This window comes from Patagioenas fasciata, chromosome 3 (assembly GCF_037038585.1).
Source record: "Patagioenas fasciata isolate bPatFas1 chromosome 3, bPatFas1.hap1, whole genome shotgun sequence".
Taxonomy (NCBI): Eukaryota; Metazoa; Chordata; class Aves; order Columbiformes; family Columbidae; genus Patagioenas; species Patagioenas fasciata.
The window spans coordinates 31,956,380-32,078,275 of NC_092522.1; the positions used below are offsets into that span (position 1 = coordinate 31,956,380).

At 38.8% G+C, this 121,896-nt stretch overlaps 1 long non-coding RNA gene across 1 annotated transcript; it reads left to right on the forward strand.

Moving 5' to 3' along the window:
- Positions 1–11,516: 11,516 nt before the first annotated feature.
- LOC139827703 (uncharacterized) lies at positions 11,517–120,112 on the forward strand. Its single transcript, XR_011738618.1, has 10 exons — positions 11,517–11,726; positions 14,090–14,197; positions 72,348–72,473; positions 97,400–97,450; positions 98,892–99,355; positions 101,284–101,417; positions 101,953–102,044; positions 115,392–115,520; positions 118,171–118,310; positions 119,420–120,112. It is a non-coding gene; the product is annotated as an uncharacterized lncRNA (long non-coding RNA).
- The last annotated feature ends 1,784 nt before the right edge of the window (positions 120,113–121,896 follow it).

The following is a 121,896-nucleotide window of genomic DNA, read 5'->3' on the forward strand; positions in this document are numbered from 1 at the left end:
ATTGTTCTCCCCTTCCTTTGTTATCTCTGACACTGGAAAATCAAAGGTGGGTGCACAACTGAAATCTAACTGGGGCTTTCAGATCTGATGCCTTTTTTTTTTTGGTCTATTTGTTTGCCTTTTGTTGAGAAAGCTGGTCTCAACCCACAAGTGCTCGACCCTACTTTTGCTGTGTCTTTCGAGGGCACAGCTGGGCCAAAACATTTTGCTTTGAAGTGTAAGTGGAATATAAGACTTTACTGCTATGGTTGGTTGGGCTCTGTGGGCAATTTAGTGTCCTGAATTTATCCTTTGTTTCTCCTATCTTGCTGTATTACCTGTGTTCTTACACATTTCATGTGTATCATGTTCACAGACCTATACTACTAATGTAAGCTCTTTCCTGGAACTAATTATCTCTTGCTTTCAATTTGATAGGATCAGAGCAATCTAATATAATTCAAACATTATTTGTGGAAATACAAGGAGAGAGTAATTCTATATTCTATCTATCACAGTAAAAAATCACCTCCAGAAGATATGTAGAAAAATCTTGTGTAAAAGGGTCATTTTTGAACATGGGCAGTTAATTAGAAGTTATGTAGCTTGGTAGAGAACAAGCATCTTGGATAATTGGGACTTAAGAGGATGGTTAAACACTGAAGTAGTTTCTCAGAAATGCCACAAAATCTGTTCTTGAAGGCTGAGTATTTGAAACTTCACTGATACTAACCTGTCTGATCTAACTCTTAAGCTGGCTCTGCTTTGACTGATGGCTTGAAGCAGGCAAACAGAAACTTATCCCAGTCTCTGTAATTTTGTGTTTCTGTGTTTTTTGAGATGTGATTTACCTCTGCAGCCTGTGCTCTTAAGTCCCAGGCTAATCTTTTGGCTCACAGGGATACAGTTGATAAGCTTCAATACCCAGATAGTGATGATTTTTCAGCGACATGTTAAATGACCTCAGCAGGTGACTGTGTACTAATGTTTCTGTGCTATAATATGTAGCTGGTATATTTTGGTGGTGCAGACACACGAGAGGCCGAGAACTAAATGCAATGAATGTGGAGACCTGTATGTAATTATGAAGTTATACTATTCCATGCATGTGAGCAGTTGACTGATGGCTTCCCCTGCCAGGCTAATTCTGTGAAAATCCTCACCCCACCTGCCATTCTTATTGCTCACTAGGTCTGTATCCATCTACAGAAGAGATCTTCTAGCTCTGAAAATTCTTTATCCAGTGTTATTTTGTGAAGGGTATGTAATTACATAGTATTGCATTAAATCTATGAAAGGCAAAAAAAAAAAATCACTGCTACAAAATATGTTTGAATAATATTTCTTGTGGAGAAAGCAGAGCTGATATGTTGCATTCGTTGTAGCACCTGAATCAGTAGGCTGTTTGAAACATTATTTGCAAAGAAAATTAATTATTATAAAGATGTCTCAGATGACATGTCATTCACTACTGTTTTCATGTATTTTATCTCTGTGTCTGTACAGCAACAGAAAAATAACTCAAACCAGGTCACTCAGCATATGAAATTAGAATTCCAGTGCAGCGTTCTCAGGCATTTGAGCTATATGATACACAGAGTTATCTAAGAACCAAGTGTGGGCTACACTTCCTATAGCTCTCCAATGTAAACTATGTGCTGTGTCAAGTTTATTAATTTATTACAGTGGTGCATGGAAAGCCAAAGTCTATACCAGGAAACTCAACAGGTCCTGTGTGTAGCCTTGAGCACTCTTGTGCAGGTGCCCCATACTGTTTTAATTGTTAGCATGTTTCCTGGCACGATTTTGATCTGTGCCAGCTGGCAATCTCCTAGGAAGTCCTTGGACAAGCTCCAAGGAACAGCACAGGCCAGGGGCAACACCCAGCAGACAATAAGACAGGGGTGCACAGGTTTAGTTATATGGAAGGTGAACTGTGTCCTGCGACTCGCCCCTAGGGCCTTTCAGTGCTCTTGAAGCTTTGTCTGTAGAATAGGCAAAAAACACTTTGGATTTTGCTCTGTAAAATTACTTTATACTTCAAAACTGTCCAGCATGAACTAAATTTTCCTTTCAGTTGTCTTCATCTCCTGGAAGGCCAGCTCTGTCTCAGCAGGGATATCTGCCAGAATCCCTGTGTCAGTCTGCATACTGATAGGTCTGATTCCTGACCAGCGCAGCAAGCCCAGCTGAACTGTCCCATAGAGCCACGGCTGCCCTGTTAAATTATTCTTTAATGCTATAACTGGTTTAGTTTTATCAAAATAACAAACAGCTTTATAATCTTTGTCCATGCTATATTTGAGAATGCTGTGTTCCTGTACTGGCAGTGCTGCAGCTCAGGACACAACCGTGGGCAGAACGTGATTCAAAGATTAAAGTGATACAGCTGGCATACAAGGTAGTTTGCAGGTGAGCAGATTCTACAAGCAAACACTCATCACCCCTATAAGCTCTCCGTGTAGCTTTTTGCATGCTTATTTCTCCCACACAGGCAGGAGCATGTTGTATATTGACTCAGTTGCTGGAGTGAAACTCAAAACTTTTTTCCAATCCAAAAGTGAAAACATAACCAACTGAAAACACAGTTCTTGGTCTAGAAGAAAAGCAGCTGCAGTTACGCTGCTTTTTTTTCTTTCCAATGTCATGCCAAAAAGGTCTACAAAGACCTGTGTGGGAGAGAAACCATAAAGTTTCCTATTTAATCATTAATAGGAACTGATTTTGGTGGTGACTGGTACACTACTGAAAACTGGCAGAGCAAATTTTAATTTTTGCATTCCATGGACCTATCTCAACTCTGGAATAAGGAAACTGAAATTCCACTGAAGATTGTAGGAATGGTGCCCACATGTAGAGTATTTTTACTCTAGCCATAGAAAAGAAATGTGCCGCCCAAACTTTAGCACAAAGGCAGGGGTATCTTAGGTAAGACTGGAAATCAGTGTCTACTTTGAAAGCTGATTTATCAAATCACTCCTCTTTGCCAGAGGACTCATTGCCAGACCTCATTGCACATGACATAAAGGAGGACAGTTAGTGCTGATTTGGTTATTGTGCCATCTGAGTCTGTGCATCTAGTCCATAGTGCCAGCCACTAGCCTGTTGATTTTTGCTTATAAAAGTGGGTGCTCAAACTGGGACTTAAAACTGAAAAATTAATAACCCTGCTGTAGTAATGCTGGCGGGCGGGTGGGGGGGGGGGTAGAAAGCGTGGAAATGTGTATGTGATTTGATGATAGAGTGGGTCAAAGATATACTGTTTGTAGAAACGTGGGTATGAGAGGAAGTGCTAGCAGTGATTCATGGCTTATTCATGGCTTTTCTACTCCTGAAGTCTCACAATTGCTAATTATTATAATCTTACACATGACTTTTTTTTTTTTTTTTCCTGAAACAACCTTTATAGACCAGATAGATGTCTGAAAATTTAAGAAGGTTTTTGCATCCTCACATGAACTGCTTATCTGCATCATACCTTATAGTAGGAATATTGCAATTGAAGTTTGTCAGCATTCAAAAGGAGGTTAGGGAAGAAACTTGGTCTCAGAGAAGAGAAACTTCTACTGATCAGTCTTGAGCTGACAGCAGGACTGAAAATATTCCATTGTAAGTTAGTGCGTGCTGTGTTTCAAGCAGCAACCTTGTAGGGAAATAAAATATTTTAGCTCCCATGCTATTTCACCCTCGAGTAATGCCCTTTGTTCTCTAACCCCTATAAGAAAGAGGCTCAGTGAGGTGACACCAAAGTAGCCTTTCTTCTGCCCTTGTGAACAGTTTTTAGACACCATAATGCATCTAGAGCACTCTGTTGAAACTGCAAGGCAGTGTCAATCACAATGAGGATAATGTGCTTTCCTCACAGGTGCTTCTACTTGGACACGTGTTCCTTGTCTTCCTGCATGAGGCTGGATCTGAGGAGCTAGATTCAGGAGGGACTCCAAGAAGGGACCCACCTGGTCTGAGCCTGCATGGCTACGCCTCCCAGGTGCTCTCAGGATGACTGGATGCATTGTAAACATTAATAGTCTTCTCTTGGAAGAAAGGGAGTGGGGAAGGTGATATGACATGTGGTGGGATGGAGTACATGGTAGTTTGGAGGTCCAGGGCTGGGACAGGATGTGACAACAGATGAGACTTAAACCAGTCATTTCACTGCTAGCATGTAGTTGGAGGGAAGAAAAGAAAAAAAAAAAAATAATGGCAAATTATTTGGAGACAGGCAAGAAGAGTGTATTAGCCCATGTTGTGAACTACCCATCTCATATTTTTATTTCTCCAGGCTCTTGAGTATTTGGATCTGATTTTTCTGTTTTGCTAAGCTTTTGTCTTCAGTATTTTTGATTTGTGAAATGATAGCAGACAGTGCCAGCTCTGAAAGAACAGTCTGACTAGACTGCTGAATGAAGAAGTGGCATATAATTCAGTAACAAAAACATGGTACTAGAGTCTCTTTTGAGTTTGTTTCAGAGGAAACATCATTGTGGACAGATATCTTGCAGGCAGGACTTCTCATGTTGTTAAGGCTATCTGCCCTTTACATGTTTCTTCTCCTCTGGATGGCAGTACTATTGAGGTATCTTTGTCTAGGAGTAAGGGTGATGTAATAGATTAGAAAGCTATTTCTGCTTATTGTTGCAATTCCTTCTTAAGAAAGAAAAGTGAAAAGCAACAGGTAATTTTCCTTTTGCATAGATTTTTCATTAAGGAATAAGTTCTCTCTTTTGAGTATGGATGAAGAATGATGCAAAAATAAAACATTAAGGTGTCTATATACTTTGCCCAAACTTGCTACTTTTGTAGTCTAAATCACTTATTAATATTTATGCAGACCATAGAACCAAACTGCAGATAAGTACTGCATAAGTACTATATGTATAAAGTATATGTAGAATGCACACTCTTAAATGAATTCTTGATATCTGCAGTGTGATAAAGCAGAATAAATGTAAACATAAAGTATGCTTCTTGAGTCTGTTCAAGTAAACAGAACCTAGAGAGATCTCAAAAGACATGTAAAGATGAAAATGCAAATGAACTTGAACGTTACTGTTACGCACTCTTTTATCATCCTGCTTTTCTCTGACATAAGCCAAAAATAACATAATATTTTCCATAAGTCTGAGAGCAGAATTTTTTGCTGGAGTTATGATTCATTTATAGCCATAGTAAGATGACAGGAAAGGCTGTCTGTGAGCCACGTGCTAACTGAGTTGGTTTTCTATACACACATACATATGCTCATACATTCCCTATATAAAGGTGCATTTACAAAATGTGTGTGGAGAGTGTGTGCACATGCATGCACCCATAATAACTGATGTAATACTTATTTTGGCAGTGGACAGAGACAGGATAATGGAATCACATTCTAGGCCCGCTTTTATTCCCAGTTTCTCTTTATTAGCGTAGACCTAGTGCAATTTATCTACTGTATAAAAGCACAAGTATTGGGACCTGGAGCAACCAGTTGAATAGCTCCGTCATTCCTTTTGCTTCCACCTTCAGTTAGTAGCCCTAACAGGAATCCCACTCGCAAGGTCCTAAGGGACAAATGCTCTGCAGGATTGCTGTTAATAGCAGTGCTTGTATCGAGCCAATGAACATGAGACTATAAAGATGGTGTAAGACAGAAATAATGACGTGAAGTGCAATTTTTGTTTCCCAAACCATGAACCTCAGCTGTGTTCTGTTTGCACAGACCTCCTCAAAGTGTCCACTGGAGGAAGATATGGCCTGGGTTAGGAGAATAGTTGATATGCACAGACTTATTTTTAGACCAGTCAGATTATTTAATCTTTTTACTCATTGGTGAAAATTCCTGTCATTTAGTCGGGTGACAAATGGCTGAGATGCATGAGGCTTGAGAGAAGGGAAAACGAGCTTGATGGCTGGAGAGTGCTAACTAGAAGTCACTTTTTGGTGGCTCACTCTACACAACTGGACCACATCTCCCATAATATACTGTGTCTGTAGGATCTTCATTGTCCACTACTTATGATTTACCTAAAAGGAAAACTGTGGAGGTGACTGGAGGTGAAATCTAGTATGGAGCCAGCCTATGGAGATGAACAGAAAGAGACATCCGATCTATAGTTCTCCATGAATCATTGTGGCATCTCAGTCAGGGACAAATTATTGCTTAACTGACCCCAGATAAATTGTTGCTTCTTGACAGCTGAAAGATTCTTGACTTAGGTTCACCTAAAAATGCATATGTTGTTAAAATTTTCCTGGTGGTGGATACTAAAAAAACCATATTTCCTGTAAATAATGAGCGTGTAAATGGAAATCTGCCTGCCAGGTTCTGTTTTTTTCCAGCTTTTCTATATAGTTCTTTCTGCATGGTGTATTTCAGTTGCTGTATATTATTTTAACAAATAAAAAGGATGTGTAAATAATGCAAGTAAATGACCGAAAGAGGTTAAATAGTTGTGGGGTTTTTGTTTTGTGGTGGTTTTTTGTTTCTCTGACGTTTTTGTTTTGTTTTGTTTTGATTTGTTTTCTTATTTGGCCATATTATTCTAACCTTTTTTAGATGTCTTCTGTTTTCCCCACATGGTACCAATGGTTTGCTTGGGAGTGGTTTTTGGGTGTGCTTTTACTTTTAACATGATAGACATGCCAATAAAGAGATGAATACTAAGATGTATGCTTTCAAGGTGTGGGTGGTTTTTTTTGTAGTTGTTTGTTTTGTTGTTTTTTTCTCCACATGTCTTTGCTATGCTGTCTATAGTCCAAACTATTTATCAGTTATTTGCAACATTAAGCACTTACTAATAGAAATACTCAGACTTAGTGAGGTTGTTCATGTGATTAACAGCCATAAAGAGAGCAAAAAATAATGCTTAGAACTACTCTTTCCTGTATGTGTTTGGATTTTTGTTTTGTTTTGTTTTCTTCTTTAACTGAAATATAAATGCAAATTCTGAATGAGGCTGCTTGTTTTCAGCCTTGAATGGTGAGGTTGATTCCTTGAGTCAAGGCATGCTTTTTTAATATTTTTTTTTTTAAATGGCCCAAGTTGATTAAGCCCTTTGCCTCTCTGCTTTTAAGGATGTTGCAAAACAAGAGGTTTCTTGTAATTTTTTTATTTTTTATTTTTTTTTCTAAGACCACCTCTGGCATCAAATCACTGCTTTAAAAAAGTTCAGTTGTTATGGTCTGGCAAACCTCAAGCAGGTTTGGACAAAAATAGCTTTTCTTTAAATGAGGAAATGAGCTGAAGCAAGAGGAATATAAATAAGTTTGTATATAAAAATAGAACTATTGTTGATCTATGTCTGGATAGTACTCTCATTTGGGCATTTAATCTCTCTGGTCAGTTTTTGGTGGCTCACATATTTGGACAACCCGGGGCTGAAAAAGACCTAGATCCCAGGTTCCCGCTTCCCAGGGTAATGCTTCAACCACCAAGTAATTACATTAAACATGGCTTGTGGTACAAAACGTCGTTTAAAAGGGTAACTTCTGCTTGAGTCTTTGAAAAACAAGCCAGTCTTTTTTGTAAAGAGATGTCCCAGGCTGCTGATCTTAAAAGGGAAAGGTAAAACCTTGATGTAGCAAGGAATGAAGGGCAAAAACCCTGGAAGGGGTAAATATATGGGGCACTTTGGCATATTTTGCATTTTCTTTTGTGTGGTTTCAAGTAGCTGCATGCTGAGCAAACTTATGTCAGTTGTGCCTCCTTGTTCAAAGGCTGCTTTAGCTTCTGTACTGAGGCTCCTAACTATCATTAACTGTACAGAAATCTGAGACACCTCCAGCCTATGGATGCCACAGGGAGGTAGGCAATATGCCATTTTACTTTAATTGCATCTGGCTATAAATGACTTTGAAACATGCACTCAACTGATTTGTGCTTTTCATTTCCAAGAAATCCCAGCTATGATGAAGCATTTGCAGGGTCAATCTCGTAATTTGACTGTGAAGATATTAAATGGGAACAATTTTAACTAGTGTCTTTAATTTTCTATCGTAAAACCATTTCCCTATAATCTCTTTGGAACCTGAAGGATTCTTTACAAATGTATCTTTCTATAGTGAGCAACATTTTCACCCAGAAGGCAAGAGAGAGGAAAAAAGAAAGGTTGTCCTTTTTTAAACTTACCTATCATATTAGCAATATGAAAATCAGGGGGCTGATATTAATTTTGGAGCCTTCAAAAAAAGCTCAGTGGGTTGTATCCATTACTGTCCATGGCCCTGATTCAACTTTTATAGATGTCTATAGGCGTCCTGGCCATTTCCTCCCATAGCTGCTTGGATCAGGCCCAAGGCAAACAAGAATAGCAATGGGGGGATGCTACAAACAGTAAAATTTAAAAGGAAAAAAGTTCAGCAGCGTCTGGTGGGTGCTAGCAAGAATTCCCTATGCAGGTATAGCACGAACTTTAAACAGTGTTTTTTGTGCCTGCAGTTGTTTTTGTGCTTTTTTTTTTTTTTTTTTTTGGTGTGCTTTGGTCCCACTGTCATCCCTTGTCCATGGGGCATCAGGCAAGATGCCCTCAGAAGGGGTAGGGGATGGGGGAAAATCAGCCGATTTCTTCAGGGCTACTTTGTGTGAGGGCCCATCTTCCCTGTGCACAGGCTCGCACAAAAGGGCTCAGAAGGGAGGGTGACCTCCTGATCCCCAGCCATGGCCAAACAAATAAATGAGAACTAGCCCCAAGGCAGTCCCTCTGTGGGTGCGAAGCGAACCTCCCCCTGTCCTTGCTGTGGTTTATTTATAGATAGCCTTATTTGTTTATATTGTCAAGAAGCAATAATTCCTAGATTATTTCTTAAGTGTCTAGAGAATTAAGATCAAATGCTGCCAAGTGTACACATGACAGATAAATGAGAGTATAACACCAGAATCCTCCTTTGTCATGGAAATTGTGTTGGTTTCCTGTTAAGAAAATGAAAAGCAGATGTTAAAAACCATAGCCGGTTGTGTGCATACTCATGCTGCGTTGGGACAGCTTGGATTATAAAATGGTGAATACTCAGGGGAAGGAGACTGGTTTTAATTTTACCTTAAAAAAAAGTAAAAAAGAAATAAAGCTGCCATTCAGATGTTACTGATAAACTAGAATGTATCACCTTCAGCTGGTTGATGTGAGAGGAAATACTGATGAGGATCTTTTCTAGATGAGAGTGCTCACAGCAATACTGCAAATGCTGGGCTTTTCTACCTATCTATATTTTATAGCAGATACTTTTTGCCATGAACAAGAACTTGGGTGGGTCACAGCTTTTTTTCTCCCCTTCCGCCTTGGATTCCCTCTAGCTGGCAGCCGATCTTGGATATCCCACATCAGCTTCTTGAAAAACAAATAAGCTGGGACTTTCCTTATAATGTCATTTCAAGGTGGAAGGCAGGGAGAGAGAAGGGAATAAAGCCTGCAAAGAGGGGAAGGCAGATTGCAGCTCTCAGAGTGCCTCTGCATATAAAGATTCCTACCAAAGGAGAGAAAAACGCTTTCTGAGCGTCTCTCCCCATTCTCTCTAGAAAATTTGTGTGTTGAGGAGAGAGCAAAAGAACAGAGGCAATTAAGTGATGGGGAGGGTATTTTGGGAAAAGGCAGCATGAAAATATGTGATTATTTACAACACTGATGTCTCAGGTAGTTCCCTGAAACACACTTCTCTTTTCTGTGAGGGTATGAAACTATGTGAGAATTAGGATATGCCAACTAGGGTGGAAAAGGCCTGATTTCCCCCTCCCCCCTCATTTTTCAGATCACTTTCCTAAATCTTGGCTCGTTTGCAGCCTTTTTAATGACCTGTTGCTGCAGTGCTGCTTCCTGTTTGTACAGCATGTTGACATACTGGAAGTTTGAAAGACCGCCCTGTCTTCCCTGTAGTTGATATTAAATGTATACACATATTTTACACGTATATGTGTATGTATACAGGCTCTTAACAGGACATGGGCAGGGTAGAGGTGGGCCTGAGCAGCCCATTGCCATGGGAGCAATACTCCAGAGATGGGGAGGGTGATTCAGGGTGAGAGGGAGCACCAGACAAGGGTTCAAACTGAACACAAGAGGTTCCACTTAAATTTGAGAAGAAACTTCTTCTCAGTGAGGGTGACAGAGCCTGGAACAGGTTGCCCAGGGAGGTTGTGGAGTCTCCTTCTCTGGAGACATTCAAACCCACCTGGACACCTTCCTGTGTAACCTCATCTGGGTGTTCCTGCTCCAGCAGGGGGATTGGACACTAGATGATCTTTCGAGGTCCCTTCCAGTCCCTAATATTTTGTGATTCTGTGAACAGCAGGACCAGGAGAGAGGAAGGTCAGTGCCTTACCCCAGTGCCCCACCAGTCATTTGGGAGCACCAGTGCTGCTCCACTTTTGAAGTGACACTGGGTCTAGCTGTGCTGGTCCAGGTTGTGTGGTGAGAATCTGCCTTGACTATCACGTTGTGGCTGTTCTTACTCCATGCTGTGCGAGGGAAATGCATATCACAGCCAGTTGCTGAGGAGTCCTAGGAAAGACATCCTCACTGGAGAGTTTTAAACGATATTTCTTCTTATGAAGTTACATGTATTAGACTGAATTTTCATGAGGTCAAGGTGGGGGATGTGACATACAGTCATGTTTCACAACAATAATCAACATTTTAAAGAGTTTTCAAAAGCTGAAAATACTTTTTTTTTTTCAATTTGACAAATTCTCAGCTATTGTTTTTGTGTTTCTTTGCCTTTTTGTTTTTCTATTTGTATTTGTCCCCCCCTGTAGTTAACAACTAGTTGCGGGGCTATGTGTCTGTATATGCAAGTTTTATATATAGAAAAATCTAACATTGACAGTCTTGCTGCAGTCTCCATGGGTTCTAAGAACAGAAGGTAGGCAGCTCACTTACTCTAACAGCTTTGCTGAAGTTGCTTAAATTTATAGGAAGATAGTATGGGTTCAATATATAGGTGAGAGACAGATTTCAACACCACATGCAGCCAACTCTGCTATGAAGTACAGTGCAAATATCTTCTTTTGCACTGGGAAATCTTTATTTTTTTCCCTGTGTACACATGGATGTGTAAACTCTGCATGTGCTTCCTTTTGATTCTGCTTCTTCTCTTCCTCACTTGTTGAATGTCTTCATGCAGTGAGGACAGGCAAGCTCCAGATTCCTGGATGTGATTAAAAGGTCCCATCCTCTTGCAGTTATTGTTACTCCACTTCTCAGAATCACAGGGGAGAGCAAGTCTTGAAATGTTCAGAGCCTTTTCTTTTGTATGAGTATTCAGCAATATTTATCTGAATAATCTGATGCAAAAATGTATTGGAAAGGAAAATTTCTTTGGCATATGCTTCCTCATTAGAGTTACACTCGAAACAGAAATATTTTGTGTTTTACTTTGAGAGTTTGTTGTTTCTACATCCATCACAACTGGAAATTGGAAAAAAGATGTATGAAAATACATCGGCTAATACTTCTGCTATGTAGTGACTGAATTGAAATAGTTTTGGTGGCATATGGACTGAAATGATCATAGCACCCAAAATGCTTCAGGTAATTAGGACTTTTTTTATTTTTTTTCAGTTGCAGACGGCATGAGAAGAATCCTTTGGTAATAATTGCTTTGGAGAAGCCTAGGAAGTTCTGTCTGAATATGAGGAGAAACTTCTTTACTTCGAGGGTGACAGAGCACTGAAGAGGTTCTTTAGAAAGGTTGTGGAGTCTCCTTCTCTGGAGACATTCAAGACCCTCCTGGACACATTCCTGTGCAATCTACTTTAGATGAACCTGCTTCAGCAGGTGAGTTGGACTAGATGATCTCCAGAGGCCCCTTCCAACCCCAACCATTCTATGATTCTGAAAACTGGAGGGGCTCAGAACTGATTCCCACACCCCGAGGACTGTATGTCTTTTTACATCATATTTAATGTACTTTGAGACAACAAAACAGAATCTTCCCCTCTGCTGACACCAGCTCTGTGCTGTGTCTGTAGCTCACCAGAGTACTGGAGCTCTGAGGACATCCATTTGGCACAATCCTTAACTCCAAAATTCCTCGAGAGATGTAATTTTTTTGTGTGTTGCCGGTTCATTTCACACAGACAATATCACCAACCACAGCCATGAGTCTTTTGACACAAGATGGGTTTCCAATGGACTCTTGTCAGTGGTGTTCCTTGGTGGGTCGAAGGGTTCATTAGTGAGGAGCTTAGCATCTCTTCCAGGGAGCTGAGGGCTGGTTTAGTCTTTGCCTTGTTGATTTAACAGTGCATTGATTTGCTGGTTCTGAGTGGGGAAGATTACAAAACTTTATATCCCCCAAATACGACATTCTTTCAAACTTAAAATCTTTGTAACAGCCACTAACATCTTGGGTTGTTTTAAAATCTTGCTGTAGGAGTGTTTATCTATGGAAAAATTGCTTGTGTGAGAGAAACATTTTGCTTTTTAACAGTTGCTGGGAAAATTCACTTATTTGCACCAAAGGAAATAACAGAAGAAAACTCCCATTATTTTTCCCATTAGAAAGACTGTCTTAAAGCATCAAGAAAAATAATACACTTTTTAGGAGGAGGCTGGCTTGAGCCTAACTTGAAATTACTTCTTGTGAGTTTTAAGCTGCCCTCTTCGTAAAAACGGTGATTTTTTTGTCTGTCGCTGCTGAGGGCACCCGACCCGGGGTGTGCTGGGAGTCCGGGGCTGGGATGCGGGACCCGTCGGCACCAGCTCGGTGATGCAAACCGGGTGTTTTCTGTGGTACCAGCCCAAAACCCCGGCGGGATTTTCACACAGGCAGTCGCAGGTGGCCGTGGTGAGAGCCTGCCACTAGATCCCTTGGCAAGAAGGTGGCGCTGGCACTCCGAGATTGGGAGTCCTTGCGGTGGGTGACTTCGCATCCACAGGGGTACCTTTCACACGATTCCACAGGCTGCATCAAGTTGAAAAACAACTTCCCTGTAGTTGTTTTAAGTTGTTGGGGTAGAGGTTTTAGTTTGTTTTTTTTTTTTGTTTGTCTGTTTGTTTGTGGTTTTTTTTGTTTGTTTGTTTGTTTGTTTTTAAATGTGTGTGGGGTTTTTGTGTGGTGTTTTTGTGTGGTGTTTTTTCTTTGGGTGTTTGAGGGTTTTTTTTTGTTTTTTAATGTGTGGTTTTTTTGTGGGTTTTGTTTGGTTTTTTGGTTTTTTTTTGGTGTGTTTTTTTTGGTGAGTTTAGTTTGGTTTTTAGTTTTTTGAGGGTTTTTTGGTCTTTTTTTATGTTTTTTTTGGGGGGGTGTTTTTTGTTTTTGTTTGGTTGTTTTTTGCTTTTTGTTTTTTGTTTTTGTTTGGTTGTTTTTTGCTTTTTGGTTTTTATTTGTGTGTGTGTGTTTGTTTTCTGTTTGTTTGGGTTTTGTTTGGTTTTGTGGTTTTATTGTTTATTTTGGTGGGGTTTGGGTTTTTTGTATTTTCAGTTTTTTATGTGGTTTTTGGGATTTTTGTGGGTTTTGGACTTTTGTGTATTTTGGGGTTTTTCATGTTCTTGGGGGGGGGTTGTGGGGTTTTTTGGGGTTTTTTTGGTGGTTTTTGGTGGTTTTGTTTCGGTTAATTTTTTGTTTTATTTATTTATTAATTTATTTTTTAATATTTTTTTTTTGTTTGGGTTTTGTTTTGTTTTGTTTTGTTTATTTTCTACTTTCTCCAGTGATTGGCACTTGGAAATCCTGCTCCCCTGCAAACAGGATCCTCTCTTCTCCTGTGAAGTGCAGCCTCAGCTAGTACACATCTTGCACCACCTCCATTGTATCCCAGCACTAACCAGCTTTGGGAAGCATTAGGTTCTAATGGGCCTTTTTGTAAGGAGGGTTTGTGACTCTGGGCGTGACCTCTGCAAGCAGTGGTTCCTTTTGGTGAGGTGAAGGACGTGGTGCTGTGAGCAGGGACCCCTCTCCTGGTGTCAACACCAGCTTTTCCTAGTTTTGGTGGCTTAAGTGCTCAAGATGTAACTTCAAACTCCTCTCTGTTCCCGAAGTCTCTTTTTTTTTGTGCCCACCTCTTGTTTGTATGTGTCTAAGTCCATGTGTTAGGTATGGCTTTATAAATGTGAGATCATACAATCATAGAATAGTTTGAGTTGGAAGGGACCTTCAAAGGTCATCTAGTCCAACACCCCTGATGTTCCCTCTTCTCCAGGCTGCCTGTGAATGGGTCTCAGTGAGAGCAAATTGGATTCATTTGTACCTTGAACTTCAAGGCATTCTCTCCCAGCACCTTAATTTTGGTGTTTAACCAATCACCGTGGTGAGTACTGGCCATATACATTGCAGGACAAATGATTATTGTTATTTTCAGCATGCTATAGTTGTGTGTGCATGGCGTATACATAAAACACAGGCTCCTACTTGTATGGCACTCTAGGGTGCCAAGTGTTTCTCCTTCTAAGACTGCGTGCTTTGCCACATACACTGACTACAGTTTTTATGCACCATAAAGTATAGGATAAGAAAGGGTTAAGTCTCCGTTGTTGCTGACTGTGCAAATGACCTGTGTGTACATAGCTGGACTTTTTTTCTGGGCAGATTTTTTTTTTTTTAATATATAATAATTTAACTATGGCATTAAAAATTCAGGTTCTTAAATCTTATGCCTTTTTTTTTTCAGTAGAGGGAGTAATTTAATAATAAAGTACTGTCCCAATGACAAATTTTTCTATATTAATTTATCTGTTAAGTCAGTGGGGGAGGGATGGGAGAGCTGGGGAATGGTGGCTGTGTATAAACTCGAGGCTGCATTTGGCAATTCAGCCGAGTGCTTCCTGCCAGCACAATGGTTACCCCAGCATGCAATTTGTGCAAAACGGGTAGATGATTTTCTTCATAAGCATTAAGTACAAAGGGTACTCCATGATGCCATCTAATTGCTTAATCCCCAAGTAGTTCTTTGGGCATTTATTAAACACTAATTGCATGTGTAAATGTTCCTAATTTACAGCGTGTGAAAGTTGCAATGAATGCACACAACAGGATGTCAAAGTGACATTTCGTGGAAAGATGCAGTTAAGGCAGTGTTAAGTTACTTCTAAATAGGATTAATCATTTATTAAAGTTCAAAGCTCATCAGAGCACAGGAACAAGCTTATGATGACTTGTTATTGTTCAAAAGTAACTTGTGGAGGGGAGTCATACCTCTAAAATTTCTATGATATAACTTAGTACACTGCAGTAAATGACAGACTTAGACTTAGAAAAGCTAAGCAGGGTGAGCAATTCAGCACAAGGCAAAGAACTTGGCTTGGCAACCGTTGCACAAAGCCTGATTGGGCTGTTAATTAGGACTTGCATTGTAATAGAGAGTGGAGTCCCAGGCACTGTGCAGAGCTGTGGGAGTGGGGGTTGTCCCTGCCCTAGAGCTCATGTTACTTCTGCCCATGAGATGTGGGAACGTATCAGTCTAACAGGGTGTGGAAAATTCATAAAGGTCTCGGGACAGGCAACTGGCAGTATTTGGAAAGGAACCTGCAGCCCTGTTGCCCAGTGCTCTGACCACTGGAGTCCAAGCTTTGATCCTCTTGGATCTTGAATATCACCATAGATACATGCACAGGAACATAAATAATAGCTGGCACCTGATCTCCCAGGAAAAGCTCCCAAATCCTAGGTGCTCTCTGTTTGTGCTGGATTTCATAGGGCAAAGCAGATCAGGAAATCACGGGATTAAAAAAAAAAAAAAAAAAAAGTACTTTTTGAGACATGATTGTATGCTTTAAAATCATTATTGCCTGTGAAAACCTACTTCGTGCTGCACACTGCTCAGACATACAGAAGTAGCTTCAAAGAGGGGAAAAGGATCTGATATTTTCTAGTATCAACAGGAGCAGAGTTTAGAATGGTGATGTTCAGTTAGCCTGCCCACCCAGCTCAAGCACAGCCCTAAGTCACATACCTTTACCCTGTGTCAGATGTAGCAGCTCTAGGACTTCTCTGGTTCTTCAGTGGATGCTGATGCACCTGCATCTTGGGACTTAAGGAGAGGCAATAATTTGCACGGGTACTAGAGTGTGGTAATTCATGTGGAATGTCAATCCAGCTAGAATTTGCCAGAATGAGTGGGAAAAATGAAGGCTTGCACGTGAATGTCCTTGTCCATCTGTGAGATGCCTAGAGCTTTTAATAGCTACAGGAATAATACTGATTGAATACTACCTGTTTAGAGACTGTTCTTTCTTTTTATTTTGAAAATTAGATAAGTGTATTCATGCATTTACATGCACATTGTGAGTGCATCTAAATCTCACATAGTTCTATACTTTCAAGTTCATTCTTGAAAATCCATGGACCCATGAGGAACAGAATGTAACTTTCTCTTCTCCAGCTGTGCAGGGCTGTCAAGGCTTTACTTTCAGACATTGCAAAAAATGTGTCTGATTTGCCACAGGCTTCCATGGTAAAGACCAGAGTGGCAGAAAGGTCTAAGCATTCTGTCACATTGTGTCTAGGTGTTTCCTATATAGTAGATTCCTTAACATAAAATTTGGTGCCTTTAGCCCAGACAGAATTAACGTGTGTCAGAATGGGATCTGACAATATTGAGGTATGGAGGAAAGTGTCATCTACAGTTCCTGGCACTGAAGGGAGGCATGTGTTTCAAATTTAACACCACTTCTGTGCTTAGAACTGAGCATTAAAGTGTTGTGGGTTTTTTTTTTTTTCAGCCATCTTAAAGGAGGAGCATGTAAAAAGGGGCAGAAGAAGAGTTAATCATATCTGAATGCCAAAACCAGAAATTATCGTTTATGCGAATTCTGGTCCAGGATTCAAGCAAAGTCTTTTGTTAGGCTGAATGGCTTCATCATCTCCATGTGAAACTGCTGAAGAGAGCTGGAGAGAGTTTATGTATGCATGATGAGGAAAACCTAACTTTTCTTGCATCTGTCCTGGGTCCTTTGTGATTAATGGAAAGAGTCCATTAATTCAAGCATATGCTTTTGGACTCTAGGGGAAAAAGCGGTTGTGATTAAAAGCCACCTTCTACTCATATAGTTTAATTTTCTCTGTTGTCCCCAGATGAGATGAAAAACTGGAAAGAGTAGAGATAGCCCAAACAGTTAAGTTTAAAGCAAAACAGAGCTACCACAAATCTCTGCCTTCCCTTCATGCCGAGCTATGCTGGGAAGCTTTGGCACTCCTTGAAGGCTTGGTTTGTCTCCTTGCTCAGTGCTTGCTTTTTGGCAGGAGCGACATGTGCTAACCTCCCAGGTCTCCGCAGCTCCCAGAGTAAGGAAACCGCAGAGGGAGAAGCCCGCATCTTACACAGCATCCTCTGCATTCTGTACTAAGGAAGCCCATAAGCATGGAATGTCAGACAAGCCAGCACCTCCTGTGAAACAGGCCTTCCAAGTGGAAGGAGGACGTGGCAAGTTGGTGGGGTGACTGCCCGCAGGAGGACACAGGGGATCTATGCAGGAGAAATCTGCTGTGGGAAGAAACTAAAGGGCCAGTACCCTGGGATGTCTTCCTGCTAGGCCAGCTAAGGAGTAACAACTCTTCTGTCACCAGCAGGCAGAGTGGCACCAGCATACATTTAGGTCATGTCCATTTGGGTGTTGTCTAAAGGAGATCAAATTCTTACGTGTAGTTCAAAAGTTCAGCCATTTGCACTGACACAGTTCATACTGGGCTGTCTGTATCTCTGCACAGCAGAGGTGCGTGCAGGCAGCAGTTGTCCCTGCCTGCGGTCTGTGAAGGGTTGTGATCCAGGAGTAAGAAGCGGGGAGGTACAGTGGTGTCCCTGGAGGAGCACACAGGTCTCAGGGTAGATGGGAGGACTCAGCGGGGAGTTAACTTCCTAGATTTTAATTTTTTTTAGTTCAAAAGCTGTTTGGTCTCTTTTGGTGAGCAACCTACGAGAGAAAGCCTAGATAGACCTAGCTCAAAACTGGCTGGGCCAGTGTCTCACCATAAAGTACTGTAAAAGCAAATCTGATATGCCTCTTTGTACCCCCTTTAAAAGCCCCCTCTGCTCCCAAGTGTGTGTTTGTGCAAAAGCAAGCCTTTTGAAACCAGAAACCTATAAAAATGAATCCTACAATTAAAATAAAAGTTGTCAGTGTAAAAGTAAGGCACCTTCAGTAAGGACAAAACCATACCTCCTCTGGGGTGCTTATAACCTCAACATTATGGAGAACCAAAAAGAAAAGTGCCATTAGCAATATAAGCAAACTGTCTCTCATGTCATTTGAGTACCTTATTAAAGGCTGTTCTTCTTGACTGGACTGGGATTATGAGTAAAATAAAATATTATTCAAGATAAGAAGGAATATCCAAACTCATGCCATTAATGGTTTCTAAGATTTCATCAACACAGTGTCTATGCTTATAATTACCCCACTGACACCCTTTAAATGTCCCCAGTAAAATGTGATATACGCTTTTAAGGTTCCCTAAATGAATATCTAAATGGATCTATAATATAAAACTTTAAAAACAGGGACTTTAAGAGAAGCCTTTGTTTAGCATTGATTTTACTGTTGGTGAACTAGATTCTGAAGTGGACTAGTTTTTATTGAGACAATGGCTGTGTATTTTCATGGAGTTTCGGTAAGCTAACATTTAAGCAACTGGTTCATTTAAAATACCTTGGTACCATACAGGTGTGTATGTTTAACCTGGAGGGATGAGGAACAAGAAGGACAATTACAGGATTTCTCTTCTGCCTTTCCTTCCCCCCTCCCTTGACACTCCTGCTTGCCCAAGAGGAAAAAGCATCACATTTCAGATCCTAGGAAGTCACACTTGCCCTGTTTGTTCTCTGATATAGGCCTATAAATGGAGACATTCAGTCTGTAAACAAGTCAAGCTTACAAAGTGACTGAAAGATAACAGTCCCCCATGTAACAGTGGGAGAGGAGAGATGGAGCAGGGGGAGGGATGACAGAGAGGCTGCAATAAAAACAGGAAGGTCTCTGTTGGTCCTCTTGAAGTTAGCAGTTAAAAACATCAAAGCCTGGTGAGTGTTTTTTTCAACCAGACTGCTGTGTCACTTTATAATTCTTCATAAAGCAACCATCCAGCCACTAACATACTGCAACTGTTAGTGCGAGCTGTGCTTTGATTTAGAGGAACTGTATCCAGCTCCAGGCATGTTAAGCTAAGGAGTCTCTCGTAGGTTTACTTTGCATGCTGCGTGCCATTGAAGAAACTATAACTTTTCAGAGCTGCTAATTGCAAGCTGTTCAGGATTTTTTCCTTTCATTAAAAAAACAACTCACAAACAAATTGCACTACCCTTCTCTCCTGCTCCCGAAACCCAAATCATTTTCCCAGACTCTGAAGTCTTCAGAATTTCCTACGTTGAAATTTTAAGTGGAAAACAAGATGGCAATGGAAATGAAGGAAAAACAACTATATGGTATATATCAAAGCAAAAATGTACATGTACTCAGCTCAGTTCTAAGAAATATAAATTATTCAACAGCTGCTTCAGCAGACAGATATTGTAAAAGTTTGAAGCCAGCAGAGTGCATCAGTTCTCTTAGATGGGGGAAGGTAGTTTGTTCCCTGAAAATAAGAGATTCAGAGAATTGCACAAAGTTTTTATCCGCCCTTGGAAAAGCAGCCAAATAAAGATAGGTGGGAAGAGAAGCAAAGAAGGGTAGGAGCCTTTAAAGTGGGAAGAGGAGCAGCTTTCTTCTTGGCAGGGGGGGGAATAGGGACCTTGCATGTAAACAGTGTTAGAAACTTCTCTCCAGTATGCTGCATAGGCAAATCATTCTGGTTTATTTTTGCTAAAAAAGCTGACTTACACTGAACTGCATTTGTTTTTAGCTTTAGCATAGGAAGAAAAGAGCAGTAGTGATTCTGGAGAGAGTGAGCAGCCAGACCAGAGCCAACCTTTGGTCTGGACCAGAGCAGTCTGGTTTGGAGTTGGAGGCTGGATTTTTGGCAGCTCTTCCAAAGGACTAGGTGCTGTAAGATTCCCAACTGCTGTAGAGAGCAGTTGAGCAGGAGGGGTTGCTGCAGTTGGGAGGAGGAGTGGAGGCAAATGTTCTACATGGGATAGGTGGTTGGTGATGGTGTTCTCTCTTACCAGATATGATTGGTAAAAACTCACATCTAGGTGATGAAATTTCCTCCAGCTGTGAATCAGGATTTTAGCCTTGATCCTTCACTACTGATCCCACTAGCAAGCATTCTCAGAAGAGGTGAAGCTGCAGCAGAAATTTTACATGGAGGAGGTCAGCAGTGCAGAGCTCATTCAAGGGACGTATTTTCCATGGGCTTCCATGTACAGGCAGAATTTGAACAGGTCACCAGTTGCATCCACAAATTGAAACACACTGCATACTGCTTTCCTCTGGCATCTCTTAATGATAGGTATAGTCAAGTACTTAGATGGATGACTAGCATGATTTCTGTAAGCCATTTATAAAGGGTCTTTATTTTTTTTAATCATGAGTACATCTTTGCGTATACTTCCACTGAAGGGAAAATCTGTTCCTTCTTGTAGTTTTTAACAACTGAAAAAAATAATTAGAAGACAACTTAAACTTACAGATCGCTTCAAGTAAACATGTATTTCTATAAAGTGCAGATACTTACATCCAAAATGTATATTAATATTTTACTATCAGGTGTTCATGTATTACTGACTGTTCTAAAAATATCTGCTTTATCTAATATTACTCATAATAATTAGCTATAATAATATGAATGCATGTTTGATCTTTAGCACAGAATAAATCAAAAGATCTGCAAAATTGTTAGGTAAAAACTACTTATAAGTTGAAATACGCTAAAAGGAAGTGCCACAATCATGCTGTGTCCAAACTTCTATTCATATCAACTTAAATTGAGACTTTACTTTTAACTGATGGGATATGTGCCTAAAGCGTTACACTGGCACTTAAAGGTGAATGTGCACACACCCACCCAGATAAACGTGTAAAAAAAATAAAATTAGGTAAATAAATGTAGGCTAGAGAGCATGCCTTTTTGGGAACTTGAAAAGGCTTTAGTATTGGTTCTTCCAAAAAAAGGTGTATGTAATGGCTACCTGCTACGGACCATGAGTTAGATGCAGCTCCTCCAAATGTTCCTTTAGAGTCACTTGCAACTTTTTGCAAAAATATCACAGTTTTGGTTACATCTCAATCGATGTAAAAATTCGTTAGTAGAAAAAAGAGAACTTGTCATCATTGGCTAGTCCAGTGGCAGGAGCTTGTTGTGAGAGATCATGGAAACTTCTGGAATACAAGCCTAATTTGTGAACATATACTTACAGTTATGTTTTAGAAACTTATTCAAGCCACATCATTGCCAAAAGGGGCTAGTGGAAAATAAGAGCTGAGGTTGCCTGGCAATTTAGAGGTTCTTTTAATCCCCTGTAGAAGTTTGCTGGCAGTGTGAAAAACTTGAGTGAATCATGAAACAAAGTATTTGCAAGCATCCATCAGATAAAAGCCACATTTACTTCAAAGGTATTAGTGCATCTTTTTATTTGCTTTTCATGCACATTCATATGTATGACGTTGTGTTTGGAAGACTGTCCATGACAGAGAAATTCCAGAAAGCTTGCATGAATAAATATGAGCAAATGTTCATCAGATGTTCATACCACAAGTGACTTGCTCAGTTCCTCTTGCCTGCTTTTCAAAGCTTGTTGTCTATTCAGAGCAGAAAAAACTCAAAATGAATTTGAGGATTTGCTTTTTGTTAATAAATACCAAAGCAAGGATATTTTTTGGAAATACACATTCTAAAAATATATTAATGGGATATAGTCATATAGAAATAGTATAAGTAAGAAACACATTGAATTTCATTGAAGGTCCTTCATGAATAAAAAAGAGCCTGTTTTCTACTGTTAGTTCACACCTGTGTTGGACCACAAGTAGCTGTGAATATTTGAAGTTAATTTGATCCCTTAGAAATCTGCCATGTTTTAGGTAGCTGGGATCCAATTTTTTTTTTCTATATGGCAGCTTGGGGTTTTTTTAAATCTTTCAGAGGCAGATCAACAGATGTGAAAGATGCCTTCAGGAAGAACTATTCATTCTAAGTTTAAGTGATGCTAAACATATAGATATTATGCAAGTTTTACCTGCTGCAGTTTCTGTAGAAGTGTGGATGCCATCAAAACCATTTAAATTAACAGGGGCCCTTCTAGTGATTTAATCTATTTCAGTTTGGGCTGTACGTATCTTATTGACATAACATCTAATTTTTCTCAGTGTGTTGAATGCTTGTATCTTTGTGTCTCTTGCCATCTGAATGGATAAATTTCAGCACAGCTGACAAGCCTGTGGTGCCGTGGGCTAAGGCACACTTGCCACCAAGCTTGTGTGGAAATCCACCACCTTCAACTAAGTCAAAGGGATGTCAGTACAAATATGCATGTATCCAACTGATCCAGAGTATTTGGAAAAGCTGTGGCACGAGGTGTTGGATAAAAGCAAGATCCCACGAGTGATTATTCAGGAAAAATATTTTGAATGAACACAAGTTTTTGGTTCTCCAATAAAACTTATTTAGAAATCTGCATCAGCAAGCACCTTTTTCTGTTCTTCATTGCTGTCATATACTGAAGATAAATATGTATGATTTTTCTTGTTAATCTTTTTACATTATGGAAATAATTAGCATATGATAAATAATAATATAAATTATTATCATTATTATTAGTAATAATAATAATAATAATCTCAGGGGCTAGCGCATACTTTTCTTACTTGTGAGCCTGAAGTTTCTGAGATGGCATCATCTGTAAGAGAGCGCAAAATAATAACAGCAGTGTCACTTCAGAAAGGTGAGCTGGTTTCTCAGAGGGTGTAGAGGGGAACAGAGAGGGCTCTATGGTTTGATTTCAGCTCACTGAACGCCTGGGGAACTGTGGATTTTATATGGCCGGAGCTCAGCAGAACAGAGCTTTGTCTTGGTAACTCAAAATGACTAGATCATGCCTGGTAGCTGGTCCTGGAAACCTGACCCTTGTCACAGGCTGACTACATCAATTTGCAGTAGATTGATGATGTATAGACTGTGGGTGCCCCAGGGGAGGCCCAAGAAAGGCCTGAGAAACATTGTATTGTTAATCCATACCCCTCATTAGCTTCTGTTGTGCTGGATTTCAACTCCCTGGCAGGGCTGGGGGAGAATGTGGTGTTGTCTGGCATTGTTATTGTTGCCTTTTGAATGAAAGGATGTTTTAAGATACCTTTTCTCCAAAGTTTAGTACATCAAAACTGGCAGAATTCTTTATTTTCCTTTCTAGCCCTCTTGTCAAGTGCCTGAAATTCCTAGATTTTATTTGTATATTGATTTAGCACTCTCCACTCAACAGCCCGAGCTTTATCTTTTCCCAATAAGAGTCTCTCTCTATCTTTTCCCGAGTAGTGGCAGGTATATTATATACGCTGTAATCAATTTGCATTTCTCTACCATTCATCAGCTCTTGTGCTGTCAATGGAGGCTGTAGCCCTGCATTCACTGTTTATGTTCTTCAAGATGTGTTGCTTAACCAGTTCTTCTCAGTGCACTGCAAGGTTTTAATTTAAAGGAGGCTGTAGTTTTAAACGTGGCTTCCATCAAACAGTAACATCTTTGTCAAACTTCAACAGAATTAACCTTAACTGCCAAGGAAGTTTTGACTGCCATCATAAAAATGTTTGATTAGTGTTAATAATTTATTAAATTGGTTTGTCCTGACACTGCCAACATGTTGGAAATCTCTCAACCATTAAAACATTAACAGAGGCTGTAATACAATGCGCCTTCTGTTCCACGTTTTATTTCAAGACCGCATTCTTACGAGCCTGGTTCTGTGGTGTTCCAATATGCTCTCATTAGGACTGCATTAAAAGATGAAATATGACAAATATTAAAAAGCGTGGGAATGTGGAGTAGAGCATGGTGGGTGTCATTTTGTGGGCAACACTGCTGCGATTAAATTTTTGCAAAGCAAACCTGGTTTTCCAATACGGGGAAATAAAATCATTAGGCAAGTATTTAACTGAAACAGGCCCAATGTGTTTGATAGCTTATGTATTTTAGGAGGCTAGATGAAGCACAGTTAGAATTTCTACTAAGAAGTGAAAGCTGATATTGGGCCTGCTTATGCTGAAGCATGCCATTCAATTATGTAAGAAACAAAGTCCTATTTGAGAAAAGTATTAACACCTTGAGAATAGATTGATCAAGTTTTCATTTGATCACTTACATCTACATTTGAATTGCCGGTGGTAGGAGCTCTCACATGTTCTACCAGTAACACCTGTTTTGGCTCAGGCAAATTCAGGAACTACATGTGAAGTATTCAGTGTAAGAGGCCATTTAAACAGTAACAAGATTTTAGTATATTTCCCAACTGGATGAAAGACAGATGAAATGGAGGCTCAGTTTATCCTTTGCAAGTTGCTGTTAATATTAGTGAAATTAAGTGAACAATTACTTTTTATTTTTCTTCTCTATTTAGTACTCATATAGAAACTCCAACACTGTCTCAAATGTGTAGACTGAGGTTACAAGTTGTATCAGTGAAGCACAGACACTGAAAAGTAAAACCAAAATTTTCATTTTCCATCCCAGTCATGAATATATACTGAGAATAGTCCCAGTACCTAGCTTTGAAATTTAATCCAAGGCTTTTGAACTTTGAGAGTGAACTATTCCATAATTATTCATAACAGCTGAATCGGTCCCCTCTTTTCTTTTTGGTACCCCAAAAACATGATGGGTACATTAGTGAAAGTTATATTTATTCATAAAACGGAAGTTAACTAAGCTTTAATATAAAGCCCCAAATGTCTTTTTTTTTATTTCCTCATGATTCAGGATCCTACACACTGTTATTAGAAATTTTAACTATTTTGTATCCTGAGATGTTTACCTCCATTCTTGGCTAGAGAGGGATAAACTAAGACAAGTACCCTTACTAAATGCCAAGAAATTTCCATCTTAAGAGCATCCTCAGCTCCTCCTCACGGTATGCTATGTGTAAATTATCTAAGACTCTTTCCAAATTGTAAACCAAAGGTTGTATATTACCCGCACAGAAAAGGCAAGGTGAGCAGTCTCATATTCATGGGTAATGCATTCCCATACAATTTTCTTCCACTGTAAAGAGAGTTGGAAAAATTTTAATTAAGTCTATCAACTGATTCAGTTCCAATATTGTTTCTTTTCTAGCAAAACTCCTGACTCAATAATTTTTTAAGTGGCCTGCACCAACATACCCCTGAGCATGGTCTAATGAAGGTCGGAGGGTGCCTCTTGGATCATGTTGGAAAATTAAAGGGACTATTTTTCCCTCTAGCTTTTCAAACTAAATATTCTTTTTTCATATGAGAACAATCCTTATATATACACATTGAAATCCTCTTCAATGGCACCATTTTCCTGTCCACAGCTTTGATGTACTGCATATACTTATAAAAAGGCTATGTTTTGGGAACAGCAGTGAATAGACCTCGTCATGGCCCTAGCTGTTTAGCAGTGAATTTGAATACAGTTGTATGAGTGAACTGAAATCCATCAGAGGAGGAAAATCTCTGTTCTGTTCAAAACAAAGCCATTCTTTTCATTTACAGTGATTTCTATCCATTTTTTACCCATCTTTCCAGCATTTAGGGACAGGAAAATAAATTAATAAATGGAGCACAAATACGTCTGGCCCATATCTCTGCTTATGTGCTCTGACTTGATGCTTGAATTGATATTGTCTGTTACCTGCATCTCTGATCTTAATTTGTATGCATTTGGTGACTTTGTTTACTCTTCTGTTGTACTGGCTAATTCCATTGAAGCTGTCTAAAATAAGGTATAAGCAAGATTGCGTAGTTTGCTCTTGTCATTACATTCCACTAATGGCTGCAAAATCATGTTTCTTTAATACTTCTGACCAGCCACAATACCAACAAGTGGGACTGTTGCCCAAATATCTGATAGTTCAAAACAGTGTGTTATAATACTACTTCCTTATAGTTAACTTTGCCCAGCATTGACCTGGAAAATTATAGAGGCTAGCATTCATGTTCTGTGACTAAGTAATGTAATCTCCAGATCTCTGCAAAAGAACAAATCCTGACTGTAATCGTGTATGTAGCTCTGACATGGTTTCCACTAGAGGAGGGTTTCTTCAGTTATTAAATTAATAAATGTGTGTTGTATAGTTATTTAAATGATTTGTATGACACTGGAATCCAAGAGTATGTTGAAGGGAGAAAAGAAAAACAAAACAAAACAACAAAAAACCCAAAGAAACAAACAAACAAAGAACCCACCACCAACCAACTCACAAACCTAGAAATGCAAATAGAAGATGAAATTTGACAGTAACTCAAAACTAGCTACATTTTTGACTGTCAGTTTGCGTTATTGTGAAAAATAACACAAGGCAGAATGATTCTATACAGATACTGTGATCCTACACAAGGCAAAACAAGATGACATAAAGGATAGGACAGTTCAAGACTCTCAGGAGTGTAAGGGTAAATGAAAACAAAATCAGCAGAAATAACCTTTATTTAAATAATAAATTAGTAGTTAAACTTGGTGGTAGACAAGCACTAAATTAAAAGATAGTTTTGAAAACCAGAACAGCAGACAACATTTGAAAATAAGATAGCCAAGCTGGAAAATTAAGATATAGGAATGAGACAACACCATATAGATCTCATTTGTGACTAGGAACTAAAAGAGACATTCTTAGTGTGCTGAGCTTCTTGTTCCCTAGTTCAATGAAGTTACATATTTCAACATATTGTAAGTCTAGATTCATACCTCTTCTTATCTCTCTACGTTCAGGTCTATCTATATGTGAATTTTACTGCATGATCAGTAGTAAGTCATCAGACGAGGAGGTGCAAATTATAATGGTTTCTGCATAACTCATGGTTCCCTAGCTACTCAGGAGTTCAATATTTCTAAAAGCAAAATTTGGATATTTTATTACTTACAAAGCCTTTGAATTGTTTGGGTCAGTCTTTTGCGTTGTCTTTCATTTTTACCTGCCCTGCCTCATTAGTTAATAAGTTTTATGTCAAGAGCTAGACAGAAAAAATAGAAATGTAGCTGCTGAGTATTTTCTTACCCATATCCGAGCAAATTATCTACAGAGTAGTGTCTTTCTCTTAAACTGCAATTCAACTTCTCAATGTAAATGGAGACAGAAAAAGCCAAAGCAGGCAAGAACTCATAATTTTATCCTGCTTCTGCATAAATACTTGTGTCTGAGAGTTGGTGCAGTGCAGTCTCATGTTACATGAGTACATCATGTGCAGAGTTCAGGCATGAAAGCTGTTCCACAAATAGTCAATGTTTAGCTATGATTATTTAAGTTGCACTGGTATTGCATGAGCATTTTTAACAGGAAATGTTGAACTTAGTCCCTTTCTAGTAAAGATGTTATCTTTTGTAAAAGATCCCTCAGAGCTGCAGTGCACCTGTCCTTTTACATGCAGCTGCATTTGACCTGTTAGAAATCTTTGTAGCATCAACAAACAAGGTTGTTGCCTTTTTTTTTTAACAAAAAATAAAAATGAAAAACAAACAAAAAAACCAAATCAAACAAACAAACAAACAAACCTCAACACACTATATTTTACCACCTTTCCTTTCTCCCCTTTACTCCAGCTCTCAAACTGAAAATCACTTCCCGGTGCCCCAGTTAGAGGAAATTTCTTCAGAGATATAACATGAGGTGACTTATGCATTTTTGTCTGGTATAATAAAGATAGGGGAGCCTTTCAGTGTAATTACTTAACTAGACAAACATTTACTTTAGATATATTGTAGGTTGTATTGCTCTACAGCACATTAGACAAAGTCTATATTGTGAGAGTGGGTGGAACCTGGCGGCTATTTTCATTCATCCCAAACCCAGTCAGACTTTTATCAAAAACCACTCCAGGGAGGCCAGACTTATCACCCTCATGGGAAATTGCAGAAAACTTTTTATTATTGCTCTGGCAAGAGTCTAATGGAGGGTAGATTTTCAGTGGTGCAGGTGTTGACAGTACTGCATCCTGTATCCTTTCTGGAGCAGCTGATTGCAGTAGAAATCACTCTTTCTGGGGTTAAGTCTGTTGCATGTGCTGTTTGTATTGCAGCATGGTGAAAATGGTGATCAACAAGCAGTGCAATTGCAGCCACATCCTCTGTCTCGGTGGAGAGCGAGTCCAAGTACAGGAGTGGTTCCAAGTGCTGGGCAGAGCAGCCCATGGAGGAAGATCCTGCAGCTTCCTCTGGTGTGTCTGTCTGCAGGGTTCTGCTGAGTGCCACCAAATTGTAAAAGGACTCTTCCATGATGGAAATTTGAAAGCGATGTTGTTCTCCCATAGAGAGGTTCTGTTTATAAAATGGGAAGGCCAGCACACTGCAAACGTAATCCATCTTTGTGTTGCAGAGTGGTTTGGAAAAAATACCACACGGTATTTTCTGTCTCAGGTTGGAAGGTACGAAGCAGGAAAAGAGACTAGCTGCAGAATTATAGGGCAACTGGGAGAAACCGGGATGAAACCTAAGTCTCCTGATGTTTATGGCGCTTTCAGTAGCATCCCAGCCCAACAAAAAGTATACAGCTGTTTAACTTGCTTGAAGTTAAGCAAGTACTTAAATACATTTTTGTATTTAGATTTTGTCACTGAAGGCATGCCATTATAACCCAATTATTAATACTTCTAAAAAAGAAACATGATATTATTTTACGTATGTGCAAGAGAATTTTCCTCTTGCTGCATGTTGAGAAACGGGTGCATGGTGGGAAAAGGATTTTTAATAGGGTGAGGGTGGAAAAATGTATTTTAACAGAAGAATGTACAGTTATAGTCTCACAGCAAGAAATAAACATTGTAATCATAAACAAATGTAACCTTGAGTACAGAAGACAGGGATTTTATTGTATTGACATATGGCACTTGGGCAACAATGGAGGATTTGTTCTCTTACATTAGTCAGGACACACTGGCAGGCAGGCGTTTTCTGTGGCCAGGGCTTCCAGATAGCACGTGTCAGAGCCTGGATTATAAAATGTCTAGGTGTGTACAAATAAAAGCAACAAGAAGACTTGCTTTGAGAGGGGATGGAGGAATCTCTTCACCTGAAGGCCTGAGTGTGAATGTTCTGAAGAACAATACTGGAAACCAAACCAGCATCAATAAAACTTCCCTTCCATTTTGAGCCTGCTCTACCTTTCACATTTAAGTGCTTAGATTTACACTCTGCGAAGTGTTATCTGTGTGTGGTATCTTGAAGTGTAATAATCCAAAACCTGCTCTGGAGATCTATGCAAACTGTGATGAGACAAATTGATGATGTGGTTCCACATGAGACCGTGGCCTGTCCTCGTGTGTTAGGTTTCTGCTCTCAGTGCCACCAGCTTAGATTCTATCAGGTTCCTCACACAAATCCTATGGGGTCATGTTTCTAAATCTGTATCTCAGAGAGAGGTGGGTATTGTTTCTTGTAAAATAAGCTACCCTGGAAGAAAGGGACCTCTATTGTGTGCTTGTGGACACAATCTGGATGGCACAACTACTGACAGATAGTGCTGCATGCGTATGTGAAAAAAGCCTTGGCCATTCAAGAGTCCACTGGCTTTTCAATTAAGCAAAATCATGAATATATTTGCAAAGGACTACTTGTTCTTTTTTTGTTTGGTTGGTTGGTTGTTTTTTTTCATGTTTGTCATATGTTAGTGATACTTTCAAGTTTTTGATAACTTGACTGTATTGTAGTTCATGCTGTAATAAGACAGAGCTCCTTCCCTGTAGGATTTTTAGTCCTGTGTATTTAGAAAGGCAAAAAGGTGTTATCAGTTTCCTTTTTTATGGAGAAGTAAGGCAGAGAAAAACAAAATGCCTTGACCAAGGTCCTTTAGGATATTCATGCAGAGCTGTGTATTAAAGCAAGATCTCCAGTTCCAGTGCAGTGACTTTTAATTTGTTGTTTGCATATGCTTAGTATCTTCCAACTCTTCACTTGTTTGTTTAGAATCCAAACTAATTATAAACAAAGCCCCTGTTTTTCAAGATCAGATTGCAGATGCTGGATGCAAATGTAACATGAAGCTCAGATCCTGTTTGGGTTTTCTGTTTGTTTGCTTGTTTTTAGTTCTAACCCTAGGAAGCTTTTAGGGATGTTAAAAACAAAAGCAAACGTAAGAAAAAACCCACCCAACTCAGAGTTATTCTATTCCAGTGCAAGAATAAAGAGGAGGTCGCTGTTGTATTAGTACAAGGGAAAAAAACAAGACTTGCGTGTTCCTTTTCCTGTAAAGTGTTTCCTCCTTTGAAGTAGCATCTCACAGAAGAACAACTCCCATTTGAGACAGTAAATCTAAAGAAAGTTGTTGTACATTGACAGCATGCACAACAAATTTTGGGACAAATCTTTAATCAAATATTACTTCTTAATACCCTCTTGTGGCATATGGAGCCCAGAGAGAAACAACTAAAGGGTGACCTTTTATTTGCTGCTGCTGCTGTTGAAATCAGACCATGTTTCTTGTGAGAGGTTTTTCTAAAAGAGCAGCCTCACAGCAGGACTTTGAGAGTCATGGAATAACTCAACCTGGAAGGGGCCTCTGGAGGCTGCTTGGTCCAACAGCCATGCTGAGAGCAGGTTCAACTTTGAGGCTAGATCCAGCTTCAAAGATAGCTTGGGTTGCTCAGGACTGCATCCAGTTGGGTTTTGAACATCTCCAAGGCTGGAGACTCCTCAACCTCCCTGGGAGCCTGTTTCAGTTTGTGACTACCCTCATGGTGAAAAAAATGTGTCTCTTTCCTTTCACTCTGCACCTCCAGGAGTTTGGCTCTGTCTTCTTTAAAAACAACCATTATACAGACGAAGAAAACCATAAGTTCTCCCTTCAGCTTCTCAAGACTGAACAAACCAGTTCTTTTGGCCTCTCTTCTTATGTTATGTGCTCCAAAATCCCACCAAGTTACCAGACTGGTCCCATCATCCAAAGCAAAAACTCAAATTAATTTGCAACAGATATGTCTCGGCTTTCAAGGCATCAGTGAAGGCCAGACACGTGGGGTAAGTTATTTCCATGTTTGAAGGGAAATGTGTTGGCACAGACACAAGATACCTTGTTGCTAATGTAATTTTTGGCGGGTATATTCACTCAGACAAGTTTGTCAGATGCCAAAAGCAAGTGTAGTGTAACTTACATTTCTCACATGTGGCCTCACAAGCAGTCCTGTGTTCAAACCTCCAGTTGGCCTGTGTTGCCTTGGTTCTTCTCCTGCCACATGCTAATGCGTATCTGAGAAGAAAATTCAGTAAATTGGGTAAATAGAAAAAAAAAAAAAAAATTGAGCACTCCCATAACTCTCCCATAACTTCTGATGATAATTTCAGTTTTGTTGTATTAATGCTCAGTGTTATTCCCATTATTCCGAAACATTCAAAAATGTTTGAAAAAAATATTCGTATGATTTGAATTATTTTGAAGAGTGATTCTTCACTGATTTCCTAGATAAAATTGATTCTATCTTATAAAAATCCCTTCTGGACTTTGTCTGTCACCAGTTTTTATCTCACTTGCTCCATTGTAACCTATCTTCATTATAAGCAAGGTTTCAAAGATGATGTGAGGACAGATTGAATGTCCAAACAGAGAAAACAAAGCCTAATTGTGTAGAAAGTTTACCTTGTGGGGATTTTTAGTGTTGGGATGGGGGTTGTTGTTGTGTGGCTGGTTTTTTGTATGTGTTTTGTTTGTTATTGTTGCTTTTTTCCCCTCACAGAGTCAAATGGGTCTTTACTTGAATGAATGTAATTGTTGTAGAAAACTTTTCTTTCTAATATGCCCTCCTGGGTACCTTGATTATCTTTCTTGTCTATGCTTTTGTGCCTAGTGGGGATGAGGAAGTGGTGGAGGTATTTTGTATTCTATGTATACAGCTCTGAATCTAAGGGTGGCCAACAGATGGTCAATGCTATGTATATATTTTTTTAAAATATTTTTATATATATATTTATATTTGTATAGACATATCTATATACACACACATATATATGTAGTATCTCCAGACTCCCTTACCCATCTATTTGCAATTGCCATTAACACGGTTGCTTAAAATTGCCATTAAGGAAAAGGATGCTGTTGTTTTTCTCTTATTGTTTATCTTGCAGTTAAAAAGCTGCTTGCCTACACTTAATGATAGCATAAAATAAGAGCAATCTCTGAGAAGGAGAAATGAGAAAGGAATTAATGTGAGGAGGGAAGCATGCAGCATTTAGTGCTCTGCCAGCTCTTGTAGTGCCTGCCTCATGATGAAAACCAGTTGAGTGTAATTCTGATGGCTCAGCTTAGCAGCAGGAGGAACAGCTGTGCTTGGCACAGCACTTGGCCATCTTGTTGTGATGTTACTAGCCTAACTGGTATTGGTTTAGAAACTTCTGAGCCCCAGATTCCTCCTTGCTAAAACTGCTGAAGCGGTATTTATGAGAAGTTTCTACTGTCCATGTTCTAAAAAGGCAGCCTGTTGCAGCTTTTTAAGAATCTACTTGACCAACTATAAATCATGACGTAATACTGATCATGCAGTTGTGCTGTGAACAGTCATCTTCAGTGACTTTACCAGAGGATGCTTTTTCTTTGCCATTAGCGGGGGCATTGAAGATGACCATAGCTAAGATTTGGAGATCAGGAGTCCCTCTGTTCAGGTTTGTTTTGGCTCCAGAATTTAGTTTTATTCTATGTTTAACTATGTAATTTAGATTCTTCTACTTCACAGTTCCTAAATCAATGATAAATATTTTGGCCCTTTTCCTCACTGGGACCAGAGTGGCCACTGCTGATGCTGTTGCTGCACAAGCACCTGGAGCCCAGCAAGGCTGGTTCCAGACTGGTTCTCAAGCACACACAAGTGAACCACTTACTTTAAAGGGATGCTCTGCACATGAATATATGTCAAATAATCTGAGGTGTCTTTAATAATATGATACATGAGTTGAGGTCTCACCTGCAATGTCTGTGCCCTGCAGCACTCATTTCTGGACTTGATAAAGATGTTTTGATTTTAAACTCTCCCACTGCGTGTTTCCATTTAGTCTGTGATGCTTTTCTACTGTATTACAGACTTGCTAGCTGTTCTTCCGTGGGTACCTGTGATTTCTTTTCTCTCCTTCCTAAGTTTAATACTTCAAAGTCAGTTTTACTGAAGTTCTTCCTCTGGTTTTGAAGATATTGATTGCTCTAGCTTGTCCTATCATGTTATTATATTCCACTATTTCCATACCAGTCAAGAGCCCTGAAGGACAGGATTAGATTCTGAATATATACTTGCAATATCTCCTTCTTCAGTTGTTATCTGCACACTTTTTGCATGTCCTACTCCATTGTTCAAATCGTTCATTAAGTAACAATTATTTCCAGGATGGATATATCAAGGTTACGTCAGATAGCTCTTCCTTTGTAGGATCTGTTTTGACAGTCAATCATCAATAGATGTTCTTCTATGGTGTTTACAGCTGTGAGGTCTTTATATTTAAACTTTCTTTCATCAACCTTGATAAAGTCGTATCAAAAATCTTGTTCAAGCTGAAGTGTATCTATCTCTCTCCAGTTATTTACTAAACCTATTAATCCTTCAAAGAAGGAAATTGGACTGACTTGCCACGATTTTTTTCTAGCTCTTTTTATCACTGTTACGTTCCCGTAGTGGAATTTTTTTTGCTTAATCATGTGCTCCAGAACCTTTCCAGGACTTAAGTTGTTTGCAATTTTCATCAACTATTCTATGATTCCTTCCCCTTCTCTTCTTTTTTTTATGCCTGTCCTCTGTATACTCTCAAAGGTGATTTATTATGGTTCAAAGACCATTTTGATTAGTTCCTAAAGTAGGCACACAACCAGATTTAATGAAGCCTTAGTTATTTGGAGATACCTGTCTTGTCTAAATGATGTGTCTTTCTTCTGCTCTGGTCAGCATTCATTTCCTTTGACATCCAGAGAAAAAGAAAAGTCTTCTTTTTAATAATAATTGATTTTTCCAGATGCTTGACAGATCTAAAATGTGGAGGATCAAATAAGTAATTGTCATTACTCTAATAATGGTGGTATTTACCCCATTTTTAGAAGAACTGTTGAAGTGATTTGCCTGCTCTTTCACAGTCAGGTAATGGTAAAGGAAGAGCACCAAAAGGTTTTGCCTCTTTCTTTAAATATTCAGCACTTGGACCCCCCATCATGAGTCAGGACTCAATGTGCTAAGCTCTGTGCAAGCAGAATGATCCCATCCCAGAGCACATCACAGTGAAGCCTTAGGACAGCAGGCAGGCAATACAGACAGACAGACAGAACCACTACAGGAAAACCCAGAAGTCAACAGAACTTGGGCTTAAACTCTCCTGTCTGCAGTAACTGGAAGAACACTCCGTGTATGTGCAAGATCAAGGTTTCTTTGATGTTGCTGACTCTTCTTGAGATGAAGCAGCCTGAACAAATTAATGCCATCGAAAATGCAGTTACTGAATCTGACCAATTGTGATTTCCCTTCAAGCACCCATATGAGCAAAATGACCATCTCAGGTTGTCCTTGGCCTGATTGTGCACAATTTACAATCTTGTTATCCCAGCAGCCTTTCAAAGAGAAATAGAAATATGGTGTTCCCTCTCACATATTGCAAAAGGATTCACATGGAAATGTAATATTAATAAAACATCTTTAGTATTTGTATATAATTTAGTATTTGAAGTCACAGATAGACCTGGAAGCAAGATCAGATGGTTTTCTAATGCCCACTGTGCATTTCTGTAGGCTATTGTGTTAGCTTTGTGCATTCTTGTATTTTCATCATGCATATTTTTATTCTCAGTCAGGATTCACCCCTCTGAGAGGAATATATTGAGCTTGTACATGCATAGTGACTACACAGTCTTGCTGTTCAGCTGCTATTTTGTGTCAAGTGCATTTAAAGCATTCTGACCTGGTTTGTCATTGTGCAGCATGATCTACAACATAGATGAATCAGGGTAAATAAAAACCCAAATATTTTATCATTATTTTACAGGGTAACTACAAAAATTTCTCATCCTTGTACTGTCACTTTAAACTGGCAATTAAAAAGAGCTTTACAGGGATTTTTTTGGTCCCTTTGTGGTATACGGAAATAAATCTAGGGATACGTGAGCTGGACTTAAGGAGCCATCCTACCTTTCATTATTTTGTAGTCTTTGTGGGGACATATGATATAGCTGTGTCCAAACTGAGAATGAAGAACTGAGAAGGTGACGACTGCTAATGAAAAGACTGTTTCACTTATTGCTAGGAAGGCAGATTAAGATATCTTAATACACAGTTACTCTTTATTTTAGCGGGTTATGTCTGTATATAGGCTAGCAATGTCTAGATAACAGATGTAGGAGAGTCTGAAACTCTCCTATATAACACACTACATTGTGCTATGATCTTTCTGACATCTGCAAATCTGGACAGGAGCTTGCAGCGAAGTTAAGGATGTAACTGGCTACATGCTGATTGGTTTCCAAACTGAAATGTTAGATTATATGATTCAAAACAATGTTAGTATTTTAAAGAAAGTCTCCATGACCTGAATATGTGGAAAAATGGACAATTACTAGACCCCAAAATAAGACATCTTGAGCACACATTTTAGCAGATATTTTGATGCCAACTCCCTTATGAGGAAAGGCTGAGGGAGCTGGGTCTCTTTAGTTTGGAGGAGATTGAAGTGTGACCTCATTAATGTTTACATATATATAAAGGGTGAGTGTCACGAGGATAGAGCCAGGCTCTTCTTGGTGACAACCAATGATAGGACAAGGGGTAATGGGTACAAACTGGAACACAAGAGGTTCCACTTAAATTTGAGAAGAAACTTCTTCTCAGTGAGGGTGACAGAACACTGAAACAGGCTGCCCGGGAGATTGTGGAGTCTCCTACTCTGGAGGCGTTCAAGACCCACCTGGATGCCTTCCTGTGTAACCTCATCTGGGTGTTCTTGCTCTGGCAGGGGGATTGGACTGGATGGTCTTTCGAGGTCCCTTCCAATCCCTAACATTCTGTGATTCTGTGATTCTGTGAGTCTGTGATTCTGTGAGTGTTACATGCATGGTTCATGTTGTATACATCTACCTTATAGTTTTGTGAAACTTCTACATTATCTGTGGATCAATTGAATTTGTGAACTGACCATAACTTTTTCAGCCCCTGAAAGCAGGCAAAAGATTTTGCACAAAGGCTTCTGTAGCTTGTGCACCTCCTTTTAGATAGAAACTCCACTGATTTGCTGACATCAGGTGGTTTTCACAGTGGTATCCAAGCCTGCAAATAAAATGTGTAGCATATCTACATGTACGTTAGAAGCACAATTTTGCAAACCTGTGTTATCCAGCATTTGGCAACACCATCTCTGCTTGATTGACAGATTATTTGATCTGTAACAATTCCCAGCTTGGGACTCTCTCTCTTTAGCCAAATGTGGAACACTTATGCTTTTAGTCCTAAAGTTTCTTGCTGTGTTTGAAAAGGCTGTGACCACCACACATCACATGCACATGCCTGACCTTATATGAGACGTCCCATTTTGATATGTGCATGCTAGGCTGTGATGTCATATCCTAAAAGATCAAAGAAGTAATCCAAATCCCGAATCCTTTCATTCAAGCACACACATAATCCTTAACATCCCAAGTAGTATTTTAATTAGCTATTGAAAGCAATAAGTGCTAGGCTCTGAAACTGATTATACATCTAAAAATCACTTGGATTAATTAAATAATTTAGCTTCCATTCATGTTCCACTGGCTCTTTCTCTCCTTTCATTAATTTTAACCCACAAAAAAACTCACTAAAATCACCCTTGGAGTAAGTGCAAGCTCACAGACTTCGCTCTAATTCCCATAGTGTGTTGGATATTACTTTCAATTCAGATCTAATTAATAGTGTATGTTCTTTATTGGAATCAGAATATTTCTGTATATTACATGTCAAAACAGATATTTGTGGTGTGTGCTGTCATTTTCAGAATATTGTTCTTGTCCATGTCTGGTCCAATCCTTTATATTAGGAGATGTCATATTAAACTAGAAATTCCTCTGACAGAATGCAAATCTGAATTTCCTCCTTTTTTCTTTCTGGCGTATTTGTACTGGTTTTAAAACTGATTTTAAAATCTGATTGAAAACCATGCTTCAAATTCATAAAAGTGTCCTTTCTGAAACTACTAGCGATGCCCTTAGCAGAGGGCACTGGAGTTGAACGGGTGCTGAGATTAAAGGACTTTCCCAGATCAGGTGTGAGTCCTGGTGAAACAGCAGTATCAGGAGGGTGACTTCTACCAACAACTCTGCTTCTGTCACTAGGACAAGGTTTTCAGGGCAGCACAAGGCATAAGCACATGTTTAAATGCTCTTTGGATTTAAAGTGGAAAAAGACTGTGCTTTGTAGAAGCTCTGCTTTGTAGAAGATGGCTCAGCTATTTACAAGATGAAAATTAAACATTTCCTAAAGTATTTCAGTGAAGAAGTGCCCAAAACTACAATGGAAAAAAAAAAAGGCAAACTAAAGCATCCAGGGAGAAGTAGATAAGTGTATAAGCCTAAAATATACCTGTAATAACTGTGATGCAGCATTGCATTTATAGTCAGGATGCTGCTTGGAAATCTAGGCTGCCAATCACAGGAATTAATGCCTGACACAAAGAGAATGACCACCTGCTTCAATGGGGCTCAGAAGAGGGATCCTAATGTTGGTATTTTTATACCTGGGTTGTGGAAGGCACAGGCACATCAAGATTTCAGTATGGCTAGAATTAAGTATTTGTGACCAGATTTAAAACTAAAGTACCACTTACTATTCTCAACTCTCCTGGATGGTTGTCTGCTAACATTTTAAGGTTCTTCATATCTGCATTTTTGAAGTGAAGACATGAGAAGGACCACTTGTGATGGAGAGGGACTCTGTTGAATAATTTTAAATGCACTTGTGTGGTAAGAGCTAGCTTTTTTCCTTCCTGACATCTTAAAGCATCATTAAGATTCAGTACTTTTGGCACCTCATTTACTTAGTTCTTGGGATAGAATTGCAGTTGGAAGTCTTACTTCAAATGAATCATTCTTTGTTGCTAATATTTAGCAGAGGGAACACTGTTTTGTGGTTTTATCCTCAGTCATTGACACTGAATGGATTTTTCTGGAATAATAAAGCAGGTTCTGATAAAATGAGCATGGATCCTCCATGAAATTTGATTTTCAGTGTGAGAATCTTCCAGATAGGTTGATTTTTTAAAACTGCTAGTGGATAGTCATTGATTAAGGAACAGAGTATAGCTGAATGCAAGTTATGGCTACATAATCTACATAATTTAAAGGCAAGCAAGTCATGTGCTGAGAACCTGAATGCACAGAGGTTACACTATTTTTAAGTGGGAGCAAATGGTACTTCTCTGGACAACTGTTGTAAGCTCAACCCAGAATTCAACAAGAGTTTCTGTCTTTACACTGCATGAAAACTGCTGTAGCTGGAACTGATTCTTGAATTCCATTTGTTAACTCAAAGACACAGATAACTCAGTTTTCAAAAGCAACCAACTTATGTGATGGAATGCCTCAATATTTGGATGCTCATGTGAACACACCTTTAAAAATCTAAGGGTATTCTACTTTCTGCAAAAACAGGCCCTTTTCTGTTGGTTTATGTTGGTCAGATAAAAATAAAAGTAGATTCGATCACTACTGCAAGTGAGTGACAAGCCTGTAGTGGAAAAAATAGAAGTTACCCTACTATATTTGAGGTGTGCCTGAAGTGGCATGGACAACTGCTTGAGGGACACCTGGGTTCACCATTGATCTATTGACCTCAGGCAAGGTGCTTCCCCTCTCTGTTCTTCAAATTCATTAAACAAAGATAATGCTCAAGGCCTTCTTTGTCATATGCTTTCAGATCTTCTGATGAAAGGAGCTTCACAGAAACAAATAACCCCATTCAATGAGAATTTTGTATCATGGCAAACTTATTTGCCAGGTTAGTGCAAAGGGATCCAGGAGTTCTCAAATGAGGAAGCCCAATACATGCACTAGACTAGTCCAACTCTAAGAGGGAACAAACTTCAGCTGAAACTTGTTGGGCAAAACATTTTGTAAGCCTCTCTCCTAGAAGAATTCTGAATGTCTGATATGTTATCTGTTTATTCTCTGCTCTTGGTTGCCTTTTTTTCTCTTTTCCCAAAACATGCCAAAACTTAACATTTGAACTCTTTGTCCTTGTCAAATCTGGCTGACCTTGACCTACAGGATCAGAAGTTGCTATGGCAGTGGGATGGGTGTACAGAAAGTCTTGTGTAGCATGATTATGTAGGTCTCATATCTTTAGGAAACCAGGGCAAAAGCCATTCCTGCCTTCATTCCATTTGCTTTGAAAAACGGAGAATGGACTCCAAACTCAAAGCTATCTTTATCCTTAGCAAATGGAATGGGATGCTAGCCAAAAAGTGAAAGAATAAAATTTACAACAGGAATGGGACTTCATTGTGCATGAATATAGCAGATTAAATACCAGTTAAAATCTTCAACACTGCATAGTCTGATTCAGTACAACTGCTTGCTGTGGAGGAAACAGGTGAAAGTTGTATGTAAGAGTCCTGGGTCCATGAGGTATTGAGCTACACAGGGCAGACAAAAAAAAAAAAAAAAAAAGAAAGTATATAACAGGCCACAGAAAGGAGGCAAACAGTCTGTTTTCCATGTTCATGGTGATTGAGTCAAATCTTTGCACTCAGAAAAAGGTAAGGTAGATATTTTATGAGAGAGAGGGAACCTTTCTAATGCAAAGGTTGAATGGATTGTGCAGGGAATAGGCAGTACCTCTGTCACTACCTGATTGTTAAAACAGGATTGTGCGAATACCTGTCAGTAGTGGCATAAGAATACCTGATGACTACACAGCCTCCTGAGCTCCATTTGAAGCACTTTTGCTATGAGTCTTCACAAGTCCTTCACAAACTTCACAAATCCAGGTTGCCTTGTGAAACACTGATATGTAATGATGTAGATAAGACCTTTGTGCAAGAAACTGTTAAGGTTTGTCTAGCTAGAGCTGAAAGTTTGGTTTGTGTAAAACAAACAAGCTCATAGAAATAAACCGTTCCAAAGGAGTCATTCAGTCCTCAGAGGAGGGACAACTGAAGCCTTTGAAAATAGCCACGATTTGCCAACAGTAGACTCAGAAGCACTTTCAGCAATATGAGCACAGCTCATACATGCTAACATAGTAAACACTACATAACACTACTGACTTGCCAAAGTTACAGACTTCTACCTCACTAGGGAAGCTCCCAAGCAGAAAGAAGTTCCCTGTCCTTGGCTTTGGTCATGGATCCTGGAAGCCAATGCCATGTGGATGAAATACCATCCATACCCTGTCCACAGTTCAAGAAAGATTATTATCCAGCAGGGAAATGAGCTGTTGTTTGTTATGAACTTGGATGCCAGAATTTGACAAGTACTGTTACATCTTCTTGTGGCTTAGCCCCAGCTTGAAACTAGGACCACAGGGCTGCTCACTCAGCCCTCTCTGGTGGGATAGTAAGGAGGATTGGGAAACAAAAGATAAAACTCATGGTTTGGCATAAAAACAGTTTAAACAGAAAAGGAAGAGGTAAACAACAACAGTAATAGCAAAAACAGACTATACACAATGCAATCACTCACCAACCTGGAAAACCGGTGTCCTGCCTACACCTGAGCAGTGATTATGAACATCAGTCCTTCCCATCCTGGAAGAGCAGAGGCCTGGACACCAACTCGCACTCAAACACAGTTGCGTCAAACAGCTGGTCCAAGAAAAAAGAACGCCCTGGTCTCGAACAGCCAATTTCCCAAGCAGTGATGCCCTCCCTTGCCAGCCCACCCCTCCCCCCCACACAGATATATATGCTGAGCATGACATCCTATTGTATCAAGTATCCTTTTGGCTACTTTGCGTCAGGCGTCTTGACTGTGTCCCCTTTCAGCTTCCCCTAAAAATTAACTCGAAATCCCAGCCGAACCATCACACATTTTAGGTCCAGATCCTAGAGCCTTACTCATATGTCCAGTCCTTATTTAATCTGTCCTGGAGTCGAGTGCTTGTTCAGCCACAAGAAAATTTCCAGCCACAAGAAAATTTCCAGCCACAGAAAACTACCAGTTCAGAAGCCAGTTGTAGTATCTCTCTCAGCACTGCCCAGTGGCACTGGGTCTAGCAGCAGAATTTGTGCTGAGCTTAAGCTGTATAACATTTCACTGCTGCTATTTCTTTGTCTCCCTGTTGATGTTGCTGTATACTTTCCCACTTATTTTAATGGACAGCTATGGATAAATACTTAAACTGAAAGTTTTGCACAAAAATTTTGCTTGAGAAGAAAACCTTTAACTGAGCAATACTGCATTTTTAACAGAAGAAAAAAATCTATCATAAAGTTTTTATCAGAAAACTGAAAAACAACAACAAAAAAAGCTTAATGGTCTTCTATTCCATTTTGTTTTGCTTTCTAGTTAAACAAATAAAATCTACTGAGAAAAGCCTTTAGTTTTCTAGTCAGCACAAACACCAGGCTTACAAAAACAGCGTAAAGAGGTGCTCTATGCTAAAATACTAACTTCTCACATTAAATTTACTGAAAAGAAACCCCAGCAAATCTGCAAATGGTGATGCTTGTAGTCTGCCTTGAACTCGCCAAGTATGAGGAACAGTGACAGTGCTGTCTTAATGTATTGCTGACAGAGCTGCTGTACTCATTAACCTTTGATGAAACAAGATGTCACTTTGCTCACATCAAATGCTCCTTGATGCCAGTGCTCAGACTGTTTTTGTTGCTGATGCAGACATCAGCTATTGTTGAAAACATTCTTTCTCCCTTCCAGCATTTCACTGCCCATGAGGATTTATAGGTGCTGATCATTATCAATCTGCAAATAGAGTCTAAAGCCAAGAGTGCTTGTTTAAATTCTGCAGCTTTTAGGGTTTTTTTTACTTTGTTAAAAATATTTATTTTAAAATGTAATTTAGGTATATTTAAGCACCCAAAAATGATAAATTCTTGTTGTGCCACAGAGTATTGCTATGAACTCAAGGATACATTTGAGTGATCCCATCATCTTTTTTGAGTCTACTGGAACTATTAAAGCAATATCTACAGCATTTAAAATGCTACATAGTAGAAGCACACTGTAGTGGGAAGAGTGGCATTGAGTTGTGAAGTATTCTGGTCAACATCATGACTAAGCAGCGGTGTGGCCTGGATTAGAACTGAGATCTCCTAATTTCTGATCTATTCTCTAACTGTTTAACAGCATTGGCTTCTATTATCGACATTAGGGGCTGATCTCACTGTTTTATGTACAGTAAATATCAATGCCACCTAGCCAGGAAATCCTGACTGTCTCTAATGTTGGAAGAATTTATGCCAAAAAATATTATTTTTGTTTAGTCATTAATTTTCATGATAATTACATTCATTTTGTTGTGAGATAAATTAAGGAGGTGCAAGAAGGAAAAGGAAGAATTTGATTTTCTAATCGAATATCTATATTTTCATTACTGAAACACTGTGAGATCAGAGGTGCACGTTCTCACAGTTGCTTTTGTGTTTGTTATTTTAGTCAAATAGGACAATATTTACAGATGACCTCTAATGACATTCTTTTGACTTTATACTCCTCAGTAGTTTTTTCCTTGCATTAGGGCGCTTTGCAGGTTTTGTATTTGATTTGTTTGATTTTCCTCCCGCCCCCCAGTTAGGTTTACAATCATAACATCTTGGGAAGCGAGATAAGAGTGAGGATTCTTCTACTTTGCAGTTGTGCAGAGGAGGAGTGTCTGATCAGAGACTGGTGCTGGAATTCTAGCTAAAGGCCACGTCGTGCCTCAGGGGGTGCTGAGTTTTCAAACCTTTGTGGAATAAAATAGCCCTAGAAGTAGTGGTCCTTAAGAAAAGGATTTGAAAGAAGGAAAGGAAAATCACCTTGGAAACAGCAAGTTATTTAAGGCATAGAAGCTACTTCTGACTCTTGAAGTGAGAGGAGGCAGCTGAAATGAATGTTCAAGAAAGAAGGTGTAACTAGATGAGACACAGTCAGAAGGATTTTTGTGGCAAATGTAGGAAATAGTATTAGTTTGCTTAACACTGAAGTGCATCTGTCCCTTATTGAGTGATGAAAGCCTGGGAGATTGACCATCCACGCTAGACCAGCTTTACAAGACGAGCATGTGAAATTCACAGAATAGCAAACTTACATGAAATATGACCATGCCTCTAAACAGCAACACAATGGAAAGGGCATGTGAGAAAACTCAGGGCATATGATCAAGCATAGCCAATACAGAGTCCTTGAAAGGTGGTAGTAAATACATTCATTTAAAGACTTTCACCTGTTGCTCTAAATCATTTATACCCTGTGGCGTGTTTGCTGGCACTGTGACCCCTGGCTCAGAGTGAGGAACATCAAAGAGAGAAGTGAGCAGATCAAGTCTCAGGTAGGCGGTCCACCCTCATTATGGATAAAAGAAGTGTCAGCAAATTATAAAACAGGTGGAATTGGGATACTGTAAGACTGACATAAGTGAACCAACAAATAGCGGTAGGGCAGTACTATCCATTTGTGTAGCATCATATAGAAGGCATTTTAAAAGATCATTTGGAACGATTTTTGTTGTTATCTTGAAGACTTGTGGGCTATTACTAGCTTAGTAAAAGCTCTTCTTGACACTTTTTTTTTAAGATTTTTTAATTCAAGAAGGATTTACACTATCTGTAATCACAAATGAAAATAAAATTCTTAGTTCAGTTTTTATCAATCAGGTTAAATTTTTTTGAGATGCACCTCCCACCATGCCACGTAACATCTCTGCTCTCTGTTCTCTCCTCTACCAGGCTGTTTACAGTTAAGTTTTTACTGTCAGGCACTGTTTTCTGCTGAAATGACTGTTTTCCCTGGAAATATACACATGCTGCTTCCCTTTTCTAAATGTTCTTCATTTGATTTTAGGTACAACATGTACAGACTGGTTTTAAAACAGTAGAAATTGCTCCCTGGAAATGAACTGTAGTTAAAATGGAAAACAAGCCTATTTACAATCAGAGCCAACAAGTCCGCAAACATATACCCTGGGTATCTAATATCAGGCAGTTTCAATAATGTTCATTTGAGTATGTAGTATATAATTTGTTGTTATTGAACCAGACAAAGTCTGCTGTGAAAGTTTATCACTTCTAATCACTGAATCCTAACATCAAAATACTATTTGAACAAGAATAAAAGCACTTTCACAAATCCTCTTTGGAGAAAAGAGTTTGTAGGGTATTTTTTCTGAACTAAGGGAAACTTTAATGAGAGTTGAACAGATCTGTGATAATGCTGATTACTCGAGTCTGACTCAGGTCTTTCAATATAGTCTTGGACATTACTGACTTTAGAGAACATTCTATGTCATCCCTATAAAGGGCCCAAAGAAATCTGTTTTCACAACAATTGCAAAACGAGAATCATACCCAAGCTCCCACTATAACAGCTATCTGCCCTCAATGCTTATTTATATCCTGTCTACCTTACTAATACTGACAAAACACTTGCTGCAGTCCTTTCAGCTTTTCATACATGAATGTCTCAGAGTTAAAACACTGTTGAGCAAAGAGATTTTGGTGTTTGAGGTGGATTTTTAGTAAATCAGTTGTGTGTTTTTTTTTTTTTTTTTTTTTTAGGTTAACTTTGTTTGGTTGGTTTATGCTTACTTTTCTGGTGGTAAAGCATTTAAGAGTGGGGGAAAGAAATTAAAAAAAACAAGAAATAGCTTTGTAGTCTTCCATGAATAGCCAGAACCTGACTTTGTCTTAATTCTTTTGAAAAGTGATTTCAGTGAGTCAGAAATTAAATGCTTTCTTTAGCGCTTCGATGTACTTTCTCCCAGGTTTTGTGATCCAGTGTGTATCACAGGAGCTCAGATTTCATAGTGCCCTTGAGCAAAGTGGGTTTCTAAGACAAACAGCAGCCTGATAGTTGTGCTGAAATACAACCCTGCAGAGTTGCAGTGACATGAGGACGCTGGATAAATGCCAGTGGCACGTGGGTCTGGTGGAGATGTGGTAGCCTCCACTGGGAAAGGAGCAAGGGCATTTTCTGGCAGCTGGAAGTGCATGATGTTCCCGCTCAGCTCCAGAGACAGTTATGGTAATCAACATTTATTTGGGTCACTGCAGCCAGATGTTCATCTGACAGCAAGTGACAATGTTTTCTGTAAAGTTAGAATTAAAAAACCAACACCCGTCTTTTCAAAATACTGTTGCTACCCAGCCATCTTAAATAAAGCCTTCATACCACTCCTTTGGAAGATGTCATTCAGTGGCAGAAGAGAGAACATCATGTTTCATGCTAGAGAATATTTACCACTTTCAATCAGCATAATTTTGGTCTTTCCCAGGCAAATATGAGTCAAGGCCTCTTCCTCCCTGAATGAATTTCCTTACCCATCTTAGTTATTCTTGCCTGGCTCAATATAAGGAAGTCTTTGCAGTGAGTAATGATGCATAAGAGTGTTCAGTGATGTCTTTGTCGGTAGACACTGTGGGTGCAGTTCCAGCGGACCTTTGGTTTATGTGTATGAAGGTTGAAAGGGTTACTCTGCTGTCCTAACAAAGAGAAACACGATCTTGAAGTAAACACAATGTTCAATATGATAAGTTAGCTTTTACTGTTTGCTTCCCCAGCTAAGGGTAAGGTGTAATTTGTCATTGCTCCTTTCTCCTACTTCGGCTACCAATGCCATATCTGTGAAAGAGGAAGGGAGTTAGGTAAGCACATAGATGTAACGGGCAGGGGAGAAATTGCATGTCTAAAATATGAGCAGCTCTAAACTAAACGTTTCCCTGAAGTCATACCAGTTTAGACTCTACCTAAAACTTACAGACTGTCTGGGTATAGGCAGTAGTCACTTAAATGACTCAGTTGTGACACTGCCACACAAGTTTCAAGCCCATGCTCAGATCTGAGGGTGCTGAGTTGGGCTGCTTTCCATACTGTAGACAGAGCTGTTGGACGCTGACAAGAAGCTGGGAATTTTGCCTACTGCCAAAGCTATGTTTGAAATTCCATCTTGTAGTTTTTCACCATCTCTTTTCACATCAATGCTGATTATCATTGATACTGGTTTGGAAAAGGAAACACTCTGCTATACAATCATGCAAACATCACAGTGTTCAAACATCACCAGGGAAACCTTTCTTCCTGCCATGCTCTGCACATTCTTGCAACGACTGCTCTTGTAGCGTGGGCGAGTTTTTGTGGCTTAATGGGTTGGTGCCCACAGATCCAAACTCTTGGCAGGAATAGTGAGGTTTATTACTTTCTATTAAGGTGAAGTTCTGGCTCGCAGAGACTTTTGCTGGTGACTTCAACATGGCTTGCATTTCACCCTTTGAAAACCAGCGACTCTGTGCAACAAAAGAGTGTGTCCTGCCAGTTTGTGAACCTCTGATTTCAGTTGCTGTTGTCCTACTTAGCACTGTACGCTAGCTTAATGGTGTCTGGCTGCAATGTGCTTATCCGACCCACCTCCTGGGCTTGGCTTCACCCGTCTTGTAACTAATAAGCAATGTATTATTTTATTTACTGACTAGTTTAATCTCTGACTATACTGCACTACTGGACACTTTTGTCTGTTGTAGGAACTTCATATTTTATTTTGGAAACTTGGCCAGTGGCAATCTAACCACAAGTGCTAGGAATAGGAATAACACACATGTGCACTATAGAGAATGGTTTGATGAAATTGCAGCTAATCACAGAAAATCTGTGTGTCTCATGTATGCAAGGAAGGTTTAGTTTTTAAATGTCATTGGTCCTGTGTATCTCAAGCATACCATGACAGCTATTTTAAGTAGCTGGCACATACCCAGTTACAGTTCCTTTATTTGTTTTGGGGATGGAGGAGAATTTGGTTTGTTTGGTTTGGGTTTTTTTAGAATTTTTAATTGTCTCTTAAGGTTTCTGAATAATATTTTCTCTCTTTGATGAATTGTCAAAGACACTTGACCTATTGGTCAAAAACTCTGTTCAAGGTTAGAAAGAAAATTTGAGACAATTCAAGTAAATAGTTTCATTGACTTTAAGGAGGTTGATCACTAACAGTAATGTGCAGAAGAGTTTTCAGCACTGGCTCTGAAGTCAACTAGAAAGTTTTCCAGAGTAGGGAGGGAATATAGAACTGAATGCAATCTCAAGGAGCAGGCCCATCTTCAATAGCTCTACTCACAGAATACAAACAGCTGAAGGTTTCTGGATAAGCCAAGACAAATACCTTTCTGCTAATTGTTTTTTTCTTTGCTGGTGATATCTAAGTTTTAGCAATTCATGTGATAAATGCCACTAAGGTAGCATGGAAGTGGAATGCATCTGAAAATGACATGCCACTTCAGGCTCTAATTGGTACAATCTGTTTTTTTTTTGTAACATGTATTTAGTTCATATCTAGTCCCAAGTGCTGCTCAGCTTGTTCCAGTTTTTTTTTTTTAAATTTCTATTTATAGAGACAATCAAGGCACTATGCTCTTTCTGTAAAGTTTTTCCTTTCATAGCACAAATTTGGAATGGAACTAATATGAGAGGGAAAGTGTGCTTCAGCAATGCCAGAAAATGAAAATTATACAAAGTTAAAAAACACAAAGTTTGAAGTTGAAAAATAAAATAACTTTCTCTGATTTTAGATACCCAGGACTGATATTCAAACTCAGATTTTTCCTTAAAAAAATAAAATAAAATACAATCAACAGTAGAGGAAGCATAGTTTCCACAGTTGTCCTTTTAACACCCTCTTTTATTACCTTACTATGATGGACCTCTTCTTCCTTGGTCTTTTTACAGCTATTGACAAGTAATCCTAGCCTGCTAATCCTGACCCTTAAACTCTGCTACATTATAATTAACTTTCAGTGTCTCATGACTCTGATTTTTATGTATTAAATGCATGCCTTGTTATCCACTCAGTATGGCATAAGACACCAGTTTGACAAAGAATGAAATCCAGTGCTTGGGAGAGAGCTTTATTCATCCATAAGACAAATAAACCCTATTTCCAGGACTTAAGCAACATGAAAGGTTTGTTGATATTGAGAAATTTAATCTGTCAAATGCTTAAAAAAATACTTTCCAACTAAATTCACAGACTTGTACTAAATCTCCGCTGATGTGCATTGTAAGGGTTTTCCTCTAACTTAATGGATTTAAAAAAAAAAAACACCTAAACCATTTTAATTTTTATCTTGGGATATGAGTCAGCTGGCAGGTAGTCCTTGTATGATCCATTTATAACATGATGATTTTCAACAGGTGAGCCTGTTTATGAAACAGAAAAACTGGAAATCAGCAAAGCTCCTTTCAAGAGAGAAGTTGAATGATTCACAGGATAAAAGAACTTTCTTAAACTTGGAATCAAATGCATCATGTATAACACTGGAATTACTTAAAGATTCAAAATCAAAACTTTAAGAAGTAGAGCAGAGAGGGCAGGTTCTTATATTACTTAAAGCATGCTCTTCAAAAACAAACATTTTCCCAAATAAGTCAACTCATTGTTATTTTTCCAGGTTTTCATGACAAGAAGCAAGATTTGGATATGTAATATTTTGTTTTCATGAGAAATAACCAGTTATCTTTAGAACAGCAGATGCCATTTCTTCAGATGAGAAAGGTGCATTTTAATTCACTTCTGCTAAACAGACTTTTGGCTTTATTGGTAGGTTGTCAGGAAAATTAAGTGAAAATGACAATGTGTTGCCAAAGTGCAAAAGACTCAGATCTAAAAACATCTCCACCAGAAATCTGTATTTCAAGCCATCAGTCTGGAAGTTTGTCCATGGCTTTTGTTAAAGTGAAAAGGAGAGAACTGAGCCTAAAATTCAGGAGAGCTCAGCTCGTTCACTGGTCAAGTTGTAGGAAAACATGACTGTATCCATTTATTGCAAAATATTGAAGTATGTTTTCAAATGCGGCCCTTCTAAGAATCTGAAAAGAAAGAGGGGCCTCTTGAAAAGCCTTGATCCAGCTGTGGATGCTGAAAATTGTGGCTTTCTGAGCTAGCGTGAATGAGAATCCTGAGGGTTGACTGGGGAGAAGGGCAATTAGGTTTATCGCTTAATTTCAGGAAGGTCCAAAGACAGCCAGGCAGTGAGGGGGTGGTCCTATGGGCCTGCAGGAAGACCTGTCAACCACTAGGAGGACAGCAGAGCCCGTTGGGATCGATGTGGTCTAAGCCTATGCCTCTTCAAAGCAGAGTTGTTTTTTTGTTAAGAGCAAGAACAGCTCTGGTTGTTTGCTGCAGACATAGAAGAGGTAAAGAAATAATGTGATGCCTGAAACAGTGGGAGATGGTGAAAGGCCATCTAGGTCTGGGTGTGCAGGAGAGATGTGTATAAAGGCACTGAATTCTGGGGGGTGCAGTGGGGAGCTAGACAAAGCCACCAGAGCAAGGAAGGAGCTGCTGCGATGGTCTGTTAGCAGGGGCATTAACTTGTGGATTAACTGCTTAGGCAAATCTGGGGCTTGAACTGAAGGAAAATTGCACCCTTACTAGTCTTAAAACAAAGGAATGGGTTGAATGGTTCTAAGCTCTCCTTTCTCTTCTCCCCCAGTGGCCAGTTTCAGTGTCCTGTTTCACTCTTCTCCTTCAGGGTCCTCGCTGTGGCCACTTGCCCTTGCTAAAAAAGGCCCAGTGGAAGGTAGAGAGTTGCCCAGGGCCCCAAAATCTTGGATGTTTGAGGAGATCTCTCTGTCTCAAGGCAGTAAACTCTCCTGAGAAAGGAAAATGAAGTTGGTCTCCTGCTTGTCTATACCTGTGTGACTGAGATCCGTTACAATAAATGCTTCAGACAGTTGTTTCTCTTCAAAAGGAAGGTGAACACCCATGAGCTAGCTTCTTCAATTTAAATTGAGCTTGGTCTAAAAGAACTGTGGCGCTTGTAAACATGATTAGTACTTAAATCTGCTACCATTTAACCAGGAAACAATGCACATAACAACCACTGAAGTCTTGGCAAAAACAAAATTCTGTGTTGTTGATTTGTTTGGGTTTTCTTTTTCACTGTAAACTTATTTAAAATAAAAATAGTATGTATGGTAGTGGTGTACAAGAGTTGTCTTGCTAATTTTGAGAATAAATACCAGCTCTGCTAAATTCTCTGTTTTAGGAGTGACATGAGCAAAGGAGAATGCAGAAAAAAAAATAGTGTGACATAAAGCCTGTATGTCTGAATCTAAAAAAGAAAAAAAAAAAAAAGGAACCACTAAACAGTGAATGTACTTTAGTGATAATGAGTCTCCTTTTTTTTTTCCTGATGTATGAAATCATAAGAAGACTGGTATTACTTTTTAGCTTTTGCCTTTTCAAGCTTTTGCCAAAATGCTGGAGGTGTAACATAATCCCCCATAATTACATGTTTTGAGATAGAGCATTCCTTGCCTGTTTATATGGATTAAAACTGACTTAGAATGCTAGAAGGCATTCCAGCCATAATGGTGAACTAATTAGCAATTAATACTGTGCTATGGTTTAAGAGTAATTTTTCTGTTATGCTTTGCCATTAAAATACAAATATTCAAGTAAGCTTTGAATGAGTTAATGGAGTTTCATCTCATTAATATGATAAAGTCTTTGTTTCTTTACAAACAGATGAAAAGTGTCTTGGAATAGCAAATAAAGAAAAAACAGTGTTGAGAGCAGCACTGTGTGTAACCTGACTAGTTTCACAAAAGTGGTTATATATTTGCAGACTTGCATTTATCTGTGGCGATAACTGAAAAACAGAGTAGGATCAGATCTCTATTCAGATTTTGCTACTGTAAAAGCTCCACATGAATAAATTGACCAAAAGTTTCTTTGACCTCTCCGTTAAGGTGTTGGAGTCCTGGAATGACTAGACAGACCATGAAGCAATACTTCACAGATTTATCCTTATATAGATCTATTCTGGCACCTTTTTTTTTCTAATGATAGGTTAATGTGTTTAGTTTAGATCAGCTGCCAAATACGAAGTACTTCTCTGAACTGTATCCAAACTGAATAGGTCTAAATTAAGATTATAAGACTATTATTTTTTTCCATTGACTTCAATAGGCTTTGGATCAGATCCCTATTGAATCTTCAAAGTTGAATTTGAAATTTTGTATAATCATACCTTCTTGTATCCCTGGAGCTAATACCAGTCCTAGAGTTGGTCTATGTAGAGATTTCTGATAATGTTAAACACAAAGTGAACCTGGTGTGATTCTTTGACTTTGTTAATGTATCCAAGTAAGTTGTTGTTGATTTCTAATGCCTCGTTTTCAAGGGATGTTTGGTTTTTTTTTTAGAGTTTCATTCCTTTTCTTTAATGGAGTTACCATTCTTTGTCATTACACTAAAATGACGGAAAAAATCAGGTTTATGAGCACGTATGGTAGCTGACTGACTCTCAGTACTGATAGTCATTGTGCATCCAATCTGTTCTATTAGTCAAGATGATCCAACAGGCAGCAGGATGGCAAAATCTTTGAAATAAAACCGTTAGAAATAAATGTTTTCCCCTGCTCTGTTTGCAGATATAACTTGAAAGACTGGCAGAAATAGATGAAAGAGGAATTTCTTTCCAAACACTGACTGTCAACTTAAGTCACAAATGCCTGTTTGTAAAATATTGTTGATTAAAAGTCCTTAACTACTAAAATAGAAAACTTTCATAGAAAGCATCTTTTTCATAAGTGCCCTCCTACTTAACAGAATGAGCTCTTACCAGAGAACAATTCTGTCCTTGCAACATTGGCTTGATGGGGTTTTTTTAACACCTGGACTGGAGTCCCTGCATGCCAGCCAACCTTCCATAGATCCTCAAAAGATTTCCTCACAAGGGGAGTTCCTCTTTAAGCAGGTCCCAGAAACCCTGCTGAAAACCTCCAATATAAGGATTTGGGGTCTGGAGGCTTCTTGAGGAAGCCAAAGGAAAGGAGTGAGGTGGGAGGGCATACAGGTGTTGTGTTCAGAGTTTCATAGTAAATGAACTCTGGCTTTCCAAGAAAAACACACAGGCCTGTGTAATTCCCAGCTAATATCATGGAAGCCATTCCTAACAAAAGGCAGAACTGCTCACATTTAAATCTTTTCCACATTTCATTTTAAGTTTGAAAATGGTCCAAATTTTATGAGGAAGGGGGAGAACTACTATTGATGTACATAAATATTTTAGTTGGAAATTTGCCAGTTTGGGGGGTCCGTTCATAAACATGGAAAATGCACCTCTGAAGTAAAAGTAGTTTTTCTCCCCCCTCATCCCCAGTTAACAGAAAGGAAAACACGGAGGACATGAAACCACATCACCGAACAGCAAAGGATTAGCTCATAAACCTGTAATGTTCCCACTGTACGGCATTCAGTCCCTGAGAATTGTGTAGTAAGCTGCATTTTGCAAGGGGCTTCTGTGGGGTTTGCACAAATCACAGAATCACAGAATGTCAGGGATTGGAAGAGACCTCAAAATATCATCCAGTCCAATCCCCCTGCCGGAGCAGGAACACCCAGATGAGGTTACACAGGAAGGTGTCCAGGCGGGTTTTGAATGTCTCCAGAGAAGGAGACTCCACAGCCCCCTCGGGCAGCCTGTTCCAGTGCTCTGTCACCCTCACTGTGAAGAAGTTGCTTCCGAAATTTAAGTGGAACCTCCTGTGTTCCAGTTTGAACCCATTACCCCTTGTCTTACCATTGGTTGTCACTGAGAAGAGCCTGGCTTCATCCTTGTGACAAACACCCTTTACATATTTATAAACATTAATGAGGTCACCCCTCAGTCTCCTCTTCTCCAAGCTAAAGAGCCCCAGCTCCCTCAGCCTTTCCTCATAAGGGAGATGCTCCACTCCCTTCGTCATCTTTGTTGCCCTGCGCTGGACTCTCTCCAGCAGTTCCCTGTCCTTGTTAAACTGAGGGGCCCAGAACTGGACACAGTATTTCAGGTGTGGTCTCACCAAGGAAGAGTAGAGGTGGAGGAGAACCTCTCTCGACCTACTAACCACCCCTCTTCTAATACACCCGAGGATGCCATTGGCCTTCCTGGCCACAAGGGCACAGTGCTGGCTCATGGTCATCCTGCTGTCCCCCAGGACCCCCAGGTCCCTTTCCCCTACACTGCTGTCTAATAGGTCATTCACAGTGCACATAGCACAATCCACAGTCTTGTAATTCAGTCTGCCCCTTTCTCCTCCCTTGCGGAGGATCTGGCATCAGCAGTGTCTCTGCAGAGCTTGAGCTGCCTCCATGTTTGTCTCCGCCACACTACAAAGCCCAGGGTGGTGGGGACTGCAGGACCACTCATTGCTTATGAGAACAAACTGCTGGGGGAACAAGTGGTCTAATTGCTGTGTTAATTCATTGTTGGCTGTGGAGTCATTGCTGCAGTTTGAGAAGAGCTGTGAGCAGCTGCAGAGGAGCCCCAGCGTTGCTCCACAAGCTAAGGAGGTTCCTGCATACAAAATTTTTCTCTGTCTCCAGCCTTGTGACCACCTCTTGGGACAGGGGCTGAATATAATTCAGAGGAAATAACAACAGAGCTTGATCGCTCTGGTGGGCCATGTACTGGCTTGGAGTTGGGAAGTGTGGCTTCTTCACTCTTTAGTTTCTTTGTGCCTGTGTGCACTTGAATGAATTTTCCTCACAGACATTATCTGTCTTATTTGGTCACATTTTTAAAGCTCAGAACTCAGAGGTATTTTGGCATTGTTAGACAATCATGCATGTTTAAGGATGCTGGTGTTCCCTGAGGCAAGGATCTTAGCCGCATCCTACTGAAGGCTGCCTACGTGGCACGATGTAGGGCTGTGTAGATAAACCAAGCTTGTTTGGGGGGACCCCACTTGCAGGCCAGAAGTTGCTTGTCTGTTAGTGAGTTGAGTTAGTGTGTATTTCTTGGAATGGCCTCTCCAAGTCTGCTTCGGTGTCTTTTGCAGCACTACACTGTGCCACACAGACCTTCAAGTAGAAGACTGTATCCAGCCAATCTCTAGTCAAAGGGGTGGTTCAATTATTACAAGTAATAAAAACATCTCGGTATGATACACTTGAGATGCTAGGAATTCTGCCATGGGACTGTAACAGGTAATAGCATATTTTCCATTAATATTCTTAAACTTAGTTAAGAACCATCAAAATTTAAATTTAATTAAACATGCATTTACCCTGCTTGTCAGTCTGAGGCAGTGTAACATGACTCTGATTTCTAACCTGGATTTAAACTTTAGTCCTCAATTAGGTTATTTAATTTGCTTCGTTTAAACACTACATGAAAATGAAAAGCAGGTGTTTCTATTGTTATGCTTTCCTTTCTATTTTAGTTATATTTGCAGCATTCTAAATAATGAACTGGGACATCCTCTTTGCTGAAAAGTCGAATGTATACTAAAGAACTGGAATTAAGCTAATTCTCCTAGTGGTTACTGTCAGAGTAGATAAGGTCTTCCATAAAGGGAGGAGGGAAAGGAAAGGGAGCTTCAAACCTTTATTTATCATCAGCATGTCTTAGGGGTACTTGTAATTTCCTGTCGCTACTGCGGCTAATAAAAATAGTTCCCAGAATAAAGGAGCAGAAGCAGAGCTCTGGCCCCGGAGTATGGCAATGGTATCCCAGATAAATATGGACTCCTTCCATAAAGGTATGGATCTCTCCTAGTAAACAGCACAGAACTGTGCAAAATGTAAGAAAAGCTGTTGCATCACTTGGCTGAATAGTGATTAGTTTCCCAGTTCAGCCAGGATGGCAGACGTCTCTTTGCATTATACTTAAATGCTGCATTAGTCTTTTATGAAGATCAGTGGTTAATCACAGGCTGCAAAAACAAAAGCTTATGAATTTGAGACAACTTAAAAAAACAGACAATGTAGATTGTTTTGAAATCAGAGTTTGAAATTACCATATTTGTATAACAATATAGTCATCATAATCAAAACTGTAGGTGCCTTGTGACTAAAGAAAAAAGTGGATAAATTCTGTGCATGTATTTGAAACACAGGAGCTCAAGGCTTGTCTTGGAGAATCTTAAAAAAGCACTAAAGAGCCCCAATACTGGAATCAGCATGGAGCATCTTGTTACCAACTGAGAAAAGAGTTTCTGGAATAACCTTTCTTGATTGTTCCAGTAGAAGAGTAAGCACTCATGCTTCAGGAAGTGCTTTCTGAGAATTCCTGCAGGCTGAGTCGTCATGCCAAATATTTGTTTAATGATGACTTTTTAGGTTGATTTTCCACTAGCAATGGGTAAATTTAACAGAGGTCAGTGGTTTCATTCGTTTTACTGAAGGATGTTTATCAAAACCTGAACCAAAATTCTGTGAGATAGAAATCTTTTGAGATTAGGTACTTTGAAAACTGTTGCTTAAGCTGCAGGAAATTGGGTGTGATCATTTCATTACGGACCAATGTCATTACTGGCTATCTCTTTGTTATTCCAGCAAAAACTTGGCAGAAAATTTACCAAATGCTGCGCTAGATGTTGATCTCAGTTCCATGATGTAATTCAGTCCACTGATTTCAACTGAAGCTCGGCAAAACTGGGACCATCGCTTCTTTCTGAGAGGACTTACTGGGTTGTACAACTAACACTGTTTTGGAGGTCTTTAGGGACAGGGAGTAGCACTTCTAACTGAAGAAATTCTACTCGCCTTGCTAACATCACAGTCCTCCTATTAAAATGGTGGTTTTCTCAGCCTGCTGTGGTTTGAAACACTAGCTTTAGTTTCACAGCAGTTGACCTTGATCATGCAAGACAATAAGCAGGGGCACTGTGAAAAAGTCCCAGAATGCAATTCTCTTTAAAAGAAGCTAAACAAAATCTGATCCACTGGTAATCTTAGAAGGTATTTAATCTAGCAGAAGAGATGACTGCTTCAATAGCAATGTTTAAAAACTTCTACACCTATGCCAGTCCTGATGATTTCCAAGTACAAATGAGAACTCAAAACATTGAATTGCCAAATATCTTTTCCCCTCTCCTTCCACTGCCTTTTAAGAAATGAGCTTCACCTATAGATAAATAGTGATTATAGCTGGGCTATGAAGCTCCTATTCTTCCAGACTGGATTCAAATATCCACGCATTTTTAGCACAGCACACATATGAATAAACACCAGTCAGGCTTTGCAAATGCTACGTTTCTATTCCACTCCTTCTTAAAGCACATTCCATGATTGTGAAAGCTGCTGGGCTGGCGAGCAAGACAGGCAATACAGTTCTGTGGCCTTATATTCTGCTTTATAACAGCAGTTCAAACATTTTCTCCCCACCTTGTCTCACGAACGTGTGTGAATGAAAAAGGGAAGTCTTCTACAGCTGATAGTCTCATTCTTTTGCCTGTGCCATCATTAGCACACAGTGCCAGCATATGGGTAATATTATTATATTTGGGGACGGGGAAATGGGCTCCCTCTCTTGTTCCCTCCATTTGTGTGTTCACAATCAACTGACAAGCCGGAGCACTGAGGCTCTTAGTTAGGAAAGCTTCCTAAGTGTGTGCTCCAGCCTGCCCATGCTGGTGAGGCTGTTAAGAACGTGCTTAACTGTATTCAGATGTTCAAATTCAAAAGGATTTAAACATCTGCTTCTCATTAAGAACATGCTTAAGAGCTTTGCTGAATCAGGGCCTTAGCCATTAGGAAATAAACAGAGACCACCAACTTATTTTACATATACTCTCGAAGAGTGTTCGGGTAGATAGTAATGACTTTCAGTCAGTACTGACCAAAGTTGGCTTTGAACTGCTGACCTAGAGGTGAAAGGCTTGTATCCTATTACCAATCCCTGGGGCAAACCAGTCTTACTTGTTTTCAAATATTAATGAATTAAGTCAAGTCAAAATGTAGCCCCATTGGTTACCTTTTTCCCTGTACTTTTCCTGTGTCAGCATCAGTGACTGATGCTGCTGTAGAAAATCTTTGAGAATCACTGCTGCCCACATTTCTCTGGTTTAAATCACTTGCATTGTAAGCAGAGTCTTAATAACTGAAACAGTTGGTTAGTTTCTAAAAATATTTAGAAATGGACCTTTCCATGACTGTTGACAGTAACTGTTCATCAAGGAAAGCACACTTATGTAGGTTCTAATGAATTATTTAGGTATCTATTCTCCTTCCAATATGCAAACATAACTCTCACTGACACTAATAGGAGATTCATATGCATGCTAGGAGCAGGGAAAATCCTTGGAGTGTATTTAGACAATATTCCTTGAGGGACTGGAAGAGGCAGAGGAGCGGGGGAGGAAAATCATCGATGCAAACATTCGTCATTTTTCCACAGAGGATATGTGTATTTTTATTTTAAAAAGACAGTGGGGACCATTAACTAACAAATATTTAAAACTCTGCTTGCATCTCTAAAGGCAGAGCTTAGAAAAAGGCCACACACAGACCTCCAGTTGAAAGTGGAGGCACACTAGTATAAAGCAAAGCAAATGCTCCTGGAAAGTGTTCTCTTGAAAACTGGGGGTTTAATCTTGGGTATTTGACTTTTGGGAATCTTTATTTTCTACTACAGGAGATTTATTGAACCACAAGTATTACCAAAAATCTGGGGGTGTTTCTTTATTGTTGGATATAGGATGTAAGTTTGATCCAGTGATTCAGGTGATGAGTGGTTCTGGTCAGATGTTGCAAAGGCCCATTTCTAGCAGGATTTGCTCAGTTGCTGAGAAACATATGCACAGTGGTGTCCTATGAACTTAGGACCTATGTGACCTGGAACAGGTCAACACACCAGAAGCATCTGGAGCCTAGGCTGTGGCATGACTGCAAATGTAAATTCGCAAATGCAGAAAAGACTAAGGTGTTATGGCAGGAGATGCAGATGATTTAAATTTTGTTTCAGTCTTTTTAAGCAATCCTGGCATCTCAGAAAGCCTTTCCTCTAGTAGTGCTGTATCAGAGAAAAGTCAGTCCAGTTGGGTGAAAGTGGCTGTCAAAAATCGTAGTAGTGCCAAAACAACGTACTCAATTCTCTGCCTCAGCTGCTTATCTTTACTGGAGCTCTCCTGCTCTATATAGTTTAGCCAAGGGGTCCTCCAGCTGTATCAGATGTGGGTCCCAAAACCCACAAACTTAGCTTCATCAATGTGCTCTGTTCCTAAAACTGGTTTAGGGGCAACAGGAAAAAGCAGCTCTCTAAATAAGGCTTCCTACTGGCTTTTGTTTGTTTGTTTTCACTTGGTTTTCCCCAAAGGTGTGCTCTGCCATGGACTGTGCAGGGACTGAGGTGGGAGAAATGCAAGGCGCCATTTTAGCTGAGGCTTTTGGGGTCGTTGTTGTATCTTCTGCATTTTGTAACTGCAGTCCTCTGCTGTGTGTTTCTGGTGCTTGATATATGCGAACCTTTCTTGTAAGTTGTGTTGCAGGCAGGTTAATTCAGTTCACAGGAGGAACAGTGATGCCATTGGTAAATGCTTCTGGCAAGCAGCAGCAAGTAATCTGCAACCCTGAGAGTTATCGCCCTTTTTGCCCGCTGTACACCTGACAGGAGGGCAAAGGGCCGAGAATCATCACCCTGAGCTTCTCCTGTGTTTCCTGGCTCTGCAAGGAGCCTGGCCCTTGCTCATCTTAGGGCTTGTGTGTAACATGAGGAGGCACACAACTTACAGACAGAAATAAACAACTTCAATTGGGTAGTATTTCTTTACTGTAAACACTTCCTTCAGTTCTGGAAAACCACAAAATAATGATAACGCAAAGTTACTGGAAAGCAAAACTCATTGGAAATTGTGTCCTGCTACAAGAAAGAATTCACAGCAAACCAATGACACTTCTTAGGACAAACAAAATATAAAAAGAGCAAGCTAATTTCCAGTAAAATATAAATCAGATTATTAAACCACTTTAATTAAATATTGAACCAGCAATTCACAAAAAGCTATCCTGAAAATTTATTATCTTATCTTGACAGCATGTCATTTGCTGTGGGGAAAATTACCAAAGTCAGAGCAGAGGATAAGGACTCATGTATAGGCATGCAAATATTTCTAGGAATTCAAGTTTTTTAGCCTGTAGTGACTGCAGTTTACTTTAGCCTAACTCATTTTCCAAAAACATTTTAAAAGTTCATAAATTCCTCTACCAGCTACTTTATCATATTTTATATACTGCTGAAGATTTAAGACGTTTACCTCTTTTTCCACTGTTAGATTTTTCAGGCTGACATAAAAGAACATGAAAGAAGTGTCATCATTTTAAAAATGGTCTTTTAAATAGAGAATGAATGACCTTTTTATGAAATGTTAGTTTGGTTGTGCTGGATCACTAGATTCAGTTTTGGGTTGTGACATATTTACTTTACCTGACAGTCTTTTCACTATAGTTCAGAGAAAAATAAGCAAGCCCATGTGAGGGGAAAAAAATATCACAAATCAAGGATCGTAAAACTGGTTTTGTATCTTCTTATGGAAAACAAACATTTCTATGAGTAAGCTGATATTTTTGTTGAAATATTTTAGTTTTTAGTTTACATAACAAAAAAGAAGTCTCTCCGCTCCCCACAATCTGATTTGCTTTTGTTTTCTGGCAACCAGAGAAAACACTTCTCTTTTCCAGAGCCAAACAGAAGTTTACATGATCCTTTGTACAATCAGGTGTTCATCCACATGCATATTCTGCTACCTGTTTCAGTCTTGATGGCACTTTTCTCTACAAAAAAAATGAAATGTTGCAGAGTAACAAAGTTAAAGACTCAAAACATTTCAGCTTGCTCTGTAGTTAAACCATGCTCTTCCCTGGGAGTGATGGCTCCAAAACAGAGGCAAATACAGAAGAAGAAAATCCTGAAATTTCTGAGGGAGCATTTTGACTGGACTAGACTATTTGGTGTCTCTAAAACTCCTTCTTCAGGCAGAGATACAACAGTGCCAGGTAGGTCATTAGTCCAGTTGTTTTCGCTTTGTGAATAGAAGACATATATTTAGCTGTCAGTGAAGGTAACAGGGGTCATTTGTAACCAAAATGGGTTGGTTTTGCAGGGCTTAGGGTCAACATCAACCTAGGGGCAGCACCTACTTGCATGCACAAATGTTGATGCCTTTTAACAAAGTGAAAAAACATCATATTACAATGAAACAGGGAAGAGTTTATGTATTTGCAGAAAGAATCTGAGTGTACATCACTGAATTCAGTCTGAGAGAGCTTTTTCAGGGTGAGGGATTTACTCAAGCCTGCTTTCTAGCTGGGGTTTTCAATAGTTGGGTGTTTCCTTAACAAAGATATATGCTGGGATTAAAGGATCTTGAGTTAACCTCCTCGGCTTATTTAAAATGCACTCTTTGTAAAATACACATCAAAAGTGTCATGAACTCTCTTTCACTCTGGGTGGTATAGAAGGTGAAGAGGCGTTATAAGCAAAGTAATACAGGGTAAATTGTAATCTAAGAGGCAACCTTTTTCCTATAGAAGGCAACTGAACCAAAAATGCACTCCCTGGCTGCAGAACCATGCTGACGAGGATAATGCCTTCTTATTATCATCACTTTATTGTTGTGGTTCTTCAAATCAGTATTTTTGTAGTCTTCTGGGAAAACAGGTTGGACATAAATATACTTTGTATGCAGCTGAGGTTTGCTGAGCGCTGCTGTTTGCTTCAGCGAGAGGAAGCTGCAGGTGGCTCACTGGTTGGCAAGTATGCTGGATTTAACACTGCGTGGCTTCTGTAGCTTGGCCTTTGGGGCTCAGGATTCACTAACATCTATTTACCTTATGGCAGTTCCCAAGACACTCCCTTAAATACCAGCCATTGGTTGTGCTTTCCTGCACTTGTTAAATAACAGATTTGGAACAAATTGTGTAGAATTACAAGTGGCACAAATGCAATGCATAATTATCTACCTAGCTACCAGAAGACAATGATAATTATGTTTTCATTTAAAATGATACAGTGGAGATGGCTACATTTCTTATAGTTGTAGTCCTGCTACGACCATAATAACACTTTAGGCTTCTAGTTCAGAAATGTGGTTTAACGTCTTTTGGGTTTTTTTGGTGCTTGTTTGCACCCACCTCCAAAAAAAAAAAAAAAAAAAAAAAAAAATTAAGTAACAGAAGGCAAGTAAACACCTTACTTTACATATTGGCTCTTACATTACAGTAGGACGTCGAGCAACACTTGCACATCCTGGACAATATATTTGCGTAGCTGAATAAAAATCTAAGCGAGATAGAGGAATTAGTCCCATAACAATATCAGAATTTGTGTTTAAATACCCTACATAGTCAATGAACTAAAAGACACTTCTTGCCCTGATTTCAAATGGCAGCGTTTGCATATTGAATACTCAGCAGAATTTTAGGGAAAGAAAGGGTACAATATGGTAACTGCAGCTGTGAGAGGGAAGGAGATGAGCTGTCAGTCGGCCCAGCTAGCCCTTATGGCAAAGATGTCAAACTCTGCTGCCTCTCGCCCTTTACACATGTCACTCGACGTACTGTTGCTGTTTATTTGTTGCAGTTTCGGTCAGAGCTTTGGGACCTTCATCCCACCTGCTCTTTTCCTCAGTGCATCAGATGTGCTGTTGCATCTGTGGCCGTGTAATTTGTTCCTGTCTGTTAAGTGCCGCTCTCCAGTCGTGGGCACAGCTTACTGGCCAAGAACTCACCGGCGAGAGCAGAAGCCATATGGAATCCAACTCCCGTTTTTACCTCCTTCATAATAATGTTTAGCTGAAACACTTTCTGTGGCCTGATGTTAACATGGCCCTGGGGCTGGAACATGCTGGGATGGCTGCAAGGGCGGAATTGTCAGAATATAAAATATTTTTGTTTCCCACCAACCAGCTGACAAATTCATTCCAACTGCAGAAAAATAAATGAAATGAGGAATGGAAATGACCTTCCATTTGAAGGGCTGAAAGGGAAAAATCATGTGGGTAGGGGAAGCCCCAGCTCAAAATATTGTACATGCCCCTCACACACACCCATCACACACAATGTGCTCAGAGGTTAATGCTGAGCAATGAAGAGTGTAAGTTACTGCTAATAATTATGCTGTTTCAGGACCTCAACAGCAAACTTGCACATGGGATTATCAAGACTTTATCTTCATCCATAACATTATCACTGCCATTGTGAAACGATGTTCTGAATTGAGGTGATGATTCCCTACACCTTCCTGGGTGACCATGTTGTCACTCTGAGCTACGTGATCTTTTATAATTTTTCCATCCATCTCACCTGTTTGAGGCCTGAGTCTTCCCTCCATGGTAGAAATAGGTTTACCGTTTACTCTATAACTCCGTCTTGACCAGGATGTTACACAGCCCCATGTTACTCTTTGTAATTCTACAAGGTCACATTTTAATAAGTAAATGCACTCACTCCTTTGCCATCTGTGGGTGATGAACACCTGCACTAGGAAAGCACCAAATTCCTTCAAGATATTCTTGAATAGACTTGTGAATAGAAGTATCTCCTGCATCTTAAGACATGCAAAAACAATAGTCCCACAGAGTCTGAGGCACTGTATTATGAAATTTAAACGTGTTTTGCTTACATGGGTCTTAGCATAAATCCTTTCTTTCTTTCAACTGTGAAATCCCTCTTTCAATTCTTCAAATAACCCATCTGAAAGAAATAATTCCAGCAGAGCCATTACAATTAATTCTATTATGTAAACCTGTAGTTTCAGATTTTCATTAAACTGACAAATGGTTCCTCACAGTAATTTTCTAAATTACAAAATACATCTTTGCTGGTTTAAAAGGCCTATTATCACACACTATCCTGTAACATAGGACTGTAATAGTGGGTTGAAATTCAGTCCTCAGCCAGGATTTTTAAGGAGCTTTGAAAATACTAGTGTTTGGAACAAAGCAGTTGCAGCACAGATTGCTAGGTAATGTTAATGACATTAGAAAGTGTGTTTTGTGCTAGTCATTTCTGGCTTTCCTAGGTACACCTTCTTCCTCCAGTGAAGCTCCTGATTTGCCTGGGCCAGCGCTAAGGTAAACTTGGCACCATGGGTCCTAGTGGAAATCCCTAGAAGCAGCAGAGATGCTGTTGTAGGGGCAAGCATGGGAATTTAGCTCAATGGTCTCCTAAAGAAATCAATAATCAGATCATTTCAAAAGAACCATTCAACAAAACCTTGGATAAAATGACAGATTACTTACAACATTGGTTTAAAGCATTGATGCTGATAATTAAGAATAACAGACAAAGAATATTAAGTAAAGGAGAGCAAACATCTAACCAGTCATTAAAAGAATGGAATTTTTCTAATCCTCTTACAAAGATGCTTGTTTGGGTCAAAGTCCCTTTCTGCATAAAGCAGCCACACCACATTTTTTAAGTCAATGAAGAGCTGAGAGCTGTAGCCCAGACCCTCTAAACTACTTTAAACAGACAACTCCTACTGAGAGACAAGCATTTAAATTAATCTGGGGACTTGGGCCTGTGAGATGAATAAAGAGAGTTTAGTTCACACTGTATTGCATAGTAAATAATTATGTAGCCAAACTAATTTGATATACAGAAATTTACTAATGCTTTCTTGGCTGGAAGTTTCCATATTCTGTATCACACATGTTTCATCTCAGGGTTAAGAAGGATTTTATTTCATACACAGCCACATTTATGAACAACATCTGGTCTTTACATTTACTCTTCTTTTTTTTTTCACTGATGATTGTTTGTTCCTGGGAAAGAGATTATGTGATTGTTTTTATCTGTTTTATAAGTAACTTTGAATGTGCAAAACAAAGTAAAATTTATGTTTTTATGTCTTAAGTACCTGTGAATCCCTCTCAAGCCGCATGGTCTGATGGTGCTATTCTGATTATTAGTAAGTATTCTTAATTGCAATTGTCTTCCTTTGAGTCCTTTTGACCCCTGGTAGGATCTGTGAGGCAGTAAGGTCCAGTAGAAGATCCTTCAATAGTAATCTCAAATCCCATTCAATTAGGGCTCCTTGGAAGACATTGTTTAATGAGTTGGAAGGATGTCAAATTCTACTTCTAGCCGATCAAACCCAATAACAACTCCCTAAGCTTCATAATTAACCTTCCCCTTGGCAACTTCTTCCAAACTTGCCTTCATGTCACCTTGTTTGAAGTCTCTGTCTGAAATGTCTTTATCACCCTGTTTATTGCTCAAGTCTAAAGGGAGAAGTATTTTCTTCTATGAGGCCTACAAACCTGACTGCACTAGTTAGTATAGCAAAGTAACTGAGTAGATGGCACTCTACCTCTTTTCTCAATATCTCCTGTTTTTTCTGTTGCGAATGTAGCATGTATGAATGCATTCTGTGATCTGTAAGCTGAGTACAACGCACATGAGGAGGTGGTGGTATGGCCTGCTGTTCTGAGAAATGCTCCTGGTGAGGCTCATAAGCTGTTTAAGAGTACAGCATCCAGTAGGACTTTTCATTCTTGTGTACAGGCAATTCAGCAAACTTATTCTCATTTTCAGAGAAGGGGATCGAAAGTCTGTAGAGGACAAGACTAATGGTTTCAAAACTGCTGTCTTGGTTTTCATTCAGCCTTAGCTCTTTATATTCAGAGGTGATGTGGATTGCTTGAAATAATCTATGCTACAAGAACAATTCAAGTGTTCTCAACCAAATAAACAGACATGGGGTGTATATAAGAAAGTCATATTTAGGTCATATGGGATTTTGCTCTTCAGCAACATATAGCGCAAATATACAAACTGACGGTGGACCTTGCTGGATCCTTATCAAGCGAAACAGAATTGAGCAAGTCCATAAAAGCTGAAGCTGAGGCTTAATTTACTGCAGTTAGTACAATTAGAATTGTAAAAACATCCCCAGCCTCTCATTTCATTCAACATTTTTGTGGTAAAAAGCTGAGTTCATTTTTTTTTCTCAATATTTTTTTTTCCTCACTAAAATTGATACCCCATGGTGAATTAAAGCTGATCCTTTCAGTGTGAGGAATAGGAGAGAAAGGAGTGAGTTGATTCTTTCTGATTTTACACACCACAATTACTTAGCACTCTTGTCAACTGAATCGTGTCCTATAGCATATTACATCTCCACAAAAGAAGGGAAAATAGGTTTTTGATCTAGATAAAGGTAGCTTGTGCTGCAAAATCAGCGCTGTAGAGGGCTACAGCTTTAAATGCTAAACTGCTTTGACAGAGGGACTATCTTATATCCTATATGTACATAATTTTTCTTTGTAACTGGCTGCCTTTTCACCCTGAGTTCAGCACAGTAATGTATTAATGCCCCTGCACCCTTAGCTTATTTCCTGAATTAGCATTTGTATTAAAATAGGAGCTATTTCTAGTCTGTTTGGTTTTTTTTATCTTCTCCTTTCCTTTATTCAGATACTAGCGAATGTAATAATGATTCAGGTGATAATTTAGGGCTAAGTTTCCCACCCTACCTCTGTCTCTAGCCTCTGTAGACCAAGGTACAATACGTCATCAAGTGCACAACATAGCAGGATAGCAGATTTCGGGCTGTGAATAATAATATGATTCAATGTGACTTGAATGCTCTGTGATTATTTCTATTAACAGATGACCTGGTGCTTAATTAGCAAGTCATTTGGAATCAGCACACACAGTAAGTTATGTTTCATATAAGATACTCTTCTGAGATTCCATTAGAAAGATATTTCTCTTCCTTTTGAAAAAAAAAAAAAATCCATGGCCATATTCAATCAGGTATTGACTGGCATTTAGCTCTAAGGAGGCTGTAGAGATAATTGTAGTGCATAAAATGCCATAATCTGTGGAAAAAAAAACCAAAACCAAACAAAGTGTATTTTCTCGTGAAGTGATAACTTTGATGTCATAATTATGATCATCAAACCAGCCACAGCCAGCAGGGAGAAGCCAGGCTCCAGCTGTGCTTGTAAACTGGTGCTAATACGTACCCACCAGCTGCACAGGAATTAAGTTTTACAAACTATTTCTGTCACTGTTGCACAGACCGTGCTCCAAGGTCCTTAGATTTCTCGGTGACATGGCTCTTGCCACTGTTCAAAAAGCAGTCAAGAGTTAACAAAGTGAATGACCAAACTAACTGCCTGGAGTCCTCAAAAACATTGCTGAATCCAGCAGTGTTTAGCAAATGCTCAGCATCCTCAAGCATCTTCGTTTTCGTGTCTCATGAGTTTAGCTCTCAGAGGTGTGAAGTTCAGTTTTAATTTATTCTCCTTTGAGATGCTAATGAATTATAAGGCATAACTTCAGAGTGATTTATCTCAAAATGTCTGTAATTCCCACATTAAAATGTTCTATTCAGGGTGGGGAAAAAAATCCACTCTCTGAACTGCCTTTACTGAGCCCCACAGCACTTGGTGATTCTCCGGTAATGCTGCTCTGTGAAAGCGTCTGTAGTCTCCAGGGATTACTGGAGTGGTTTGAGACTCATCAGAAATGTCTCCCCTGCTGAAGTAGAGTTTATGCTTCACTAGCCATTAAACATGATGCTATCTAGTTACACAGAAGGTTGGGTGTTCTGGAAACCCTGCTCCTATCACCTGGTCCTGGCAGGCGGTGGGGAAAAGTCTTCACTTCGGTGATTTAGGCCTCTGAACTCAGCCAGCAATTAGAAAATGAAATTTTGCTAAATACTGGAATTAAAGTCACAAAGTGATAGAAGAAAAGTTTCTCTAAAATAAGTAGAGCTGCCAGAAAGATATGACTTGGAAAACTAGACTTCAAGCACATGCTGTTCTTTGTTTCTGCTTTGGGGTTTTTTGTTGTTTCTTTTTTCCAATGCAAACAATGCAGATTGTTTATAATACATGTTAACTTTATAGCCTTGTATATAAAAGTTGGTGTGGTATTGTGGGAATGTTTTTGAACACTTTTCACTATTGCCAGTATACATCAAAAAATCCATTTCTTTTAATTTTGTAAAAATAAGTCCAATGTGTATATGACATACTGGTCCTCCATTTAAACTCAGCGTATGTGTTTGGTTGCCATGTGTTAGACATGCTGCTTTGTGACTAGAGCTGCATGTAGGGCAACATCTTAAGTCTCTGAGAAGACTACACAGCACAATTTAGCAAGTCTCCACTAGTTTATTCAAGTTAGAATTGCAAAAAGGTTTTGATTAGCTCCTAATGCTTTTGCAAATCAGTAGATATGGTGTAAATTTAGAAAAGGCTCAAGGAATATTACCTGTTTTGTGAGTTATATGTTGTGTCTTGGTTTGGTCCCTGATTTCAGACAGAAGTTTCTAAGCCAGTACTCAGAGTATTAATATTGTTCAAGTGGCCGTGGCTATGGTTTTAGATCTTGAAGATCTGATTAAATAACCTAAAGAATAACTTAACTGAATATCCTATGATCCCAAGGTCAGAAACTTCATTCCTGAATGTACGTGTACTTGTAGCTGGCAAGAAAATTAAGAAATTTTTTTTGATTCAGAATACCTTTGTACTCAGGTGCAAAAGACAATTGAAAGAAAAGAGAACTATGTCTGTGCAAACTCCTCTTCCCATGAAACTCCACACGCATGTCAGGTAGTGAGTGTCAAGTTGGGTCTCTGCTCCAGTGTCAGGACTCACCTGTGGGTTGTTTGTCGCATTTTTCAGTTTGCTTCACTCAATATTGTTACTTGCCGGGAGGCCACCATTATACTCCTGAGCTGAATACTGGAGTTATGAAGAAGAAAAAGTCACTGTGATGGAGAACAGATAGTGACAAAGACTTCATTCTCCTGTCCACACCATCAGCTGAGAGGGACCTGCTATCAGCAGTAACTGAGCCTTGAATCGCACGTTTTCAATGCTGCAGGCGGGAGGTGGTCTTGAGTTACAAAGCTGAGTCTCACATCAATTAAAGTCTGTGTGCACAGCAGCTGCATTCAGAAAGGTGGAAGAGATTTAATCTTCACCTTTCACCCTGGGTCAAAATACAAGGTTACCAAGACAGGGTCTTATTAAAAATGGATTTTTTTCTGGCAACTTAATGTTAAAAGTTTGCAGTTATTATGAAAGTACTTTATTACTTGCTCCCTTTGTTAAAGAAATTTGCTGTTAAATAACAAGGAAGTAATAAAACAGTTGAAAGGAACAAATAAATATTTATGCCAGACTTTCAAATCCTGAAGAGGTTTTTAGTCTTTCTTCTTGATAAAAATGAGAGAATTATTCTCTACTGCATCTTATCAGTGAGTAGGTGAATTATTCTGATGGAGTATAAAGAGGATCCCAGGACAGAACACTAAATGTGTACTTAGCTTGAATGGATGTACAGCAGGAGCAAGATTTTATTTCAGTACAAAGAATCATTTAAGAAACAAACCCTATATGAAGCACTAATTTCTTACTTACATCTCAGAAATCACAAGTTCAAATTCAGCTCACCACTGAAGTCTCTGGGCACCTTCTGTTGGTTTTTAGTGGAAGCTGAGTAAAATCCGAAGGGGAACATGTTGCTGATCTGTGTTCCCAGGATGCACTAAACAAGGTATGATTGGTCACATGGGTGTCTCACTGCGTTTTAGATGTTGTCTGAGGTTTGAATTTGAGGCCAAACCTCTTCCTATTCAAATAAGCAAATTCCTATAGTCTTTGTGTCTTTTTGTGTATCTAAATGAATAAACTGCTTGAGATAGATAAATACAGTTATTTTTCTTTGGTTTTATACAGGCCTATTTTCCAAAGTTTTGTGGAGAAATATTTAACTGCAAGAATATATATGCATTCTACAGATGGGTCAAAACTTATGTTTCGTTTAGGTAAAGGTCTGTCATTGTTTAAGTCAATGTGATTTTTGTCATTGACTTGGAAGGGTAGGAATGAACTACCTGTGAACATGAGAAAGTCTTACTGTCATTAATTTACAGAAATTTTGTCATTCCAGTTTTATGCCATTAAGCTCAGGTAGAGTAAAGCTGTCAGAACAGAACAGAAAAGAAAAAGCAAGCTCTGCTGGTAGTAGCTTTCACTCTTTAAGGATAATGTTTGGAATGACAACTCAGACAAGAAAGTTGAACTTAGGGAAGGAGTTTTCATCTAGCATAGAAGTCAAACATACAGTTTGGTGTGTCTATGCCGGGTTCAGTGGCACTCACACTGCAATTGTGTCCTTTTGAAAAAAATTATTCTGAATATGCATTAGTCCTCTACAAAGAGTGTGTATTTCATGACATGTGTGTGTTGAGTTATAACTGAATATGACTTTTTAATATATTCCAGATATGTTAAGCAACAACTGAAGAAGTATGTGGAGCATGTTCTAGCTTTTGTTCTAAAACACATGTATTTTATTTACAATGTGGAAACTGTACGGTCATCACAATAGTTACACTCTGACATTTAACTTTTTTATTAAAAAACAATACCTTTATTAAAATTGCAGCAGTACTTTTAATTCATTTTCCATTTAAACAATTATCTTAGTCTACTTGCACTTTGAATGACAGAGTGACACAGATCATCACTTGCACATTAAAAAAGGTTTCCCTCAGTGGTTCCAAGTCTGGGTTAGATCCTATGCTGACTTTCATTCAAAAAAGATAGAAATCTTCTTGCATATATGGTGTCTAAATGGACGTTATAAAAATGAACTGAATGTAACTGGCAAAGCGCCTAATGTATAAAAAAAATCTTAAAGGTTTGAAAGCCCTAAATACATCTTTTGCTGATCAAAAGTCACCACGTAGTCTTTGTGGCTGATGACAGCTCTCACTATAAAGTAGATGGATCAAGATTTCCCAATCCACTGTTGACACAAAGAGGGGGAAATTGTATGTGTAGTTACTGTGTAATAGTCTCTCTTCAGTTCAGCTGTATGCAAGGAATAGCTTTGAAAATGTACTGCAGAGAAGAAAAAAGAAAGGGAAAAAGGGAAGACAACCAAAAAAAAGAAGGGGAGGGGGAAGAAGGAAAGAGAAGGGAAGAAGGGAAGGGTAGATTGCCTTGTGGGTTATAAACACCACAAAAAAAACAGTCACGTCTTTTCCAGAACTCCACTTTCTGCCTGTGCAGTGCTGTTGCATTCAGCTTGCAAAGCAGAAGGGAAACCCCTTCTTGAAGGCACAGCATTCTCAGTTTTGCCATGACCTCCACTCAGAAACCTCCCTGACCCACCAGCTTTGGCACAGCTCTGCCATGCACCTCTCTCCATACGCTTCCTCTTGGTGTCACACAAGTACCAGGACCACTCACATGAAACCTTCCACAGGGTTGTTTCCCAGGTCACCTGAAATAATATTGGCAGTGCAGAATATAAACACATTGCTGCGTCTCACCTTATTAAACACAGATGTGGTTCTTGCAAGGGCCTTGTTATCTAGAGGTGCCTCACCTTCGTTTGCTTGGGTTGCCAGTATCCTACAAAAAGGTCTCTGTTGTACTGCATCAATGCAGTGGTGGCAAAAACAGCTGTGGCCTCAAGTAGGGGTTTGCTGCAGGGACAGAGTGCAGAGCTGTTCTTGCAGTCCTGACCTCCTCAGGAGTTAAGGTCAGAATGCCAGTTGTTTTTTGCTTGCTTGTTTGTTTGTTTGTGCACAAGGTATGCTCAGTGCCAGACTTCAAAAGCCCTTAGCTAAACTCTTAACACTTTGAAAAATTCACCACCAAAATCTGAAAATATTTATAAATCACATTTGAAAATATAACCATTGCTACCTGTTAATTTATCAATCTGGGAAGCCAAGGGTATTGTATACCAGAATGAGAGAACTAGTGGTGAAAATGCACGTAGCTGATGCCTTTCTGGGTTTGAGTGGTATTTCCGTGGTGTTGCTTTAAGTGTCTCATCATGTCCAATTGATGTCTGTTTTACTCCTAGTGAGGAGCTGGATAAAACTGGACTAGACTGATTTGAATTTTTCCTTCATGATGATTATTATACATCTTTGCTGATTTTGATTAGACTGCTACCAGGACTTTTCTGCTCTAGGACAGAATTTCTGCCAAAAATAGAGAGGCTGACAGAGATTTCAGTAGTCCTTTATTCAACAATGTGCCCTGGGCTGAGGGAAATTTAGTCACAAGTCTTTAGACCAAATCAGACACATGAGAGCTCAGACCACCAGGCTTTTAACTGGGACTGCCTGAGTTGTGGGTTTTTTGGTGGTTGTGTTGTGTTTTGTTTTGTTCATAAACCCTCAAAAGACCTTGTTTTTCATCCCAACAGGGAACAGGAAAAGATTTTGCTTGAAAGCTGAAAAAGTTTCATTGTACAGAAACACTATTTCATATCTAAATGTAATCCAGAATTGAGTTTGTCAGTGCAGTCTGAATTTTGTCTTTGATCTCTAAAAGAGAAAGGCAGCCCATGAAAATACTGCTGAACTAAAAGAACATAAACAGGCTTAAAATATCACATTCTGATAGAGGGTAAAATGACATTCTGATGGAGCGTATCGCACCAAATCCAGGGCCCAGTTAATTTAGCAGCAGGCAGTAAAGCTCTGAAATTTGATTTCACTTTTTTACCTAACCCTTATGTGAATTTCTTTGCTGGATTTTAGTTTTATCATCTGATACTTGGCATTTTATTTTCCCAGAAGTACGGCAGAACACATCATTTACAGTAGATTTCTCTGGAGACATCTTTTAATTTGATGAACACTTCAAACGTATCTTAGTTGAATCTTGCTTAGTAAGAGTTCGGCAGAGGGACAAATAACAAGCTGCCTCTCCCCATGCCCTGGAGAAGCACGTCCCAACCACATTCCTTGCTGGACCTGCAAAGTAGCTTTGAGGGCTCCCATGTTTTATAAAATCAATGAGAGCTCAATTGCCTGGCTGCACTGGACATGCAGGGCCCTGGAGTGGAATATTGCTGTACCACTGTAAAAGCTGGTGTAATCAGCGCATTTTCAGCACATATTGACCAATTCTGATAAATCCAAATACCTCCCTTTGTCTTAATGAACCCTATAGGAAGGGATGTACCAGTATGGAAAATAAGTTCTATGTATCCTAGTGTGGATCTGTTGCCACTGGAATTTAAGAAAAGTATGGCATAATTATCAAAGAAGCCAAAAGAGCATACACTGAATGTCATTCTGGCCCAGCAAGGCGCAATGGGTCTCCAAGTGACCTGAGATGGCCTAGTCATTATCTGCCTTTTCTCTGATTTTATTCATGGAAAACTTGTTTTCCTCTTTGTACACTACAAATAACCAGTCACCTAAAACATTAAATAATGAAATTCAAATGTACTGAGTTAATCACTGGAAAAGTGCTTCATCCAAGAACTCCACAGGGGATCACGTTTCAGAACACAAGTGTCCTTGTACAGTGTGTGTTTCCTCTGGTTCACAGGTTTGCTCATGCAGAGATTTAGAGTAATATCAAATTACTGCCTGAAGCCATGCCTGATTATCTTTTTCATTAATTACCTTCCATGGCTTTGGGACAGATTAACTGATAAATATATGAATCCCTAGTGTAGTAACCTTTGCTGTGTACTTAGAATAACTGGTAGGCATGTAATCTCAGAATCTGAAAAAAACTTTTCTCTTTCTTCCTATAGATTACTGCTGTGCTCTTGCTGTCAGAGTTGTCTGCCAATGCTTCATTGTGTTTGCTGAAAGATGCTGCTAAACCAAAAACTAGGACCTCTATAACAGACTCCTACAACAGTCCAAAAGGAAGATTGGTATGTTTTTTTCAGAAAATAAATTTGTTTGGGTTTTTTTTTAATACGTTAGCAAGAAAGATGGGTGAAACTACGTAATCATTTGTGTTATCTTTCCTGGACAACACATGCTTCAGAGTAGTCTAAGAAATGCAAATTAAGCAATCATTTTTCTGGGTTTTTTTGTTTATTTGTTTTTGGTTTTTTGTTTTGTTTTGTTTAGCAAAATGTCTAAGAAACTGGTTGTTCCGGAAGGGTAATCACGCCATTTTAAAAGCCTAGTTTCTATTGCAGCTGGGTATTATGTTTCTCTAACCTGCCCTTCAGCAAACTGTTGCAAACTATTTGACTAGTATACCTCCTTCTCCTCTATGCAAAGATTACTCAGATTTCTAAAACTTTTAAATCAAGTGAGAAGTACTTCAAATACTCGTTTTGTCTATGGAGACCTGTTGTCTTTTTTGCCTTAATTGTTTCTTGTGAGTATTCTTACTCTATAATCTAGTTAGTGATCTAGTTAGACAATATTACTGAATAGCAACCTTGCTGGGGTTGCTGGAAACTTCCCACATGTAATCCCAAAATCTTTGCTTTGGGTCATCATTCCATGTCAAAACAATCACTTGACCACAGGCGGAAGAAATAAAATAAAGCCAGATACCACTGTTACAAAACATAACTGAACTGATGTTCTTGCATGTTTGTTTCTAAGGCCTTTGCATTGATATATGTAATAAATTATCAGTAATATGTGATAAGACCATCTGTTTACAAGGAAATTATCTCAGATGACTGAATCTTTTTACTGATGCCATTATAGCAGATGAGTTTATACCTATTTCCATTCACTGAATTTGATCTGAATTGGTTTTCTAACCCTTTACCTGTTCCCCTGATTAACATTAATTTCCATACCCAGAACATCTCTACCACAGAGCTGCTCTCACATGTACAGCATCTTTTTTACAATTACTGTTGGAATGCATAACCAAAAGGATGGTTTGGAAGAGCAAGAAAGAATATGAAAGGCAGTTCAGGTGATGACACTAGTGGAGGAAGAGGGAATTCCAGAACATTTTATTCCTCTGATAAAGCAATGCTTGAATGAGTCACAGTATTGCATACAAATAAGTAATTATACAAATGTAGACATGGAACAGAAGATTCCAGGGCAAGATTCATGGATGGGACTAAAATAAGTTGGGTTTCAAGGATTTTTTTAATACATTTGCTGCTGGTCTATTACAAGTTGGTTTTGAGCACCCAGCCATCCCAGATAAGATCTAAACCTAAGGTTTGCCTTTATATTTCTCCTCTTTTCACACATGGTCATACTGTCTCTTTCGTTACTCCTGTACATGTTAAATAATATTTTTATAAGCTTGCCTGAAAAAGGAGGACACTACTAAGTTAAAAACATTAAATATCCAGTCTTAATAAATGAATCTGTGGATGGAAAAGTATACTGTAAGAACAGGGAAACCAAATTACAGTTTCAATACTTTAAATGTGGAAGAAAACTACAGGGAAGGTAGACCAATCAGAGCCTTTTTGATTTTTTAATCTTCTTTGGCACTGACACATAATTTCCTTCAGCTGAAGATATTTAGAAAATTGCCAACAAGACTATGTATGCCCCAAAAATATGGGAGTAGCATCGCTGGTCTGTAGTTCTGTAGGGTGAACAGAGCCTCTGCTCGCATGCCCAAGCACGCGAGTCACTTTTACAGCAACTTCTGCTCCTGAGCCTGAGCACTCCTATTGCTAAGCATCCATATAATTTATGCCTATAGAACTGCAGCTCCTCAGAGTAATTTTTCTTCCATCTGTTCAACTTGAATGAAGAACATTTGTTAAACGGTGTTTGGAGGGATGTTGGCAGTAAAACGCATGCCCACCCTGATGTTAGGCTAGTTAACTGGGCTTTCCAGGCACAAAGCTGACGTTGTTATTAATAGATGGCACAGAGCTTGAACAAGTACAAATATGAGAGAGCACATTTTCTCCTTTTCTTATAAACTTGAGTATTCTTTCCCATTGTTCTTCTAAAAAGAGCTAAGATAACTAACTAAATACCCACTTAGAAAATTAGTAGTTGAAGTCCACCTGTCAATTGTATAAAGTTAGATTAAGTCCAGTCTTTGCAGTCTGATACTTTTTCAGATTCAAGAAGCCAGAGCCATGTAAACATTGAAAGTAATTATGTCTCCTTCTTCTCCTTTTCTTCCCTTTTTCTCCCCTTTTCTTTCTAATGTTATTTGTTACAGAAAAGAGTCAACTTGAGTTTCAGAGAGTCTGCCAAAAAGCCTCTGGCATTCCCTGGGGGATTGAATTTTACATTGTTCAGCAAACAATGTCTGTCTCCAGAAATGCAAGAGGAAAACACTATTTTTCTTTTTAATCTAATATCAGTGTCTAAGCCTAACAGAGCTCTGATATTTTTATTTTCAAGCTTGAGGAACATCTTGTGTTGATGTTAGTATGTGCCTTTTTAAGCTTCATTTGTTATCTTTAAGCAGCTGCTAAAGTGTAAACAAGTTCTTATTCTTTTCTGTGTTAAAAAAAGGCTCTTAACTTATCCAAAAGGTCCACTGCTATTGTGCTTATTGGGCTGTGCTAACAGCAGTGAAAAAACATTATTGAACACAGCAAATATTTGGTTTATTTCAAAGCCTTTCTAAATGATAAATCATCTACACTTCTTTTCAGCTTTCTCTTTCTCCTTGCTAGTAGAAAAGTAAATGAAATCAACCAGGAGATAGTAACATAGGGAGTTATCTGTGATTTTTTTTTTTCAAGTACAATAAAGAAGACATTTCATATTTCTGACAGTGACTTTACATTTGAAACTCATGTATGGTCTAGAATTTTGAAAGTGATGTTGGGTGAGCATTTTAGAGGAGGTCTGATTTCTCAGAAAGCAGGAAGTACAAAACATTGCTCCTTTCAAGATAAATCAAGCTGAAATCTGACATTTTTTTTAATATTTACATACAGGACATATACATATTTCCCCCTCTCTACATTACTCCAGTTTTACATTTCCCTGCCAGATTAAAAAGGTGGAGAAAAGAGTAATTTAAAACATTTTGCATAAAGACAGGAGCAGTAATTTGTGTTTAGAGAGGGAGTACGACAGCTGACTTTCAGAACTGAAATCGTTTCCCATCTCCATTGATGTGTACCCCATCTCCAGAAAAATCCCCGCCACCAGATATTATTAGATTGCTAAGGCCACTCCTTCAAGTTTACAAGATATATAAATCTTGTAATCTTCTTCAGACTTTCATAGGAAAACTTCATAAATAAGAAAACACTCATGTTGCTACATTGTTCCTTACAGCTTTTAAGATTTTTTAAAATTTACTTTGTTTCTTTTTACTTTTTTTACTCAAGTTCTGCTTGGTATACAATTGAAAAGTAACAATATTTGCTTAAATACACATGACACACACCCAAGGAAATGCACAAAAGTCTATTTTAGGACTGAACCACAATTTATGCATCTCCTTTAGTTAGCAGCATGTGAAGTGTGGCTCAGAAGTCTTCTGGCAACGTAAGGCCAATAAGTGGCTTGCTCAGCCTGGGATTATTTAAAACCTCCAAAGGACTGCACAGAGCTATGGGCAAGCAATTTGTGCCCCATCTGGTCAGCAGAGGCTTTTGGAATACAGGGTGCTTCTGGGTGTCTCTTTTCTTCCACAAGATTTATTCAGAAAATTATTATGTTTTGCTCTGTACAGGTTTTTATTTCACACTCTACATTGTCTTGTCTGAATATTTTCTGTAGGACATTAAGTGTTGGTGTTCTGTACCACAGCTTTGTCCTGCCTGTGCATGCGTGTGTCTCCATTCTGTAATGAATGGGTGTTTACATACTTGCTTTATATTTATGTTGGAGAATAAAAGGGTTAAAGAAACGCACCTTGTGTTGGAGCTAAAGGCAGCTTGCTTATGAAGCAAACTCCCTAAAGAATCTTGGTTTCCTGCAGGTTGCTTGAAGGTGGCAGGGAAAAACACATTACACCAGCTGCATCTCTTGAGGCAGAGTGTGTACATGTATGTATGTGTTTGAGGGTAAGGGAGGAATAAAACCTCTGGGCAGGGTTTATTGCAGGAGTGAGAGGAAAGAAACCACTGTAGGGCTCAAATGAGTTTCCTGAATGTCGGTGTGATTTGTCACAGGGTCTGCCCTTTGCTATTGAACTTTTCTTGCTCATGGTCATCTGAGATGTTTCCTGTGCTTAAACCTTCCTGGGCTCCTTCGTGTACTCAGCTGGAAACCCTATGAGTTTAACTTACTACGTTTTCACTCAGTAGAATGTAATTAGTATGCATTAGGAGAGCAAAATAGTGTGCAGTACTAGCTATTTTAAATATCACATATATAAGTGGACTTCTATAATTTTAGCATTAATGTGTTGCAGCATCAGTGATGAATTGTGCTGGGTGGGTTTTTTGTCGTTGTTGTTGTTTATTTTTTTTTCCTTCCCTAAAGTGATGTTTGATTTTTTCACATAGTAATATTCAGCCAACTGGGGATTGCTTGCCGCTTAAAGGTGTAACAAATCATACACTTCTGCAATTTTGCCTGTGTTGCAAACTGTTATTGAAATGGATCATAATATCTAAATTTTGAGATGGATCACACTAAATAGAAAAACTACTAGAACTGTAGATATTTAAAAGGCACTCAATCACTACATTTTGTTTTACTCATCCAATTTGCTGTTTTGGAAGTAGTTACGGGGAGCAGGCTTAGCAGTTGCCAAGCTATTCTGCACACAGCTGAGGACTCCAGCTTGGTCCTGCGTGCCCAGGCTGAACTTTTACCACCTGTGTTCAGTTCTCCTCAGATTTTGTAACCTCAGGACAGTGCTGCAGAAACCAAGCTGGCCAAGTCATTTTATACGTAACTTTATCCCCTCTGAGCCTCTGTGGATTTCAATTCACAGTAGAGGGCACTGTTCAGTTGGGAGTTCATCCTCTCAAGAAACTGTGTAAACTTCTGGTTTCTTGTAGGCATAGAGATTCCAGGGCACTCTTCAAACTTACAATTTTAGCTCCAGTCCATGCTCATGCCTAATTAAGGTAGTTATATTTTACTTCAGCTCTTGCTTTGGTTTCTAATGGATTTTTTCTGCTCTTTGTCTTCGCCGCTGCCATACATTGTTAAATAGCTGTGCTGTTCCATCCCAGATATGGCTATATTTTAGTGGTCAGCCAGTAGATTACCATACCAAGTATTTAGTTAAATGCTTTGTGGATCTTTTTATACAGAAAGAGCTCCATTGAGATATTATTATTCATAATGTGGTGACTAGTTTCACACATGGCTGAAGCAAAATAAATCATCACTGTTTTTAACAAAACAGTGAGTAGACCTCTTGTTGACCACAGCATATTTGTGGTCAGCAAAGAAAGAGTCTTTTATAGCTATTAATATGCTGCCAAGGTGCTGTAGCTGAGATTTTTGCCCTAAGGGAGGTGGGCTTCTACTACCATATATTCATGTTTCTCTGCTTAAGCCCCTTTCCAGAGCCCTACCCTTACAGAGTGATTTGATACAAAAATCCAGTCCTGAAAAGAGAAGCTGGTTACTGAAAGAATTGGTACAGATGAATATTGCCCGGATGCTGAATCTGATAAGAAAATGAACAATGGTCTTGATTGTTCAAGTAGTAATCTTTATTTCTGAGCAGTCATACACAAAACAGCTGATATGTCAGCATGTCTGTTAAACACACCAGAATAAAGCCTGGAGGTTTGAAGAAGGATTGAGTGACACTGAGCATGTCATTGATCCCCAGTTGTTTACACTTCCAGTTCTGTGTAGTTTAACTGGAGTTCAAATGTTGTTTTGTAATCGGTCTGTTTATTACACAGTCAAGGGAATGGCGTTGTTTTGGCATGTTGTCATCTTCTGATTTAGCACCCATATAATTGTATCTGACTTCCCTGAAACTACTTGGGGAAAAACATAATAATTTCTTATACTGAGAGTCCTGCTGAACAGATACTGAATGGAGCCGGTGCTGGTTCTTCAGTGCTTCCTCCCATCACTTTACAGAAGTTAATATGAACTGTTCAACATGGATGCAGCCATCTGCCCAACTCTAAGTCCCACCAGAAATCCTGAATGATTTTACAGTCAAAAAGTAGGAAGTTTGAACACATTGATATGGTGTTTAAGGGGCGCAAAAGAAATGTAGTTTATACGGTAAGAAGAAAAGATCGAAAGTAATACAGAAAGAGTCATGGGTGCTATGAGAAGGGAAGGAATCTAAGATAGGAAAGCTATTCTCCATAGCATATCATTATGTAAACCAAAAACAGAACCCTTACTTTACAGGCTTACATTTGACTTAAACATGTTTCTTGACATACCATTTACAAGAGGCCTTATTCTGATCTCAACCCACTGTAAAAAGGAACAGCTCCACTGAACTGAGTGAAAGATGGGTGAATTTATGTGAGGGAAAAATTATGTGAAATAAGAAGCAAGGTCATCCTTACAAACTTATCTAAACCTTCTTATAGCTCTCCAGGTGAACTTCTAGAGTTGCATATCTGCAAGCATGAAAAATGTAAATAGTTTATTGAAGACGTTTCTCAGCTTCTGATGTATTCATAAATAAACTTAGCTCACATTTGTAAGGCATAAAAAAGTGCACTCTCTGTGTTTACTTTGCTGTCCAGTTCTATGTTTTCATGTGAAACAAATGGTATCTGCCATCTCTAAACTGCTTTAAAAGTATCCATCATCTGATGTTTTTTAATATATTAAATTCTTCATGAATGTGTGTCTGAAGTATTCTGTATTTTGCCTAAGCTCTGATAAAATCTAATTCAGAAATAATGTGACTGAACCATCACCACCACAAAGATGTATTCAGATTAGTGTACACAATCTCTTTTTGGGACAGTTGTAGCTTAGAGAAAGTATTTGAAGAGAAAATTTTAGCAAAATGCATTATGTCCTTTAAAAAACTTCATGCTGTATCTGTGTCCTTTACAAGTAAGTATGTCCCTGGTACCCAGCATTGGTATGTGAGGTGGTTATTGATGCTGACAGTTCTCTGGAGGAATAGAAACAGGGATTATCAGTTTAAAAAAATTAAATTCAGTTGAAGGAATCAGCTAACAACAAACTGTAAAGCAAAGCCTAGCCTAGAAATTATTTTCCTAAAGTTTCCCATGTTGGTGATACATGCAGAGTGTTAAAAAGGTCTTGATTTGGTAATGGTTAATAACACAGTTCCTACTGAAGCAATTCTGTTGGTTGCTATGGATCAGAAATTATAAATTGTAACAACAGGAAAGCAGATTATATTTGATAATATTTTACCATGAGAAAAAAAATCACCTTTTTTTACTGTTCAATACCAACTTCATGCAAATGTAATTAGCTCTGTAATAAAAAAATGAGAAATATTAACGGGTTATAGTTTTTGTGTGTAATTGGACCTAAATACCAGTGTGTGATCTTACCTATCACACTGCTTTCTGCTTGTTTCTATATGAAAATGGAAATTTTCTGAGCTTTTGTAGGAGCTGCCACATTTTTTCTCTGGACAAGAAGGATGCTGTCTCAGGCAGAGCCCTGAAGTTGTCTCTGGGGACTCGGATGCCTTTTCTGCTGCAGGATCTCTCTGCTGTAGGACAAGAATTTTAGGCAGGGCTGTTCCTGGGTCACTGCCTGTGAGATGAAGGTATTGCATTTCAGTTTTGTGAAAGTTCTCTGGTAATGGCTGAGGGTTAAGATTCTGTAGTGGTCCTATGAATATATAGTAGGATTTATTTTTTCTCATCTGTTTCTCTATCTTAACATCTTAGAAATACGTATTTGTTCTTTCAGGGGAGAAATAGTACTGAGGTCTCCAAGTTGTTATGACAGTTATGAAACTTGCTCACAATAACTGAAAGTGCCTTATGAGGGCCATTTAGCTGAGCTGGCAAACTTTTGGAGTTTGCAAAACTCATTCCTGCATGCAACAGTTCAGCTCTTCCTCAGAGAGCGTGGCTTTTTGTGCTGTGATGCTGAACATCACCTTCCTCCTTCTCCCCTGCAGAGGCCATGTTGCCAGTGCCTTCCACTTTAAGATGTGAACAGCAATGTTGGCCACCAAGGCAATCTCATTTTATCAATAAGAGCAGGGTGAGAGGCCATGTTAGGATATAACAAACCTGACCTCTCTGTTCATAGGTACCAGGCTGCTCAAGCTAGCCACTGATATTTTAGCTGGTATTTTTTGTCTAGGCCAAGCTGTTCTTGAGAAGTAAAGCTTGTTTATGAAACCCCCGCTAAAAGCAGGTGTTGCAGACATCCCATTAGTAACCTTTGACTTACCTTCCCCTTTGAAACTTTTCATCCCAAAGGACTGACATTTCAAAGCCCCCTTTTTTTTGTGCGTGTCCCTCCAAGTTTGCATATTGTAAACATTTTTCTTCTCTGCTCTGATGGAACAGAGCCAAAAATCTGCACAATAGGGGAACTAGATGTTAATGAGCAGAGATTGTGGGAAAATGTGTACCGGGCTGCCCTGCCTGACCTGCATGATAATGCTACATTTAGCACATTCTTTTCCATTGGTGTAGCAGGCCTTGAAATGGTAGCAAACACCACATATTGTAAAGGTTGGCTTTAAAGAAAACTACTTTCCTAGGAGAGTGGAAATAGAAAATATTTATTGTGTACAGTTGGCAGATGGACAGCTGACCCTGGAATATTTATGCACAAACAGTGGTGTGAATTTATATATTCTTCTTAATATTTTCAGTGAAATTGCTTTACATGGAGTTTGAAATTATGTAAAACACAAATACTGCATACAGACTCCTACTGAATTAAGGACATTTACAATTGCTCTATGGCATTTAGGGACTGATGAGGAAAGAAAAGTGGCTGTTGGGTCTGTTAGGACAAAAAAAAATTCTATAACTTTGGCATCTTCTAAATAGATTTTTTTACCCTGACTGTGCTTACAACCCCTTTTTAATGTGTTTATGTCTGTGGAGTTTTGTTTGTACAAAATGCTCCTGAAAAATTAATTTTGGCTCCTCTGAGCCAAGTTTCATTTAATCATAAAACAAAATTCATGTCTCGACCATATGAAAATCATTAGGGGCAAAAGGATTCTGAGAATATAAACAACGCCATGTGACTTAGACACCCAATTGCACAGCTTGAACCTATCAAGCAGTGAACATATTAAAATACTAAAGAGAACACTTGCAGTCAGCATTTGGTGTGCAATGAGTAGGGAGAAATCTGTTTGCACAAATCTTCTGACTAACAAAGAGGAGTACCGAAGGAATTCATAACAAGAGACTGACTATAGATAACTTCTGAGCAGACAATAGGATTAAATCTATTAAACAAGCTATTTCTTGCAAACCTTTTACCCAGTCATTTTTTAGTTATACTTTTATATGTCCAACTTTGCTCTTGCAGTTAAGGAAAGAGTAATTCATGTCGTAAAAATTGCATACAAATGTGAACTGTTTACAAATGACATTCCAAATCCTCATCAGGAAATGCTTATTTCTTCACAGTCAAAGGTTCCTAAAGAGCTTTTCTATGGGGAAAGAGACTTCCACTCATTACCTTAAAAACAACACTCTTATCTCCACCGTGGAGTGGATATAGGCTCTGAGCCATATTTTGCAAAGGACAAAGCAAATTCTTTAGGGGAACATCTGCTAGATAAGAGCAGCATTCCTTAGAATAGGTTTTCTGATGAAAGAGATGCTAAAGCCTTGATTCCAAAAGTACTCATATGTTAAAACAACTACTGTCTATGCTCTTTCTGTTACATGCTTTCAGGAACAATTTCAAACCCCAGCTAGCACCTAAAAAAAGGAGGTGGTTAATAATACACTTGGGGGTTACTCAAATCAGCTTACACTTCGTGTAGCAAAAGAATGCAGGAACATCAATCTAATTTGCAGGGATGTCTATGTGACCAGCTGAAAGGTGGTCTCTGTGCCAATTGTAGGACGGGTTTCTGAAGTCTGTGACTCCAGCTGTTTTGCATGTCCTGAAGTCTGTGCAGTGAGGGAGATGTTTATGTACGCTGCCACACCACCAGGAAGGTCTTGCAGCAATGCACTGTTATTGCGTCATGCAAAAGCAGAACGTGGCATTGAGAAAGGAAACATGGCAAAGTGAGCTGAGTGCAAATCTGGCATGTGTTCACAAAAGCCCCTTCCTAACACCAGGGTAGCCTCTGTTGCAGGGACCTTCCAGGACTGGAAGGCTCTGGCTATGGCTGAACCCTAGATTCAGTGAAATACTTGGAGGGTCTTGCTGTTTATTCTAGGGAAATCTGAATGATCCAGGTAGGCATCTGTTACTAAACTGGATGCTTCCAGTTCCCATTTTTCACGCTCTGTCTTCCACGTCTGTTGCGACAGTTCCAGGTTTCTGATGTTCCTTACTGCTCAGTACAGTGACTACAGATCACCTTTGCATTGTCAAATATTTCTGCATAATGCTTTGAACCAAACTTTGACATGTTTATGGCAAGCACCAACTCGGTGACCTTGTCTAGGAAACCACTGTGCTCTTTCTCGGTTAAGCTTTAGCTCATCTGCATTTCTCATGGAGCTGTACCTTCGTCACGTACCTTCCGTTTGATCGTCTTTCTCTTCATTGCACTTGAAAGACATTGCAGTCTGTGTTTTGGGAACTGCCCCAAGTGAAAGAGTCAGGGAGTTGCACTGTAGCTGGAAAACAGGAAAGTGGGAACACAGGGTCTGTAGTGAAAGAAGAGGCGTTGAGAAAGTTGCTTTTTCTTTTCATCTTCATTCAGTTCCTGTTGGGTGCTGACTACTATGTGGTTTTGATTTTAGTTTCTCAGCTGAAATTCTACAATTTGTAGACCATTACATCACACCACATCACAGCCTTATATATGATGATTATGCCCCCATAACTGAGAAGTTCACCCAGCCCACCTCCTTGCTGCTCCTGGATTTACATTCTTGCAGTCTTCTCCAGCTTTGCTTTCAAAGCCATGCAGAAAGTATTTTTATCTTTGTTCTCTTTTCATAAATTGGTTCCTTTAACTTCACTATCTGATATTCCTGTATTCTGTATGTGAATGCCGTAAGAGATTGCCTCCGGCTCGGCCAAGGCACGTTAGATTCAGCTTCTTCCAGTCAGTGCTAACTTCCTCTTGAGCAACTGCCATCGTTCAGACTCAATGTTGTACGAGGATCAGGTCAGATCACATTGCAGATCTAGGTCTTTCCTGGACTGATTTTTTTGGACAATAGCACATATTCATGCCACTCTGCTTTCCCAGAAGTGTCTGAGTACTCACAATATTAAAACCTGCAAGAATTGAGTTATAAAGTGATTGAATAAGTTTCCCACTCTCACAAAAGAAAAATTTGTTTTATGGAGTCCAGTTGTCCTTACATTGCTCATCACAAGCTCTTCTGGAAAATGGAGGAGATAATATATTTTGAGACAGTGATGTTTCACAGAGTGAGTGCAGCTCTGCTCTCATGTTAAGAAATTTAAGCTTTTGAAAACCCACTCACTGCCAAAAGACTCTTTTCTTTCAAGACTTTTAGCTATGGGTGACTCTGTGTTTTAAGTCTTGTCCAGCTGTGCTTTATAAATATATTTAACTGATAAATGAATTATTTCCTTCAGTTAAGCTCTCCATATTGCTATTCCAAGTTAGCAAATGCACAGTTTCACAGTAAATGTTTTAGTTTGCCAGATCAGTTGTCTTGTGTTTTTATATTTGGTAGTTGGGCCCTGCATATTTTTAACTTTCTGGCATGATTTTAACCCAATTTGGTGAAGTGTTGTCAATCATTGTTACAAAATATAGGCAACAATACTAGAAAATAAGATCTTGTCATTTTTAATAAAAAAAAACCAGCTCTGTTCCTGGTCTTGTCTGGCTGTCTAACAGATGGGCTAGTGTCCCATGAGAAGACAGCCACTTCCTTGCATAATAAACAAAGAAAGAGAAGTTGTCTGCAAACCATTAGTGTATTGTAAAGTTAGATGAAACGTCTTGATATTGTCAGAATGGGTTCCTCAAGCACATTTCTTTAACATTCTGTCATAAGTCAGATACAAGACACTATTAAATAAGAATTAAAACTTTAAAAGACTGACAACTGTTTAACTGTTTCCAACAAAAGAACATCAGTAAAAATATCCTCTATTTTCTAAATATTGATAACCAACTAACAGAGAATAAAGTATTGAGTAGGGTATTTGATGGAGACAAGATCATTCAGGCCACGTGTCACGTTCCCAGCACAAGGTAGAGATTCCCTTCTTCTTTTTCCCATTTACAAACAAGGGCGTTAGATCTAACACTGTTCTTGCCTGAAGTACAGGCTGGCTATTATGTAGTGACAGCTTCTGAAAATCCTGGCAGATCATTACATTAGAATTGGTTGGGGTTTAGTTTGTTTGGTTGCTTTGGGGTTTTCTGTGATACCTCAGGAAAATTATAAGACCCACAGAAATCAATGTGTTTTTCTTAAGAAAGGTATATTTTGCCTTTAATTCAAAAGACAGCATGTTATATATACGTAGAAGTCTATGGCTGGTCGCTTTTCACAAGAATTGCCGCTGAAATAAAAATGAGTGAGAAGTGTTGTCATTTGCAGAGGAAAGAGGTTTTCGTGATGAAACAGATTTTCTACCTTTTAAAAAGGGCATTAAATGTGGTGTCCCAATAGTAAACTAGAAATTATTCTTTCTTCTGGTTCTGCCAGGAAAAAAAAAAATAAAATGTACAGTTCTCAAACTTTTTCAAGCAATTACTTCTGGCAGTTTTGGCACCAAAAAAAAAAAAAAAAGGGATAGTAAAATTCCAGATGTATAATGCTGTTTAAGCCTGTAGGACATAGGACTGTTGAGCAATATAGTACTTAGTTGCCCTGACAAGCCTTAAGACCTTCCCACTGAAATTCCATTTTTAAGTTAGAGGCATAAATATATCCAGTGATCTGAGAAAAAAAGAACACTCAATCTGGATAGATTGAGGTGACAATCCCTTCTTTAATCAATCTTAAAACTAATAAAGGTTTAAAGCTAGAAATAAAGTCTTTCATATGTGCATTGCTAAAGACTTTTAAGGAACAGTTGTAACCTGAAGGACTGACAAAATAAAAATAAAAAATAAATAACACTGCAGGCAGTTTTTGTTTGACTTCTGTCATAGTCTTACAATTTCTGTTTCTAGAAATATAAATAGAGAAAACTTCAGGAGAAGATATACTGAAATTAGTGTGAGCTCCATGCCACAGATTCTTACTTTCTCTGCTTTAGAGTGACTGAAAAGGGTCTAATTTGTCAAAAATATGTGGAAAATAAAAAAATGATTTTTCAGAAAGATCAGTCATTTCTGAGCTTATATTTTCAGAATATGTGAATGATTGTGCACTAGGTTACATATCTCCTGAAGAATATTGACTTTTTGGGTTGGTAAATGTGTGTATATAGTACTTTTTCCATCTGGTTTCCTCTTCATAGTTCACTGGAAAAATGTAAAATTTTCTTAATTGGTTAGACAGTAGAAAATTCTACACAATGTAAGCAGTAAGATATTAGATCATCATAAGCCAGATAGCGTTTATGATATTTGTGTTAATTGGTGAATTCAAATGACCCAAATGTGCTATAGGAAACTCAATTTAACCTGGGGTCTTATGATAATTATCAGGAAAGTTTATTTTAAAATATCCTCTAAATAATCTCCCATTTCTGTTGATTTCTCTCTGTCTTTACTTTTTGTTCTTTGGAAATGAAATGAAATCTACTTCTCTACAAAAGCTTCGTAAATTGTAAAAGTAATAACACAATACTTATGAATAGCAAGCAATATCACTGGGAACAAGTGTCTTATTTCATTGCTCATTCTTTATCATACAAAAATATAAGTATTTACAAAGGACCTTAGGACAGTTCTGTGGGATATAGAACAGAGCAGGGGGCTTGAGGCAGGGTTTTGATGCTTTGAAGCAGCTTTCCAGTGTATTTTAAACAGTACAAAGAATAGTAACTTTTTCTTAATCCTCTCTTTGAATGAAACAGTGACATTTCAAAGGCTGCAACAGTTTTGAAAACATAATTAAGCTAAGCCCCTTTAACTTTGCATCATACTAATTCTGTGGGATTGTACGTAATCGATGGTTAAAGCGAATAACTGGATCAAGATTTGTGCCTCTGGTTTAGCAGGACCTCTGGTTCATACTTTGAACCAAACAAACCCTGAACATTCTTTTCCCTCATTCATTCCTGCTAGGAAGTTTTATGAAAAGCTCAGGCAGCACAATGCACAAGCTCCTTTCAGTAGGGCTTTTTGGGTCCTGGAAAAAGTAGAAGAGAGCAAAATTATTCAGGTTGCTCTGTTTGTAATGAAGGTCATGGCACTGCATTTTGTATCTGTTATTTTCCTCAGTAAGTTTGTATGCCTGCTAGGGTAGACTGGGGAAAACAGAGCTAGAATTCATAGATTTGTTCCAATTAGGTCATGAAATAACAGTTTAGTAAGATGAATACCTTTAAAATAATATAATCACAACATTTGTCACATATCAATATGAAGAATAATTCCTTGTATCAGAACATCTTGCAATGCACCCCTTTGCAATGCTCAACAATGTGGTTTGAGTCAGTCTTAAGAGCTGATAAATTATACTGCTTAAATGTTTGTTCTGCCTATTGATATTGACACTAAATTTTCTCCTTTTGTCATTTATTATTTCTAATCTCTTCTGTCAGAGAAAAATGATGAGGTCCATCATGAATTCAAAAGAGAAACTGGCATTACTGATAATGTGATTAAAATGTGGAATTAAAAGATCTGACTAAAATGATGGAGGAGAAAAGCAAAGAAGTGAAGATAAATCCGAATCAATTAAGGAAACAGCTTTGCAGAAATCTTTACAGTGCAGCCAATGTCCATGAGAACGATGTGTATTTAATTTATATTGACAAATACAGTTGGGGGGCTGGCATCAGATACTGTGACCCTGATGTGTACACTGTTCACCAGAGATCTGCTCCATTCCTCAACTTCTGCTGCATCTGTCCTGGCACACTGGGTTGCTCTGCTGACACTCAGTGCTGTAGCTGCTGATCGCAGACCACAGCCCTGTGTGCGGTTTGAAAATCTGGTTATCAGAAAGCTCTAACAGAAGTGAGAGTTCAGGCTCACTGACTCAATCCCTTGCTGTTTGTAAGTTGTTCATCTAAAACCAGGCAGCTCCTTGCCTTTGCAGCCCTACTATTATAGAGAGTTGTACCAGAAGCACACTGCTATGATAGTTGCAACTTTTCTTTTAGTTTTCAGTCACACTGATGACTGTGCCAGCCTCTTTGCTGTCAATGCTGCCTGGCACAGATAAAATAATTGAGGCTCACATTTTACTAAGTTAATAAGCCAAGTTCTCTTGATTTTTTTTTTTTCTCATAAGAGAGGCTACCCATTCCTCTTATCATCTGAACAGCCCTTTGTACATTTTCCAATCTTTTACCTTCCTTGAATGTCAGTGATGAGAATTTATATGCACAGCCTCAGGTGAATTAGTACTAGGGCATGGTGCAATAGTTTCAGTAATTCCCTTTTCTACTTTACCTGAAGCCTTATGAGGTTGCATTTGCCTTTTTGAGTGCTGCGATCAAATAAAATACTATGCTCATGTTCCTCCTTTGTTGCGTAAATCATGGACTCTGAGCTTGTAAGAGAAATTCTGTTTTTCCCTTGCCGATATAGCATTGCAGTCTACGCAGCTGAATTCTCTTAAGATCGTTCCTGTGCAATACTCTTGCCTTCCTCAGCATGGGCAGGGCTCTCCCACTAACTTTCATTAGAACACTTCTACTGATTGTTACCGAAGTCATTGATGAAAGTGTTAATACATCCTGCTCCAGACTAATGTTTGGTAGGGTTTTTTAGATGCCCGTCTAACAACCTTCCAGTCCTTCAGTTGTCATTTGGTTTGTTGTTTGTATTGAAATGATGGTACTTACATTGGCCTTTTGCATATTAAACTAAGTTCTTTCTTTAGAAATATAACCAATGATTTTCTGATCACCAGATAAATTCCTTCTTCTTGTAGCATCTATTGTGTATCATAACTGTGGCACACCTCAGGTGTGTTTTATTCTGTTTTCCTTTTATATTGAATGGTCTTTATTCTAACCTTACCACTTCTTCCTAAGTTCTTGTATGTTATTGAGTAACAACCCAGGATGACACCTGCAATTCCTCAGATCACTCTTTTCCCATTCTGAAATACAGGGACTACTTCTGTTATTCTCTAGTCATGTTGTACCAATGCAGTGGTATGAGATGTTCAGTGGTTTTGTATGGACATTTCTTGTGTTTCTTGAGTACATTTAACTTTGAACTTTTCTTTCATTCCTGTACTAACATTCATACTAATTACGTTTTTGTGTGCTATTGTTCCACGTCACTATAAAATGAGCTGCTCTCAACAGCAATAACAAGATCTTTGTAAGTAATTTCCCAAATATCATAATTCAAATCTGTGTTTCATTTGGTTTTCAAGTGCTCTGTTAAATATAGACAAAGGGGAAATTTTCATAGTCACAGATAGTATTTAGACATCAAATCTCTCTTTCCTCTGCCTTTTGCCTTTAGAAAGTTGTCCCATTGAAGTGTACATGATTTCTGAACTATTTTTTCTCAGGAGGCAGTGAGTAATATAAGGAGCAGATACCTCTCACTTTTTTTTTTTTTCAACACCTGCCAGCTCGGTAGCACCTCTGGCCTTTTTCTTCAGGGCTTCAATAATTAGAGCTGTGTGAAGTTTCACATGTAGAATGGAATTGGATGATTCTCGCATCTAATGAGGTCAAAGGCTAAATTCCTCTGGTGTGCAACATGTTACCCCAGGCTGAATTACAGCCCTGTAAACCGGAATGGTTAGATCCTCAACTTCAGAATATTAACTTGTTAATTTATTTTTTTGCAATGGGTAGAAAATCACCATACCACACAACTGTCAATTTTGTATCACTGCTGACATCTTTTTCCCACACCTTGCAACCTGAATTGCAGGATGCGATTCTGTGCTGTGTTGCAATATCTCTTTGCTTTTCTAATTGCAGGAGGACATGTGGATGATACAAAGCAACACACAGCCTTGACCCAACAGGCTGATCCACTGCTGACATAAAGCAGTGTAGCTGCCTGATTGTGTGTTCTGTGGCTCTGGCCCCAAAAGTGGCAATCATTGCAAGCGGTAACCACTAGTCTATACTGGGAAATGTAAACTGGCATGCTTGATATAAGCGGTATAAACTGGTTATGGCATTGCCTCTGCCGTGAGATTTACAAGCTCTGGTCATGCAGACCAGGGTTCTTAGAAGAAAAAGAATGGAAGGAAGCTTTGCAGATAAGTAAGCACATGGGTACAAGTTTTAAACAACCTCTTTGTAAAAGTTCACTTTGAGCCAAGTGCCTAAAGAGCTAGATGCCAGTTTGTTGCATGCTAACCAAAGCTGGGATGCTGATGCTATTTTGTTTGTGATGTAATTAAAGGACTGAAACCTTTTCTTAAGATTTATGTGTCCTTCCAAAAGGCACCCAGTGAACAGGCTGAATGTTTGGCATACTTTCATCCTGGCCTCACAATCTGGCACAGGCTGTGGATAACTGGGTCCGCAGTTGGAAATGCAGCTCTCCTGCTTTAGTTTGGCAGTCAATCACTTCTATCAAAATACAGTTGCCTTTGGCCAAGCCCCTGGGATCTCTGCAAAGCTTTTCTTAGCTACAAATCATTCCGTCATTCAGCATGTCACTTGACATCTTTGGTATTATAAATTAGTTCAAGAACGTGGACACCCATTTCACCTCCTCACCAAGGGCCCAGTTCTCATGTTTTCTGAAGTTATTTATTTTTGCTTTAGGGGACAATGCAGTTTTACTCTCCTACTGCACTATCAAGAGAACAAGTCCCTTTGAGCCAAACACCTGCTTTCTTTTAGAAAGAATGATGGGGAAATGCCTTTTTTAAAGCCTCTGTTTATCTACTTTCTTAATTTACAAAAAGTCCCTGATTACTCAGATCCCCAGAGATTTGCTAAAAAAAAAAAAAGTATAGCAGACCAACGTCAAAAATAAAAGGAAGAATAAAGTATTGCCTTTCTCTTGCCACAACAGAGGCAAAACCATGGCAATGTGCCCTCAAGGTCACCAGACCCTTGTTCTCTCCTGGAGTGAAAATCCAGAAGTGAGTGATCTCCACTAAGAAAACAATAGGTCACTTGGTGTCTGTGAGCTCCAGCCTTGGGACTCTTTGCTGGCCAATGCCTGCGAGTTGGAAGCCAACTGAGACACATTGGGAGCCAGCTGAGAAACTTCACCTTACTGCAAGGCTGATGTGGCCCTCAGTGAATATGAGTTTGATGCCATTGCCTTACAGGCTCCAGTCTCCTTATCCAGTAATTTCCCCTCAAGCTGCAAGCAGAGGTGGCTGTGTTAGGAAGTGCCCAGGATACTCATGAGTGCATTGGCTTGCCCTCTTTTTATGCTGCTTTATCGTCTTGTATACTCTGACAAATCTAGAGAAAGGTGTCACAAAGCTTTATACTTAGCTATAACGTTTGTAAGGGCTTAAGAGCCTTAAGCATCTAATTCTCTTATTATTTTTGAGAATCACATCCTCAGTTCTTTTTCCACAGGTTTTTAAGGTGGCAAGTTTTAAACATAACATGACCATGCTGCGTAATGTTGCCACGATTTCTGGCTACACCAGATCCTTCTGTTCTTCTGGCATAAGCAGTGTTTTGCAATGCCACAGGGAAGAGCCAGTATTGACAGTACATCTGAGTCCTTACACAGCACCAGCAATTTTAAATAACAGATCATTTTCTGTGGGCTAGCAGGTAAGGAGCATGAACACTCCAAGCATAGAAGTAACAGACTTGACTGCAATTAAATTTGTTGTGACCTTCAATTACTCTTTTATTGTATCAGTGCCTTAAGAGGTCAGTCACAGACTACAGCTGTATTGTACTGTACGAACACACTGATGAAAAAAATAGGTCTTGCTACCAAATGCTTTAGCCTTGGGTCATCTCATTTATAGCTTATGATTGTGATCTAAAACATGCAGAATGCTGTAGTCTAATTTGTTTCTAGTCTGACTGTCTAAGACAAGCATAGGATGGAGACATGACTGTACCAGTGACTCCTATACCTACAGCTGATCCTGAGCTCTTCAAGTACAAGTTTGCGCCTGCCCCATTTTGGCCTTGACAGGTGGCCTGTGGCCCAGAAGCCACAACACAGTCCTCCACTGCTGGCCTCACCCAACTTTCAGCACCTTCCTAAAACAGGTCCTCTCTGAGGTCAGATTATTGCATCTCTTTCTGTTTTTCCCTCTGGGTTGCTGTGTATCCAGCTGTCGGCTGAAATAAGGAAGGCAGCATCACGTTTGGATCGGATCTTCTCCCTCCAACTCAGTCCAGAATTGGAAAAATATCCAGGAGTTATAGGAAGAACAAAATGTATTCAGAAATTACCTTAACTAAAGTGGTTTTGTCTTGTGTGTTGTTTTTTGTTTCCTCATTTTGTTTTTCTACTCATGGTAATGTATAGATTCAACTCAGAAGTACCTGATCCCAGTATATGCAAGATTCAGATGCAGGTCTCAGGTCAGGGTAATTCGGAGTAAGGACTGAGGCTTGATTCTTCCTGTCATAGGTAAATATCCTAATCTGGAAACTACTGATGGTAGTATTATTCTGTGTTGAAGGTGCTATACTTTGTAAAAGAATAACTATTTATTGCATGAGCAAAAGAGGCAGATTGACTCCATAGAGCTGTTTTGGAGTTTAGTGGTGAGAAGAGAAAAGGATTTTCAAAAGGCTGGGTTCAGATCACCCTCTTTCAAGAGGGGCAGGGACTTCTGCCTTTTGATGCCCTGAGCGCTAAGCTTCCTCACTTCCAGCAGTCAGGTGGGGATAGAAAATGAAATTAAAAAATCAAAATATTTTAATCTGGAACACTTTACAGATACAGTGAAGAGCCAGAAAGTACATTACAAATAATAACGTACTGGCATTTGAATGAAAAAGTTGTGGAAAGGACAAAATTCATTACTTACTCGTAAATTTTCTAGCTGAGCAGAAATGTGTTTTCAACTTGGTCTCAGATACCACATTATGGTATAGAGTATGTATACAGTAAATTTCATGTGTGGAGTATAGTGTGTCTCATCACCATGTGCTTAGACACTATTTCATGGGTAAAGCATACTTAGAAATATTTTCCATAATGGTAACTTTGACCTTTTATGTGACTGAAAATATGAAATAGTTCAAGACACAATTGCACACCTAAATGGAAAAGCAACTGCATAAGCAGAATATAATATTAACTACAAAATGTATGCAGTTTTACAGGCACAAGGTTTTTTTACGTTTCTAGTAACCAAACATATTTTCTTCCATTTGCTCTCCCATTATTCTACTGGGACAGTATCTTGTAGTTTGCGTATCTCCTCTTCATGCAAACAAAACAACTAGGCTTTACAGAGAACTGCAAAATCAGTTGTGTCTGCTGAGGCGAAACTAAATTAACTGAGGAAACTGTACATAAAAGAACAGGAGCCAGATGCCTTTTATTTGGAAGAAAAACTTACTTGACAAGTAACCCTATGTATTGGAGAGTGACTGCTAGTGCTAAGAAATCTGAAAGTCTGATGAAATGTGAAAAAGCTATGTACTTTTCATTTTCCTCTTTATGTCCTTGAAAATGTTAATTGAAGCCTGACTAAAAGTTTCTAGTGAGTATGTGAGGGTAGTCCGGAGGCCAGATCTCAGAAATGTTAGGGAAATCATTTGTGCTTCTGTTGGCACAGGTAAGCCAATGCACTAGGGAGGATTCTTGAGTTTTGAATCCATTTTTGTTCGGGTAACATTTTAATTTGCTCTCCTCTCACTGGATTTGGTAAGGACTTGCCTCAGAATGGCCCAGTACAGATTTATTTTCAAAAATTACTACATTAAGAAAAACAGTAATTCTCAAAGGCAAACACATAATCTCATACACAAAACACACCTTGGGTTTTATTCATTTCTTGCTGACACAAGGTGTAATTTAGTTGTCTAAAATGGAGTCATTCATGATTTACGTCAGAAACAGGCCCACAAAGGCTGTTTTTGACACACACACATACAACTAAATGACATTTACTTTTTTCACATTCACTCCCCAGTGTTGTTGTATACATCCTCGGTGGCATTATTAAGTGGAACTTTTCAAACAGATGAAGTATGTTACTTGCTGTGGCTAAATTGTAATGAAAGAAGAGATGGCTGTTTGCCAATGAATGGTGTGTAGCTTGTAGAAGCATGTAATTACATAAATCACAAACATATGCAGAAGATGTTTTCTCTTTACATTTAACTGGTGTTGCCTGGAGCTATAGCTGCTTGCAGCTCTATTTAATTACCATAATTATTTTAAATGTGTATATCTGGGCAATCTTTGAGCTTTATGAGAATGTTATTCATACCTTATCAGTAAAAATCTAAAGGGTCCCATTCTTTCCCCGAAGGGGCTGCAGTAACCAGGTTTCTCCAGTTTTCAGGCATAGGGTGACTGTGATGTTTATATTTTTATTTGGAATTACAGGTTTTTCAAAAACCCAAGCCTCTGAAACTAATCAGATCTTGAAATCTCAGTAGACACTATAATTTCCGGGTAGGAAATTAAGCATTGTACGTTGTGGAAAGAAAGTACCTGGAGAGGTCCTGATTAGCTTCTTTTACGTCTTAATTTGCTGACTGTGTAAATGTTGTTTGGCCAAACAGATTGACAAGTGTCTAGGAAAGGTATTGACTGTGTTAAAATGGATACTTCCTATGGGAAATGTCAAAAAAAAAAAAAAAAAAACAAAAACCAACAAACAAACCCACCTGACACACTAGCTGGGATTTTCTAGTTAATTTTTTCAAGCAGTCAAATGTATTACAATGGGGCATTTTTTTTTTAGTTCTCTTGTGCACTAGTGTAAACCTGTTTCAGATAACAAATGCTAATGGAGTTGCCCCAGAAACACCACAGGATAACACAGGCTCTTAGTTCTTCTCTCATTTATGTCAGTTTTATGTTGACTTCATGCCATTGATATTGGTCAAGTTACTTGTGGCTCAGACCAGTACAAATGAGAAAGGACATCAGTCCTGATATATAGGGTGACTGGCCAATGTAGACACGCCTTAGTTTTCCCTGACTAATGTAAATTGGTGAGTATAGAATTCCTCCACTTGAATACATTGAAGCTGGTAAGACCCTGGGGAATAAGAAACCTGATAGCTAGGCAACCTCAAAAGACCAAGCAGTAGGAACCATAAGCAACTGTCACACATAACTGATGAAGAATACTTATGAATACAGATACAGAATCCTTATGCACTGAAAGACCAAAAAAAGCAAGTTTTGTGGGAAAAGGTTAGTATGGTTTTTTAGTTTAACTCTGCATTTATGAAAACAGGTGTTTGGACAAATGAGCCCTTCCTATGTTACAAAAAAACAGCTGGTCAAACACCTGAATGCAAAGATAGTGAAGTCGCAAAAGTTTCGTGTTTAAGTAAAATAAAAAATAGTAATTATTAGCAATGTTAGAAGTCCAGTTCTAGAAATAAGCTAAATATAATTAAATACCCAATGGAGATCAGACTGAACAAACAGTACTTTCACATTACTCAGTGTCTGGGAAAAAGGATGATAGTTTGCACCTTGTCTTCTTTGTCAACCACTATAGTTAACCTTGCAAGTGATGCCTCCTCAAAATTGCTTTGGTAAGGCACGAGATAATTTTTTTCAGCTATAATGTGACATGCCAGCTGTAGATCATATGTGCAGTTTTGTGACATGGCTTAGTCTTTTCTTCCACCACCCAAGAGAAAGCATATACAAAGCATTACTGTCAGAGATCAGTTACTACAATCTCTTGTGGAAAAAAAAAATATGCAAGCCTCCAGAGTGCCAGGGAACAATGCACTTTCCACATCAAAGACCATTTTGTTTAATAACCACAAATTATTTCAGGTAATTTGGCACCAATTGACTTGTGCCCACAAGAATGTCCTCAACAATAACAATAAAAAGAAGTAACAAAAGAACCATCCCTACTACCAAACCTGTCAGGATGAGCTGAAGGCAGAGTTTCCATTCATTAAAATATGATTAGCCTTGCTAATACCTCGCTTATCAAATCCCTGTACTGTGCTGCAGACACACCACAGGGAAACCTGTATGTGATGTTTTGAAAAGGAAGCTGATGGAAAGTGATGCTTTTCCCACACATTAGAATGACAATAAAATCCTTCAGATGAAGGTGCACACTAAAGAAGTCATTAAAAATGCAGATTATGAACAGCTGAAATTAAAATCCAGCCAAGACATTGTCAGTTAATGTATTTCATTAAAACAAAGATCATGAGGACAAACACAATATTCACTAACACTGAGGAGCATTTAATCTGGATTTGTAGTTAGATTTTTTGATTGTTGTTTGGTTTTGGTTGTTTTGTTTTGTTTTGTTTTTCATTTCATATATTTCCAAATCACTGTGTGATTGAAAGGCTATGATGGTTACATTAACCTACCATCGCTGTAGTATTGACATATATACAGAGGCTGATATATGCCCTGTCAATAGATTACAAAGCTCTTTGCTGAACAGCAGAAGAATGTGGGAAGGGAAAATCCCCCTAGTTTTGCCTCTGGGAAGAAGATATTTTGGTAGTTTCAAATAGTGAAACTGAACACAGATGTTTGGAAGATTCATTTTAAAAGCTGATACTGGAGAGCTGATGTGAAATTGTATTAAGTTCAAATGTTTTGTGCTTTCTCCAGCATGATGGAGAAACTTTCTTCTGACCTTCCTTAAATGCATTTACCTGCAGCTGACCAAAGGTAGTGCCATAGAAAGAACATTTCTCCTTATGAAAGCCATGTTTACTATGGCTTTTTTTCACAGTGACATTTTCCCCTTCCATGGACCAGAGAAGAGACTACAGGCCAAATTTTAACAGAAAGTCCCTGACTGAATATAAGAAAGAAATATGAAACAAATTGAGTCAGGATGATTTTTCCTTGAAATATGGACATTATGTTTTTGTACATGACCAAGGATTCCCTAAGATAAAATTAAAATATTCAGTTCCAAGTCAGAAGGACTCTGTGGTCTGTGTAATAGGTTCATTGTTCTCAGACAACTTACTGTCTGTGTCTTCAACTTTCTTTTGCATGACTGTGCTTTGTCTCTGATTGTTACATGCTCCAAAAAGTATGTTTCAGTATGCATTTCCTTAATCTTTGAGTCTAATGCAGACAATTTGATCTGATTTTTTTTTTAAATCCTATTCTTTATCATTGTATCTTTTCATTCATGCCTGTCATTGACTAACTACATAAATCCTGCTACAGTTAGATAGAAATTATCACATCTCCAAGTGGTAAGAATTTTGTACTATGGACCACAGTTTCAGCCTGAATTTCATTTGTTTTTCAAAGGATTTCCTTGTATGGTGACTGAAACTGTTTCATGACTGGTGGGAGAGAGAGGGGAGAAAAAATAGGTTCTGCATGTTAATAATAATTAGATGACATCTGTGAGATGAAACGTTACAACGTGAATTACCTAACTTCATTCTGCTTTGAAGTACACCAGATTGTTATAAAGTTTGCAAAACATTTCATCATCTGTTAGGAATACATGGTAAATTCCCCATCTCAAAGTTATAGCCATACAATGAAGGGTGCTAGTACTTGAAACTTGAAGTGAAAGGAGCTGGATGTGATTATGAATTGAACTGTAATGTAATCTGGGTTTTCCAGTCAAGTTTTCCAGTGAAAGCTGAGGTTAGCTAACGATTTCTTTCCTATGCACTGCCCTAAGGATCTGTTCTGTTTTTCCAGGGGACCCTGGCAAGAGACTTGCAGATATTTAAAACCTCTAATTAATGCCAGGTATTTCACTTTGTTTTTATTTTTAAAGCATGAAAAAAAAATTACTAAGCCAAAGAAAAAACAAATATTTTCCATTTGCCATTCATTACAGATGTCAGACAGCCATAAATATAGAAATGGTCAGCTGCAGGTGTACCCTTGTTCTGTTGTGTAATGCACACTCTGTTCCTATAACATTACTAAAAATGGTCTGTCTGGCTAATAAATAGCACTACCATTACATAGTAAAAGGTGAAAATTAATATGAATGCTGCTGGTGAGTTAGCTGTATTAACAAGCCAATCATGTAGTATTAGCAGTTATAATGGGAAACAACATAAACTTTTAAGAGCTTCTGCAAAAGCTTTCAGTCCTTTCAATGTTGGGAATTTAAAACCAGTGCTGTCCTGTAAGTCATTTCCATTTCTCTAAATTTAAGAGGAAAAACATGTAGGAATTTTTAAAACTAAGTCACTGACATCTGCATCTCAAAAAAAGAATTGTATCCAACTTGCATATATCACTGCTATCTCTGATGCTCTGCTGGTAAAGGTCTGTTGCGACCATCAAAGGTTCTGGCCCATGAATGATAACTTTTGATAGCTAACTGATAACCCCTTACTGATAGCAAAACCTCTCCCACACCCAGAGCAAGAAGAGAGTGCAATCTAAAATGGCAATGAGGAAAAAGGAGACAATAAACAAACAAAAGACTAATTAATGTCTTCTGCCTAGGCACAGACCCATGTCTGATCGACAGCCCATCTTGCCCTGTGTCCTCTCACTGATGCTGCATAGTGCTTTGGGAAAAAATTAAGACCAGACCATATAACCTATGTTTCCTTCCTGGAGTTTCCATCCAGATTGTCTTAGCAGCTGAGGTAGTTTCTGAAATAGTTTTATCTTGACAATTGTAGGTAACAACCACTAATGAATCTATTGTCAACAAATTATACAACCCTTCTCTGAACCCACTCTCTACAGCATCCAGTGTCAGTGAATACCACGATTTAATTGTGTGCTGTGCAAAATGCAGAATGCTGAGAGTTGCAGTCTTTGCCGAGATGGCTCTTAGGTCCTGTTTGAATGTCCTCAAAGAATTACCATTGTGTGTAGTCCTACAACAGCTTTCTCTCTATCCTGCACATCTGGGGAGGAACAACATGCAGTCTGGCCCAAGATGATAAGTAGGATGGTGGGATTCTGCCTGATTAGTAATATCTTTTATGGATTGTATATGTTTGAGTCAAATGTACTAATTCCCCCTCTCTGTCTTCTTCCCATTCTTTTAATTTTATTCTTGGCTGCAGAAAAATCGCTAAAGAAAAATGTACCTTGAAAGACTGTTATGCTTGGCAATGCTTTATTATGTTGCTGTGCGTCAACAGCATATTTGATCTGAATTTATTTCTAGGAGATAAGTAGATTAAAAGAAAATTAATTGGACATATTTCTGTTTCAGGTATCACTTGGTAACACACATCAGAGGGTAAAAATTAAAAGACAAACGTCTATCAACTAGAAAAGCAAGTCTGCTCTCAAACCTTGTGCTATGAGTTCATGTGGAAAACTTCACAAGGATATGACATTCCTAACCTGCCTAAACAAGAACACATGGAAGAACAGATAATTTTATTCTGTCCTATACCTCAGAAATTATATCAGTGAAAATTTTCTATTTCCCAAAGTCAAGTGCCTATGCATTTATGCCTATAACTGCATTTTTAATTGCCATCTATCGAGTACTGCAATTAGATGCAAGTTATAGTGATGAAGGGAAGCAGGAAGGAACTGAATTATTTCATATTTGTAAACTAATGTTTAATTCTGATCTTGGTCAAGTTAATGTCAAAGCTTGGAGTTCTCAACTGTTTCCAATGTGGGGCCAGAAGACATGGACGCAGGTCTAGAACTGGGACCCAGCAGGTTAGTCCGTCTTCTTCCCCTCTGCGCATATTCATGTGGGGTTTGGTTCTTATGGGCTTTAAACAAGTTGGGGAGAAGGTGCCAAGCACAGGCAGCGCAGCACCCACCAAGGAAAGCAATGTAATGCACAGCAGAATTTGCTGTCTGTGGCTTGGGAAATGGCGATGATTTTACAAGCCAGCTCTAATAAACCACACAAAACTGCCCTTGGTGGTCCCTGCTTTGAGTAGCATTTTAAAAGTATTGAATTTCCATGGTTTTCATGGTCCCTCAGTGAAACCCAGATTAAATGCTGCAAGGAGGCATCGCCCCAGAAGAAAAGGAGACAGGCCTGGAAATGCCCAGAGGGGCAAGATCCTGTAGCAACTACAGCTTGCATTATCTTCTCCAATGCCTTGAGGTGAACTTGAAATCTCTTGAGAAAGCAGATTGTAGGACAATGGCTAGTCACTTTTGCAGTGCTAATGCTACCCTAAGTTAAAAAATTTGACAATTACCCATCCTTGCTCAAAATGCAAGGATCTGTGAAATGTTATTGAAGAGAATGACACAGAGCCAAAATGGCTTGGTATTGCAAAAGAGTGAGATAGAAATCATAGCAAAGATGTGTTCATGGTTCTATCCCTGCTGTCATGTTCTAGAGTTCATAGCAGTTACAGAAACAGTTTAATGTTTTATTTAGGAAAGAAAATAGCTATAAATCATAGATTTATAGATTCGTAATTTCTAGAAAGTGTACCTGTTATCACTGTCCTAAACAAACTTCCACTCTTGATAATCGTATTCCACAAATGGTGCTTCCAGATTCAATCTTCATTTATTACTGAAATGGCAGCAAACACCCCAGAGAAAACACCTTTGTTATATCTGTATGAATTATAAAGTGTTTTTAGGATCCTTTAAGAAATAGCTGATGAATGGCTCAAAAAAAAAAGAAAGAAAAATACCCACAAGAGTTATTGTTTTATCAGACAAATGGCTTTTTGCAAAAACATATATTAGACAATATCTACATGAATAGTGAGGTGACCTAGTATTTTTCATTGATGTGTCATCACATCTTAATCTTTCCACTAAGTTTTGACTAGATTTTTTTCTTTTTTTTCCTCTCTTTTTTTTTTTTTTCCTTATTGTGGTCTTCTTTTTTTTTTTTTTTTTCCCCAGAAAAAGAGCAGGAGTTCAACCTAATCTGCCACAGAAAACAGGGAAGTAGTTGAGAGTGAAATACTATTTTCTAAAATATATTAGTGGAAACAGAAAGGAAAACATTGGAAAGTGAGAAAGAGATACAACCATTTAAAAAAATCAGAGTGGAAAAAAAAAAAAGTAAGAGAAAGGGAAAATGGGAGACCATGGTGAAAGAGCTGATGATAAGCAAGTAAAATGAAGTATCAATAAAGAGAAGATTATGAAGAAGGGTTAAAAGGTAGTAAAACAGAGAAATAGATAGAAAAATAATCATAGAGAGAAGTGAAAGAGAAAATAAAAGGATATAAAACCAAATAAAAAAGGAGATGGAAGGAGATATAAAGACAGGAAACAGGAAAATGTGGGAAAGAAACAAGAGATAGTGGTATTTAGTTAACACATATTGCTGCCTTATATCAGAGGGATGTAAATATGGAGCAGTCATGCTAGTTAGGGCTATGGGATGGAAATAAAGGGGCATTGTCTTATTTTTATTTATTTATTTGCATTTTTTAAAACATTGTTTAAGGCTTTTTAGCCAAGGATGAACATAGTGAGGGCCAAGAGAAAATGTTTAAAACGCGTAACGTGTCTAAAGCTAAATGTGAATACTAGTGGCAGCTCCTAGTGAGGAGGTGCCCATCAAGCTCAGCAGGCACACTATGGGTACTGGTATCCCAAAATCATTCTGCAACTCTAACCTTTGCTTCCAACACTTGTAGCGTTGACTTTTATTATAGTTTGTTTTTCAGAACAAATGGCCAGCCGGGGTTGTCAGGCCTTATGTTGCTTTATATGGCTGCAGAGGGTTATGAACAGTCCTAACACTTGGTACTCTGGCTTCATGCAGGAGACCGATGCCGTCAGTGACAAGGTGAGTTAGTCTGAACAAGACAGCAAGCTTTCAGATGCAGGCACCGACTCTAAAACACTCTCTTTTCCCTCTATTTTTAATCTCATATTTTCATGTAAGAAGTCTACCATTGGTACGGTCGCTGCCTCAAAGTATTTTCTGTTGGCAGCTTTAATGAGTAACATTTTAAAATGCGAATTGCAAGCTCTTCAATAAATGTGAGCTGGTGAGCAAATTTCATGCTGAAGGGAAGTGTGTTACAATTAGACACTTGCTCAGGATTGATGAGGACAACTGGTGGGGTCCACTGGTGTCAGGTTTTCCTCGCTTAGGTGGAACAGAGAATTCTTCACAAAGCCACAGGAGTCACACCTGCAGCCTAAGAAAGGGCTAAATCACAGACCCGTTTTGCTGAGGATTAGTTACCTGTGACTTTCAAGTGGCAGTGGCCAGGAGAAGGGTAGTTTTTATAGGTCTAAATTGAAAGATCAGCTTTTATCATCCATTAAGTTTGAAAGCCTTTACCAATTTTGTTGTTGTTGTTGTTGTTCTTTAGGAGGGCTCAGAAGACCCTAGCTCATGGGTTCCAGGCTACAGCAGCCAGTGGAAGCATCAACAGCAGCACCACAAAGCTCAGTCCTTGTAATGGTAGGTGAAGTTTCCCAATCAGTAGAGGGGAAATCCATACAAGACTGAAACCTTTTCTTTCTTGGGCCAAGAGGAAGTCTCCATCCACAGGAATGGAATATTTCTAACATGTAACCCAAACATAATACAGGTGTGAAGGCTAAACACGGGAAACACCTACCACAGCTCCAACAGCCAAAGCAAACACAAGAGAGCTCAGTAGTTATGGCTTCAAATAGCTTGTTCCTCAGTTCTTTTCATATTTCACTGACATTTTCACAGACACTGGCCCATGTACATAGCAAACCTCAAATGGGTTTTAAAACTAACCTAAAAAAGAAAAACAAAATTCTTATGGATCAGAGGTAGTTAACTAGACCTGGATTCTGTACTACCTTAACATGTTTTTTCTTTCCTTGTTTGTTTTTTTTGTTTGTTTGGTTTGGTTTGTTTGTGTTTTGGTTTGGTTTGGTTTTGTTTGTTAGGTTGTTTGGGTTTTTTTGTGTGTTTGTTTGATTTAGGAAGTGGACCTGGTTTTTGTTCCATCCTTTCCTACTCTTTTGTCTAGGTTTTTCAAACTACCAAACAAAAAGTCAGATCACCAGTTTTGTTTTACTCAATTTTATAAACCACTGAGAAAAGCTATTAATTTTTTTTTTTGGCTTCTCATTTTAATGGTAAAACTGAAAACAACCAGAATAAACGTGGGCAATGATGTGATTTTTCCAGCAACATCATAATCCTTAGGGAGAGTACTAGACTGCTGCTTGATTAAATATGTCAAATTTACTGTGATTCATTATTTTCTGATAAAATCTTGACAACAAATGGATTCTATCTTTACTATTCTCCCAACATCTCCCAATATCCTCTTTACTACATTTACATCTAGAAAAAAGAAGCTTAAGTTAGGGTTATTACATTAATCTAGAACAGTAGAAAGATAATGCTTGTGGATTTGTCTGTGCAGTTGAATAAGAAACTGAAGTGAGATCTACTTGGCAGCCATGTATAAACCACGTAAAATCTTCCCATATGCTCGTTGTCACCAATAATTGAATTCATTCAGAAGAAAAAAAAGTAGTTTCTCACAGAAAGGCTGACAGTGCAGCATCGAACCACTATCTTCTGTCCCTACCTGTTCATATCTGCAGACACTTGCATGGATACACCTTGTTGTTCACATGTATTATTAGAGCCCCTGGCTACATTGCAGCCAGTTTGTCTAAAAATTATTTCTCAAATATAATTCAGGTACTGGGTACCTTGTTTCTTGCATTCCCCATTTAACTCTAAGTTGCAATACCACTGAGCACACAAGCCTCTCAAAAGAAGTCATCATGTTTACCTCATTAAATTTATTTCACTAATGAAAATGACACCCATATTGCACTTGGGTGCACGTTTGGAAGTAGGAAGTTTTCTTCAACTTGATTTTACTTGGCTGAACTAAAAGTAACCACGCAGATTCCCCTAACTTTGAACTCTGTAGGGAGCTGTAAAAATCATGGTTTGCTTTAAAAGATTCTTGCTCTCAACCACAAACTTTGCTTTGCTGAGTACTGGCATCTCAAACCAGCAAGGACTGAGCTCTACAGGGCTGATCCTGAAAAGCATTCATGTAAATGTTTGATTACAGGTCCTGTTGAAAGCCAGTGCCTGAAAATATACAGCTGATCACACATTCAACTGCTTTATTGGATCAAGACCAGGGCATGAGGTCTTGGAGATGGACATATCCATGCTGTGCTGACAAACATCTGCACCTGGCAATGAGGCCACCTTTTCTTACAGACTCCATGCTCTGCTTGACTATTTTAGGACAGGTTAGGGACCAGTACTTGGAGGGGGGTGGTTATTATGTGGATAAAGGTCAGAAGTTTGCCTGCTTGCTTAAACTGGCAAAATCTGGTTTTAATCCATGAAAACACACCAAAACACTCCTCTTGGAGAGAAAGGTATGTTGTATTTTTCCTGACCGCTGCTTTCCCCAGTGGCAAGTTTCTCATTTAAAATTATATCCACAGCTTTGTTTATGGGACTTTACAGAAGGATTTGCATGGGTTAGCGAAGGGAGGGAAATACTCCCATACACAGAAACATAGAACCCATTAAAGCATATGCGGCTCTAGTGGTTCCCCTCCCCAGCTGCTACTAAGTTTATTTGCAGGCTGCAGCCTGGAAAAGGGGCTGCAGCCCATCTGCACCCCGTATGTGGGAACTCATTTCCAACATAGTTGCAGGAGTGTGGGTCCAGCAGACCCTCCCCTAACGTCCCCTCAAATCCCCCTCCACGCTGACCTAATTGGAGCCAGAGCAGAGGCCACCAAGAGCTGCAGTTTCATGGTGTGGGGGGCCACAGGCTCAGCTGCGCTGCTGATTCTTTGAGGTCCCCCACCGTTTCCCTCTTCCCTGGCGTAACCATGGGGTTAAACAGCGTAGCAAACCTTGTGTGGGCCCCTCTGCATGGGGTGAGCTTCACCCCTAGAGCAGACCTAGCCTCGCGCTGCACGGGCCAGGAGCAGGAGATCAAAGAGGCAACGCTGCGTCGCTGCACCGCATCTTTTGGGACTGAGTTTCTTCCCTTTCAAACTGCAAAGCTGACGCTGGCTGTGTGATGGCGTGGGCATTTGGGGGATGTTGTGAGCAATCATCTGGGGAGGAAAAATAAAAGGGCAATACAGAAACTGATGCAGGGAAAGGAGATGGTATTGATTAAATTATGTCTCACTATATTGTGTTTTGCACAGGAGGAAAAAGTTTCTCTTTATATTTTGGGCCTGTCTGGAAGATGTTAGGAAGGGTAGTCTGAAGTGTTGTCTTAGAGTGGTGAGGGAAAAGGCATCTTGTGTTTTAAGCCTTTGTTAAAGGGAAAGGGACAAGCACTGAGGGTAGGAAAAAGGAGAGAGGAACATTAGCAAACAACGGCATTCAAGAGCATTTGTGAAGGGGGTTGCTCTGAGTGCAAAGGTTTAGAGGCTTTCTTAGAGAGATATGAGAACAAGCATTTTAAGAGGCAGTAATTCTGCAGCATAAGTGAATAATGAAACTAACGAAGGAAAACACTTTAAAACAAATGATTGTATAGGAAGTTAATGCAGGACAAATGTCAGCAGGCAACCTTCAAAACGTTTTAGACATTTTAGCCGTTTTATAAGTATCCACTTTCATGTGTATCTATCTGTTTCAGCTGAGTATCTGGCTCCCAAGGCCAGTTCTGCCCAAAAGGTGAAGTCACATTTAAAGTAAGCAGCGACCTCTTGATCAAAAATCATGAAGTCACATGCTCAAGAAAAAGAGAGAGTGATGGTCACATTTTATGGCTTTAAGCTTCAGGCTTGTTTTAACACCAACTTCCTTAAGGTCTCTTTCTTTTTTCTTTTTCTTTTTAATCAGATTTTTTTGTTCTTTTTCATATATTTTAATTTTTGTCTTAGGTTTGTTTTTGTCCAATAATTTGTTTTGGTAAAATTAATAGTATGTGAAGCCATGTTAACTGTGGCAAAAGTGTTTTGATTTCCTTAACTAAACACAGAGGTACTGAGGTCCAATTCATGGCTGTGGGAACTGCTGCCATGGCCTCGTGTTCCACATTTTACCCAGAGCATTTTCCCTCTCCCACTGCTGTCTCAGCATTTCTGCATTCTGAAGAGAGCTCCGTTTACAACTCCCAGATCTCGATGTGTGGATGTGATAGCTGCTGGGGTTGTTGGCTGCTGTTTCAGGCTGCCACAGAAAGGCTGGTGGCCATGCAGAGAAAGATTTGGGCTTTCGGAGGTGCCGGTGGTGCTGGGAATGTACCTTGCTCCTCCTGTCCTACTTGACACCCTCATGAGCCTCCGTCCTGCCTTGCCAGTCTTCTTCACCACCTTAAAGGAGAAACTCTGACTATTAAGGACTTGTATTTCTCAAGAATAAATGAAAAGGGAATGGTTTACCTCAGAGTCCAGGAGTTTTGCCTGTAAATAACCATACCTGTCCCCTTTACTGTAATAAACCCAGGTCTCCTCCTCCTCTAGTCTTCAGAGGGAAAGCCCTTATTCACTCTGGTATTAGCCACCACCTTATTTATTTCTTTTCCGTGGCTATTAGTATTGAAGCAAACTTTGTTTTTGAGGTTGAGAGGAAAGGTGGTTTTAGTATTGGCTCTAATTATGTATTTTGCCTCAAGCCACTGACACAAACACTTATTTGCTCAAGGGTCACCAGAGAAGTGGTTGAAAAGCACCTAAAGATTTGAATTGGAATTTGATTCATATTCATGTTCAAGAATTCAGATGAGCCTTTATCAAAACAAGCGAAGCCTTTAAATCTTGAATTGAAAATGTTGTAGGAAAAAGCTGTCTTGTGGTATTTACAAAAACTTTTGGTCAAGGTGAAAATTCCAGGGAAGATGACTTCCTCTTTTAATTTTACCACTTCTATGTTAAATTTAGGAACTAAAAGCAAAAGAAACAACTTAAACCTCTTGGCTCTTAATTCAAAATGGTCCAAAATGAAGTGATATGGCTTTCTGTTCATTATTGAAGAAGTGCTACCAAGGTCTAGCATTAACCCCAACCACCTAACTTGTGTGACAGGTACAAATTTGTGTTTCTAAGATCCCACATCAAGTAAATACTTGTTAAAAACACACATTTTCTGTAGCAATGATGGAGTCAAAATGACTGCATTGCTTCTGCAGTATGTATCTTGGAGCTGGGTTTTTCCATGAAGTCTGTGGAAGCTTGTTACCAGGTTAAATGCCCACCTTTCATTAAATGCACATCTGAAGGGTACGTAAATGAATCCTGAACTTCACATTTGAAGGTATATGTGCTTTTCATGGATTTATGCCAACTAGATTGTAGATTTAAAGAGACGTTGTGATAACCTTAACCACACTGTGGCTAGACTAAACCTCAAAGATCTTGTTCCTAGGGGCACTGCTCTTTGAAGTGGCACCACTGACAGTTTTAGCTACTGCAGGTATTTATGAGGTAACAAATGATAAAGAAAAAAGGCACAAAATGTGATTTTAACAGCATGTAAGCATCACCAAACTGGATTATATTATTGCGTTCCATACGTTTGTTTGCTCAATTTGAGTTTTGTTTTCTTTTAGCTCTTTTTTTCCTTTCCTTTTTCTCTTTCTCTATGAACCTGCCCTGAAGAAACATAGAAGTACTGTTTGCCAACTACAATATAAAATCTCTGACAGCTCAGATGTATATATTTACTATGAACTGAACTTGCAGCTCTTAACTAATACTGTGTATTTAGCCTGTTTACTCACCAAAGCAGTTGAAGGAATATCTGTGCATTTTCCACATTGTTTCCAGTACGCTGCTTTGTTTGTTGGTGATTTATTAATGATACTTGTGATTTATTACTGTCACTTTATTAGATTATGTGCAAATCAGTGACAAAGCACTATGTGGATCGTGCCTTGTTAGTCATAAAAGCATTCAAGAAGCCATGAAAATCAGTTAAGCTTGAACCTATTGAATGAAAGAACACAGTGCTGTCTATTGATCAGTACCCTTTAGATATGTAATGAATAGTAGCACTTTGGACACTGTCAGATAGTGTTTTCCATTGGATCTGATAAATTACATCCTTTTGTATTAGTGGTTCAAGATTTGACATAGAACACTCTTGTATTGGTATTTCTTCCAGCTCTAGTATTGTGGTGAACTTAGATGGTCAAGGCATACAAATGTTTTAAGAAAAGCTGATATTTCTTTTCCGAAACAGTTTTAGCCATTGAATTAACGCTGATCTAACTTGCATATATGGCAGAAGATTGAGGGCTGGCCTGCAAATAGTTTGCAGAATATATTTATAGCCTATGTGCATGATATACACAATCTCCTTTTCATATATGAATAACATATAGATTTGGACTGTAGCTATGTAATTTCTTTATTAATAAATATTATATTCTGAATTTCTTATTGAACAGGCAAACAATATGTAAGATTAAGGCCTTGTCTTTTGTTGATATGAAGGATACTTTGTTTCTATGCACAATATCATGACAATGTCAGGACAGCCATTTACACAAAACCAGAGCTGGGTTGTAGGTAAAATGTTACTCTTTTAATTGGGTAAAGTTGAAGGCAGAGCCTGTGGTGCAGCATTTATAGAATGAAACAGATATAAGACTTGGGGTCTCCAAGTCTTATATCTGTTTCATTCTATAAATGATATCCCCATGAATACCAAAAGTCAAATGATTTGGAGGAACATGTGTTCGCTAGGATGTTCCTCTGGGTCTGAGAGTCACTTTCTCCTTCCCTCTATTTCTCTCCCTTGTAAGAAAAATGAGCCCAGTAGCCTATTTCATTAACAGGACTAGGGACAATAAACTTCCGGCAGCTTCTTTTTTCTGGGTGTTTTCTAATGCTCCCTTCAGTGTTTGCTCAGGTTATCTATGTTTGAATTAGTTCCTCTCAAATGAGCCTGATTTAGACCATAGTGGCCATAGCCTCTGGGGACTACTTGGCAGTACAGAAGAACAGTAATACTAGTTTGAACATCAGCAGTGCCCTGGCATGTCAAAAAAAGTAAAAGGTTCTGTTTAACTCACGTTTAAGATTTTTTTGGCTGTGTTTGCATTAACAGGCAAAATCCAGTCACACGTCTAATGCTGAGAGCAGGAGTAGTGTTTGGTAAAATCTTTGACCAAGTGTTTTCTCCCTTTCAAGCATAGAAAAGTGTTTTTCAAGTATTTAGTCCCCTACTTGTCCTAAGGACAGCACTATTATGAAGGCTGAGAGCTGAATTAAAAAAAAATATCAATGTCAGTAGAAATCCCACAGTAAGCAGACAGTTTTCTCAGAGCCATAGTAAGCAGACAGTTTTCTCAGACTGGAAAGGCCTGGGGACAAGGGAAGTAAAGCATTTATGAGCCTTTACTTGAAGCTACTATTTTTCAGGCTCTCTGGAACATCTGTTTTGCAACTGAGACCCCAGTTGGTTCTTTTCTTCCAGTAAAAAGTGCATTAACAAGTAGTGACAATTTCAGAGTAGAAATGAAAACTGTTTGCTAAGGTGGATGAACTGTGCCTTGTCTGTTGGTTTAGCTACCGATTTCAGGACAGAAAGCCTGCAATTAAAATTTTGACCCCTTCAATCATTTTAGTTACTTCTGTATGAATTAACGTAATTAATTATCATCTTAAGCTGATTCAAAAGCTCTCTTGGCAACACTGTAACACAGTGACCACCTAAATAGTAAATGAAAACATATCTAAAGAGAGTCAAAGCTTAGTAACATCTGCAGCACATTAAGAAAAGTTTTGGAGCTCTAACACATGACTAAAGTGCCCAGCCTCCTTGCAGAATGTCTTTTACTGCAGCCTGGTTTTGCTCTGGTCTTTCTCAGAGCAGGCTTAAAGGGCAACTAGTCTCCAACAACCACATTAATTGACCCAAGAGAATGGCTATAGGAGGGAGAAGTGATTACCATCTCAAATCACTATTTTCTATGTCAGTTTTTTACATAAAATGAGTCTAGGCCAATGTCTAGCTCATTTAATAAATGTTTCTTATTTTGTGAAGGCAACTATAATTAAGCTATAGAATTACAGAAGTCTGGCTGAAAAGAAAATTTCTATCTACAAAATATTTTGAGGTTAAAGCAAATAATTTCTTGTGACTGTGTAACCATCCTGATAAAAAAGCTTTTTTCTGCCTGCTGTAATTACCAAAAAAAGCAAGCCAAATCAGAGTCTCTGCACTTTCAATTTTCTCCCATCATTTGAATCTAGAAAATTTTATTTTTTGGTGGACAATACCAAAATGAGTCAAATAATGACACCCCTCTCTTTTGATGAAACATTAGAGATTTATAGTATAACTTGCCATAGAAACCGGATAAACTGGGCTGAAAGACAGTTTAATCAGAAAAGTGTTTCATTAGTTTGCTTGCAGTCTTCAAGGTCCTGCCCAATTTTCCTTCTACCTATATGTGTAATAATAGATCCTACCTACCTGGAAGAATTTCATTGCAGTGGCCATTTCAGAGAAACCATGTTTATGCAGTCCCTCTCATTTATATGTGGCATATTGTTCTATCTATTCACATCCCATTTAAAGACTCAGTTCATCCGTGCTGCCCAGAGACAGTGAGGGGTAATAACAAGGGGTGGATATTATTCTGTCCCTATTGAATAAAATCCTACTCTGTGGCCTGTCCTGTAGGAAATAATACCCACAGAAACCAAAAGAAAAAAAAAGAAAAAGAGAAACAAAGGGTTTCCCGTCTCCTTTTTCTCCATTATATTGTGTCTTTTCATATCCTCACTTGGCTTCCACACCCCAGGTTTAAAAGTATTTAGCTAGTGGTGTGTCTCTCATTACCTGCTCTGTGTGACTTAGGAGTTTTAATAAAATTGAAGCTCAAAAGCCTTCATGAATGTGGGACAGGGCTGTCACTGTTAGCAGTATTCCAAGACCTGGCATATTTCTGGTACTTGGCTAATAATAAATAATAATAATAATGACGAGAGAGATGACTGATTTGAACACAGCTCCATGCCCTCTGTAACATCAACAGTAAAAACTTCTAATGTAGCAGTTCGTGTAGCTATTAGGAGATCAGTAACTGTCCAGTAAATTTACTGTTTTGGTGAAAAAGGATACATACAGACACATAACTTAAAAGGATTTATTAGTCAGAATAACCTGATGTGACACAAAAGTGGTATTTTCTATTAATGCACTAAATTATAGAGATAGCAAACAAGTATGTTTGGTGTGTACTGAATGACTATTATTAAAGTAAAATGCAACAAAAATTGTAATAATACTTCCTGAGAACCAGAAAGATGCAGTTCATCTTTTGTAGTACATATCTTTTCTTAGTTCTTGATTTGGAGATTTATTAAAAACTGGTCATTAGCACCTGACAGTCCTACCCTGCACTTAGCCAAAGCAAGTCTTGCCTAAACTGCTCTGTCCTCCTGTCCCTCTTACTCCTTGTGCTTCATGCACACTGCTTTTTATTCAGGGGTCTTTCTTGGAGACCAGCCATGGAGAAGGTGTGAAGTTGGCTTCTGGGAAAGATTTTGGTAGCCCATCAGTGTATGAGCATATATCTAAATAATAATGGCTTTGTTATTATTGTTATTATTGTTTGATTGCAATAGTATTGCAAAGCGAAAGTACAGTCTTGATCCTAACCTCCACCTCCCCAGGACTGGACTAAAGAGAAGACTTTTACCATTGTCATAGTGAAAATCTCTCAGCATCAACTCAATTTGGTTAAGAAAAGAGGGTAGGAGCATGAATAGGGTAGATTTCCTTAAGCAGTTTAGCACACTGCTGATCACAGAACTTTGAAAAAAAAAAGAAAAAACAACCAATATTCAAGTAGGTAACAAACCTGCCTTTGTGGAATGGGATTTTCTCTGTATAGCACTGAGAAATAATTCAATCCATAAAACATTCACAAGAGATATGAGACTGTAAGGATCTCCTGAATCTTTTAATCCAGATCTTGCTATTATGTCACTACATGAGTAAAAAAAAATATATTAGTAATGTAATTTGTATATATTCTGCATGAAGTCATGAAGTTTTGTATTAAAATCGGCATTACTCTTCTTATTCTCTGTCCCAGGATCCTGCTTTACTGAAGGTTAGATAGAATCATATCATTAAATGTTTGTCACACTGAACATTAAAAAAGTATCTTTTTATGTTTTTGAACACAGAAAAATATCCAAACACAAATGTAACCATGACACAAAGTAACTATTATGTTCATTAGAAAAGACATTTGTAGTGTTGACATTAGAAAGGACAGTGCAGTCTTCAGACATCCATGGCAGTATTTTGGGTAAAAACATTTTTATTGAAAAGTAAAACTAGGATTTGAGTTTTGTTTGGTGTTTTTTTTGTGTGTGTATGTGTGTTTTTGGTTTGGTTTTTTTTTTTTTTTTTTTTTTTCCAAATAGTTCCAAAAAGCAGTCCAAATGAGTGCTATTAATTACTTTGTAAGATGACTGTAGATTGTATAATACAAAACAACTAAACAAAACTAACCAGAAAGCCCTGAAATTAAACAGATGAAAAGCCCATTCCAGGTGGAAAAAAGCTCAAGAGTCAGAGCTGCTCCGAGTCCAGAATGTTCTGTCAAAATTAGGTTATATTAGTGTAGTCTTGAAAAGGAGGTTTGGAAAAGAGGCAGAGTTAAGACAGCAGTTAAACTGTTTGACAGACTAAATGGAATACATTTTCTAGCTCCAAATGGCTGCACAGCGCTCCTGTAATGAGTGTTTTACTCAAAGCGTAATGAGGAGAGGGAAAATTATTTCATTTGTCCAGACTATAATCAATCACTTCCAGGAAAATAAGTCTTTCATGATTTTCCAGCAGCAATAGGAATTGTTAAATATATCATTTATATGGTATATTGCCTTATGAAAGAAAAAATGAAAAATTATTAGAGAAACAAGTAAATTGCACAAAATCTGTAAATGTGTAACTATTCTTAGTTATCCTTAGTCACTCTGCTGTCTTTGTGCCTCAACACAAGCCTTTTTTCTTTTTTGTCTCTGAATTGCCAATAGCTGTAAAAGCATGAAAGCAATAGAAAGGATGGAGAAGTCTCAAAAGAAAAGGGATTTTTCATCTGGCAATGTGTCCAGCCCAAAAGCCATAAAGACCTTTCCTGAAACTTTAGGATTGCAAAAGCTTACTGAGTTTTGCCAGATTACTTGCTTCTGACGGAAATTCCCTAATGGTACTGGTGGTTTCTGGACAGCGATACAAGCGATTACACAAGGTGATGGTAGGCAAATGATTAAAGAGTACTCTGCACAGCTATAATAGCCAAAAATGTCTGAGTGTCTGAATCTGTATTGTCTTATCTAGTCAAGAGAGTACTATCACTCCCAAATTTAAACAGCAGGAAAGCTGATTCACAGTATTTCTACACTTCCTAGGCTCTCCAGGGGCTTGGAGAGAGGGGAAAAATAGGCCCCCCCAAAAAAACCAAAAAAACAGAACATGATGAGCCCAAACTAATCTCACGAAGTAAAAAAAAAAAAAGTGGTTCATTGAACCAAACAAATGAAGGGATTTAGAGAGTGCTCTAATTATTAGCTTCCAGGAGTCATTTGACTCATTTGACACCCATGAATTTCCCACAGGCAATATTGTATCTAAATGTGAAATTAAGATATTTTGCAAAACTCTCTGGAAGGCCTCCTGCACAGATTAATATCAGGTAAATTTGTTACTGAAGCAGCAGTGAATGGCTGAAGTCTCGCCTGTGGTCCTGAACATGCCTACACAGTGCTCTCCTGCTTTGCAGACCAAAGTTGTCTCCTGTCATATCATTTTCCTTTCAATGCTACTTGAATTAGTCTGTTATCTTGGAAAAGACCAGGTTCATTAAAAGACTAAGTCAGTTCAGAAGCAGATAGCTCTAATGTGTAGGTTTAGGTATTATGCGACTGCATATCAATTTTATGGACATAATCCTTCAGTTTTAACTGAGCTTTTTAATTTCACCTAAAAAGAAGCTCACTGTATTGTTCCAACCCCATTTAATTCTCATCTCTGTGTGCAGCTTCACTTTATGTTTCTTATAACAAAAAGGCTTTTAAAGTTGATAAATGGCTGCAAAGATTTTGCTTTTACTTTGTTGCTTTTCTGTTTATTTAACCAAGAGCAGTTCTTTTAGTTCTGACCTCAGCCTTGCCAAATAGACTGTGTTTGTCAAACTGCTTATGCTCCCATTAACTCCTAGCTGTTTCAATTGTCACATTTGATGAATGGCTCAAATACTGCTAGCATCATTAAAAGCAGGGATACTGAGGGAAGTATTATGTTATACTGAGTCCAAATACACACCATAAATAGGAAAATTCCAAGCAAAGAAAATCTTTTATTGCATAAAGGAAATTGCAAGTGGTTTAAAACTAATCTCTTTTAATGCCATCTTTCATATGTGCAGGAGACAAGAAAAAGCCCTTCAGGTTTCATGGTTGGTATTATCTCTTTATGGCTAAAGAACATTAGTCGCTTTATAACCTTATTTATACAGAGTTCATATGAGTGTTTGGGTCTGCTTGGGGGAACGTTCCTGCCCAGTGTGAATCAAAGCGACAGAACCATTCTACTGCTCAGTAGGTCCAAAGGGTCTGTCCCTTCCCAAAACAGATCCTGCTGTTTCTGTACGTCAGGGCTTCCTCTAAATGAAGCCAGGCAGCACAATTATTCCCCGTTATTATTTCCCTTCTCCCAGACTGGTAGAGATACAGCAGCTCTGGGGCTGATGATGCTGCGCCTTCTCTAGTGACTCACCCGTAAAATCTACACCGGTTCAGCCTTGCCAGGCTCTGACAAAACTTGCTTCTCCAGTTACACTCAAGCTTAGCATTTCAGTTTATATTCTTTGCTACTTTTGTCTGCCCTTTGTCGTACTTACAGCACAGGGCTAGTGAGAAGCAGAGTTCAGAATTAGTGCTGAGAAGTTGGGTAATGACTTCAGCAGAAAGAATAAATGGTTTTGTTATTGTTGGTGTTGTGCCATTGTTTTGGATTCTGGGCTTTTTTTTTTTTTTCCAACAGTTGAAGTCTATCTAAAGTCCAAAGAACTTCTGTTCAGATAGTTTTTTCTATTTTTGAGGTAGAGAAAATTATCCATATTAATATTTATACAGATACATTTAAATATGCAAAGTTATACACTTCCAGATTAGTGGCATTGCTATGCTTCTTAGGTTTAAGACAGAGTTACTGTTTTTTCTTTATTATTATTTTGTTTAAAAAAATTCTAATTCTAACTACATATATGTATAGCCTAGTTCTAATACTCCTGACTGTTACTCATATGGAATTTTCATAATGAATAAGTATACTGCTGCAGTATATTTTTCCTGGATGGTGATTAAAATGAGGACAGCAGACAAACCATTAAATCAGTTCTGAAATGGCATCAGAAATAGGTCCTCAAAGTTTATATTTTCCCAAGCTACAGCAGCGCATCATGGCTTTTTCCTTTCTAGAAGACAGAATATATTGATCTCGATCTTTTATAAAATACAGAGAAACAAAATAAACTTCCAGTTGTGCCAGAAACTATATCAAGCAGAATTTGTCTTCAGTGAGTGTAACTCTGCCTGGTTGCTTGAGTGCAAGCAATGGCAGAAATTCTCTCTCTGCTGTCACAGTTAACTCAAACTTCAGTATTTGGGATGATCTTTCTGAAACTTTCATTTTAGAAAGATGATGAAGAATGTCAGTTACTGAACTTGAGGCATCATTACCCTAAATTAATGGTTTGCATCACAGCTGAAGCATAGCTGTAGAGATGTAGTGAGAAGCATCAATAGTTACTGGATTCACTGAAGTCCTTTTTCCCTTTCTCAGATGCCACAAGCAGCAGAGCCACAGAGGCTGTGGGCATCCAGCAAGTCCCCACTGCCACTGGCTGAGTGACTGCGTTTGTTATTTCCTCCCGGGTGGAAATCTTCTCTTTGTCTGGACTGGATTACCCAGGTTTGTATGTATTTAGATTGCAGTTACCTGCACATCAACAGTACAAACTTGATTAACACTTTTCACCCAGACAAACCGTGGAATGATATTACTATATATAATCATGAATGTGTTTCTGTCCTGGGGTGCACCAGGTAACTGATATTTATTGCCTAAGGCCCTAAATATATATTTACTTCCCTAAATAGTTGTGGAGTTTCTTTAAATCAATGGATTTCACAGTTCTTTTGTTATTCACTGAGTGATGATACTGTTAGTGAGCGAAATACTTTCATCAGAACAAATGTTTTTTTCAGCCTCAACTGTGTTCTTGTTTCTGTCTGTACCAGAATTAAATATTAATCAAAACAAAGTAGGAGAGCTGCAATCATTCCCCCATGAGCCTTCTTGCATTTTTAATCATGATTAGTTGATGTTACTGGATTTCTGTTACCCTCAAGAGTACTGAAACCTACGGAACAGGGATTCATTTGATTGACCACATTCAAACAGAGGCCGTAGGAACATGCCCTGTACTTAATATTACTTTCTATGGGACAGGATTATAACTATCAGGGTAGCTGCATCTCAGAATTAAATATAAGTATGTACTATACATAGGTAGGTACCAAGTCCCCAACCCACACATGTTCTTCCACAAAAATCCATGAGACCAGTGTTTATAAGAAAACAGACTCAGAGCTCTGCAGGTTCAGTGGTCTCTAAGGAAATGTGTTCTTGATCTGGAAAAGTAGGATTGGGGATGTCAGTATCTACACACTCGCTAAATCAGTGACAAGAAGAATTTGGCTCATAGTTCACTGAAAAGGCATCAGCAAGGTTAAAGCAAAACATAAGAAAAAGCATGTTTGCTGTGCCCCCTCATTCAGCAAAATAATGACACCGTCACAAGTTTTGAAGTGAGCAGTTATGTCTTCTCCTGGAAAGCATCATTGGCAGAAAAATAATTTTCAGCAGAACTCAAGAACTGAGGGGAAAAAAGTGGTATAAGTTAGTTAACAAGTTGACCCACCGGCAGCCAAACTAAAGAGGCCTCATTTCCTATGGATTTCTCTCTCTTCAGCTTCATTGTCTGTTTTCCAGGTTTCCACCACCAGCCCTCCCTGTCCTTTGTGCCTCCAGCACCTGGCAGGAATGACCATACACATGGCCAGGGCAGAGCTCCTGCATCCGCCGTCCTGGGCTGTCCCCATTTTGTACAGGACTTGTAAGAACTTGACACTCGTTGAGACCTCTGCCCTTCTGTAAAATGGAATTAAAACTGAGGGGAAAGAGCAAACAGATGACAGGCAAAAGTTCATACGACACAGTGATGTTGTAACCTCATTTCCCTAAGGAGCTTTTTGAGTAGTTGGTATTTTTAGAAATTGGATATTTTACTTATTTTTAAAAGCAAGTAAAAAGATGCCTAGAAACAATCACAGAGAGGTGGCACCATGCTTTCTCTGAGTAAATAACGCAAGGCCATTCCAGATCGCCATGTACCATAGCAGACACAGCCTAACCCGACTGCTTGTATCCCTTGGATCAGGGTGCATCCCAGACGTGGAGGACTCAAAGCCCTGTAGCAAACAAGCATTTCTGAGCTGGGGGTTTCTTTTTAATAATATACACCAGATTTTCTCTATAATGACCAGTTAAATTCTAGGACTAACTCAATGCAGCTATGAAATCCTCAGTATCCTGCAACATAGATGGCAGAACATGGACTCACTTTTCACTTTCTTTACTTTGTTTTTCTTGCTTGCTTGTCACTTCAATTTGTCCACAACTGTGTGCCTTGTGCCATTTCCACCCAGAAAGAATGCTAGGCCTTGGTGGTAAATAAGGGACAAAGATAGTATCAACATAGATAACAATGAGGTTTTGCGTGTGTGGCTTTTAAGAAAGAAATTTTTGAAGAAATTTTCTGTTATTTAAAATTTTCTAGCTTTTATTAAACAAAAATTATGTGTTTGCATTTTTATTCAAAACAATTAAATTAGAAGCAGGGCGGTTTTTTTCTGTTTTGAAATTCATAAAGGTGTGACTGAAAACAATTATTTTCTCTGGCATTAAAATACTAAATCATAATCAGAAACTTACGGTTTAAGTTCACGGAAATAATGTGTGTACCCCTTCATCTCTATTTTGCTTTTGTCTCACATGTGTAACATAAGACCCCTCCATTTTTCAAAGAACGTGGATCTCTAGTACTCTGTAGTTTGGACAAATTTACCTTAAAAATTACATGTGCAACTAGTCCTTGCTGGTTAGGCAGTTCTTAGTATTTCTCCTTTCATTTTTCTCTTTCCAACATATACACCCTACAAAGCTTGAAAGCTTTGGAAAGAAGTAACTAAATAGCTTATTAATAATTTAGAAATATTAACTTGGGCCTAAATTTTGTTCTTCTCTTTCTCTTTGTCATTTCTGGACTAAGAAAAGTATTTTTAGCAGTGACAAGAACATTGGCATTATCCCACGATGCTGAGAAACCATAGGAAAGCGTAGCCAGTGGAAATGTTAAATTTTTAGTTATGTTGTGTGAACTCCGACTCTCACCAAAGTGAGTGAGGCTGGAATTCCTTTACGTTATATCTGTATGATGTTGTCTAATGGCTACGAAAGTTCTGATTATATTATTTAACACTACTTTTTGTCCCTCTAGTTGTGAATTTTCAGCCCACTCAGCTTGACTGAGCATTTCTGTCTGGAAGCGTATTGGGAGCAGCTTTTCCCTGAGAAACCTGGTACTTGCTGCTTTTGCTTGAATACTCTGGAAATTCAGAAGACTTCTTGACTTCAAAGGTAGGAGAGCAACTGCACTGAGACTGTAGGTTTGGAGATGAATAATCAGATGCTTACACAAGAACATTTCAGTTGGCTTCCCTGCAATTCTGTGTTGCTGTTATATTTTTTTACTCTTTCTAAATACTCTGTTATAGATCAGCTCCTACAAACTATTTAGAAGAGTCCTATAGACTAGACCTTTGTCAGCCTGAAAGATAGTTTACTTGGGTTTCCTTAGGTCATCACATCACTGCTTATTGTCAGTCTAGGTCTCTGAGACTTAAATGGTGCAGAAAACCCAGCTAACTCACAAAAACTGAGGGGATCCAAGTTGTTATGGTCTGGTCCATTACTGTCCTAAGAAGGAGCTAAATGTTACAAATTGCTGGGAATTCCCGTGTCTGAGTTCTGCACAAAAGGCATTACATTCCAAATCATCACAAATGCATGTTTCTCCCAGAACACAAACACCCTTCTGACCTCTCTAATATTCTGATATAAACTAAGAATCTTTTCATGATAATCAGAGTCAAGTATCAGTTCCAGAAAGCCATCACTATGCATTATAGGCACTTATGCACATTAGAAAACAAAACAAGCAATCTACCACTTTCCAGGATTAATGCTATGAAACATTTTATGGGTGGTCCATAAGTGGACAGAATGTTGCACTAATGTGTGACTGCATGGCAATTAAGCTTAATTAGGGGAGGTTTTGAAAAAGACAGATGAAAGTAAATTATCGGAGTGAAAGCAACTGTGCTTTTGGGGACCACACTCTGGTACACTAGTTCAGTGAAATGTTGCTACAAATGTTCCCTGTCTGTCACATTCTGATGCACATCCACCAGTTTGTCAAACGAAGCATTTTCCTCTAGAAGGAGGAATCTCTTGGGAGCACATGCTTTATTTGGTCTCTGCTGAGCTCACTGGTTTCTTCAGGAGACAGCTGTGCTTCCATCATCAGAGCAGGAGATGACCCTTAATACGCTGCCATCTGGTTTAGTTTAGCATTGCTTCTTTTCTACATGGAGTAGCAAAGGTAATGATGAATGTGGGTTTTCATTTTCATGTGTGCACTGGGGGAAATTTTTTTCACAATGTCATAGTTTTTAATGCTTTCTCAGATTGAAAACTGAGCATCCCATATGGAACATCTAATTCCGTTTCCAGTGACGTTCCCTGGTGAGAAGACCCCGGTAAGCAGACCTGGAGCAGCTCCCAGGCTTCCAGACTTGCATGGTTTGAGGTTATCCCATCAAACAGGCTCTTTCAGAGCAGAGGACTTTGGGGTTTCTGTGCTTGGAGGCAGAGCTAGGTGCCTATTCTCTCTCCAGGAGAATTGTAAAGGAAACAAAATTTAACATGCTGAAATCCTCAGTGAAACAGAATTGCTTTTTTCTCCTCTGGACAAGATGGTTGTTGCTGCGGGCACAAGTATACTATGCTATGTTATATTGAATTTTATTAAATTATGGAAACTAATTAATTAGAAAAGCAGGGGAAAAAAGGCTATGCAGTCAGCAGGCAGATCTTTGTTTAGCTTGGATAGTGTCTGGTATTGCTTTCCACCAGGACACTGGGATGCTTTTTTTTTCTCCTAATGAACTTTTTATGTCCAAGATGAAATACAGATTCTGTGGACAATTTATTAAGAAAAACACCAGTTTCATGTGAGCAGTTTTCAGACCAACAGGGAATTTATACGTGGAAATCATATATGGGTATAAGGAAACACCTCATAAAAAGAATGACTACATGGTCAGCAGCTGTAATTTATATGCATTCTTTTTTAATAAAAAAATGTGTGTTCAGACCAATCTTTTCTTTTTTTATTACAGCTCAGCAAGGTACCTCAAGTGCAGTTGTTTAACCTTCTGACTTTTGTGTGGGCTTTTTGTTGTTGTTTTTAAGAAATCTAAACCCAGCACTTTGTGTTTTCAGTTACGAAGCTTATTTGTATGTGAAAGGTGTGGTAAGGGCACCTTCCTCCACTGAAGGAAGCTGAAGTAAGTGTTGATAAAAGTATCACATATAAAAAAGCATGTTGAAAACAGGGAAACAAGAGGATGGTAAATACAAAAAAAAAGAAGCTAATTCTGGTATTTGATGGCTAAGCATGAACAGCTGTACACAGATAATCCTGATACACTTCCTTATGCCTAAACTCTGCATGTTAGATACATGTTTACCTATGCATACACAGACACAAAATTTGCAAATGGTGTATGTATTCATAAATGACAATTTCCTACAGGTCAAACTTTGTGGAAATTAATTGAATTAAAAATTGTATTCCTAGAGAGTGTTCTGTAAACAAATCCTCTGGATGGGATCTGACCTCATATTTAGCACAAAGTGCCATTTCTGAAGAGAAATCCCCTCAGTCAGTGAACTGTGCTCAGGTCCCCTACTTGCCTGCACATCTGTAAACGGAGAGCAAAGGCTTAGCCGAAGAGTTGCTGGAACGTGAGGTCATGAGAAACTCCAGGGTACGCCTGGATCTGTGGTAACATAACACTTGTGAGAGGAGCTGGCACGGTCTCCTTGGCAGAGTTGTTACAAGCCCTCCATAGGCTCATTCTTTCATGGAGATGATTACACGTTGATGGGAGCCTGATGCAGTTATGCAGCAGTCGGTGAACAAGCCATTTCCCCACTAAAAGCCTAAACCCAGTGTTTATTACTTCCTGTTCGGTCATACAAACATCACTCATCTGTCATTTTGACGATAGCCGTGCTCTTTTCATCTTTGTCCTCCTGAAACGCTTTTCCCTGCACCTCTTTTTACACATGCTGTAAATGCTCCCCTCCAGCAGGTTTCCCAAGATCTGCAGGATTACTGCTGACTCTGGGAGTCCTGGGCTCGACTCTGAAGGGAATTCTCCGAGCTGAATAAATCAGTCAGGGCAAAGGCTGGCATTTAGCTTTTGTTCAGTTAATGCCAGGGAGAATTCACCCGGGTCGGTACTGGCTACTTAACAGCAACCTACAGGGCATTAGGATTTCTCCTTCTACAATTTGTATATTTTCTAAATTACATTTTATGCCAGAATGCTGCAACGTTTTATGTCGGAAGAGCCAGGGAAAAACAAATTTTTACATCTCAGTGAGACCTGCGACAGTGGAGACCTTCTCTCCACTCTCTTTCCACACTGTAAGCCTTCACAAGGCTTTAAAGCCAGAGAAATCAAGGCATATGAAAGGGACCTGACAAAAAAATACACTAATGGAGAAAACAAGTCCACTATTCTCAGTTTTCTAGAGGACATATTTTGGTCGATGTGTGCTATATCTCTGCAAGAGATGTTTAGTATCAAGCCTGAAGGAACTCAGGCTTGCTGGTTTTCTTAGGTTCATTTCTAACCTGCCCTCATTTCTTTTTTCCCCCACCTCCTTCCCCGTTCTGTGGCTTTCCAGGCCAAGTGCCCACGGCAACCCCGTTTGGGATCCAAGATTAATCCTTCACCGCAGGAATAAGGCAAATCTCGGCGACAGCCGCTGAAATGCCTTGATCACACGTTCCCAGCACCCTGCCCTGCCAGCAGCGGGAGGAAACTCCAGTTTATGTTAATAAGGTGTGGAGAGTGGCCAAACTATTTTG